Source organism: Oncorhynchus gorbuscha, linkage group LG20, assembly GCF_021184085.1.
Source record: "Oncorhynchus gorbuscha isolate QuinsamMale2020 ecotype Even-year linkage group LG20, OgorEven_v1.0, whole genome shotgun sequence".
Lineage (NCBI taxonomy): Eukaryota > Metazoa > Chordata > Actinopteri > Salmoniformes > Salmonidae > Oncorhynchus > Oncorhynchus gorbuscha.
In genome coordinates this window covers 5,755,850-5,899,709 of record NC_060192.1, presented here as the reverse complement: position 1 = coordinate 5,899,709, position 143,860 = coordinate 5,755,850, and the positions used below count along the sequence as shown (strand labels likewise).

At 43.1% G+C, this 143,860-nt stretch overlaps 1 protein-coding gene across 1 annotated transcript; it reads right to left on the bottom strand.

Annotated features, from left to right (window-relative positions):
• Positions 1-22,418: 22,418 nt before the first annotated feature.
• LOC124007365 (GDNF family receptor alpha-2-like) lies at positions 22,419-101,365 on the bottom strand. Its single transcript, XM_046317867.1, has 11 exons — positions 100,828-101,365; positions 95,327-95,626; positions 69,346-69,423; positions 39,843-40,036; positions 39,455-39,642; positions 30,492-30,601; positions 29,716-29,856; positions 29,328-29,512; positions 28,487-28,534; positions 27,602-28,067; positions 22,419-23,048 (listed from the first exon to the last, which is right to left on the bottom strand). The coding sequence occupies exons 1-10, from the start codon at positions 100,865-100,867 to the stop codon at positions 27,924-27,926; spliced, it is 1,428 nt and encodes a 475-aa protein (XP_046173823.1). The 5' UTR covers positions 100,868-101,365; the 3' UTR covers positions 22,419-23,048; positions 27,602-27,923.
• Between the last annotated feature and the right edge of the window lie 42,495 nt (positions 101,366-143,860).

Genomic DNA, 143,860 nt, shown 5'->3' with positions numbered 1-143,860 from the left:
TTCCCCAACACTGGGAATAATATTTGATGTGTATGTATACTTAACGAAGGTTACTGTACCTTCCCCAACACTGGGAATAATATTTGATGTGTATGTGTTACTGTACCTTCCCCAACACTGGGAATAATATTTGATGTTACTTACTGTACCTTCCCCAACACTGGGAATAATATTTGATGTGTGTGTATACTTAACGTTACTGTACCTTCCCCAACACTGGGAATAATATTTGATGTGTGTGTATACTTAACGAAGGTTACTGTACCTTCCCCAACACTGGGAATAATATTTGATGTGTGTGTATACTTAACGAAGGTTACTGTACCTTCCCCAACACTGGGAATAATATTTGATGTGTGTGTATACTTAACGAAGGTTACTGTACCTTCCCCAACACTGGGAATAATATTTGATGTGTGTGTATACTGTTACTGTACCTTCCCCAACACTGGGAATAATATTTGATGTGTGTATACTTAACGAAGGTTACTGTACCTTCCCCAACACTGGGAATAATATTTGATGTGTGTGTATACTTAACGAAGGTTACTGTACCTTCCCCAACACTGGGAATAATATTTGATGTGTATGTATACTTAACGAAGGTTACTGTACCTTCCCCAACACTGGGAATAATATTTGATGTGTATGTATACTTAACGAAGGTTACTGTACCTTCCCCAACACTGGGAATAATATTTGATGTGTATGTATACTTAACGAAGGTTACTGTACCTTCCCCAACACTGGGAATAATATTTGATGTGTATGTAATAATTACTTTGAATAATATTTGATGTGTATGTATACTTAACGAAGGTTACTGTACCTTCCCCAACACTGGGAATAATATTTGATGTGTATGTATACTTAACGAAGGTTACTGTACCTTCCCCAACACTGGGAATAATATTTGATGTGTATGTATACTTAACGAAGGTTACTGTACCTTCCCCAACACTGGGAATAATATTTGATGTGTATGTATACTTAACACTGGGAAGGTTACTGTACCTTCCCCAACACTGGGAATAATATTTGATGTGTATGTATACTTAACGAAGGTTACTGTACCTTCCCCAACACTGGGAATAATATTTGATGTGTATGTATACTTAACGAAGGTTACTGTACCTTCCCCAACACTGGGAATAATATTTGATGTGTATGTATACTTAACGAAGGTTACTGTACCTTCCCACTGGGAATAATATTTGATGTGTATGTATACTTAACACTGTACCTTCCCCAACACTGGAATAATATTTGATGTGTATGTATACTTAACGAAGGTTACTGTACCTTCCCCAACACTGGGAATAATATTTGATGTGTATGTATACTTAACTTACTGTACCTTCCCCAACACTGGGAATAATATTTGATGTGTATGTATACTTAACGAAGGTTACTGTACCTTCCCCAACACTGGGAATAATATTTGATGTGTATGTATACTTAACGAAGGTTACTGTACCTTCCCCAACACTGGGAATAATATTTGATGTGTATGTATACTTAACGAAGGTTACTGTACCTTCCCCAACACTGGGAATAATATTTGATGTGTATGTATACTTAACGAAGGTTACTGTACCTTCCCCAACACTGGGAATAATATTTGATGTGTATGTATGTATACTTAAACACTGAATAATATTTGATGTTATACTGTACCTTTCCCCAACACTGGGAATAATATTTGATGTGTATGTATACTTAACGAAGGTTACTGTACCTTCCCCAACACTGGGAATAATATTTGATGTGTATGTATACTTAACGAAGGTTACTGTACCTTCCCCAACACTGGGAATAATATTTGATGTGTATGTATACTTAACGAAGGTTACTGTACCTTCCCCAACACTGGGAATAATATTTGATGTGTATGTATACTTAACGAAGGTTACTGTACCTTCCCCAACACTGGGAATAATATTTGATGTGTATGTATACTTAACGAAGGTTACTGTACCTTCCCCAACACTGGGAATAATATTTGATGTGTATGTATACTTAACGAAGGTTACTGTACCTTCCCCAACACTGGGAATAATATTTGATGTGTATGTATACTTAACGAAGGTTACTGTACCTTCCCCAACACTGGGAATAATATTTGATGTGTATGTATACTTAACGAAGGTTACTGTACCTTCCCCAACACTGGGAATAATATTTGATGTGTATGTTACTGTACCTTCCCCAACACTGGGAATAATATTTGATGTGTTATACTTAACGAAGGTTACTGTACCTTCCCAACACTGGGAATAATATTTGATGTGTATGTATACTCAACTTACTGTACCCCCCAACACTGGGAATAATATTTGATGTGTATGTATACTTAACGAAGGTTACTGTACCTTCCCCAACACTGGGAATAATATTTGATGTGTGTGTATACTTAACGAAGGTTACTGTACCTTCCCCAACACTGGGAATAATATTTGATGTGTATGTATACTTAACGAAGGTTACTGTACCTTCCCCAACACTGGGAATAATATTTGATGTGTGTGTATACTTAACGAAGGTTACTGTACCTTCCCCAACACTGGGAATAATATTTGATGTGTATGTATACTTAACGAAGGTTACTGTACCTTCCCCAACACTGGGAATAATATTTGATGTGTATGTATACTTAACGAAGGTTACTGTACCTTCCCCAACACTGGGAATAATATTTGATGTGTATGTATACTTAACGAAGGTTACTGTACCTTCCCCAACACTGGGAATAATATTTGATGTGTATGTATACTTAACGAAGGTTACTGTACCTTCCCCAACACTGGGAATAATATTTGATGTGTATGTATACTTAAGGTTACTGTACCTTCCCCAACACTGTTACTGTACTGTACTTCCCCAACACTGGGAATAATATTTGATGTGTATGTATACTTAACGAAGGTTACTGTACCTTCCCAACACTGGGAATAATATTTGATGTGTATGTATACTTAACGAAGGTTACTGTACCTTCCCCAACACTGGGAATAATATTTGATGTGTATGTATACTTAACGAAGGTTACTGTACCTTCCCCAACACTGGGAATAATATTTGATGTGTATGTATACTTAACGAAGGTTACTGTACCTTCCCCAACACTGGGAATAATATTTGATGTGTATGTATACTTAACGAAGGTTACTGTACCTTCCCCAACACTGGGAATAATATTTGATGTGTGTGTATACTTAAGGTTACTGTACCTTCCCCAACACTGGGAATAATATTTGATGTGTACCTTCCCTTCAACACTGGGAATAATATTTGATGTGTATGTATACTTAACGAAGGTTACTGTACCTTCCCCAACACTGGGAATAATATTTGATGTGTGTGTATACTTAACGAAGGTTACTGTACCTTCCCCAACACTGGGAATAATATTTGATGTGTATGTATACTTAACGAAGGTTACTGTACCTTCCCCAACACTGGGAATAATATTTGATGTGTATGTATACTTAACGAAGGTTACTGTACCTTCCCCAACACTGGGAATAATATTTGATGTGTATGTATACTTAACGAAGGTTACTGTACCTTCCCCAACACTGGGAATAATATTTGATGTGTATGTGTATACTTAACACTGAAGGTTACTGTACCTTCCCCAACACTGGGAATAATATTTGATGTGTGTGTATACTTAACGAAGGTTACTGTACCTTCCCCAACACTGGGAATAATATTTGATGTGTATGTATACCTTCCCCAACACTGAATAATATTTGATGTTACTGTTACCTTCCCCAACACTGGGAATAATATTTGATGTGTGTGTATACTTAACGAAGGTTACTGTACCTTCCCCAACACTGGGAATAATATTTGATGTGTGTATACTGGGTTACTGTACCTTCCCCAACACTGGGAATAATATTTGATGTGTGTGTATACTTAACGAAGGTTACTGTACCTTCCCCAACACTGGGAATAATATTTGATGTGTGTGTATACTTAACGAAGGTTACTGTACCTTCCCCAACACTGGGAATAATATTTGATGTGTATGTATACTTAACGAAGGTTACTGTACCTTCCCCAACACTGGGAATAATATTTGATGTGTATGTATACTTAACGAAGGTTACTGTACCTTCCCCAACACTGGGAATAATATTTGATGTGTATGTATACTTAACGAAGGTTACTGTACCTTCCCCAACACTGGGAATAATATTTGATGTGTATGTATACTTAACGAAGGTTACTGTACCTTCCCCAACACTGGGAATAATATTTGATGTGTATGTATACTTAACGAAGGTTACTGTTCCCAACACTGGGAATAATATTTGATGTGTATGTATACCTTCCCCAACACTGGGAATAATATTTGATGTGTATGTATACTTAACGAAGGTTACTGTACCTTCCCCAACACTGGGAATAATATTTGATGTGTGTGTATACTTAACGAAGGTTACTGTACCTTCCCCAACACTGGGAATAATATTTGATGTGTATGTATACTTAACGAAGGTTACTGAAACACTGGTAATATTTGATGTGTATGTATACTGTTACTGTACTTCCCCAACACTGGGAATAATATTTGATGTGTGTAATTAACGAAGGTTACTGTACCTTCCCCAACACTGGGAATAATATTTGATGTGTACTTAACGAAGGTTACTGTACCTTCCCCAACACTGGGAATAATATTTGATGTGTATGTATACTTAACGAAGGTTACTGTACCTTCCCCAACACTGGGAATAATATTTGATGTGTATGTATACTTAACGAAGGTTACTGTACCTTCCCCAACACTGGGAATAATATTTGATGTGTGTGTATACTTAACGAAGGTTACTGTACCTTCCCCAACACTGGGAATAATATTTGATGTGTATGTATACTTAACGAAGGTTACTGTACCTTCCCCAACACTGGGAATAATATTTGATGTGTGTGTATACAACTGGTTACTGTACCTTCCCCAACACTGGGAATAATATTTGATGTGTGTGTATACTTAACGAAGGTTACTGTACCTTCCCCAACACTGGGAATAATATTTGATGTGTATGTATACTTAACGAAGGTTACTGTACCTTCCCCAACACTGGGAATAATATTTGATGTGTATGTATACTTAACGAAGGTTACTGTACCTTCCCCAACACTGGGAATAATATTTGATGTGTATGTATACTTAACGAAGGTTACTGTACCTTCCCCAACACTGGGAATAATATTTGATGTGTATGTATACTTAACGAAGGTTACTGTACCTTCCCCAACACTGGGAATAATATTTGATGTGTATGTATACTTAACGAAGGTTACTGTACCTTCCACTGGGAATAATATTTGATGGAATAATTATTTTCCCCAACACTGATAATATTTGATGTGTGTGTATACTTAACGAAGGTTACTGTACCTTCCCCAACACTGGGAATAATATTTGATGTGTATGTATACTTAACACTGGGGAATAATATTTGATGTGTATGTATACTTAACGAAGGTTACTGTACCTTCCCCAACACTGGGAATAATATTTGATGTGTATGTATACTTAACGAAGGTTACTGTACCTTCCCCAACACTGGGAATAATATTTGATGTGTATGTATACTTAACGAAGGTTACTGTACCTTCCCCAACACTGGGAATAATATTTGATGTGTATGTATACTTAACGAAGGTTACTGTACCTTCCCCAACACTGGGAATAATATTTGATGTGTATGTATACTTAACGAAGGTTACTGTACCTTCCCCAACACTGGGAATAATATTTGATGTGTATGTATACTTAACGAAGGTTACTGTACCTTCCCCAACACTGGGAATAATATTTGATGTGTATGTATACTTAACGAAGGTTACTGTACCTTCCCCAACACTGGGAATAATATTTGATGTGTATGTATACTTAACGAAGGTTACTGTACCTTCCCCAACACTGGGAATAATATTTGATGTGTATGTATACTTAACGAAGGTTACTGTACCTTCCCCAACACTGGGAATAATATTTGATGTGTATGTATACTTAACGAAGGTTACTGTACCTTCCCCAACACTGGGAATAATATTTGATGTGTATGTATACTTAACGAAGGTTACTGTACCTTCCCCAACACTGGGAATAATATTTGATGTGTATGTATACTTAACGAAGGTTACTGTACCTTCCCCAACACTGGGAATAATATTTGATGTGTATGTATACTTAACGAAGGTTACTGTACCTTCCCCAACACTGGGAATAATATTTGATGTGTGTGTATACTTAACGAAGGTTACTGTACCTTCCCCAACACTGGGAATAATATTTGATGTGTGTGTATACTTAACGAAGGTTACTGTACCTTCCCCAACACTGGGAATAATATTTGATGTGTGTGTATACTTAACGAAGGTTACTGTACCTTCCCCAACACTGGGAATAATATTTGATGTGTATGTATACTTAACGAAGGTTACTGTACCTTCCCCAACACTGGGAATAATATTTGATGTGTGTGTATACTTAACGAAGGTTACTGTACCTTCCCCAACACTGGGAATAATATTTGATGTGTATGTATACTTAACGAAGGTTACTGTACCTTCCCCAACACTGGGAATAATATTTGATGTGTGTGTATACTTAACGAAGGTTACTGTACCTTCCCCAACACTGGGAATAATATTTGATGTGTGTGTATACTTAACGAAGGTTACTGTACCTTCCCCAACACTGGGAATAATATTTGATGTGTGTGTATACTTAACGAAGGTTACTGTACCTTCCCCAACACTGGGAATAATATTTGATGTGTGTGTATACTTAACGAAGGTTACTGTACCTTCCCCAACACTGGGAATAATATTTGATGTGTGTGTATACTTAACGAAGGTTACTGTACCTTCCCCAACACTGGGAATAATATTTGATGTGTGTGTATACTTAACGAAGGTTACTGTACCTTCCCCAACACTGGGAATAATATTTGATGTGTGTGTATACTTCCCCAACACTGGGAATAATATTTGATGGTTACTGTACCTTCCTTCCCCAACACTGGGAATAATATTTGATGTGTGTGTATACTTAACGAAGGTTACTGTACCTTCCCCAACACTGGGAATAATATTTGATGTGTGTGTATACTTAACGAAGGTTACTGTACCTTCCCCAACACTGATGGAATAATATTTGATGTGTATTTGATATACTTAACGAAGGTTACTGTACCTTCCCCAACACTGGGAATAATATTTGATGTGTATGTATACTTAACGAAGGTTACTGTACCTTCCCCAACACTGGGAATAATATTTGATGTGTATGTATACTTAACGAAGGTTACTGTACCTTCCCCAACACTGGGAATAATATTTGATGTGTATGTATACTTAACGAAGGTTACTGTACCTTCCCCAACACTGGGAATAATATTTGATGTGTATGTATACTTAACGAAGGTTACTGTACCTTCCCCAACACTGGGAATAATATTTGATGTGTATGTATACTTAACGAAGGTTACTGTACCTTCCCCAACACTGGGAATAATATTTGATGTGTATGTATACTTAACGAAGGTTACTGTACCTTCCCCAACACTGGGAATAATATTTGATGTGTATGTATACTTAACGAAGGTTACTGTACCTTCCCCAACACTGGGAATAATATTTGATGTGTATGTATACTTAACGAAGGTTACTGTACCTTCCCCAACACTGGGAATAATATTTGATGTGTATGTATACTTAACGAAGGTTACTGTACCTTCCCCAACACTGGGAATAATATTTGATGTGTATGTATACTTAACGAAGGTTACTGTACCTTCCCCAACACTGGGAATAATATTTGATGTGTATGTATACTTAACGAAGGTTACTGTACCTTCCCCAACACTGGGAATAATATTTGATGTGTATGTATACTTAACGAAGGTTACTGTACCTTCCCCAACACTGGGAATAATATTTGATGTGTATTTGAAGGTTACTGTGGGAATAATATTTGATGTGTATATACTTAACGAAGGTTACTGTACCTTCCCCAACACTGGGAATAATATTTGATGTGTATGTATACTTAACGAAGGTTACTGTACCTTCCCCAACACTGGGAATAATATTTGATGTGTATGTATACTTAACGAAGGTTACTGTACCTTCCCCAACACTGGGAATAATATTTGATGTGTATGTATACTTAACGAAGGTTACTGTACCTTCCCCAACACTGGGAATAATATTTGATGTGTATGTATACTTAACGAAGGTTACTGTACCTTCCCCAACACTGGGAATAATATTTGATGTGTATGTATACTTAACGAAGGTTACTGTACCTTCCCCAACACTGGGAATAATATTTGATGTGTATGTATACTTAACGAAGGTTACTGTACCTTCCCCAACACTGGGAATAATATTTGATGTGTATGTATACTTAACGAAGGTTACTGTACCTTCCCCAACACTGGGAATAATATTTGATGTGTATGTTACTACCTTCCCCAACACTGGGAATAATATTTGATGTTACTGTACCTTCCCCAACACTGGGAATAATATTTGATGTGTATGTATACTTAACGAATAATATTTGGTTACTGTACCTTCCCCAACACTGGGAATAATATTTGATGTGTATGTATACTTAACGAAGGTTACTGTACCTTCCCCAACACTGGGAATAATATTTGATGTGTATGTATACTTAACGAAGGTTACTGTACCTTCCCCAACACTGGGAATAATATTTGATGTGTATGTATACTTAACGAAGGTTACTGTACCTTCCCCAACACTGGGAATAATATTTGATGTGTATGTATACTTAACGAAGGTTACTGTACCTTCCCCAACACTGGGAATAATATTTGATGTGTATGTATACTTAACGAAGGTTACTGTACCTTCCCCAACACTGGGAATAATATTTGATGTGTGTGTATACTTAACGAAGGTTACTGTACCTTCCCCAACACTGGGAATAATATTTGATGTGTGTGTATACTTAACGAAGGTTACTGTACCTTCCCCAACACTGGGAATAATATTTGATGTGTATGTATACTTAACGAAGGTTACTGTACCTTCCCCAACACTGGGAATAATATTTGATGTGTGTGTATACTTAACGAAGGTTACTGTACCTTCCCCAACACTGGGAATAATATTTGATGTGTGTGTATACTTAACGAAGGTTACTGTACCTTAATATTTGATGTGTGTGTATACCCTGTAACACTGGGAATAATATTTGATGTGTGTGTATACTTAACGAAGGTTACTGTACCTTCCCCAACACTGGGAATAATATTTGATGTGTGTGTATACTTAACGAAGGTTACTGTACCTTCCCCAACACTGGGAATAATATTTGATGTGTGTGTATACTTAACGAAGGTTACTGTACCTTCCCCAACACTGGGAATAATATTTGATGTGTGTGTATACTTAACGAAGGTTACTGTACCTTCCCCAACACTGGGAATAATATTTGATGTGTATGTATACTTAACGAAGGTTACTGTACCTTCCCCAACACTGGGAATAATATTTGATGTGTATGTATACTTAACGAAGGTTACTGTACCTTCCCCAACACTGGGAATAATATTTGATGTGTGTGTATACTTAACGAAGGTTACTGTACCTTCCCCAACACTGGGAATAATATTTGATGTGTATGTATACTTAACGAAGGTTACTGTACCTTCCCCAACACTGGGAATAATATTTGATGTGTATGTATACTTAACGAAGGTTACTGTACCTTCCCCAACACTGGGAATAATATTTGATGTAATATTTGTGTGTGTGTATACTTAACGAAGGTTACTGTACCTTCCCCAACACTGGGAATAATATTTGATGTGTATGTATACTTAACGAAGGTTACTGTACCTTCCCCAACACTGGGAATAATATTTGATGTGTATGTATACTTAACGAAGGTTACTGTACCTTCCCCAACACTGGGAATAATATTTGATGTGTATGTATACTTAACGAAGGTTACTGTACCTTCCCCAACACTGGGAATAATATTTGATGTGTATGTATACTTAACGAAGGTTACTGTACCTTCCCCAACACTGGGAATAATATTTGATGTGTATGTATACTTAACGAAGGTTACTGTACCTTCCCCAACACTGGGAATAATATTTGATGTGTATGTATACTTAACGAAGGTTACTGTACCTTCCCCAACACTGGGAATAATATTTGATGTGTATGTATACTTAACGAAGGTTACTGTACCTTCCCCAACACTGGGAAATAATATTTGATGTGGGAATAATATTTGATGTGTATACTTAACGAAGGTTACTGTACCTTCCCCAACACTGGGAATAATATTTGATGTGTATGTATACTTAACGAAGGTTACTGTACCTTCCCCAACACTGGGAATAATATTTGATGTGTATGTATACTTAACGAAGGTTACTGTACCTTCCCCAACACTGGGAATAATATTTGATGTGTATGTATACTTAACGAAGGTTACTGTACCTTCCCCAACACTGGGAATAATATTTGATGTGTATGTATACTTAACGAAGGTTACTGTACCTTCCCCAACACTGGGAATAATATTTGATGTGTATGTATACTTAACGAAGGTTACTGTACCTTCCCCAACACTGGGAATAATATTTGATGTGTATGTATACTTAACGAAGGTTACTGTACCTTCCCCAACACTGGGAATAATATTTGATGTGTATGTATACTTAACGAAGGTTACTGTACCTTCCCCAACACTGGGAATAATATTTGATGTGTATGTATACTTAACGAAGGTTACTGTACCTTCCCCAACACTGGGAATAATATTTGATGTGTGTATGTATACTTAACGAAGGTTACTGTACCTTCCCCAACACTGGGAATAATATTTGATGTGTATGTATACTTAACGAAGGTTACTGTACCTTCCCCAACACTGGGAATAATATTTGATGGGGATAATATTTGATGTGTATGTATACTTAACGAAGGTTACTGTACCTTCCCCAACACTGGGAATAATATTTGATGTGTATGTATACTTAACGAAGGTTACTGTACCTTCCCCAACACTGGGAATAATATTTGATGTGTATGTATACTTAACGAAGGTTACTGTACCTTCCCCAACACTGGGAATAATATTTGATGTGTATGTATACTTAACGAAGGTTACTGTACCTTCCCCAACACTGGGGATAATATTTGATGTGTATGTATACTTAACGAAGGTTACTGTACCTTCCCCAACACTGGGAATAATATTTGATGTGTATGTATACTTAACGAAGGTTACTGTACCTTCCCCAACACTGGGAATAATATTTGATGTGTATGTATACTTAACGAAGGTTACTGTACCTTCCCCAACACTGGGAATAATATTTGATGTGTATGTATACTTAACGAAGGTTACTGTACCTTCCCCAACACTGGGAATAATATTTGATGTGTATGTATACTGTACCTTCCCCAACACTGGGAATAATATTTGATGTGTATGTATACTTAACGAAGGTTACTGTACCTTCCCCAACACTGGGAATAATATTTGATGTGTATGTATACTTAACGAAGGTTACTGTACCTTCCCCAACACTGGGAATAATATTTGATGTGTATGTATACTTAACGAAGGTTACTGTACCTTCCCCAACACTGGGAATAATATTTGATGTGTATGTATACTTAACGAAGGTTACTGTACCTTCCCCAACACTGGGAATAATATTTGATGTGTATGTATACTTAACGAAGGTTACTGTACCTTCCCCAACACTGGGAATAATATTTGATGTGTATGTATACTTAACGAAGGTTACTGTACCTTCCCCAACACTGGGAATAATATTTGATGTGTATGTATACTTAACGAAGGTTACTGTACCTTCCCCAACACTGGGAATAATATTTGATGTGTATGTATACTTAACGAAGGTTACTGTACCTTCCCCAACACTGGGAATAATATTTGATGTGTGTGTATACTTAACGAAGGTTACTGTACCTTCCCCAACACTGGGAATAATATTTGATGTGTATGTATACTTAACGAAGGTTACTGTCCTTCCCCAACACTGGGAATAATATTTGATGTGTATGTATAGAAGGTTACTTCCCCAACACTGGGAATAATATTTGATGTGTATGTATACTTAACGAAGGTTACTGTACCTTCCCCAACACTGGGGATAATATTTGATGTGTATGTATACTTAACGAAGGTTACTGTACCTTCCCCAACACTGGGAATAATATTTGATGTGTATGTATACTTAACGAAGGTTACTGTACCTTCCCCAACACTGGGGATAATATTTGATGTGTATGTATACTTAACGAAGGTTACTGTACCTTCCCCAACACTGGGAATAATATTTGATGTGTATGTATACTTAACGAAGGTTACTGTACCTTCCCCAACACTGGGGATAATATTTGATGTGTATGTATACTTAACGAAGGTTACTGTACCTTCCCCAACACTGGGAATAATATTTGATGTGTATGTATACTTAACGAAGGTTACTGTACCTTCCCCAACACTGGGAATAATATTTGATGTGTATGTATACTTAACGAAGGTTACTGTACCTTCCCCAACACTGGGAATAATATTTGATGTGTATGTATACTTAACGAAGGTTACTGTACCTTCCCCAACACTGGGGATAATATTTGATGTGTATGTATACTTAACGAAGGTTACTGTACCTTCCCCAACACTGGGAATAATATTTGATGTGTATGTATACTTAACGAAGGTTACTGTACCTTCCCCAACACTGGGGATAATATTTGATGTGTATGTATACTTAACGAAGGTTACTGTACCTTCCCCAACACTGGGAATAATATTTGATGTGTATGTATACTTAACGAAGGTTACTGTACCTTCCCCAACACTGGGGATAATATTTGATGTGTATGTATACTTAACGAAGGTTACTGTACCTTCCCCAACACTGGGAATAATATTTGATGTGTATGTATACTTAACGAAGGTTACTGTACCTTCCCCAACACTGGGAATAATATTTGATGTGTATGTATACTTAACGAAGGTTACTGTACCTTCCCCAACACTGGGAATAATATTTGATGATATGTGTATGTATACTTAACGAAGGTTACTGTACCTTCCCCAACGAAGGTTACTGTACCTTCCCCAACACTGGGAATAATATTTGATGTGTATGTATACTTAACGAAGGTTACTGTACCTTCCCCAACACTGGGAATAATATTTGATGTGTATGTATACTTAACGAAGGTTACTGTACCTTCCCCAACACTGGGAATAATATTTGATGTGTATGTATACTTAACGAAGGTTACTGTACCTTCCCCAACACTGGGAATAATATTTGATGTGTATGTATACTTAACGAAGGTTACTGTACCTTCCCCAACACTGGGAATAATATTTGATGTGTATGTATACTTAACGAAGGTTACTGTACCTTCCCCAACACTGGGAATAATATTTGATGTGTATGTATACTTAACGAAGGTTACTGTACCTTCCCCAACACTGGGAATAATATTTGATGTGTATGTATACTTAACGAAGGTTACTGTACCTTCCCCAACACTGGGAATAATATTTGATGTGTATGTATACTTAACGAAGGTTACTGTAAGGTTACTGTCCTTCCCCAACACTGGGAATAATATTTGATGTGTATGTATACTTAACGAAGGTTACTGTACCTTCCCCAACACTGGGAATAATATTTGATGTGTATGTATACTTAACGAAGGTTACTGTACCTTCCCCAACACTGGGAATAATATTTGATGTGTATGTATACTTAACGAAGGTTACTGTACCTTCCCCAACACTGGGAATAATATTTGATGTGTATGTATACTTAACGAAGGTTACTGTACCTTCCCCAACACTGGGAATAATATTTGATGTGTATGTATACTTAACGAAGGTTACTGTACCTTCCCCAACACTGGGAATAATATTTGATGTGTATGTATACTTAACGAAGGTTACTGTACCTTCCCCAACACTGGGAATAATATTTGATGTGTGTGTATACTTAAACGAAGGTTACTGTACCTTCCCCAACACTGGGAATAATATTTGATGTGTGTGTATACTTAACGAAGGTTACTGTACCTTCCCCAACACTGGGAATAATATTTGATGTGTGTGTATACTTAACGAAGGTTACTGTACCTTCCCCAACACTGGGAATAATATTTGATGTGTGTGTATACTTAACGAAGGTTACTGTACCTTCCCCAACACTGGGAATAATATTTGATGTGTGTGTATACTTAACGAAGGTTACTGTACCTTCCCCAACACTGGGAATAATATTTGATGTGTGTGTATACTTAACGAAGGTTACTGTACCTTCCCCAACACTGGGAATAATATTTGATGTGTATGTATACTTAACGAAGGTTACTGTACCTTCCCCAACACTGGGGATAATATTTGATGTGTATGTATACTTAACGAAGGTTACTGTACCTTCCCCAACACTGGGAATAATATTTGATGTGTATGTATACTTAACGAAGGTTACTGTACCTTCCCCAACACTGGGAATAATATTTGATGTGTATGTATACTTAACGAAGGTTACTGTACCTTCCCCAACACTGGGAATAATATTTGATGTGTATGTATACTTAACGAAGGTTACTGTACCTTCCCCAACACTGGGAATAATATTTGATGTGTATGTATACTTAACGAAGGTTACTGTACCTTCCCCAACACTGGGAATAATATTTGATGTGTATGTATACTTAACGAAGGTTACTGTACCTTCCCCAACACTGGGAATAATATTTGATGTGTATGTATACTTAACGAAGGTTACTGTACCTTCCCCAACACTGGGAATAATATTTGATGTGTATGTATACTTAACGAAGGTTACTGTACCTTCCCCAACACTGGGAATAATATTTGATGTGTATGTATACTTAACGAAGGTTACTGTACCTTCCCCAACACTGGGGATAATATTTGATGTGTATGTATACTTAACGAAGGTTACTGTACCTTCCCCAACACTGGGCCCATAATTCTGCTCCTGTGGATAGTTATACTTTTAATTTTGACCTGATTTCGCGACTGTAAAGAAAATGTGTTTATCTACTGGGATTTCTTAAACACGGACAAACTTTGTTTCATCTGCTTGGACTCAAGAGATAACTATGGTTACCTTCATCTCTTTGCAGGCAGTTGTGTTCTTTCGATGAATGTATTTGCAATGTTGATGGTAAAATATCGTTTTGATTAATGTATTTACTGTTTTGCAAAAGTCCACAGTTCCAAAACATGCATGTACGCGATTGAGAAAAACTTACTGTATATTTTTTTACTACATTGCAATACCCTGTACCATTAGAAATGTGTACTATATTTGTGTACTATATGTGTACTATACACATAGTGTACTATAGTATGTACTATAGTTGAACATAGTATACTATGGTATGTATGGTAGTATACTATGGTACGTAAACCCCACTCATATCCCAATTAGTGCCACCCATGAGTGGGAAACCTACTGCCAAAACAAAGGAAACCAACATAAAGTGCCCTGATAGGGTTGATGAGCCATTATGAGCTGCCAGAACAGCTGCAATATGCCCTGCCAAAGAGTCCACAAAAGTCTGGAATTCTATTGGAGGGATGTGACACCATTGTTCTGTGACAAATTCCATCATTGTGTGTTTCGATGTTATTGTGGTGGAAAAAGCTGTCTCGGGCACTGCTCTAGAATCTCCCATGAGTGTTCAGTTCAATTGGTTTGAGAGATCACACACACACACACACACACACACACACACACACACACACACACACACACACACACACACACACACACACACACACACACACACACACACACACACACACACACACACACACACACACACACACACACACACACACACACACACACACACACACACACACACACACACACACACACACACACACACACATTAAACCCCCTATGCTCCTTTGAGACCCATCTTTCAAGTCACTGAGATCTCTTCTTCTATCCATGGTAGCCACAATAATGGGCAACTGGACATTTTTATACATAACCCTAAGCATGATGGGATGTCAATTGCTTAATTAACTCAAACTACAACTGTGTGGAAGCCCCTGCTTTCAATATACAGTACTTTGTAGCTCTCATTTACTCAAGCGTTTTCTTATTTTGGCAGCTACCTGTAATTCCAAACACATTTTAGCTAAGAGCAGCTGTTTAGCTGGTTATAGAAAGTTTAGCCATGTGTTGGCAACATTTGATGGGCAAGTCAATAACTCTTATCAGCAGCCAGCGGCAGGCACTATTCGCAGGTTCTTTTTGAAAGCAGATGTCAGTAAGTGCCATTAGCTCCAATCAGTTTAATTTGCTCAATATTATGAGTTGAGAAATAAAGACGACATCGTCAGAAATATAGTCTCCTCTTTTCCAAGGTACAGATGTAGCGTCTTCATTTAGTCACCCTGTTGCAGGAGAACTGAAATGTAAAACTTGCAGGACAACTTGACTGCAGTTGAAGAAATGTAAAACTTGCAGTGTATTTTAGGTTTATTAAAAAGTTTTCTGAAGTTTTGAATTTCCACTTGGAAATGTTTGACTTTATTTTCCCTTACAACAAAAATGTATCAACCCCTACAGAAATGTCCTAAAAAATTCACATAATAATTGTTGATGTAGGATTATTTTCCAGCTGTAGTAAACTGGCTAAAAAAATATCCTACAGCTGTAGTTATGTACTTCATAATGTGTTTATTCTGTTGTTGACCGTGAGTGGGAATAACCCTGTTGTAAAAGACCTTGACTTCTTATCATCTCCATATTTTGGCTTTATAAAGTTTGTTTGAATTAAAATCATTTTGGGAAATATGTTGCGTTATGATCCTTGATCCATGAGCACCACCGAATGCACCCGTAGGCTGTTTTCATAACCAAGTGGAAATGTGGTATTTACCACATATGACTGGGGGGAAAATCCAGTTGAACAAGCCCCCCCAACTGTTAATCACTAGTGGGGAACTCTATCATCCCTGAGCTCACACTTCTCCTACATACTGAACTCTGACGTCCCCTACCAAGGAAATGACCCCGATAACAGCATTTTAGGCTGTTAAATGCAACAAAATATTACTTATAAAAAGCAATCTCTTATGTTTTTTTAACACTATCATTTGTTTACAAGCATGATCGCTGTCCTTTTAGTTTATGGATGGCGCTGCTTGTTTTCCATTAGCCAATCAGCGTTTCTCAATGAGTTCAAAGCATGTGAATGCATCCAACTCGTATTTATGACTGCACAACTGGTAAATTCACATCAGAATTCAGCATTCACACCAAGCCTAGAGTTAACTACTCCTTCCCTCCTTGCGTCTGATTTGCCTTCTCCTCTCATCCAATGAATTGACATGGATAGAAAAGAGCAGAAGCTCTGAACTATCCCAGGCTCCAGTCCTACCCACCTACAGGTTATAGAAAAGAGCAGAAGCTCTGAACTATCCCAGGCTCCAGTCCTACTCACCTACAGGTTATAGAAAAGAGCAGAAGCTCTGAACTATCCCAGGCTCCAGTCCTACTCACCTACAGGTTATAGAAAAGAGCAGAAGCTCTGAACTATCCCAGGCTCCAGTCCTACCCACCTACAGGTTATAGAAAAGAGCAGAAGCTCTGAACTATCCCAGGCTCCAGTCCTACCCACCTACAGGTTATAGAAAAGAGCAGAAGCTCTGAACTATCCCAGGCTCCAGTCCTACTCACCTACAGGTTATAGAAAAGAGCAGAAGCTCTGAACTATCCCAGGCTCCAGTCCTGCCCACCTACAGGTTATAGAAAAGAGCAGAAGCTCTGAACTATCCCAGGCTCCAGTCCTACCCACCTACAGGTTATAGAAAAGAGCAGAAGCTTTGAACTATAGAGGTTATGGAAAATGTGTCCTTTTAGAATGTGTCCAGTAGGATTCAAGGAGAAAACCCCCACTTCTATGTCAAAGATAATTTAACAAAAACAGTATAGTAAATACTACAGTAATGTCTGCAAAAACACTAAAGCGAATACCATAGTATATAAATATAGTAATACTTCACTAGTTATAACATATTATAAACTGGCTGGTGCGAGCCCTGAATGCGGATTGGCTGACAGGCGTGGTATATCACGGTTGCGTCAAGCCTAAGAACAGCCCTTAGCCGTATTATATTGGACATATACCTACCTCCCTCGGGCCTTATTGCGCAAGTTTAATATGGTATTTGTACTAAATAAAACCATTGCTGATTGAAGTCGGAAAACGCAGAAAGACATCAGTCAGATCTCATGAAGTCTTCAGCCAAAACACACAGAGGACTCAGGCAATGTTACAGAGGTTTTTTATTGAGGCCTCTAGACACATATTTCATATACACTGCTGTAATTCCGTTAAAGCTTTACACAGAAACCTGCACGTTATAAGCCTCCACTCATCTCCTTTCTCCTCCTCCTCTAACTTCTCTCATGTTCTGTCTCCCCTTCTTCTTCTCTCCTCCTCTCTCCCCCTCTCTCTCCCGGCAGGAAAAGAAAAGATGACAAGTACAATAAGACCGGACACAAATGAGTGTTGGCACCAACAGTCTCCGTAGCAACAGTTGTGTTACACACAACAAGTGTGTGCCGCGTCCGCGCTCCGTGTCTCCAACATAGAAAAATACTCCACAGTCTCAGAGGTATATTACACACAATTATAATACACACACGCACTCACGCTCACACACACACACACAAACACACACACACACACACAGCTATATAATACAAATGTATACACTCAAACTGCCGCACACAGTTGTGCAGTGAGACTTTTTTTGATCATGTTTTTACATTGACTCCGTTTGCCTTTAGCAGTTCTCAACAACACAACTGAGATAGAAAACCACCAACTTACAATAATGTCTGCAGAAGTCTGCAAGGTGTCATTGAGGTGGTGTTTATGCACGTGTGTGTGTGTGTGTGTGTGCGTGTACAGTTGACGTCGGAAGTTTACATACACCTTAGACAAATACATTTAAGCTCAGTTTTGCACTGACAGTTCATTCCTGACATTTAATCCTCGTTAAACATGTCCCTGTTTTAGGTCAGTTAGGATCACCACTTTATTTTAAAGAATGTGAAATGTCAGAATAATAGCACAGAGAATGATTTATTTCATATTTTATTTCTTTCATCACATACCCAGTGGGTCAGAAGTGTACAAACACTCAATTGGTATTTGGTAGCATTGCCTTTAAATTGTTTAACTTGGGTCAAACATTTCAGGTAGCCTTCCACAAGCTTCCCACAATAAGTTGGGTGAATTGGGTGAATTGTGGCCCATTCCTCCTGACAGAGCTGGAGTAACTGAGTGTTGGCCTCCTTACTTGTATATGTATATATGCCATTTAGCAGACGCTTTTATCCAAAGCGACTTACAGTCATGTGCTTGCACACACTTTTTCAGTTCTGCCCACACATTTTCTATAAGATTGAGATCAGGGCTTTGTGATGGCCACTCCAATACCTTGACTTTGTTGCCCTTAATTAGGGATAGGCGTCCCATCAACCGGACAGTTGTAAATCATGCAGTGCCTTGCATCATGATTGCAGATTTTAGAGTAACAACAATTGTCGACACATAGAAGTGTCTTATATCAGCTGAAAGCTTACATCTTTGTTAATATAACTGCAACGTCCAATTTACAGTAGATATTACTGTGAAGAAATACCATGCTATTGTCTGAGGAGAACTCCTAACAACAAAACACTTTTTTTCACCGCGATAGGTTTGATAAATTCACCTCTGAATGTGAAATGTGTACTTACATTCTGAAATATTGCTCTGATTTATCATCCAAAGGGTCCCAGAGATAACATAAAGTGTGGTTTTGTTAGATAAAATCCTTTTTCATATCCTATAAAGGTCCATATAGCATGTATGATCAATTTTGTATTTCCACTCCAAAGAAAGGAATCTGTAAAAATCTAACCCTAAACGTTGTTTCAACCAGCCAAATCCCACTCGTATGTATTCCTCCAGACTTCACTATATCATTAGGGGTGTAGTATATCCTATAGGACACCATATTTGGTCAGAGAGCGACGCCTTCATGGCACGCCGATGACGCGGGCGGTCTTCACTTGAACGACAAACTTTGTCAAATAAGCACCAGTCAAGGTCAAACAAAGCTGGCTAGATAGCCAACGAGCTGGGCTTTACGGGAGTATCCGGAAACCCTGTGTATGTAGTAAAATGTAGCTACTAACCTTGTACGACAGCATGCTTTTTCCTTTTCAACAAAAATTATAATAATATTCAGAGTTATGAAGTTATGAAAACGGGTTGCTTTGCAAATGTTGAACTTCTATAATGTGGCTACTAATACTGGAAAAGTCCATTTGCCTAAATGTACCTGGGTGACTTCACACTAAAGGTCATGTAGCTCGCTCCATCGACTCCATCGAATTACAACCAGAGTGATGGCTTCAACTGGGACCTATCTCTTGCATTTCAAAGATTGTATTTTCTTCTAATAGATCTATTGTGTCATATTCTCTTTCCTACATTCAATTCACATTTCCACAAACTTCAAAGTGTTTACTTTCGAATGGTACCAAGAATATGCATATCCTTGCTTTGGGGCCTGAGCTGCAGGCAGTTAGATTTGGGTATGTCATTTAGGCGAAAATGTAAAAAAGGTGGCTATCCCTAACAAGTTTTAAGCCATTTTGCCACAACTTTGGAAGTATGCTTGGTGTCATTGTCCATTTGGAAGACCCATTTGTGACCAAGCTTTAACTTCCTGACTGATGTCTTGAGATGTTGCTTCAATATATCCACATCATTTTCCTCTCTCATGATGCCATCTATTTTGTGAACTGCTGCTGCCACCCCCGTGCTTCACGGTTGGGATGGTGTTCTTCGGCTTGCAAGCCTCCCCCTTTTTCCTCCAAACATAACGATGGTCATTATGGCCAAACAGTTCTATTTCATCAGACCAGAGGACATTTCTCCAAAAAGTACAACCTTTGTCCCCATGAGCAGTTGCAAACCGTAGTCTGACTTTTTTACGACGGTTTTGGAGCAGTGGCTTCTTCCTTGCTGAGTGGCCTTTCAGGTTACGTCGATATAGGACTCGTTTAGCTGTGGATATAGATACTTTTATACCTGTTTCCTCCAGCATTTTCACAAAGTCCTTTGCTGTTGTTCTGGGATTGATTTGCATTTTTCACACCACAGTACGTTCATCTCTAGGAGACGTATCTCCTTCCTGAGCGGTATGACGGCTGCGTGGTCCCATGGTGTTTATACTTGCGTATTATTGTTTGTACAGATGAACGTGGTACCTTTAGGCGTTTGGAAATTGCTCCTAAGGATGAACCAGACTTGTGGAGGTCAACATTTTTTATGAGGTCTTGGGTGATTTCTTTTGATTTTACCATGATGTCAAGCAAAGAGGCACTGAGTTTGAAGGTAGGCCTTGAAATACATCCACAGATACTCCTCCAATTGACTCAAATGATGTCAATTAGCCTATCAGAAGCTTCTAAAGCCATGACATAATTTTCTGGAATTCTCCAAGCTGTTTAAAAGGCAAAGTCAACTTAGTGTATGTAAACTTCTGACCCACTGGAATTGTGATACAGTGAATTATAAGTGAAATAATCTGTTTGTAAACAATTGTTGGAAAAATGACTTATGTCATGCACAAAGTAGATGTCCTAACTGACTTGCCAAGAAATTTGTGGAGTGGTTAAAAAACAAGTTTTAATCACTCTAACCTAAGTGTATGTAAACTTCCGACTTCAGCTGTATGTATGTATGTATGTATGTATGTATGTATGTATGTATGTATGTATGTATGTATGTATGTATGTATGTATGTATGTATGTATGTATGTATGTATGTATGTATGTATGTATGTATGTATGTATGTATGTATGTATGTATGTATGTATGTATGTATGTATGTATGTATGTATGTATGTATGTATGTATGTATGTATGTATGTATGTCTGCTAAATGGCATATATTATTATTATTATTATATTATGTATGTATGTATGTATGTATGTATGTATGTATGTATGTATGTATGTATGTATGTATGTATGTATGTATGTATGTATGTATGTATGTATGTTATGTATGTATGTATGTATGTATGTATGTATGTATGTATGTATGTATGTATGTATGTCTGCTAAATGGCATATATTATTATTATTATTATATTATGTATGTATGTATGTATGTATGTATGTATGTATGTATGTATGTATGTATGTATGTATGTATGTATGTATGTATGTATGTATGTATGTATGTATGTATGTATGTATGTATGTATGTATGTATGTATGTATGTATGTATGTATGTATGTATGTATGTATGTATGTATTTGAATGTGTGTTCGCACATGTGTAACACACGTGTGTATGTGTGTTAACCCTGTCTACCAGGCAGTGAGGACTATAGGGAGCGAGAGAGAAAGATGCAAGGGTGTGATTTGTGTCTCTGTGTGTGAAGGTGATGTGTATTACTGAGGTAAGAGACAGAGGAACAGTCCCGCCTCTCTGGTCTTTCTGCTCCAATCACAATAGTCAGTACTGTCCGGTCCAATGTCAGTGTAGTCCATTCAATCAAAGCATATAGTCACTGGCTCTAGCACATTAGTCCTCTCCTTGATTGTTGCTCTGTCCCATTCTCCGCACGTGAGGTTTTCAGTCTCTTTTAAAATGTGTAAGAGCATGAATTTATGGAGGTGCAGTCTCCCATTATTTTAACAAGTGCGTCTGTTGGCAGCACACTTCACAAGCTCATTGTACTCTCTACCAGTTAAGACATCAGAACTGCCAGCTCAGCCAAAGAGTCCATGTACTCAGAAACGCATCAATACAAAGTACGGTAATGTAGAACTCAGTCCTCAATGTTTCGGGTAGGAGAATAGGACAGAATCAGGGGCTCAAGTCTCTCTGGTGATCCATCAAAACATCCTTCTGTCATGTTTGTCATTTATTATCTTGTCTTGTCCCTGTGCTTCCCATTCTATTCGTTTCCCTCTGCTGGTCTTATTTGGTTCTTTCCCTCCTTCTAGCCCTCTCTCTCCCCCTCCCTCTCTCACTCTCTCGCTCTCTCTTCTCTCTATCGTTCCGTTCCTGCTCCCAGCTGTTCCTATTCCCCTAATCATCATTTAGTCTTCCCACACCTGTTCCCGATCCTTTCCCCTGATTAGAGTCCCTATTTATTCCTTTGTGTTCCGTTCCTGTGCCGTCGGTTCCTCGTATTGTATTCACCATGCTGTGATTGCGTTTCGCCCTGTCCTGTCGTGTTTTTGCCGTGATTGTGTATCACCCTGTCCTGTCGTGTTTTGTGCCTTCATCAGACGCTGCGTGTGAGCAGGTGTCTCAGTCGACTACGGCCTGCGCCTACCCGAAGCGACCTGCAGTCTGTGGCCGCTTCTCCAGTTGTTTTTCCCCTCTACAATCTAGAGGATTTCTGTTATTCCGTTTTGAACATTAATAAACTCTGTTTCTGTTAAGTCGCGTTTGGGTCCTCTTTCACCTGCATGACAGAAGGAACCGACCAAGGAATGGACCCAGCGACTTCAGACGCTGTTTACACTGCCGTCAAGATCCAAGGAGCCATGCTCGGCAGACACGAGCAGGAATTGTCTGCTGCTCGCCATGCCGTGGAGAACCTGGCCGCTCAGGTTTCCGACCTCTGGACAGTTCCAGAGTCTACGTCTCGTGCCACCTGTTACTTCCTGGCCTGCCGAGCCTCCAGAACCTAGGGTTAATAACCCACCTTGCTACTCCGGGCAGCCCACTGAGTGCCGCTCCTTTCTCACGCAGTGTGAGATTGTGTTCTCTCTCCAACCCAACACATACTCTAGAGAGAGAGCTCGAGTTGCTTACGTCATTTCACTCCTTACTGGCCGGGCTCGAGAATGGGGCACAGCTATCTGGGAGGCAGGGCTGATTGCTCTAACAAATTCCAGAACTTTAAAGAGGAGATGATTCGGGTTTTTGACCGTTCAGTTTTTGGTGGGGAGGCTTCTAGGGCCCTGGCTTCCTTATGCCAAGGTGAACGGTCCATAACGGATTATTCCATTGAGTTTCGCACTCTTGCTGCCTCTAGTGAGTGGAACGAGCCGGCGCTGCTCGCTCGTTTTCTGGAGGGACTCCACGCAGTGGTTAAGGATGAGATTCTCTCCCGGGAGGTTCCTTCAGATGTGGACTCTTTGATTGCTCTCGCCATCCGCATAGAACGACGGGTAGATCTTCGTCACCGGGCTCGTGGAAGAGAGCTCGCATCAACGGTGTTTCCCTGCTCCGCATCGCAACCATCTCCCTCCGCTGGCTTTGAGACTGAGCCCATGCAGCTGGGAGGGATTCGCATCTCGACTAAGGAGAGGGAACGGAGGATCACCAACCGCCTGTGCCTCTATTGCGGAGTTGCTGGACATTTTGTTAATTCATGTCCAGTAAGAGGCCAGAGCCCATCAGTAAGCGGAGGGCTACTGGTGAGCGCTACTACTCAGGTCCCTTCATCTAGATCTTGTACTACTATGTCGGTCCATCTACGCTGGACCGGTTCGGTGCTACATGCAGTGCCTTGATTGACTCTGGGGCTGAGGTTGTTTCATGGACGAAGCATGGGTTCGGAAACATAACATTCCTTTCAGACCGTTAGACAAGCCTACGCCCATGTTTGCCTTAGATGGTAGTCATCTTCCCAGTATCAAATTTGAGACACTACCTTTAACTCTCACAGTATCTGGTAACCACAGTGAGACTATTTCTTTTTTGATTTTCCGTTCACCGTTTACACCTGTTGTTTTGGGTCATCCCTGGCTAGTATGTCATAATCCTTCTATTAATTGGTCTAGTAATTCTATCCTATCCTGGAACGTTTCTTGTCATGTGAAGTGTTTAATGTCTGCCATCCCTCCCGTTTCTTCTCTCCCTACTTCTCAGGAGGAACCTGGCGATTTGACAGGAGTGCCGGAGGAATATCATGATCTGCGCACGGTCTTCAGTCGGTCCCGAGCCAACTCCCTTCCTCCTCACCGGTCGTATGATTGTAGTATTGATCTCCTTCCAGGGACCACGCCTCCTCGAGGTAGACTATACTCTCTGTCGGCTCCCGAACGTAAGGCTCTCGAGGATTATTTGTCTGTGTCTCTTGACGCCGGTACCATAGTGCCTTCTTCTTCTCCGGCCGGGGCGGGGTTCTTTTTGTTAAGAAGAAGGACGGTACTCTGCGCCCCTGCGTGGATTATCGAGGGCTGAATGACATAACGGTTAAGAATCGTTATCCGCTTCCCCTGTCATCAGCCTTCGAGATTCTGCAGGGAGCCAGGTGCTTTACTAAGTTGGACCTTTGACCATCTCGTGCGCATCAGAGAGGGGGACGAGTGGAAAACGAACACTCCGTTAGGGCATTTTGAGTACCGGGTTCTGCCGTTCGGTCTCGCCAATGCGCCAGCTGTTTTTCAGGCATTAGTTAATGATGTTCTGAGAGACATGCTGAACATTTTTGTTTTTGTCTATCTTGACGATATCCTGATTTTTCTCCGTCACTCGAGATTCATGTTCAGCACGTTCGACGTGTTCTACAGCGCCTTTTAGAGAATTGTCTCTACGTAAAGGCTGAGAAGTGCTCTTTTCATGTCTCCTCCGTTACTTTTCTCGGTTCCGTTATTTCCGCTGAAGGCATTCAGATGGATTCCGCTAAGGTCCAAGCTGTCAGTGATTGGCCCGTTCCAAGGTCACGTGTCGAGTTGCAGCGCTTTTTAGGTTTCGCTAATTTCTATCGGCGTTTCATTCGTAATTTCGGTCAAGTTGCTGCCCCTCTCACAGCTCTTACTTCTGTCAAGACGTGTTTTAAGTGGTCCGGTTCCGCCCAGGGAGCTTTTGATCTTCTAAAAGAACGTTTTACGTCCGCTCCTATCCTCGTTACTCCTGACGTCACTAGACAATTCATTGTCGAGGTTGACGCTTCAGAGGTAGGCGTGGGAGCCATTCTATCCCAGCGCTTCCAGTCTGACGATAAGGTTCATCCGTGCGCTTATTTTTCTCATCGCCTGTCGCCATCTGAGCGCAACTATGATGTGGGTAACCGTGAACTGCTCGCCATCCGCTTAGCCCTAGGCGAATGGCGACAGTGGTTGGAGGGGGCGACCGTTCCTTTTGTCGTTTGGACAGACCATAAGAACCTTGAGTACATCCGTTCTGCCAAACGACTTAATGCCCGTCAAGCTCGTTGGGCGTTGTTTTTCGCTCGTTTCGAGTTTGTGATTTCTTACCGTCCGGGTAGCAAGAACACCAAGCCTGATGCCTTATCCCGTCTGTTTAGTTCTTCTGTGGCTTCTACTGATCCCGAGGGGATTCTTCCTTATGGGCGTGTTGTCGGGTTGACAGTCTGGGGAATTGAAAGACAGGTTAAGCAAGCACTCACGCACACTGCGTCGCCGCGCGCTTGTCCTAGTAACCTCCTTTTCGTTCCTGTTTCCACTCGTCTGGCTGTTCTTCAGTGGGCTCACTCTGCCAAGTTAGCTGGTCATCCCGGTGTTCGAGGCACTCTTGCGTCTATTCGCCAGCGCTTTTGGTGGCCGACTCAGGAGCGTGACACGCGCCGTTTCGTGGCTGCGTGTTCAGACTGCGCGCAGAAGAAGTCTGGTAATTTTTTTCTGCTTCTGCTCCTGGTCTTGCTGGGTCTCAGTCTGTTCCCTGCCATCGCATCTCTCCTGTTCTTGTCCCTGCCCTTGCTGTGTCTCAGTCTGTCCCTAGTTCTCATTTTTTTTTAGAGTAGTACCCTAGTTTCCCTTTTTATCGTTTTTCGTTACGGTCCTGAGGAGAGGAGTTGGGTTCTTTCTCGGGACGTGCTGGACCGTTTGATCTATGATTTCCTCCGTTGCCGCCAGTGTTCCTCCTCGAGAGCGCCAGGAGGCGCTCGGTGAGTGGGGGGTACTGTCATGTTTGTCATTTATTATCTTGTCTTGTCCCTGTGCTTCCCATTCTATTCGTTTCCCTCTGCTGGTCTTATTTGGTTCTTTCCCTCCTTCTAGCCCTCTCTCTCCCCTCCCTCTCTCACTCTCTCGCTCTCTCTTCTCTCTATCGTTCTGTTCCTGCTCCCAGCTGTTCCTATTCCCCTAATCATCATTTAGTCTTCCCACACCTGTTCCCGATCCTTTCCCCTGATTAGAGTCCCTATTTATTCCTTTGTGTTCCGTTCCTGTGCCGTCGGTTCCTCGTATTGTATTCACCATGCTGTGATTGCGTTTCGCCCTGTCCTGTCGTGTTTTTGCCGTGATTGTGTATCACCCTGTCCTGTCGTGTTTTGTGCCTTCATCAGACGCTGCGTGTGAGCAGGTGTCTCAGTCGACTACGGCCTGCGCCTACCCGAAGCGACCTGCAGTCTGTGGCCGCTTCTCCAGTTGTTTTTCCCCTCTACAATCTAGAGGATTTCTGTTATTCCGTTTTGAACATTAATAAACTCTGTTTCTGTTAAGTCGCGTTTGGGTCCTCTTTCACCTGCATGACACCTTCAGTCGATTCAGCATCTGTCTCATGTTCTCTCTATTGTTCTCTTTCTCACTGTGCTGTAGGATCAGTGCCCATCTCTTCTCCCTCCCCTCCCCTCTTATCCTCATCATCTCCTCACTTCTCCTCTCCATTCTCACTTTGCTCCTCTCTTATCCTCTGCTCTCCTCTTCTCTCGGCTCTTCTATTGATGTTGTTGTTATTGTTTTGGTTGACATGGCAGTGGAGGATGGGATGTCACAGAAGTTCCTGTGCGTGGCGTTCTAGCTTCCTGTCTGAACCCGAGGACGGGGTTATAGGTTAGGGGTCAGGTGAGTATGTGTGCTACAGAGCCTGGAGCAGAAGCCCCAGCATGGTCACATACACACTCACACACCCTCTCACACCCAGGGGTCCAGAGGCTGCTGCAGACCTCTGGGCTTTCTCCTCCTCTCCCTCAGAGTCCATTGAACCCTGGGCCAATAATGCCTGAGAGGGAGAGAGAGAGAGAAGGGGGGGGGGGTAAAGAGAGGTCATGTAAAGGTAATTGGAGAGAGAGAAAAAGAGGGAGAAAGAGAATTAGTCATGATGTACTGATGTAAATGTGCTTTGAAAAGAGAGCGAAGATGAGAGAAAGAGCAGCATGACAGGGTTGAGTTATGAGTGAATAGATGGATGGATGAACATAGTGATGAAGATGTTTATAGATGGATGGATGGACAGAGTAGATGGAGATGCAGAGAAGAGTAAAGCAGATATGACAGATGGACAGACTGTGGAGGAGGAGAGAGAAATGGACTCGGAGGAGGAGAGATGGAGGGCTGCTGCTTTCAGAAAACCTGTTATGAGTTCTGTCACAGTCAAAGAGACACACACACACACACCAATGCCCAAACACTCATGCTCACCTCTTCACACTCGAAGTCATTGGAAGGAATGCACTTTTGTCCTCCATCCTGGAAAAAAAACACGCCATCAGCATCGACGTACACACAGCATAAGCAACAACACACACACACACACACACATATATATATATATATATTGCAGATGAATCCTCTCATTATCAGCTTATGTTATAAATGCAGTTACAGGAGGAGAGAACGAAGTCTGTGATTAACTCCTCACACTGCCAGAGGGACTCTATGGCTCAGCGACTCTATGGCTCTCATTAGCATATCCCTGCCCGTCTCCTGGGTGGGAGAGCCAATCAGATCTTATCTCCTCTCAGAACAGGAAGAGCTCTTTTCATGGCCAGGAAATCAAGAGAATAATAGAGTGCAGAGAACTGAGAGATAAATAACTAGTATAACAAACACACTCACACAAACACACTCACACAAACACACTCACACACACACCTCCCTCCCCCCAACCTCTTGGTGATCAGTCTGAATGTCAGGGGTTCCGTGCAGGAGACAGAAGTCCTGGGATTAGACTGCCAGCTGCAGGCCATTGACAGTTTAAACATACAGTCCAGTATACACACACACACACACTCATCCATGTACACATAGCATTAATATTTCCATCCATCTCACAGTTACCCTGATGTGTTCTGTCCGTGTGTGAATTTCCCCTCCAGCCTCCATCCCAGTTACGGAATATTTAGAACGACAGGACTAGATATTTCCTCAGCCGATCAAGTGTCGGATGATTAAATCATTTATACATACACTATGAAAGTAGATACGTCACATGAACTAACTAACTATTGATAACCATCGACATGCACACACAGGCACACACCTTAATGTTGGCACAGGTTGAGAAAGCACAAGCGCTATCCAGAGGCTTGATGTCATTGGCTTGGAGAGAAGGAGCGGGCTTAGAGTTGAGGGGTGGCTGTATGGGAGGAAAGGGCGTGGCCAAAGACTCTGTGACGGGAAGTACACTCCCCTCTGATCCATAGCCAAACGCCTGGATGGAATTCTCTACAGAAACAGGCAGGCGAGAGAGAGAATAAGAAAGAAGAGAAAGGATAGATGGAGTGCAGGTATTACAGCTAGGTCACTGTTAGGAAAAGAAACAGAGGGACACAACCACGCGCACACACACACACGCACACACACACACACACACGCACGCACGCACGCACGCACGCACGCACACACGCACACACGCGCACACCACTCACTGAGACAGGTGTTGTGTGTGAAGTCTCTGAGGAAGGCATCACACTCCTGTTCCTGGTTGCCAGTCCCTCTGCAGGAGCACCAGGGAGATATGGTGCCGTTACTGGGACTGCTGTCCATGTAGTTAGGAGTTACGTCAGACCCTGGACAGAGGGAGGGAGTAGACAATATTCAGAACCAAGAGTACGTTTGAAGAACGCTTCTGCTGGGATACCCTACAGCAAACTGCTATTAAATGGAGAGAGGAAGCCAAACTCTAGTGGACTACGGCATATTTAGGCATATTTGAAATGACGGAATTATGGCAAGGGGTGACATTTATTTTACATAGCAATTTCCTACCATCCACTAAAGGCAACGCGAGCCCCTAATACCATCTAGTAGGCTTGCGACGAGCTAGGCCTCTGGGGATAGGGTTGAGAATGGTCTTCAACCGAGCATCGCGTTTTCAATCCCAGTGCTAGGCAATCGTTTAGTCATGTTTTGTTTTCTGTTTTAAACCCCAAACCCTTAACGCTAACCGTAACCACTCGGAATTAAAGCCAAAGAATAACTCCAATGCCTAAATTGAACAAAAATCAAGGTTAGTTTCGGTTTTAATTTCTCACAGTTTTATTAACATACAGAAAATTATATGGAACACTCCATGATCTTCAGACCGCCCCACACGCCATATTTAAATTGGCAAGCTATGTCATATCTCTGTATCTGCAGTTATGGTAAGGTATGGCGTTTTCTTTGGGGATTGAGTTGCGAGAGAGTGTCTGTATGTACTCACCAATGAGGCCTACATAGGCCATTAGGCAGCCGTGGTAGTTATCATGGGGACAGCTGTTGATGGAGTGACCAGTCATTTGACAGGTGGTATGGAACTCAGCCAGTCTTGACCTACACGCACACACACGAGCAGATGAAAAACATTCCTCGTAATATCGCCATTTCAGCATTTCAACCGGAGGAACTTAAAGACAGTGACACATACACTGAGTGTACAAAACATTATGGACACCTTCCTAATATTGAGTTGCACACCCCACTTTTGCCCTCAGAACAGCCTCAATTCGTCAGGACGTGGACTCGGCAAGGTGTCGAAAGCGTTCCGCAGGGACACTGGCCCACGTGGACTCCAATGCTTTCCACAGTTGTGTCAAGTTGGCTGGATGTCCTTTGGGTGGCGGACCATTCTTGATACACACGGGAAACTGTTGAGCATGAAAAATCCAGCAGTGCGTGCATGAAAAACCCAGCAGCTTTGCAGTTGATTGAAGTGGATTTAACAAGTGACATCAATAAGGGATCATAGCTTTCACCTGGTCAGTCTATGTATTGGAAAGAGCAGGCGACGATAATGTTTTGTACATACGCGGCCTATGCAGGAATCAAATCCACAACCCTAATATTACCGGCATCATGCTCTAACCCACGGAGCCATTGGAACCACCCACTATAGTACTTACAGTAAGCATTATGATCATATTGTAAGGCTATTTTATGTGAGATATTATAGTTTTTTGTACATCGAAAATAAGGTGAATCATTTGTTTTGAATTACAATGGTTATTGATTATCTACCCAGCAACTACTTTTTGATGTTGAAGAGTCTCTATCCCAACCTACCATCCATTCAGTCCTCTCCAATTGATTTGAGAGGGGAAATAATCGACTTCGACACAAGCCAATGACAATGGAAGGTTGAATAAAAACTACATCGCATTCACATGTTACCTCAAGCCAAAGTAAGTCATCTTTCATTGCATTGTGAATGAGGCTATGTAAGGCTATGAGGCGGTGTTAACCAAGGCCAAACAGTAGCTATCGGCTTTGTACTATAGAGTGCCAGACACCTCCGCAGGCATAGGTAGCCAGTGGAAAAAGAAACGCACAGAGATCATTATTTGCTTTACATTTGCAGTCTCTCACGGGGAAGGGAATGTGAGCCGAGCATGAATGTCCTGTTGATATCTTCCAGTTTTGTCTCAATGCCCATTAAAAAAAACACCAAGGACGTTCAAAGTCGCCGATGTGCAGTCAAAAGAGAAACTCAAAAGAGAAACTCAAAAGAGAAACTCAAGAGAAACAAAAAGGGCCTTTCTCAGTTGTGAATATTTCCCTCCACCGGTCTTCCTCGATTCTAGTTAGAGTTATTTTCAATTTTATGTCCTAAATGGCACCTTGTTCCCTATCCTTGTTCCCTATATTGTGCACTACGTTGGACCAGAGCCATATGTACCCTGGTCAAAAGCAGTATACTATTTCTTTCTGCCCTACCATTAACATGAAAAACACATATTTCTATATGACATCAGCTCCCTAGCTTGGTATAGGGTGTCCAATCAAAACCACATATTTCTATATGATATCAGCTTCCTAGCTTGGTATAGGGTGTCCAATAAAAACCACATATTTTGACCAATGGGTAATTGTGTAGATGATCCTCTAAGAAAACCAATGGCCAAAACGTCATGGCTCTATCATAATTCGTTCAACATTTATTGGCGATTTATTGGCGAATCAATGGAGGCCAGAGAAACAAAAGTGATGATAAATCACTGAAATAGCATCGAGTAACCTAGGATAGATGGTGTGCGAGAATTTAGGCTACCTGATAGGCTTACCATTGAACTCGTCTTCTCAAATCCGGAGGACATAAACAATATAGTGGTAAGAAAGATAGCGATTTTGAAAACATGACATGCAGCATTTTCATACACTATGTGTACAATACCAGTCAAAAGTTTGGACACACCTACTCATTCAAGGCTTTTTCTTTATTCTTATGTTTTCCACATTATATAATAATAGTGAGGACATCAACACTATGAAATAACACATATGGAACCATGTAGTAACCAAAACAACAGTCTTGTAGGAGTTCCAACACATGCTGAGCACTTGTTGGCTGCTTTTCATTCACTCTGAGATCCAACTCATCCCAAACCATCTCAATTGGGTTGAGTTTGGGTGACTTGATGCAGCACTCCATCACTCTCCTTGGTCATAGCCCTTCCACAGCCTGGAGGTGTGTTTTGGGTCATTGTCTTATTCAAAATCAAATGATCGTCCCACTAAACGCAAACCAGATGGAATGGCATATTGCTGCAGAATGCTGCAATAATTAACTCTTAACAAGGCACACTTGTTCATTGAAATGCATTCCATTTGACTACCTCGTGAAGCTCCCGAGTGGTGCAGTGTTCTAAGGTACTGCACGCCCAATTTTTCAGTTTTTGATTTGTTAAAAAAGTTTGAAATATCCAATAAATGTCGTTCCACTTCATGATTGTGTCCCACTTGTTTTAGATTCTTCACAAACAAATACAGTTTTATATCTTTATGTTTGAAGCCTGAAATGTGGCATATATATATATATATATATATATATATATATATATATATATATATATATATATATATATATATATATATATATAGCGGGGATAACAAGTATTTGATACAAGCATGTAGAGGTCTGTCATTTTTTATCATAGGTACACTTCAACTGTGAGAGACGGAATCTAAAACAAAAATCCAGAATATCACATTCTATGATTTTTAAGTAATTAATTAGCATTTTATTGCATGACATAATTATTTGATACATCAGAAAAGCAGAAATTATATATTTGATACAGAAACCTTTGTTTGCAATTAGAGATCATACGTTTCCTGTAGTTCTTGACCAGGTTTGCACACACTGCAGCAGGGATTTTGGCCCGCTTCTCCATACAGACCTTCTCCGGATCCTTCAGGTTTCGGGGCTGTCGCTGGGCAATACGGACTTTCAGCTCCCTCCAAAGATTTTCTATTAGGTTCAGGTCTGGAGACTGGCTAGGCCACTCCAGGACCTTGAGATGTTTCTTACGGAGCCACTCCTTAGTTGCCCTGGCTGTGTGTTTCGGGTCGTTGTCATGCTGGAAGACCCAGCCACGACCCATCTTCAATGCTCTTACTGAGGGAAGGAGGTTGTTGGCCATGATCTCATGATACATGGCCCCATCCATCCTCCCCTCAATACGGTGCAGTCGTCCTGTCCCCTTTGCAGAAAAGCATCCCTAAAGAATGATGTTTCCACCTCCATGCTTCTCGGTTGGTATGGTGATCTTGGGGTTGTACTCATCCTTCTTCCTCCAAACACGGCGAGTGGAGTTTAGACCAAAAAGCTCTATTTTTGTCTCATCAGACCACATGACCTTCTCCCATTCCTCCTCTGGATCATCCAGATGGTCATTGGCAAACTTCAGACGGGCCTGGACATGTGCTGGCTTGAGCAGGGGGACCTTGCGTGTGCTGCAGGATTTTAATCCATGACGGCGTAGTGTGTTACAAATGGTTTTCTTTGAGACAGTGGTCCCAGCTCTCTTCAGGTCATTGACCAGGTCCTGCCGTGTAGTTCTGGGCTGATCCCTCACCTTCCTCATGATCATTGATGCCCCATGAGGTGAGATCTTGCATGGAGCCCCAGACCGAGGGTGATTGACCGTCATCTTGAACTTCTTCCATTTTCTAATAATTGCGCCAACAGTTGTTGCCTTCTCACCAGGCTGCCTGCCTATTGTCCTGTAGCCCATCCCAGCCTTGTGCAGGTCTACAATTTTGCCCCTGATGTCCTTACACAGCTCTCTGGTCTTGGCCATTGTGGAGAGGTTGGAGTCTGCTTGATTGAGTGTGTGGACAGGTGTCTTTTATACAGGTAATAAGTTCAAACAGGTGCGGTTAATACAGGTTATTTTTTATTTTTTCATTTCACCATTATTTAACCAGGTAGGCTAGTTGACAACACCATTATTTAACCAGGTAGGCTAGTTGACAACACCATTATTTAACCAGGTAGGCTAGTTGACAACACCTCTATTTAACCAGGTAGGCTAGTTGACAACACCATTATTTAACCAGGTAGGCTAGTTGACAACACCTCTATTTAACCAGGTAGGCTAGTTGAGAACACCTTTATTTAACCAGGTAGGCTAGTTGACAACACCATTATTTAACCAGGTAGGCTAGTTGACGACACCTCTATTTAACCAGGTAGGCTAGTTGACAACACCATTATTTAACCAGGTAGGCTAGTTGACAACACCATTATTTAACCAGGTAGGCACAACACCTCTATTTAACCAGGTAGGCTAGTTGACAACACCATTATTTAACCAGGTAGGCTAGTTGACAACACCATTATTTAACAACAGGTAGGCTAGTTAACAACACCATTATTTAACCAGGTAGGCTATTTAAACCAGGTAGGCTAGTTGACAACACCATTATTTAACCAGGTAGGCTAGTTGACAACACCTCTATTTAACCAGGTAGGCTAGTTGAAAAAAAGTCTTAAAAGGTTTTAGAAATACATAAAAAACAATAGTCTTGAAGTAAAGACGACCGCCAAATAGTATCAACATGTGTATTTAGTTTTGCAGAAATGATTGGCCTTCTTTAAATGTAAGAAAAATATTGCCTAGTGTTGTCATTCTGTTACCAAAAACCCACATAATCTTGAAGATATTTTAAAATGTCCCTCCCTTATTAGGAGGGAGGATAATGAACATTCACAGAAGTAACTAGTAAAGTTAGACCTACCAATTAGTTATAGTGTTTTCATTAATAACAAGTTGGTTGATTATTTATTAATAAGCGATTAAAACATGTACCAAATTCTTACCAAATTGCATGTGTGTGTATGACTGACAGGTCTGAATACTGTGCTGTTGACGTTCTCGTAGAGGTCAGTCATTCCATGGGAGTGTGTGCTTACGCCTGTGTGTGTGTTTTGGTGTCTATGTCGGTATGAGTTTAGGTGTCTTAGGACGGATGAGCAATGCTTCACAGGAACCTTTGAAGTTGACACTCACACGGACTTCTGTGCCCTTTGTTTGGGGGAGCTGTGATGGTGGATGTGGTGTCTGACTCATTGATAAAGATCAAAGGGCGGAGTGTGTCCATGCTTGTGTACATTTGTGTGTGTATTTTTATGTGTGAGTGTGTAAATTCATATTCGATAAGCGAACTGTGTTGAAAGACAAGACAGACTCACTGTCTGACAGCTAACTGCTATGCTGTGTTCTAGTATCCAAGCTAACAGCCTAGGCTAGCCAAAGTAGTGCACATGCATATCAAATAAGGACATAGATTCTCTGTCCACTCCTCTCTCCCGACCGCTCTTTCAACTCTCACTCTATCCCTCTCTTTCCAGTGCTCTTCTCTCTCTCTCTCTCTCTCTCTCTCTCTCTCTCTCTCTCTCTCTGACCCTGACTTGTCAGTTACAGTGAAGCAGATTCACAGTTATCCCGTGGGAAACACCTTATTATAATATGTACATTAGCAGAAGGAAAACACACACAAACCAAACACAGTGAAATTATAATAATATGGAAATGTATAACTGACACTGCTGACCTTAAATATAATTGGTCAGAAATAACCTACACTCCCATTTTAACAACACCTACTGTATATTTATGAGAGGAGAGGAGACAGGCCCAGATATATGGGGCAGGTGCTTCCCATCCAGTTTATTTTATTTTGTGGGGGGGGGGGCATCTATCTATCAGAGTCAGCGCTAACAAATGTTGGCATCAGCTAGAGTGTTGTCTGGGAAAAACACGGGGGTGTGCAGAAAATATTGCATGCTAAATTTAATCGCATTTGGTTGTGGTGTGTGTCAGTCATTTTGAAATCAAGTGACAACATCACAGAGATGCTTGAATCTCCGTGCACGTATGGCACAGATGTGAGACTCAAGGCCACAGGCTTATTGAAAACAGTGACAGAGCAGAGGTTTAAGTTCATTGCTAACATTAATACACAATATCCTGGGGCTCCTCGACCCTCCTAATAAGTTACTGCAGTCTGAAGCAACTGATCTCCACACCAGTGTCAAACTTGTCCACAGTACTTATGGGTGCGTTGATAAACTGCGATATTGATGCTGAATTCTAAAAGATTTCGGGTGAATGCCAGGAGGTCATGAGCACACCAGCTCCAAGCAAACTATGGAGACTCATCAGTAAAACTCTGCAAGAGCACTGAAAGCAGAGTGGGTCAGCATGGTGATGGATATGAGAAGTGATCAACTGTTTTCAGCATATTGGATGCCGTGCTGGGGGAAATGTCATCACGATTTAGCAAACCAAATAGTCGACTGGTGGAGCCTGTGTGCCATGGATCCTGAGCCCAAACATTTTGGTGTGAACATGGTCAAGCCTTTGTTGGATCTAACCAAAACTGAACTATTGGAAGCTGAGTTTAATGTGGCTTGCGAAGAGAAATCGCAACCACACCCAGCTACAACAAGGAAACCCACTCAGTGTTCTTCAAAATGACAGCGGGCCTTTGTCAGCAATGCCGACTGTGCTGTTGGCACTGAAACTTGGATTAACATTTGGGGCACTTTCAGCACTGTGCAAAACTTCCTTCTCCACCCTGAAGTACATCTTTCCTCGCACGGTTCAACACAGCATAGAGGAGGCTGCAACTCTTCTAAATGGTAAAAGCTAAAACCGTTTGTTTTCCCTCATGTAAGCTTACTGGTTGTTGGTCCATTGTTTAAAATGTAATATATAGTTTAGGCGTTTGCTTTTTACTTTAATGCCTATTTTAGATTTAATTGAGTCTTAATGTAATTTCTTGCTATTGCGGGTCTAATTGCTATTGTTAGATAGACAGATTTGCGTTATTTGCTGAGAAAATGGCCAATGTAGCCTATTGGTTGTGCTCGGAGGTGACCCCTGACCTGGTGCTCCTCTTGGTTGGTGCATCTAACATTATCCTTTCATCACACTGCCTGGTGGTAGCCTTCTGTCCATTGTCCTGGGGTGGCAGGTAGCCTGGCGGTTAGAGAGGCGAGCCAGCAACCAGTTCATATCCCGGTTCCGACAGGAGAAATCTGTCTGCAAGTGAACAGCTCCTGGGCTCCCAGTGTGTGACAGCTCCCCGTACCTCTCCAAAAAAACTGCTGTATGTGTGTCTTTTGGAGGAGTTGGGTTAAAAGCGGAAGTCAAATTCTGGTTGGACCTTGTGTGCAATTGACCAATGAAGTGATCTTAATCGATGGTTACGGTGTCGGGCTTCTCTTGAACATTGCATGCTTTCTTGTGTGCAAAATGAGAGTTGTGTATATGGCTGCATTTCAGAAGGGTCAACATTTTTGACATTTTGTCGCAGTAGTACAGGACGAAACGTTCACTCTGTTATCAATTTCATTACACATAGTTGTTATGTGATAGACTACTGTAAAAGTGATGTCAATATTATGAAAACGACGCAGCCTACTTTGTCACCGCTCCTTGCTATTCTACTACAGTGTGTGTGTGTGTGTGTGTGTGTGTGTGTGTGTGTGTGTGTGTGTGTGTGTGTGTGTGTGTGTGTGTGTGTGTGTGTGTGTGTGTGTGTGTGTGTGTGTGTGTGTGTGTGTGTGTGTGTGTGTGTGTGTGTGTGTGTGTGTGTGTGTGTGTGTGCGTTGCTCTCGGAATGGCCATTTACTGTTATTCGCGGCAGATTCTAATTGGCTTCTGCTATGTAGGAAATTTCACATCAGCTATGAATATAGAACATGCACTTAGTTTGATTTAGTTTGCTTTCCTGAAACTCTCCCACAGAAAAATGATGTGTAGGCCTACGGCAACTACAGCTGCATTTCGGATACACTTGTATGTCACAATGGGGTGCATATCTTTGTGTTATTATATAAAACGACAGTTGGCTACATTTCAGATACATTTTTGCACATTTGAAAAGTAGTAGGACCAATCTACCTCGTTTTAATAGGGCTCTAAAGCAATACACACCACCCCCTGGTGCATCTGTGAGTGTGTATTATAATCAGGGGTTTTGTTCCGACTAAATCTTCTCTTTAATTAATTGTCATTACATATTTACAATATTTACATAGCTAATGAGAACATGGCTGCCTGCTCCAATCAGTGTCCAACTCAGAGGCCCCAAGTTATACCCGCAGTTACCATCCTCTACCTCTCTCTTAATATCTCTACCTCTTCTCTTCCCCTCGCTCCTCTTCTTACTCTCTCCTCTGCCCCCTCGCTCCTCTTCTTACTCTCTCCTCTGCCCCCTCGCTCCTCTTCTTACTCTCTCCTCTGCCCCCTCGCTCCTCTTCTTACTCTCTCCTCTGCCCCCTTGCTCCTCTTCTGACTCTCTCCTCTGCCCCCTCGCTCCTCTTCTTACTCTCTCCTCTGCCCCCTCGCTCCTCTTCTTACTCTCTCCTCTGCCCCCTCGCTCCTCTTCTTACTCTCTCCTCTGCCCCTCCTCTTCTTACTCTCTCCTCTGCCCCCTCGCTCCTCTTCTTACTCTCTCCTCTGCCCCCTCGCTCCTCTTCTTACTCTCTCCTCTGCCCCCTCGCTCCTCTTCTTACTCTCTCCTCTGCCCTCTCGCTCTTTCTTTTTACCCTTTTTCTTTCTCTCTCCATCTCTGCTCTCTGTCTTTCTTTCTCTCATTCTCTAAATTGCCCTGAAAGCCTTTCAGTACACACACAAACACCAAACCACCCAAACAGCCCGCACAAACTGCTGGGATATTTGGGACATTATGTTGGAGGAAGAGAGAAAATCTCATTCATGAGGCAGCCAAAAGATTCTGATCCCAGTGCTCAATGTGTGTCTGGTTGTGTGTGTGTGTGTTCATGCATGCGTGTGTTGATGAGTGTACACACTTGAGTGTGTGTTTGGAAGTGTGTCTGTGCATGCGTGTGTAAATGCGTGTGTACACTTGAGTGTGCGTGAGCGTGTAGCCTACCTGCAGAGTGCGTCGGAGCGGCAGTTGCGCCGTAGCTCTAGACAGGAGGGTCTGTGTTTCTCCTGGTGGGAGCAGGCAGGTACGATGGTCTGTCTACGTCTCTCTGCACAAGCCTGGTCAGGACACGAGCAGAACAAAAGGGGGTAACTCAGCTCCCACGACACACGCTCAAAAAACTGACGCAGCGCCTGGGGACACACAGGACAAATTGCAATCATTATAGTCGTCTTCTTCATCATCAACATTATCGTCATTATCATCATCCACCATGTGATGGGACTCTCGTTAGAAGTAGTGTATTACTAGGGAATAGGATCATTTCAGACTTCAGTCCAACCACCACCCACCTTGTGACATCATTTCAGACTTCAGTCCAACCACCACCCACCTTGTGACATCGTTTGCGGCTGCAAGGCTCCTGGTTGGCCTGTGAGGGCTGAGGAGGTTTGTTGCAGATAGCGATGTAATTGGAGCGTTGTCTCTTGCAGGTTTCGTTGAGGTTACAGGCCTTGGCTGCGTCAAGGCATGGGTTACATGGTTTTCCTGGCTCTGAGCATGGGTTGGCCTTGGACAGAGAGGAGTCTGGGAGAGGGGTGGGGTTGAGAGAGAGAGAGAGAGTACACTGTGAGTACACAGTGGCAGAATACCTGACCACTGTGACTGACCCAAAAAGAAGGAAAGCTTTGACTTTGTTCAGACTCAGTGAGCATCGCCTTGCTATTGAGAGAGGCCACCGTAGGCAGACCTGGCTCTTGAGAGAGTGTGCTATGTGGTGGAAACTGAGCTGCACTTCCTATCCTCCTGCCTAATGTATGACCATATTAGAGACACACATTTCCCTCAGATTACACAGACCCACAAGGAATTTGAAAAAAAATCAAATGTTGATAAACTCCCATTTCTATTAGCTGAAATACCACAGTGTGCCATCACAGCAGCAAAATTTGTGACCTGTTACCACAAGAAATGGGCAACCGGTGAAGAACAAACACCATTGTTAATACAACCCATATATATATATATATATAAAACACTGTATATACAGTAGCCATAATATGACATTTGAAACGTATGGAAATTTTGTGAGTTTTCTGTTTACTGTTTACTTTTGTTTATTATCTACTTCACTGCTTTGGCAATGTAAACATGTTTCCCATGACAATAAAGCCACTTGAATTGAATTGAGAGGCAGCGAGAGAGCTGGAGAGAAGGAGAGAAAGCTAGAGAGGAAAAGGCTAATATGAGTACTAAAAGTTAATAACAGACACAGACACAATCTGTGTCTGACCCCAGTGCTTGTCTTGTTACACATCACCAGAGACTAATGCAGGGATCACCAGCTAGAGTCAGCTGCAGGCCAATTTCTTTTTCTGGAGCAGATGGTCGGGGTGACGGAAATTAATTACAAATCATTTGTAGACTCTCAATTGACCGCAAGAAGCCCAAACAGAAATAATGTTTGACTGAAACATAATATTTTCAAATCTTGCTTACATTTGAATACAATCACGTGTCTCTCTATCATGCGTGGGAATACTTGAGAATAGATTTCTTAAATTGAAATCACTCGGAGCTGACACACACACACACAATTTAAAGAAACAATACTGTCAGTGGGAAGTAGAAACTGTTATGTAAAGTTCAAGCCCTTATTCTCATTATCGGTGACACGGTTTGTTGTAGTGGGAACACATTCTAAATCAGCATTTTTATTTCATACTCCACATCTTATATTAGACCACTAATAGAGCACTATTGGTTCCCGTAGGGCAACTCTGACACACACACCTCCCCCTCCTCCCCCTCCTTGTAGTGTATTGATCGTGTCAAATGAGCTGAGCTCAGGGTGATTGAAGTAGACAAGCCTTAATGACTGGAGAATAACGACTTCATTACAGCTTCACCTTCCAGCTGCACAGAATTACTAATGTGTGCACTCATGTCTGTATTATTTTCCGGTATGTGTGTTGCTCTCGGAATGGTCATTTACTCTTATTCGCGGCCGATTCAAATGGCCTAATGCCAATGTAGGACATTTCACATAAGTGTTCGGTTGTGTGTGAACTAGCTCTCAAGGTCTCACGTCAGAATTAGAAGTTCATCCATGTTTCAGAAAAGTCAGATTTCTAAGTTGTTCCAAACGTCAAATTCTGAAGTGTTTACGGCATCAATTGTTTTACCTATTAAACTCAATTACTGCCTGGATGGATTAGTCTCACTCGGTCCTTGGGGAATGTTGGGGAACGCTGTGCATATATCTCTATATCTCTCTGGCTAGGTGTTCCTTCCAATGATGTATACAAACCCTGGATTGCTGATGCTATGTGTTGGCCAGTGAGAGGCTTTGAAGCCACCAGTCGGCCATATTGGCACTCTCCAGAAGGAGCAGTCCTCCATAGGAATTAATTTAATGGGACAGAATTACATGGATTTGAATATTTTTTGTTGTTGTAGTGAAGACAGTAACATTATATCTGTCACATTCTGACCTTAGTTCTTGCGTGTTTTCCTTGTTTTAGTGTTGGTCAGGACGTGAGCCGGGTGGGCATTCTATGTTGTGTGTCTAGTTTGTCTATTTCTATGTTTGGCCTGATATGGTTCTCAATCAGAGGCAGGTGTTAGTCATTGTCTCTGATTGGGGACCATATTTAGTTTTGTGTTGGGTTTTGTGGGTGGTTGTTTCCTGTCTTTTTGTCTTCCCAGGAAGGAAGCCGTTACAATATCATTCCAAAAATGATACTTTAAGGATTAAAAAAATATATATTATATATATATTTTTTTTTTTAATGTTTATGTTCAGATCACATATGCATTTGTGTGTCTGCAATATAATACATCTGGCAAAAATAAATGTAGATGTTAATGAATGCATTTCTATAGCTTTAAAAAATATGTCTTACAATGGTGGACGAATGCTAAGATGGAGGGATCATCAACGAGAATCAGCCGCTATTTTCTTGAGCAGATGATTTGTAGACCACCTCTGATTCTCTCTATCCCTATCTCTCTTTGTCTCTCTCCCCTCTCCCTCTCCACCTACGCCTCCTATCCAGACATGGATTGGTGTCAAATACTGACTTGTATCATGGGTTAACTGGCTGGTGTGTGTGCGTGCGTGCGTGTGTGCGTGCGCATAGGTGCGAGGGCTTTGATTGCAATCTAAACCGTGTCTTCTTGTTAAAGAGTCTCAAGCCCATAGCCCAAGGCCCTGTCTATCTCTTAATCTCATGTCCATCCTCCTCTCCTCTCCTTCCTGTGCTAAAGTATTCAGGGGGAAAAGTGAGGGATCTCAGGAGAGGGAGCCATAGAGATGGGGAGAGAGAGAGAGAGAGAGAGAGAGAGAGAGAGAGAGAGAGAGAGAGAGAGAGAGAGAGAGAGAGAGAGAGAGAGAGAGACAGAGAGAGAGAGAGAGAGAGAGAGAGAGAGAGAGAGAGAGAGAGAGAGAGAGAGAGAGAGAGAGAGAGAGAGAGAGAGAGAGAGAGAGAGAGAGAGAGAGAGAGAGAGAGAGAGAGAGAGAGAGAGAGAGAGAGAGAGAGAGAGAGAGAGAGAGAGAGAGCAATATCCAGAGTGAGTGCATGGGCCAATTAGTGTTGCCCTGGGTCAGCTGTTATCTCTCTCACACAGCCTTTATGGGCATCTACACACAAAGCCTTGCCCCCAGACACACACGCACACGCATTCAAATCTGTACACACGCATGCGCACACACACAAACATGTAGTGTCTTACACGTATGTTTTATTAAAGTGCTGCAGTTGGGCAGCCTCTCAACTACACCCCCACCCTCCCCCTAGACAAGGTCAGAGAGAAGGGGGAGTTGGGGGACGAGGAGAGGCGGAGAGAGGAAGATGGGAAAACTGGCAAAGTGAGGAGCGGAAAAGGAAAGGAGAAGGAATTTGACAAGGAGGGGAAAAGAGGAAAGATGAAGAGAGACGCCTGGGAGCAGCATAGACACAGCTGGCTAGCCTAACCAAAGCCACACACACACACACACACACACACACACACACACACACACACACACACACACACACACACACACACACACACACACACACACACACACACACACACACACACACACACACACACACACACACACACACACACACACACACACACACACACACACAACGACAGATATCTGTAGAATTAGATAGATGGAAAGAATATGGTAGAAAAAGATATGGAGATGTATATGTGAAGCTAGACAGTACTGAGCAGAGCGAACTGTACAGCAGTGGAGTCTGCTGAGGGGAGGATGGCTCATAATAATGGCTGGAATGGAGTAAAAGGAATAGTATCAAACACATCAAACATGTGGTTTCCATGCGGCTGATGCCATTCCATTGACTCCATTCCAGCCATTATTATGATCCGTCCTCCCCTCAGCAGCCTCCACTGCTGTACAGACAGAGCTATGATGTGTCAGATGACAGAAGAGGAACCCTGTTAGAACCAGAGACTGATAAAACAGAACCGAACATGGAATGTATTCAAACCCCCTCACTTAGATAATGATCAATGTCTAGAGTCCCCTGTGCTCAGATGTACTGCAGGGAACACACACACAATATTTTATGTGCATGTAGCAGGTTTCACAATAGCAGATATGCACAAACACACGCACACACATGCAGTTACACACTCGAGCATGCAAGCATGCAGGTATGCACAGCCAGGTTGTGAAATTCAATGTCCATCCAGGTACCAAGGACGTCAGGAGATTACTTAAAAACCAGCCCCTTTGGGCAACAGTGAGTGCTATTACCGTACCATTAACTAGGCATGCAGTTTGCTAGGGATTTTTTTATTTCATTTTTTATTTAACCTTTACTTAACTAGGCAAGTCAGTTAAGAACAAATTATTATTTACAATGACAGCCTACCCCGGCCAAACCCGGACGATGCCTGGGCCAATTGTGCCCCGCCCTATCCCAATCATGGCCGGATGTGATAGAGCCTAGATTCAAACCAGGGACTGTAGTGACGCCTCTTGCACCGAGATGCAGTGCCACAGACCGCTGCGCCACTCTGGAGCCCAGTTGTGGATGGGGGTAGTGGATGGGAGTAAGCCGCACGCTCCGGCTCTGGCTCGGAGGGCCGCAAATTCAATCCAAGTGTTAGGGCACTGGTTTTTCGTTTTAAACCTCACCAAAACCTTAACCCTGAACTTAACTATTCGGAATGAATGCCTAAACTTAAACTGGAACTGGCAGGATTTTAGCAACATGACATCTGTTCATATACCCCAGCAATAATATCACTTTTTTACCTATTTTTCTAAAAACATTTTCTGACAAGCGAGTACTTAGACATGGTAATTTTCCCATTTTCAAAAATTTATATAATGTTTGGGAATTAGGTATGCGAAGGTATTTGTGAAAATTAGATTGGGAAAGCGGCCGTGCGTTTGAAAGTGGCCGTGCGGTTGGACAATTAACTGCAGTAATAAAACGTCTGTCTCGTTCAGCCAATCAGAGCTAATGTAGGCATTTATTTGCCACACAGGCCTGCCATCATTCATGTTTGAACTGGGCTGTGTGTTTACGGGCAGTTGCAACAGCGCGACTTGAGATCATTACAACGCATTCACCAAAAGCCAAAAGAAAACACCTGAATTAATTTCTGCAAATATGTAAACACCACGGGAGTCATCTTACATTTGGGAACTTTACAGTCCTATTGATTAAACAACCATGTAAAGGTAGGCTCTCTCTCCATCAGTTATGCACACCAACAACAAAAAGATCAAGAACTAATGTTAGCCAGAGAAAGATGAGCTCAAATCTAACGAAGAAACATTAGATAAACCCTCTCAAATGTTTTCAATTAGCTGGCACTGATAAACGATGGGGAATTGTGGCCTACTCGTCCCAACCAAGCACCCAAAGCTAACTAGCTAAAGTTGTCTAGCTTGCTAGTTAGCTACTTCCAGACACAAACGAGAAGAGCTGGTTTGGCTGTTTACATGTTATCTAAGTGTTACTTTCTTTGCCTACATTTACTGACACCGGTTGGTCATATTAAATCAAATTTGTCACATGCGCCGAATGCAACAGGTGTAGACCTTACCATGAAATGCTGACTTACCACCCCTTAACCAACAATGCAATTCAGAAAATAGAGATAAGTGATAAACAAAATAAAGTTTAAAAAATAAAAAGAAGTAACACAAAAAATAACAATAACGAGGCTATATACAGGGGTTACCGGTACCGAGTCAATGTGCGGTGTCAGTGGGTGTTGCACGTTCATAAATTCATCAGTTATTCAAGAGTGCTCTGAAATCAGAGTACATAGCCAGAGTGAATTTGCGAACTCTAGCGATACGCTAACTGGTTAACAGTCATTCTAGTTCTTACTAGCTGTGTTTATCCACCGAAAAATGACACGAGGGGAAAAAGTCACACACACACGCTATGACTGACTTGTGATCATTGCCCTTGCGTAGTTACATTAGTCAGTTTTAGTCCAAAATATTGAGCCATTGTAACTGAAACAGTGCATCCCGAATAGAGGCAGCAAACAATGTACCAGGCCAATTGTGATTTGCAACCTGATAGCAATATTTTTAGAGTACCAAGAAATGTATTGGTGAATTATATGAACCATGCATTGAACTGCATCCATCTATTCTGCCAACAATGCCTTTGTGTTCGTCATGGAACGTTGACTCAAATAGAACCTATTTTTAAAAACCTCTTATAAAGATGGCTGTGTAGCATAAACTGGGAATTTGATATTATGATTGTGTGTTTGTTATCATATCTGCAATGTAATTAAATCGCTGTCACTTTAGCGAGTTGTTTCTGTTGTTACCGTAACTCTATACAAACTTAATAAGGGTCAAACTTTGAAGTTTTGAGAAACTTTGAAATTTGACGTTTGGAGAAACGTGGACAAAACCGTGAGTTCTTGTTGTTTATGACATCAGCAAACTGCTCGCCTACATGACGCCATAAACGTTGTATGCCAGGGTCCAGTTGAAACCGGGATTCATCCATGAAGAGCACACTTCTCCAGCATGCCAGTGGCCATCAAAGGTAAGCACTGAGGTAGGTTAGAACGCCGAACTGTAGTCAGGTCAAGACCCCAGTGAGGACGAGGAGCACTCAGATGAGCTTCACTGAGACGTTTCTGACACAGACAAATGCTTTGGATGTGCAAACACAGTTTCAAATGCTCACTAACGGGGATATAAACATATTTCTGCACAACATTTGAGAGAAATAAGCTTTCTGGGATCTTTTATTTCAGCTTGTGAAACATGGAACCAACACTTTACATTTATATTTTTGTTCAGTGTATATCCCCTCTTCCTTCCTTCTTTTCTTATTCCTTCTCACCCTCCTTCACTTTCCTTTCCCTTTGCTCTCTTCTGCTATATTCACCTCCTCATCTTGCCTGTTCTCCTCCTTTGTCCTCATCCATAATAATGATATGAGAGGTCTAAATTGATTTATTTTACCTTTATTTAACTAGGCAAGTCAGTTAAGAACAAATTCTTATTTTCAATGACGGCCTAGGAACAGTGGGTTAGTTGCCTGTTCAGGGGAAGAATGACAGATTTGTACCTTGTCAGTTCGGGCAACCTTCCGGTTACTAGTCCAACGCTCTAACCGCTAGGCTACCCTGCCACCCTGACACATGGTACCCCTTTATATACTTCAAGAAATTCAGAGTTTACCCCATCAATTACGATGGCTGTAATAGTGTTATGCCCGTTATGCCTGTAAATAATGATGTCTGTTTTAAGGAGACATACAAAACAGGTCTGCTGAAACTTTTGAGGCCTACTTCGATTTACCTGGGCACCCTACTCTGCACTGGGGCATTTTTCTGAGCAGACACCTTCCTACTGATTTTTTCATCCTTCCACTTGACATTGTGTCTTGGGTGGTTTTGAATTTCTACCGAACAAACTCCACTTCGTTTAGTATACTTGGATTTACTTTTTTTTACTCTTCCACCACCCGGTATAGCGCTTGCCTCCCTCCCGGCTTCTAGCATACTGGTAACACGGCCTCCATTGTGTAGTTGTTTGGATGGGCCCCAGCATTTAATCGCATTGAGTAAGTCACTGCTCTCTCCTTGCTGTTGTTAGGCTGGTGAGTTTGTGCCTTGGGTGTATTTATATGCTGGGTCCTAGTAATGGTTGGGTTCTAGTCTGTCGTAGGGCTCTGGTTTGCTGCCTATAACTGTGGTGATCCTACAAACTGTGTGATTCCATCTAACTAACTATCAATCTGTGTGGATTCCTCACCAACCTATTTTATTTGTGTGAATTTTAACAGACTTTTTGAAATAACTAATCTCTTCGAAATACCTTCTAACACTCAAATCAGTTGCGGTAATGCACCTAATTTATGAAAGTTGCCAATCGCCATATAAAGTCAAGAAAAGAAAAGGCATAGGAGGAGAGATAACTAGGAATTATTTGTTTGACCGTTTTATGTGTGGATTAATTGTTGGAGTAGAGGATCTTGTGCATTTCAGGTAAAAGAACAACTCAATGTTTATATCTCAGGAGAAATTAGCTAGCAACAGCACGCTAGCTAAATAGGACAAAATAGCTAGCAAGTGCAAGCTAACTAGCTAAAACGCCATAAATGTTTAATGCTTTTCGACAAGTCGCCAAATCAATGTAATTTGTTCAGAGTTTGTTTTGATATTTTAACCTGCGTGTCATGCACGATGGCGCACGATGGCACACGCGAGGTGCCGGTTTGGGTTCCGTGTAATCCTATTCACAGTGATATTGGGCTCAGTTGAAACTTGCTGTATGATCAGAGAAATGATTGTCAAAGCTTTTCTTTTAGGTTATTTACGGAAAAATAAGTACTGGATGCTTGCTAGCAATAGACAAAAGGACATTTAGATCCTGGTCTGCTTTAAGTGTGCAGCGCCCATCATTGTCGGCTCAATAACCCACATTTGGTTATTTAACATTTTAATCAGGAAGTATTCCAAAAGAATGGAAATTGTCTCTTGTGCTGCCACTCCACAAGGGTTGGGATAGTAGTGATCTCAATAATTATCTTAATAGTGATCCGTGTCTAGATAGATCTCTTCAAACCTTGCTAAATGTACAACTTTACTCTTTTTTTCTGAGAAATGCATTTTTAATGTAAACCAATTAGGGTTTAGGCCTGGGCATAACACTATTACAGCCATTGTGATTGATGTGGTTAACTCTGAATTTCTTGAAGTACATAAAAGGTGTACCCCGTGTCGATATTGGGACCTGTTTTCTTCACTATTTATATCAACACCATTGGTCAATCTACTAATAATATGCATATATTAGCAACTGGGACTGAGTAGCAGGCAGTTTACTCTGGGCACGCTTTTCATCCAAACGTGAAAATGCTGCCCCCTATCCCAAACAGGTTAAAAATTGAAAGCTCATCTACAGTAGATGAGCTGGTTAAGGAGCTAAGATTTAAAGTTGGCTTTTTATACAGAAACAGATCATGCCGTCCTCTAAGCAGGTGGGAGCTGATTATTCAGTCAACCGCTTCGTCGGTTCTTGAGTACGGTGACATTATTTATCAAAGTGCAGCTGCTACAGCTCTTAAACCTTAGGATGCCGTGTACCCTTCGTTTTGTTACAGGTGACAGTTTTGATACTCATCACTGCATGCCGTATCAAAAGGTTGGCAGGACTTCGCTAAAGCCTGATAGATTTCTACATAACTCCCTTTTTATTTACAAGGCCCTACTTCAAAAACTTTTTTCATCTCAAGCTGCATTTGAAATATAGACACATGAGTTGCCTAACCCGTTCACGGGATGGATTAGCTCTAGAGGTTCGTAGGGTCTCCACCGAGCTCGGTAAATCTGCTTTTAGTTGAATTGCACCGTATTGCTGGAAGAAAAAAATCAAAGTACATTTAGTTTTGATGTTCTGGTGCCGTTCGGGCAATTTAATGTATTTATTGGGACATATTTGTGGAGGAATGTAACTGTTTTTCTGGGATTCCTTCACATTACTGTTTTTGTATTTTAATGTGTGTAATATGTGACTCGTTTCAGGAAACTAGGCACATGTCGCACATCACTATTTCACCAGAGAGAAATTTGAACATAAAAAAAAATGTTTTTAATCAAATCTATGTTTTGGGAAGAAATGCCTTCTGGAATATGTGAACTTTCATGTGCCTTAATAAAATTGTTAATTTATGAGCCTAATTAGTTTAGCCACAGAAAAAGGTAGGAACCTTCCCGCTAGCCATGATTACCGTAGATAATGGATGGGCTGGACATGCCAGAAGATGAGTTTGGATTGGTCTGCCATGTTACCGTAGATAATGGATGGGCTGGACATGCCAGAAGATGAGTTTGGATTGGTCTGCCATGTTACCGTAGATAATGGATGGGCTGGACATGCCAGAAGATGAGTTTGGATTGGTCTGCCATGTTACCGTAGATAATGGATGGGCTGGACATGCCAGAAGATGAGTTTGGATTGGTCTGCCATGTTACCGTAGATAATGGATGGGCTGGACATGCCAGAAGATGAGTTTGGATTGGTCTGCCATGTTACCGTAGATAATGGATGGGCTGGACATGCCAGAAGATGAGTTTGGATTGGTCTGCCATGTTACCGTAGATAATGGATGGGCTGGACATGCCAGAAGATGAGTTTGGATTGGTCTGCCATGTTACCGTAGATAATGGATGGGCTGGACATGCCAGAAGATGAGTTTGGATTGGTCTGCCATGATTACCGTAGATAATGGATGGGCTGGACATGCCAGAAGATGAGTTTGGATTGGTCTGCCATGATTACCGTAGATAATGGATGGGCTGGACATGCCAGAAGATGAGTTTGGATTGGTCTGCCATGATTACCGTAGATAATGGATGGGCTGGACATGCCAGAAGATGAGTTTGGATTGGTCTGCCATGATTACCGTAGATAATGGATGGGCTGGACATGCCAGATGTAGAGTTTGGATTGGTCTGCCATGATTACCGTAGATAATGGATGGGCTGGACATGCCAGAAGATGAGTTTGGATTGGTCTGCCATGATTACCGTAGATAATGGATGGGCTGGACATGCCAGAAGATGAGTTTGGATTGGTCTGCCATGTTACCGTAGATAATGGATGGGCTGGACATGCCAGAAGATGAGTTTGGATTGGTCTGCCATGTTACCGTAGATAATGGATGGGCTGGACATGCCAGAAGATGAGTTTGGATTGGTCTGCCATGTTGCATGCTTCTGTCTATAACGTGAGCTGCTCAGTATGTGTTGATAGTCCTTTCTTCCATGCCATTTTTGGAAGATATAACGTAAGCCATCAAGAACTAGAAAAGTTTAGCTACTTTTCTTAACAACATTGATGTCCTGAATTTAGCAGGCGGTAAGGACAGATTAGTTGGAAAAAGTTATGGGTGTGAACTGGAGTGACTTGACACGATGCTGGCCAAACAAGATGTAGCTATAAACAAAATGTTTCTTATTTTGTCATTTTCATTGCAAGTTTTTTATTTTTTTAACCTTTATTTAACTAGGCAAGTCAGTTAAGAACAAATTGTTATTTTAAATGATGGCCTAGCAACAGTGGGTTAACTGCCTTGTTCAGGGGCAGAACAACAGATCTGTGTCTTGTCAGCTCAGGGATTTGATCTAACAACCTTTTTGGTTACTAGGCCAGGGCTCTAACCACTAGGCTACGCTGCCGCCCCAGAGTACTGTTGGCTAGCTAGCTAGCTAATGTTACGTGTATGATCTGTGTGGTAATATTGTTTGAATCAGAAATCCATTTTCATTGCTAGTTATCCTAATACTACAGCTATGACAATGTTTGCATTGGTAGTGGGATGAGTTGGGATTATGCAGGTTCTAAACAAAAGACTCCACTTCGCCAGATGATTACATAACCCATCAAGTTAGCCAGGTGTGTCTGGGGGTGATTACGGTCGTCTATTGTATTTCATGAACATGTGTACACGTCTCGACAATAGTGTGTACATGTCTCGATAATGTGTACATGTCTCGACAACCCATCCACTTAGCAAGATGTGGGTGGTTTTAGCATTTCCTGTGTATCGGGTAAGTGCCATCTAATAACTATAAAATGTTTGGAAAATGTTTCTAAAATATTTTTATATGGACACTTTCTGTTTTTGATATTGCTATTATGCAAGTAACCACTTCAGTGTACCGTTTAAATCAAATCAAATCAAATCAAATCTAATTTTATTTGTCACATACACATGGTTAGCAGATGTTAATGCGAGTGTAGCGAAATGCTTGTGCTTCTAGTTCCGACAATGCAGTGATAACCAACAAGTAATCTAACTAACAATTCCAAAACTACTGTCTTATACACAGTGTAAGGGGATAAGGAACATGTACATAAGGATATATGAATGAGTGATGGTACAGAGCAGCATACAGTAGATGGTATCGAGTACAGTATATACATATGAGATGAGTGTGTAGACAAAGTAAACAAAGTGGCATAGTTAAAGTGGCTAGTGATACATGTGTTACATAAGGATGCAGTCGATGTTGTAGAGTACAGTATATACATATGCATATGAGATGAATAATGTAGGGTAAGTAACATTATATAAGGTAGCATTGTTTAAAGTGGCTAGTGATATATTTACATAATTTCCCATCAATTCCCATTATTAAAATGGCTGGAGTTGGGTCAGTGTCAATGTCAGTGTGTTGGCAGCAGCCACTCAATGTTAGTGGTGGCTGTTTAACAGTCTGATGGCCTTGAGATAGAAGCTGTTTTTCAGTCTCTCGGTCCCAGCTTTGATGCACCTGTACTGACCTCGCCTTCTGGATGATAGCGGGGTGAACAGGCAGTGGTTCGGGTGGTTGATGTCCTTGATGATCTTTATGGCCTTCCTGTAACAACGGGTGGTGTAGGTGTCCTGGAGGGCAGGTAGTTTGCCCCCGGTGATGCGTTGTGCAGTCCTCACTACCCTCTGGAGAGCCTTACGGTTGAGGGCGGAGCAGTTGCCGTACCAGGCGGTGATACAGCCCGCCAGGATGCTCTCGATTGTGCATCTGTAGAAGTTTGTGAGTGCTTTTGGTGACAAGCCGAATTTCTTCAGCCTCCTGAGGTTGAATAGGCGCTGCTGCGCCTTCTTCACGACGCTGTCAGTGTGAGTGGACCAATTCAGTTTGTCTGTGATGTGTATGCCGAGGAACTTAAAACTAGCTACCCTCTCCACTACTGTTCCATCGATGTGGATAGGGGGTGTTCCCTCTGCTGTTTCCTGAAGTCCACAATCATCTCCTTAGTTTTGTTGACGTTGAGTGTGAGGTTATTTTCCTGACACCACACTCCAAGGGCCCTCACCTCCTCCCTGTAGGCCGTCTCGTCGTTGTTGGTAATCAAGCCTACCACTGTTGTGTCGTCCGCAAACTTGATGATTGAGTTGGAGGCGTGCGTGGCCACGCAGTCGTGGGTGAACAGGGAGTACAGGAGAGGGCTCAGAACGCACCCTTGTGGGGCCCCGTGTTGAGGATCAGCGGGGAGGAGATGTTGTTGCCTACCCTCACCACCTGGGGGCGGCCCGTCAGGAAGTCCAGTACCCAGTTGCACAGGGCGGGGTCAAGACCCAGGGTCTCGAGCTTGATGACGAGCTTGGAGGGTACTATGGTGTTGAATGCCGAGCTGTAGTCGATGAACAGCATTCTCACATAGGTATTCCTCTTGTCCAGGTGGGTTAGGGCAGTGTGCAGTGTGGTTGAGATTGCATCGTCTGTGGACCTATTTGGGCGGTAAGCAAATTGGAGTGGGTCTAGGGTGTCAGGTAGGGTGGAGGTGATATGGTCCTTGACTAGTCTCTCAAAGCACTTCATGATGACGGAAGTGAGTGCTACGGGGCGGTAGTCGTTTAGCTCAGTTACCTTAGCTTTCTTGGGAACAGGAACAATGGTGGCCCTCTTGAAGCATGTGGGAACAGCAGACTGGTATAGGGATTGATTGAATATGTCCGTAAACACACCGGCCAGCTGGTCTGCGCATGCTCTGAGGGCGCGGCTGGGGATGCCGTCTGGGCCTGCAGCCTTGCGAGGTTTAACACGTTTAAATGTCTTACTCACCTCGGCTGCAGTGAAGGAGAGACCGCATGTTTCCGTTGCAGGCCGTGTCAGTGGCACTGTATTGTCCTCAAAGCGGGCAAAAAAGTTATTTAGTCTGCCTGGGAGCAAGACATCCTGGTCCGTGACTGGGCTGGATTTCATCTTGTAGTCCGTGATTGACTGTAGACCCTGCCACATGCCTCTTGTGTCTGAGCCATTGAATTGAGATTCCACTTTGTCTCTGTACTGACGCTTAGCTTGTTTGATAGCCTTACGGAGGGAATAGCTGCACTGTTTGTATTCAGTCATGTTGCCAGACACCTTGCCCACCTCGCGCTTTCAGTTTCACGCGAATGCTGCCATCAATCCACGGTTTCTGGTTAGGGAATGTTTTTATCGTTGCTATGGGAACGACATCTTCGACGCACGTTCTAATGAACTCGCACACCGAATCAGCGTATTCGTCAATATTCCCATCTGACGCAATACGAAACATGTCCCAGTCCACGTGATGGAAGCAGTCTTGGAGTGTAGAGTCAGCTTGGTCTGACCAGCGTTGGACAGACCTCAGCATGGGAGCCTCTTGTTTTAATTTCTGCCTGTAGGCAGGGATCAGCAAAATGGAGTCGTGGTCAGCTTTCCCGAAAGGGGGGCGGGGCAGGGCCTTATATGCGTCGCGGAAGTTAGAGTAACAATGATCCAAGGTTTTTACCACCCCTGGTTGCGCAATCGATATGCTGATAAAATTTAGGGAGTCTTGTTTTCAGATTGGCTTTGTTAATATCCCCAGCTACAATGAATGCAGCCTCCGGATAAATGTTTTCCAGTTTGCAAAGAGTTAAATAAAGTTCGTTCAGAGCCATCGATGTGTCTTCCTGGGGGGGATATATACGGCTGTGATTATAATCGAAGAGAATTCTCTTGGAAGATAATGCGGTCTACATTTGATTGTGAGGAATTCTAAATCAGGTGAACAGAAGGATTTGAGTTCCTGTATGTTTCCTTCATCACACCATGTCCCGTTAGTCATGAGGCATACGCCCCCTCCACTCTTCTTACCAGATAGATGTTTGTTTCTGTCGGCGCGATGCGTGGAGAAACCCGTTGGCTGTACCGCCCTGGATAGCGTTTTCCCAGTAAGCCATGTCTCCGTAAAGCAGAGAACGTTGCAGTCTCTGATGTCCCTCTGGAATGCCACCCTTGCTCGGATTTCATCAACCTTGTTGTCGAGAGACTGGACATTGGCAAGAAGAATACTGGGAAGTGGTGCGCGATGTGCCCTTTTTCGGAGTCTGACCAGAACACCGCCGCGTTTCCTCTTTTTCGGAGTCGTTTCCTTGGGTCGCTGCATGCGATCCATTCCGTTGTCCTGTTTGTAAGGCAGAACACAGGATCCGCGTCGCGGAAAACATATTCTTGGTCGTACTGATGGTGAGTTGACGCTGATCTTATATTCAGTATTTCTTCTCGACTGTATGTAATGAAACCTAAGATGACCTGGGGTACTAATGTAAGAAATAACACGTAAAAAAACAAAAAACTGCATAGTTTCCTAGGAACGCGAAGCGAGGCGGCCATCTCTTTACACCTTTTATGTGCGTGTGACATATAAACGTAGATTTGATTTGATATAGTGTGTTTACCAGAGACGGTATTGTGAAGAACACGTGACCTGCACCACAGTCAGATTAGGATATAGGCCAAGGACCAGATTAAGTGTCTTTTTATCTGGAGTTTTTCCTTCTTGTAGGCTACTACTTTTGTCTTGAAATCTTTGGTTGTTTACTACACTACTCACTCTGTTTAGCACATGGCCTCTCATGTGAATCCTTAAAGTGATGCGTGGGTCTAAGGCTTAAGAGGGTGTGAAAGATGCTCAACGAGTGTAGACAAAGAAGAGCTCTCCAGTAGGTGTACCAAAGACATTCAAGGGTCATTTTCTCAAAAGTGGGGTTACAAGTTAATCAACTTTCAAAGCAGAATCACTTTACCATTGTTCCTCAACTGCAGTGAATGATATACCATTTTCTAGTCTCTATCCAATGTAAAAAAAATATTTCTAAGTTTACTACACACACATACGTATATATGTATATCTGCATACACACACACACTAAATGACCAAAAGTATGTGGACACCTGCTCGTCAAACATTTCATTCCAATATCATGGGCAATAATATGGAGTTGGTCCCCCCTTTGCTGTAATAACAGCCTCCACTCTTCCAGGAAGGCTTTCCACTAGATGTTGGAACATTGCTGCAATTACTTGCTTCCATTCAGCTACAAGAGCATTTGTGAGGTCGGTCACTGATGTTGGGCGATTAGGCCTGGCTCACAGTCGGCGTTCCAATTCATCCCAAAGGTGTTCGATGGGGTTGAGGTCAGGGCTCTGTGTAGGCCAGTCAAGTTCTTCCATATCGATTCTCGACAACCATTTCTGTATGGACCTCACTCTTTGCACTGGGGTGTTGAAATACTGAAACAGGAAAGGGCCTTTCCCAAACTGTTGCTACAAAGTTGGAAGCACAGAATCGTCTAGAATGTCATTGTATACTGTATTGTTAAGACTTCCCTTCCCTGGACTGCTATAGGATGAAGCATGATTCATCACTTCAGAGAAGGTGTTTCCACTGCTCCAGAGTCCAATGGCAGTGAGCTTTACACCACTCCATATGACGCGTGGCTTTGCTGTTTTGTTATTTTAGGCTTGTGTGCGGCTGCTCGGCCATGGAAACCCATTACATGAAGCTCCCGATAAACAGCTCTTGTGCTGACGTTGCTTCCAGAGGCAATTTTAAACTCGGTAGTGAGCGTTGCAACTGAGAACAGACGATTTTAACGAGCAATTGTTGCTCCTCGACGTTTCCACTTCACAACAACACTTACAGTTGACTGGGAAGCTCTAGTAGGGCAGATATTTGACAAACTGACTTGCTGGAAAGGTGGCATCCTATGACGGTGCCACGTTGACAGTCATTGAGCTCTTTAGTAGGACGATTCTACTGCCAATGTTTGTATATGGAGATTGCATGACTGTGTGCTTGATTTTATACACCTGTCAGAAACCGGTATAACTGAAATAGCCAAATCCACTAATTTGAAGGGATGTCCACATACTTTTGTATATATAGATTATTTGTGTGTGTGTGTGTGTGTGTGTGTGTGTGTGTGTGTGTGTGTGTGTGTGTGTGTGTGTGTGTGTGTGTGTGTGTGTGTGTGTGTGTGTGTGTGTGTGTGTGTGTGTGTGTGTGTGTGTGTGTGTGTGTGTGTGGATAGTATATTTATGTCGGATATACAGGGCGCATTTCAATAATTGTCTTCCCGCTTAAAATAAAGGTTGAATAAAAATAAAATGTGTAGGCTTATATTATAGGGTTGTCTTGCGCTCCTCCCAACAGGAAAAACATCACATCAGCTCTCTTCTGAGAAATATGTATGCATAAACACAAACACAACTGCACACACATACATACACACTTTCTCTCCCTCTCTTTCACACACATATTTGCATCAGAGCTGTCTATATTGATGCGTCTCAGTGTTTTGGATAAAGAAGTGTGTTCGTTGGTGATTGTCTCTCCGCTGTCTCCTCAAATGTCCTTTGTCACGCACACACATGCACACACACCCCCTCTTTCTCTCTCTCTCTCTCTCTCTGTCACGCTTAGCCTTTCCCTCCAATCGATTGGTAACAGTCTTGTCTAAGACATCCTTTAATGTTCCACTCTTCTTTCTTCCTCTTTCTTCTGCACATGCTATTTAACACTCCTCTATATCATACTCTTATCTTCCCCTCCCTCCCTCCCTCCCTCCCTCCCTCCCTCCCTCCCTCCCTCCCTCCCTCCCTCCCTCCCTCCCTCCCTCCCTCCCTCCCTCCCTCCCTCCCTCCCTCCCTCCCTCCCTCCCTCCCAATCTGTCTCTCTCTACCTCTGCATCCTTCTCCCACTCTTGTTGCCTCATCCCTCTCTCTTTCACTCTCTCCCTATCCCATTCTCTCTCTTTGTCTTTCAGCTCATTCTCTCTCTTTCACTCTCTCCCTATCCCATTCTCTCTCTTTCACTCTCTCCCTATCCCATTCTCTCTCTTTCACTCTCTCCCTATCCCATTCTCTCTCTTTCACTCTCTCCCTATCCCATTCTCTCTCTTTGTCTTTCAGCTCATTCTCTCTCTTTCACTCTCTCCCTATCCCATTCTCTCTCTTTCACTCTCTCCCTATCCCATTCTCTCTCTTTCACTCTCTCCCTATCCCATTCTCTCTCTTTCACTCTCTCCCTATCCCATTCTCTCTCTTTGTCTTTCAGCTCTTTCTCTCTCTTTGTCTTTCAGCTCATTCTCTCTCTTTCACTCTCTCCCTATCCCATTCTCTCTCTTTGTCTTTCAGCTCTTTCTCTCTCTTTCACTCTCTCCCTATCCCATTCTCTCTCTTTGTCTTTCAGCTCATTCTCTCTCTTTCACTCTCTCCCTATCCCATTCTCTCTCTTTGTCTTTCAGCTCTTTCTCTCTCTTTGTCTTTCAGCTCATTCTCTCTCTTTTTTTGTCTTCCCGTCCGTCTTTCCCCTCTCTCCTCTCTCTCGCTGTCTCTTTGTCAGTTGCCGATCTCTGCACGGTGAGTGGATAGTGTACTATCTAGGGTTGAGTGGGCATCTTCACATGAGGTCATTATAAATCCAATCAGACTGATAGGATCCTTTTATCTCTGTCTGTAAGCTCATCACCTCACTCTAAACAACAGACACACACACACAAGTACATACACTCACACACACACACCGGCTTGCACGTACACACATACTGTTGGAGTCTTCTGACATTTAAAGGGGCAATCTGCACTTGCTATATACATTTTTAGACACTTAAAGGGACATTTCATCTTGGCTCTGCCACTGCATACTATGTTATTCAAGTTTTTGTCATAGACATCAAAATGATCCACACCATGCATAATTAGGTTTGTTTTTCACTAATGTTTGTCATCATGCCCGTGTGGTGTTCTGTGCTAATTACAAACAAGCCCAAAAAGGAGTTATCTTTCGCCGTTCTACATACCAGAGATTAACCACCATGCTGCCAGTGGCTTGCAGCGATGAAGAATGATGCTTACAAAAATGATCAGAGGGATTTTTCAGGCTGAAAGGACTGGGAATACACTTTGACGCCAGCTGAGAAGTGATGCGATACCATCGTTTTTTCCCCTTCACAACAAAATGGAACATTCTCGATTAGAGGTAACCTAATGTTAGCTAGCTAGCTACAGTGCTGGATTGAACTCTGAAAGCCATCAGTTTATCATATAGCTATCTTTTGGAAACACACTGTCAATCAATTTAGCCTACCCAGACAGCAAAACACGTTCCCTACTGTTTGACCAAGGCTATAAATTCCTACCACCAACAGAGTTTTCTGTTTTAAGATGTGATTTGCATCTCTGGCGGGGAGCCCCCTCTCATAGGACAGCTATAAACCCTTGGCAGGCTGATTTTGAGTCGCTGCCATTTAGCCTCCACTCAGAGGACAGACATAAGCCTTCGGCCAGCCATCTAGCCAGGAGTGAATTTGAAAGACAATAGCAAGGAATTTCTGTAATCTCAAATTGGGCCTGCCACCTTCCAGCTAACCACAGCCAGCCAGAGACTACAAGCAGTTTTTTGTTGTTTCTATAAATACCTTACATTTGTCGTCATTTTTAATTTGATTCGATTTATTTGCACATAGTGCATTTAAAAACAGAGGATACCCTTAATCATTTTCAGTGTAAGTTCATTCATGATATATTGATTAAGCCCCAAAACAGCCTACATTTTGCCATTGTTTTAATGACTATATTTTCAAAGCCATACCAACTGTTCCTTTGTAGCCATAATGGCTGTTGCTTTGATAAGAGATGCCACTCCCTAAACTGCCTCACCCACTTGAATAAAACAGTTGATGACTATCACAGGCGGGTGGGCTGTGTGAGGGCATTAAGGGCAGGAGCACTGCAGCCTATCGCGGGTACCATGTTAATGAGGCCATGGTCAGAAAATAGACAGTTGAAATGTCCATGTTAGGTGCCAGTCTAATAGAGATCGATACAATTAGTGGGGTGGTTAAATTGTGTGTTTTGCTGTAGGTGGTACAGAATCTGATTCCACCAGTATTTGCTTCCAACCCTTAGCTCTGCACAAGGTGAAGGTAATTTTAGCAAAAATATTTACAAGCTGATGGCTAAAATAGCTCAATTTACAGTAAGTATGACCAGTGGTGTCTATTCATGGGTGCCATTTTTTCCCCCCAAATTAAAAACAAATATTTTAAAAGATACATCGAATTTTATCATTTGTCTCTCTTTATTTAATAATTTTCCTTCAATTCGCAAGAGGCTGAATGTATCTCACCGGTGGAAGCATCCAAGCAAGTGAAACAGTGCCCCTCTGTCTCTATGTGTACAGTAGCTCATCTTTCTGATGCTATCTGGCCAAACAGAGTATTGACATCGTTGCTGCCCATAGAATTAAATGCAAGGGAAGCCAGCAAGCATTTGGCCTCCCTTGATATTTTTTTGAATACAATAATAGCCAATCAGTGTTGAGCTAAACTGAGTAAGCTCAACTGTGAACGGTCCTGGCTCACCCCAAAAAATTATAAACGGAAGCCGATTTGGCATCTCACCAATAACATAAAATCAAAATCATTGACAGAACTTGAATTGTAGCATCTCGTTGTTATTTGCTTCTTCGTCATCTTTGTCAAATGGTGGACCTGTTCAGATGTTGCACTGTCATACATGGATATTGTCCAATCCATAGTTGCTGCTTTCTATTATTTCAATGAAGTCTGCATTGCTAAAGTGTTTGGTATCCATAGACATTTCATTGGGAGGATGTTAAGACTTTGAACCGTGACCAATAACAGTGGAGAATTAACTTAATATACCCATTTTTTACCCTCCTTTGCCAAAGTAATGTTATATGCATTAAGGTTTTTGATATACTGTAGGGTAAAATCTGACTCATACTCTCAATCCTGAAAGTAGAGAGGTCCACACTATGTACAGTAGGTGGTGGCACCTCAGGATTGGTGTCCCCCCGCGGGACGGTTGAGCTAATGCAGGCTAATGTGATTAGCATGAGGTTGTAAGTAACAAGAACATTTCCCAGGACATAGGCATATCTGATATGGGCAGAAATTCTTGTTAATCTAACTGCACTGTCCAATTTAGAGTAGCTATTACAGTGAAATAATATTTTTTATTTTACCTTTATTTAACTAGGCAAGTCAGTTAAGAACAAATTCTTATTTTCAATGACGGCCTAGGAACAGTGGGTTAACTGCCTGTTCAGGGGCAGAACGACAGATTTGTACCTTGTCAGCTCGGAGGTTTGAACTTGCAACCTTCCGGTTACTAGTCCAACGCTCTAACTACTAGGCTACCCTGCCGCCCCAATACCACGCTATTGTTTGAGGAGAGTGCAAAGTTATGAACTTGAAAATGTATTAATAAACCAATTAGGTACATTTGGGCAGTCTTGATAGAACATTTTGAACATAAATTCAATGGTTCATTGGATCAGTCTAAAACTTTGTACACTACTGCCATTTAGTGGCCAAAATCTAAATTGTGCCTTGAGTCTTATATTGGCCTTTCTCTTGCATTTTCATTGTTTTATCTTCTACCATGTTTAATGTGTTATATTCTCCTACATTAATTTCACATTTCCACAAACTTCAAACTGTTTCTTTCAAATGGTATCAAGAATATGCATATCCTGTCACATTCTGACCTTTATTTCCTTTGTTTTGTATTTATTTAGTATGGTCAGGGCGTGAGTTGGGTGGGCAGTCCATGTTTGTTTTTCTATGATTTGGGTATTTCTATGTTTCGGCCTAGTATGGTTCTCAATCAGAGGCAGGTGTCATTAGTTGTCTCTGATTGAGAATCATACTTAGGTAGCCTGGGTTTCACTGTGTGTTTGTGGGTGATTGTTCCTGTCTCTGTCTTTGCACCAGATAGGACTGTTTAGGTTTTCCATGTTTATTGTTTTGTAGTGTTCATGTAGTGTTCATGTGTACATTTACGTATTAAAAGAACCATGGACATGTACCACACCGCTTATTGGTCCTTTTTGCCTCTCCTCTTCGGAAGAAGAGGAGGAAATCCCTGACATATCCTTGCTTCAGGTGCTTGGATACAGGCAGTTAGATTTGGGTATGTCATTTTAGGCGGGAAAAACGGGTCCGATCTTATAATTATTAACCCCCACAGAAGAAGTTGAAGAGTCCAACATCAAAGCAGAATCACATTAGTGGAAACAAATTGTTATCAGAGCAAGCCTGGTTGTAGCTAGATAGTTTTTTGGTGCATCAGGGACAATTTTAGCATTTTAGCCAACCTTTTTCATAATCTTTAACCTAATTCTCCTAACTTGCCACGTTAATTCTCCTAAACTGCTTCTATCCTAGTTCTATCCTTCTACGAAAAGTAACTTCTGCTAGTCAAAACCGTCAGATCTTCCCTGAGAGCAGTCTGAGTATCCACTGATGCCATACAGCAACCAACAGAAAGTTACCATTCTCGGCTAGGAGCAAGAAAAATGGCGATTGTGAATTTTAGGGGTTAAAAAATGCACAGGCTTTTGGAACTAAAGAACAGATGTAATTGTTTGTAAACTCAGCAAAAAAATAAATGTCTCTTTTTCGGGACCCTGTCTTTCAAAGATAATTTGTTAAAATCCAAATAACTTCACAGATCTTCATTGTAAAGGATTTAAACACTGTTTCCCATGCTTGTTCAATGAACCATAAACAATTAATGAGGCAATTAAGGTCACAGTTAGGACACTAAATAAGCCTTTCTACTGACCCTGAAAACACCACAAGAAAGATGCCCAGGGTACCTGCTCATCTGCGTGAACGTGCCTTTGACATGCTGCAAGGAGGCATGAGAACTGCAGATGTGGCCAGGGCAATAAATTGCAATGTCCGTACTGTGAGATGCCTAAGACAGCGCTACAGGGACACAGGACGGACAACTGATCATCCTCACAGTGGCAGACCACGTGTAACAACACCTGCACAGGATCGGTACATCCGAACATCACACCTGCGGGACAGGTACAGGATGGCAACAACAACAACAACTGAGTTATACCAGGAACGCACAATCCCTCCATCAGTGCTCAGACTGTCCGCAATAGGCTAAGAGAGGCTGGACTGAGGGCTTGTAGGTCTGTTGTAAGGCAGGTCCTCACCATACAACAGCAACAACGTCGACAGGTCCTCAACACACAACAACAACTTCGCCAGGTCCTCAACACACAACAGCAACAACGTCGCCAATGGGCACGAACCCACCGGATTCACGTTTATCGTCGAAGGAATGAGCGTTTCACCGAGGCCTGTACTCTGGAGCGGGATCGATTTGGAGGTGGAGGGACCGTCATGGACTGGGGCGGTGTGTCACAGCATCAATGGACTGAGCTTGTTGTCATTGCAGGCAATCTCAACGCTGTGTGTTACAGGGAAGACATCCTCCTCCCTAATGTGATCCCCTTCCTGCAGGCTCATCCAGACATGACTCTCAAATGTTCTTTCGGTGTATACGATCCATTCGGAACAACCCAGGATGCCACAGATGAGGGGATTCAGATTCAGGTCATCCGGTGGTGGGAGAAGGCGGTGCACAAGGGAGAGAGGGATCCGCTGCAGTGAGGGTCAACATCAAGTCTCAGACCATCTGTCTCATAGCCAGCTTCTACACTCAAGCCACAAGACTGTTCCAACAGCTGAATCCTGGACTACGACACACTTCCCATTTATTCATATTCTGTACACATTCAAATACAATTTGTCTACCGGACCAATGAAATTGTTATGTCACCTTACTGCACTAGTATTGTTTATATGCTGCTACGGTACTGTACCTTCTGTCACTCACTATGCACATGGGCAAACAATGTCCGTACTACTGTCTAGCCCTGTAGGCTATTTAAAAAAATACATCTTATTTGTAGTTCTTACTTTCTTTCATCTGCCTCTTGTACTTGATTTAGTTGAGTCTTTTTATGTTTCTTTTGTATGTTATGCTGTATATTGACTATGTCACTTATTTGATTACTTTGTCGCTTTTGTCGCCATTGAATTGTGTGAGAAGCCTGCAAGTACATTTGATTTGTTGTCACCAGTGGATCCACGTGACCAGGACTTCATTTTTTGCACATAATCATTTTCAGTACTTTTCCAAAAGGCCATAGCATCCAATGAATCGTAAATAATAAAAATCAATAAATATATTGTCCGTAAATAAGTGACGACAGGGAGTAGGGCATGCCGTTGGCTTGTCGCTGAAAAAGCATCCCGCTTCGGACTTGCATCTGTTGTGTCGACGGTCGGGAGAAGGGTGGGCGAACGGCGGGTAGGTTGTGTGAGGGGAAAACGCCATGTTAACAGCAAGAGCACGGCAGCCTATCACGGGTGCCCCATGAATGAGGCGATGGGCAAAAAGCTGTCGCATGGCACTTGACCACTCTGGAAGGATGCCGGCCTCCCGAGTGATCATTGCTAACTGGGTATGCCATGGTAGCTACCAGTTTATGGTTATTGTTTGAGGAACATATCAAGAGTCTTTCAAGGACAGCTTTTTTCCATCTACGTAACATTGCAAAAATCAGAAACTTTCCGTCCAAAAATGATGCAGAAAAATGAATCCATGCTTTTGTTACTTCTAGGTTAGACTACTGCAATGCTCTACTTTCCGGCTACCCGGATAAAGCACTAAATAAACTTCAGTTAGTGCAATTTCAAGGTTTTACTGCTAAACCTACAAAGCATTACATGGGCTTGCTCCTACCTATCTTTCCAATTTGGTCCTGCCGTACATACCTACACATATGCTACGGTCACAAGACGCAGGCCTCCTAATTGTCCCTAGAATTTCTAAGCAAACAGCTGGAGGCAGGGCTTTCTCCTATAGAGCTACATTTTTATGGAATGGTCTGCCTACCCATGTGAGAGACGCAGACTCGGTCTCAACCTTTAAGTCTTTACTGAAGACTCATCTATTCAGTAGGTCATATGATTGAGTGTAGTCTGACCCAGGAGTGTGAAGGTGAACGGAAAGGCTCTGGAGCAAATAACGCCCTTGCTGTCTCTGCCTGGCCGGTTCCCCTCTCTCCACTGGGATTCTCTGCCTCTAACCCTATTACAGGGGCTGAGTCACTGGCTTACTGGTGCTCTTCCATGCCGTCCCTAGGAGGGTGCGTCACTTGAGTGGGTTGAGTCACTGATGTGATTATCTTGTCTGGGTTTCCCCCCCCCCATGGGTTGTGCCGTGGCGGAGATCTTTGTGGGGTATATTCGGCCTCGTCTCAGGATGGTAAGTTGGTGGTTGAAGATATCCCCTCTAGTGGTGTGGGGGTTGTGCTTTGGCAAAGTGGGTGGGATTATATCCTGCCTATTTGGCCCTGTCCGGGGGTATCATCAGATGGGGCCACAGTGTCTCCTGACCCTTCCAGTCTCAGCCTCCAGTATTTATGCTGCAGTAGTTTATGTGTCGGGGGGCTAGGGTCAGTCTGTTATATCTGGAGTACTTCTCCTGTCTTATCCGGTGTCCTGTGTGAATTTAAGTATGCTCTCTATAATTCTCTCTCTCTATAATTCTCTCTCTTTTTCTCTCTCTTTCTCTCTCTCTTTCTCTCTCTCTTTCTCTCTTTCTTTCTCTCAGAGGACCTGAGCCCTAGGACCATGCCTCAGGACTACTTGACATGACGACTCCTTGCCCTCCCCAGTCCACCTGGCCGTGCTGCTGCTCCAGTTTCAACTGTTCTGCCTGCGGCTATGGAACCCTGACCTGTTCACCGGACGTGCTACCTGTCCCAGACCTGCTGTTTTCAACTCTCTAGAGACAGCAGGATTGGTAGAGATACTCTTAATGATCGGCTATGAAAAGCCAACTGACATTTACTCCTGAGGTGCTGACTTGTTCCATCCTCGACAACTACTATGATTATTGTTATTTGACCATGTTGGTTATTTATGAACATTTGAACATCTTGGACATGTTCTGTTATAATCTCCACCCGGCACAACCAGAAGAGGACTGGCCACCCCTCATAGCCTGGTTCCTCTCTAGGTTTCTTCCTAGGTTTTGGCCTTTCTAGGGAGTTTTTCCTAGCCACCGTGCTTCTACACCTGCATTGCTTGCTGTTTGGGGTTTTAGGCTGGGTTTCTGTACAGCACAGCAGATATCAGCAGCTAAATCTGGTATCCATCAATTACACTCTTGTCTGGAAAACACTATGTTACTAAAAAATAGAGTTGCCGATATAGCTAACTCACTCTCTGTGTTGGTAGCAATGATGAATGTGTATAAATAATTTTTGGTTGGTTAGTTAGTTGGTTCTCAGTTGGCTAGCAATCTTACTGCCAGTTGTTGTTCTGCGGTGTCTCGCTAGCTAAAATTGTCCCTTTCCTAAGTTAGCTATGACTGGAGATGGGGATTTGGACTTGTGGTTTCACTTAATTCTTCGTACTGGCCAACAATTATAACAGCGATTCTGATCCAAATGTAAATTCATACATTGTGCCCCTGGCCTGTGAGGAAGGAAGTTCAAAATGTAGCTAAATGTAGTATGCTAATTTGAACTAGCTTGTGTAACGGATGTGAAACGGCTAGCTAGTTAGCGGTGGTGCGCGCTAAATAGCGTTTCAATCGGTGACGTCAGTTGCTCTGAGACCTTGAAGTAGTAGATCCCCTTGCTCTGCAAGAGCGGTGGCTTTTGTGAAGCGATGGGTAGCAATGCTTCGTGAGTGACTGTTGTTGATGTGTGCAAAGGGTCCCTGGTTCACGCCCAGGTATGGGCGAGGGGACGGTCTAAAGTTATACTGTTACACTTGCTCATCGAAAGCATGTTAGGCTAATGAGCAAGTGTTTTAGCCATGCAACCTACGACAACAAATTAAAAGCGTGTACTGTATGACAAAGTCATAGACCGTTTTGGCAACAGGAAAGAGAGGAGGATGGCATTAACGTTTCTCTACAAGTAGGGTGAGTCAACATGTTTTTTGTACACACACACACACACACACACACACACACACACACACACACACACACACACACACACACACACACACACACACACACACACACACACACACACACACACACACACACACACACACACACACACACACATCAGTAACATGGACAGCCAAATATTTCTCCGGTGTTCTAAATCAATAATCGTTTAGTAGTCCAAAAATTGTAAGAAACATTAACTTGATTGACCGTGCTGTAGGTCACGTAACTGTTTGTTTCATGCGATATGCCTTGTGGATTCCACTGGACAGAGGTCCCCGTTTTTGTGATGAAACAAAGGTGTGGGTGAATTTATTCTGCCACTGTGTCTTCTTATTGTCTCTGCCTCAGGCCCATATGTCACGACGGCAAGGCATATGAACTAACAGGTTACAGAGCAAACAACGCAATTATCACAACACAGTTTGTAATAATGGCTCTTTTTTTCTGGCTTCCCCAGTGATTTTACCCACGCACTGCTACTGAGCATGACATAAAGATGAATTGGGTCATGTTTGTATGGGTTTGTGTTATGTGGTTAGAGTTAGTCTGAGGACCACAGAGTACCTTACAGACCACGTAATCAATTTAGGCTACCCCTTTTCTCTGTTTACTTTTTTGTCTTTGGAAAACTCAGGTTATCTGTAATCCTTCCACAGTGTCCTGCTGAAATACACCACAGAGTAGCTGCATTTTGGGTACACGAGCACCAGGTACTCTGAAAGGTATAAAATCGAGACTACAACAGTGATTACACAACCACCTCATTTTTCTCCCTGAAGATTCAGGGGGGGGGGGGGTCCTATCTTGCGTCATACCTATAATTTTGCGAGATTTGAAATGCATCCAATTGACATCATCATTTAAAATGTCAGCCAATTAATATGATTTACATTTCCTGGTGTTACATGTTTGCTAACAAGTTACAAATGTAAAAGCTTGGCACAGAGCAAGTTAACAAACACCAGGCTAACTAGCTAGCCAACGCCAGTCATGTGCTAACGTTTGACGGTAAACAGTGTTATTTCATAGTTTTGATGTCTTTACTATAATTCTACAATGTAGAAAATAGGAAAAATAAAGAAAAAACATGGAAGGATTAGACTGGTACTGTATGTGTGAAACACATCTCACTGACTTGGACATGATTAAAAAAAACAGGGTCTCCAGGGTGAAATTCCCCTTTAAATGAATCATATCTATCCATTGATTCTTGAAGAATATAACTTATAGATGCCTCATGAGCTTAGTTGAACAGTCGTACCGCGTCAGAACCCAAACTGTGTTTGTTTTACTCCATTGTTTGTCAAATGAATGTGAACACACTTTGTAGCCTCAAAACACATTTACAACTATAATTGTGATATGATTGATGGTCAGTCCTTGTATCCATCGCACTGACCATGAATTTGAAAGTGGTTCAATATCTTCAGCCCCATCCCTCAGCTGTTTACTAAATCAGTGGCAGGGTGTCTGCTTTGCTATTGTTTGAACTGCAGATTGCCGCTTTACGGGCTCAATGCAATCTGTAGCTCTGAAGACCCTCTTTGTAGCGCGACCGACAATTATAGGCAACGCCCCCGCGGTTGCAAAGACTGCATTCCCAGCATATGTCAGTTCAATTAAGACGTACGTTTACATTTTAACATGGACCTTCCACGATACGGATCGAATCCAGCCCGAAATGCTCAGGAGTCTGTGTGAAATACCGAAACAGAGAGAGAGTTCAAATGAAGTATGATCAATCGTCAGATAGAGTGTTTATCTTTGATGAACTGAGAGGGAATACACAAATTAAATTAAATATAAACACTCTCTTCCACATATACCAAGAAATGGTGGAATGTGTGTGTGTGTGGTGGATGTAATTTCTTCTATAGTGAAGCTCGTATGTCTCCTAGAGAAGCTGCAGATGACTTCTCAGTGCTTTAAATAATGAGAAATGTGAACTGGTGCAAAAGGAAATTGGAAAGAAAATAGCTTTTCATGCAGGGATGGAGGATAGCTTCAGTTACACACACACACACACACACACACACACACACACACACACACACACACACACACACACACACACACACACACACACACACACACACACACACACACACACACACACACACACACACACACACACACACACACACACACACACACACACACACACACACACACACACACACACGAAATAGCTTCTGTTCATTCATCTCAATCAACAGGGGAGATTTGTATTCTAAGTTGCCCCTCCGTATCAGAAAGAGGCCGACATACACCAACCCTGTTACCCTAACAACAAGGTATCATGGTCTAACTTCAGTATTCAACATTTGTCCAAGGTGGGGATAAATGTCACATTTCGACAGTTAAGTTTAGGCATTCATTCTGACTGGTTAAGGTAAGGGTTAAGGCTTGGGATAGTTTTAAAACAGAACAAATCAAATCTAGAGCCTAACACTGAGATTGAACCCAGGGTTGGGTTGAATGGGGAAGACACATTTCAGTTGAACGCATTCAGTTATCCAACTGACTAGGTTATCCCCCTTTCCCTTTCCTTTCCTTGGAGCCAGAGTGTGCAGTTAAAGGCCTTCCTCTATCCCCATCCACAATGCCCTAGCAAGCCAGGAGCCTACTAATTGGTAATAGGTGCTCAGGTTGCCCCTAGTGGACAGTATTGAAGGCATCTCCCAATGTCCTGGGGGACAGGGCAAACGTTGAATACTGAAGTCGATCTGGTGTGACCTGCCTGGACACACACACACATCCAGTGGTACCTGAGATGATGGAGGCGTGTCTAAACTCTTCTGAGAATTCGTGGAGCTCATAGGGCGACAGCTCATAGAAGTCCTCCCCTGGAACACAAAAAAACATGAGTGAGTGTGAGAGAGCGAGCGCGTGTGTGTGTTACACAGAAACAGAGGTATTAGGATCTTTTTAGAATGAGGATGGAACCCAGGACAGCAGCCATTAAACCGCTCTTAGAACATAAAATCAAAACGCATATACCATTTCATTTTCAATACCAGCAACAATGTTGCCTTACTTTTAACAGTTGACTACACATTATCAAGCATTCACACTAGACCTGACAAAGCAAATTAAATTCTGCTGGTGACTCGCTACTTTGATGTTTGTGCGTGTGTGTGTGTGTGTGTGCATATGTGCGTGTACGTGTGTAGGGGTATGGTACCTTAGAGGTTTAGTGAAGCAGGTGACAAGGCTCCATGTTTATTTATGAGGCTCTGAAGCAATGTTTCTGTATGTAAGACTGATTCCACCTGCAGTTACACATACAGTTACTGACTCAACCTCCCCCTCCCCTCGCCTCTCCTCCCATCTCTTTTCTACTCCATCAAATCCTTATCATCTCCTATCCTGTCTTCTCTATCATCCCCTCTCCTCACCTTTGTCCTCCAACTCTTCCTCTCCTAAAACCCTCCCCTCTCACCTGACCGGCATGTGTGTGGTCAGCTTTATTGCAATCCTCCAACCTCACCTTGCCAATATCTTCAAGGCTCAGCTCACCAATGCCATTGCTCATCAGAGAGCTAATCCACCAACCCTTGGCCTCCTCCTCATTGCTACACTCCATTCCAAAACACACACACACACACACACACACACACACACACACACACACACACACACACACACACACACACACACACACACACACACACACACACACACACACACACACACACACACACACACACACACACACACACACACACCCCTGAGGAGGCTTCATTGAGGGGGCGTTCAGATTACAGGTGGGTAATTTATGTAAAGTCGCTGTTTCGCTTCCAACACCCTACCTCTGATTACATGTATGAGTCTCTCTCTCTCCATTTCTCTGTGCTCATAAATGTTGCTCAGGAGAGAGCTGATATTATTAGCTGACCACCTGCCTGGCTAACATCAAAACGCTCAGTCAAAACCCGTCCTGATGACAGGAAGTGGGTAACGAAAACACCAATGCTCACAATGCCAATCTGGCCCTATAGTTATGGAAACACTATAAACATCGACATCACAATTAGCCTCCGCCACATCCCTGGGTATTACATTCCTGGTCTACGCATTTATACGTCTCCAAGTCAATGTTATTTTCAGTTCAGGTCTACATTAGCTGAATGTAAGTTCAATTCTAGTTCAAATTAACTCAATGTTAGTTCAAAGTTAAAAAAGCTTCACAATACAGTGGCTCGGTTTGCTAGAGGAAGAAATACACAATCCGCATGTGCGTGTCTTTGTGTGTGTGTTGGTGTTGGTGTTGGTTGGTGTGTGTGTGTGTGTGTGTGTGTGTGTGTGTGTGTGTGTGTGTGTGTGTGTGTTGGTGTGTGTGTGTTGTATGCATGTGTGTGTTTGTTGGTGTGTGTGTGTTTGTTGTGTTTGTGTGTGTGTGTGTTTGTTGGTGTGTGTTGGTGTGTGTTTGTTTTGTTGGTGTGTTTGTTGGTGTGTGTTTGTGTTTGTTGGTGTGTGTGTGTGTTTGTTGGTGTGTGTGTGTGTGTGTGTTTGTTGGTGTGTGTGTGTGTGTGTGTTTGTTGGTGTGTTTGTTGGTGTGTGTGTGTTTGTTGGTGTGTGTTGGTGTGTGTGTTGGTGTGTGTGTGTTGGTGTGTGTGTGTGTTGGTGTGTGTGTGTGTGTGTTGGTGTGTGTTGGTGTGGGTGTGTGTGTGTGTTGGTGTGTGTGTGTGTGTGTGTGTGTGTTGGTGTGTGTGTGTGTGTGTGTGTGTGTGTAGAGCAGTGGCTCCCTACCTTTTTTGGTCTACAAGCCATCAGACTGCTGAACACTTGAACTGGACTGACCACCTTCACTGACTGCACCATAGCACACATGCACACACACACCCACACAGATATACACACACCCACACACACACGCTCATATACATACAGTGCCTTCAGAAAGTATTCAAAACCTTTGATTTATTCCACATTTTGTCGTTACAGCCTGAATTCAAAATGGATTAAATATATTTTTTAATCTACACACAATACCCCTTAATGTCAAAGTAAAGACATGTTATAATACATTCTTGCAAATTTATTGAAAATGAAATACAGAAATATCTCATTTACATAAGTAGTCACACCCCTGAGTCAATACGTTTGAATCACCTTTGGTAGCGATTACAGCTATGAGTCTTTCTGGGTAAGTCTATAAGAGCTTTGTACACCTGGATTGTACAATATGTCCATTATTCTTTTCAAAATTCTACAAGCTCATTGCTAGATAACCATTTTCAAGTCTTGCCAAGCAGATTTAAGTCAAAACTGGAACTTGGCCACTCAAGAACATTCAATGTGTTCTTGGTAAACAACTCTAGCGTCATATCTAATTCAATTGTATTTGTATTGGGGGGGGGGGTTGATTTGCTGTTCAGGAATCTTATGGCTTGGGGATAGAAGCTCTTTAGAAGCCTCTTGGACCTAGACTTGGCACTCCGGTACCGTTTGCCGTGCGGTAGCAGAGAGAACAGTCTATGACTAGGGTGGCTGGAGACTTGGCAATTTTTAGGGCCTTCCTCTGACACCGCCTGGTATAGAGGTCCTGGATGGTAGGAAGCTTGGCCCCGGTGATGTACTGGGCCGTACACATTACCCTCTGCAGTGCCTTGCGGTCGGAGGCAGAGCAGTTGCCATACCAGGAAGTGATGCATTGTAGATTTGGCCTTGTGTTTTAGGTTATTGTCCTGCTGAAAGGTAAATTTACCTCCCAGTGTCTTATGTAAAGCTGAAACTGAACCAGGTTTTCCTCTAGGATTTTGCCTGTGCTACCTCCATTCTGTTACTTTTTTATCCTTGATAACTCCCCTGTCTAATGATTACAAGCATTCCCATAACATGATGCAGCGACCGCTATGCTTGACAATATGGAGAGTGGTACTCAATAATGTGTTGTATTGGATTTGCCCTAAACATAACACTTTTTATTCAGGACAAATAGTAAATTGCTTTGACACGTTTTTTGCAGTATTAATTTAGCGCCATGTTGCAAACGTGATTCATGTTTTGGAATATGTGTCTTCTGCGCAGGCATGCTTATTTTCACTCTGTCAGATACTGTTGGTTAGTATTGTGAAGTAACTACAGTGTTGTTGATCCATCCTCAGTTTTCTCCTATCCCAGCCATTAAACAGTTTTAGAGTCACCATTGACCACATGGTGAAATACCTGAGTGGTTTCCTTCCTCTCCCGCAACTTAGTTAGGAAGGACGCATGTATCAAATGACTAGGTGTATTGATACACCATCTAAAGAGTCATTAATAACTTCACCATGCTCAAACGGTTATTCAACGTCAGCTTTGAATTATTTTTATTTTTTACCCATCTACCAATAGTTTCCCTTTCAGGCTGTAACACAACAAAATGTATGAAAAGTCAACGGGTGTGAATACTTTGAAGGCACTGTACACCTGTACACACGCACACATTTAAACTCATGCTACACACACATCACGACTGCTACCAGACTCTTATTATTATTATTAGTGCTAAATACTGCACAATTTAAACACTAGCCTCCAATCCCCCCTTCTCCAAAACACCTGTAAATATTGTACTGTAAATTGTGCCTTTTTATGCTAAAATGTTGATTCTATTATACTGAGCCAGTTAGTTTATGTTCATAATATCTTTTATTTCTTATTGTTGTTGCAAGAAGGAACCTACAAGTAAGTATTTTGCTGGACAGTGTATACCATACATATGGTACACTAGTAGAACATGAAGCTACTGTACCACCAACTGAATTTTGCTTTGCCCAGAAGTACCGCCCTCATGTGCATTGTACCAGTAGGCCTATGGTCTCATTAGTCTTTCCTCAAGTCCTAGTACCGAAGATTGGGAACCACTGGTGGTGTGTGTGTGTGTGTGTGTGTGTGTGTGTGTGTGTGTGTGTGTGTGTGTGTGTGTGTGTGTGTGTGTGTGTGTGTGTGTGTGTGTGTGTGTGTGTGTGTGTGTGTGTGTGTGTGTGTGTGTGTGTGTGTGTGTGTGTGTGTGTGTGTGTGTGTGTGTGTGTGTGTGTGTGATTGCATGCGTGTTGTGGAGTAAGCTGAATTTGAGCAGTGAGAAACTGCTTTAGCTGCATTCTCTCTCAAGCCCTCCTCTCATCTTTCACTCCTCCTCATCCCCTTTTTAATTATTACTGAGGGAGAGGAGGGGGGGATTTACATTTGTTTGGTTTATCCTGTAATGAGTGAAACCATAAACTGCTCAACAACCTGAACACTGATCCACGCAGACCTAGCAGAATTGAGAATAATTACTTTTAATTACCCTACTCTGTCTGTCTGTGTGTGCATGTGTGTGTGTGTGTGTGTGTGTGTGTGTGTGTGTGTGTGTGTGTGTGTGTGTGTGTGTGTGTGTGTGTGTGTGTGTGTGTGTGTGTGTGTGTGTGTGTGTGTGTGTGTGTGTGTGTGTGGGTGGGACACACTAATGAGCGAGCTGTGAGTTCTTCTCTTGCATATGTAGTTCATTTATTTTTCACAAGGGTCTTTCTGCTCTAGTTCAGTTGCATACTTAGCACTAAATCACTGTTTCTCAAATCTCTCCTGAGGCACCACCACACAGTGCACAGTTTTGTTCAAGCCCTACACACACTCTAAATCACCAGCGACACACACACACATACATATGCATGTTCTAACACCATATTTTTCTGCCTACTCGGTCTTTGGATTCGCTTAATCATTCATCTCATGAGTCACACAAGCTGTTTCTTTTTTACTTGACTGTACTTGTGTGTGTACGTGTGTGTGTGTGTGTACGTGTGTGTGTACGTGTGTGTGTACGTGCATGCGTGTGTACATGTGTGTGTACGTGTGTGTGTGTGTGTGTGTGCGTGTGTGTGTACGTGTGTGTGTGTGTGTGTGCGTGTGTGTGTACGTGCATGCGTGTGTACATGTGTGTGTACGTGTGTGTGTGTGTGTGTGTGTGTGCGTGTGTGTGTACGTGCATGCGTGTGTACATGTGTGTGTGCGTGTGTGTGTGTGTGTGTGTGTGTGCGTGCGTGTTTCATGCCAGAAAATGAAGTGAGTAAACAGAGAACAACAGTTCCATTCCTCAGTGGAACAGCACTAAGCTCCCTCATTAGTCTGAATGGCAAATTAGTTATTTATTATCCCGAATGCTACGTACCCCAGTGATTAGCTTGTAGGCTAAATACCTGAGTCAATGCTAAATGAGTAATCCATTAGTCTGAATTATCCTTGTTGTTGTTGATGTGTTAGCCTGCATGCTAAATACCTGAGTCAATACTAGAAACCTGAGAGATTAGCTTGATCTCACCAAATACAGGAGTGCCTGAATGCTACATGGAGGAGTCATTAGAGTGAAAGCTGATTTATTAGCTTGGATGCTAACTGTTGGCATCACTAGGATACTCTTCGTTCTCCAATGTGTTGCAGAGAACAATACCTGATGAATCCTGCTCTGCTGTGTTCCTTTCAGCTGGGTGTGTGTGTGTGTGATGGATAAGCCACAGTCCCGTCAGTTTAATAAGCACTTAACAAGAAGAACCAACAAACAAGGGCTGTGATTAACAGCCAATGATAGCCAACCCTGATTAACCGATCTGTTTGGGACTGGCTGCTGATAAAAAATATATATATATTTGTGACCATAACTTTTTCTTGTTGGGGAGAGGGGGAGGGGCTACAGGCACAATACACAAGTTTATATAATTTCATGGTTCACATCCACCAGTTGAGTGCCACTCAAAAAGAAGAAGGAAAACTTTTTTTTAAGTACACAAATACAAAGCATTGATCACCATGATCACCATAGCCTCCACCCCCCCATTTCCCCAATGTGGGCAGTTTGCTGATCAACATTGTGAACAGAGTTCCCCATAGTGGCGGTGGGGTTATGGTATAGGTAGGCATAAGCTACGGACAACGAACACAATTGCATTGTATTGACGGCGATTTGAATGCACAGAGACACCGTGACGAGACCCTGAGGCCCATTGGCGTGCCATTCATCCGCCGCCATCACCTCATGTTTCAGCACGATAATGCCTGGCCCCATGTCTCAAGGATCTGTACACAATTCCTGGAAGCTGAAAGTGTCCCAGTTCTTCCATGGCCTGCGTGCTCACCAGACATGTCACCCATTGAGCACATTTGGGATGCTCTGGGTCGACGTTTACGACAGCGTGTTCCAGTTCCCGCCAATATCCAGCAACTTCGCACAGCCATTGGAGAGGAGTGGGCCGACATTCCACAGGCCACAATCAACAGCCTGATCAGCTCTATTCGAAGGAGATGTGTCACTGTGCATGAGGCAAATGGTGGTCACACCAGATACGGACTTATTGTCTGATCCACGCCCCACCTTTTTTTAAAGATACAGTATGTGGGACCAACATATGCATATCTTTATTCCCAGTCATGTGAAATCCATAGATTAAAAGGGCCTAATTTATTTAATATATTTAAATGGACTGATATCCTTGAATTAACTCATGCATGTTTGCGCTTGTATTTTTGTTCAGCGTAGGTAGTTCATTTGTATGTGTTCGGCTTTAGCTGAGAAGTGTATTTTTCCAGGCCTCAATTGTTTCTTGACTAGCAAAAATTCATTCTAGCTGTCGAAAATTCTAACGTTTTAACTTCTAGTAGAAACCTTATCCACCGGTAAATCGGGAGAGAGTGAGATGATTTCCATCTGATGATTTCCACCAAAATCGTTTTTTTTTTTGCCACAGTTTCTGCCAGTAATCGTCTCATTTTTTGAATGAATATTTACATTCACGCACTTCAACATTTATTTTGTAACTTTGCCCCATAAACATTTAACTGGAGGGCACTCATACATCATATGAAGAAATGTGCCTACCTGATTTAGGGGACACAGTGAACAGTTGGGGCCAATTTCATCATGAAACGTTTCCTTCCTGTTAAACACAGGCTGTGATAAGTTGATGGTTCAGATTTGGGGAGGCCAATGTCATATTTTTCCATATTATGTTCCAGTTTGTAACGGTCGTCGGTGGAAGAAGGTGAGGACCAAAGTTCAGCGTGGTACTTGTTCATGTTATTTATTTACACTGAACACTATCAAACAAAGAAACAAAAAAAAAACACAACCGAAACAGCTCCGTCACTCAACAGAAAAATAATCACCCACGAAACACAGGTGGGAAAAGGCTACTTAAGTATGATTCTCAATCGGAGACAACTAACGACACCTGCCTCTGATTGAGAACCATACCAGGCCAAACACAAAACACAACATAGAAAAACGAACATAGACAACCCACTCAACTCACGCCCTGACCATACTAAAACAAAGACATTTACAAAAGAACTAAAGTCAGAACGTGACACAGTTAAAGGGTTGTTCAGATTCACTTAGATCTGTGGCCATACTTTTTTTTGAATGGCTAGCTCAGAAAATGAGCTTTCCCGAAAGTCGTTTATGTGTTATAGAGATCAGTCCTTACGGAAGCCCAGATAATTTATTTGCTGTATAAATGCCATCATTGGATGGTTTGGTAGTGGGGTTTCCCAGGAGACTCTATAGGCCGGCATAGCTGACCTAAATTGCACAAATATAAAAAGTCATGCCTGCCTCCGTCCTTTTCCCAAATAAGTCTATATAACACACTGCCATTGTTAGAATCTTAATATCACAAACCGATCTGGAGCTATAACCAGTTTTATGAGGGTACGTCATTTAAAACAATGATTTTCTCCCGTTGCCCCTCCTTCTCCGATAATTGTCTTGAAACTCAAATTAAACTATACCGAAACGAATTTCACACATAACAAAAGAAGAAGTCAATTAAGTTAAAGTAGAATGGAGTAGAATGGGTGAGTTGATGAGTTTGTGGAAGGGAACGATGCATCGTTATGGAATCACTAATTGTGAATGAAGAACAGGGCGAGCCATTCTATTGCATTGATCAATTCTAATTGTAATATCAAAATGACATGTACCCTATATGTCCACGAAATCCAAGCAGTTTTATCAGTCCACTCTGGCCTACTAGGAGTACACAGTGAGAGCGTAATTTACAATGACAAGAAGACCAAGACGAATGGATGCACATGCGGTGTTAGCGCTGCTACAAGATCTGAACGAAAAATGACTCAGGTGGCAGGGAAGAAATGAATCCTGACATCTCTGAGGATTCTTCTTCTAATTCTGAGCCTCAGCCTGAATGACCGACACCTCGGAGACCTAAGCGCCAAAAAAGCCAGGACGATGCACAATGAGCAGGGGCCCACCGCCACCACCAAATGGAACGGCGAGACAGGAGAGAGGAAAGGACGGCACCGTTTAGATAGAACAAGCCGGTGACCATTCTACAGGCCGATTATCAGCACAAAATGTCATAACTGAAAGAGCAGGCCCTGCCTCTCAAGCAAAAACAACATCAGCAATGCACTCGCCAGCTTTCATTGTTTAAGGGACATGGACATACTACAGAATTCAGGGACCGTACTGTGGCTTAGGCACACACAGAGCATGGAGACACTGTCTGGGATCTATCTGTTGATGAGCTGAAGCCTTCATTTCAATCCTGTATGTCCGTGGAGAATTTGGTCGAAAGAGCGTGTATATGGGGAGCTTCTGGTCAGGCATGAATGGGATACTTTTCTTTGGAGAAACCATGTCATTGCTTCAGAGAGATCATGTGCCACCTCCATTTTGATGAAAAAGAAACAGATACATTTGCCAATGGTATTTGACATGTAAATAATTGACTATTTTAGACTGCTGTCATATAGACAATTCTTCATTTGAATGCCATTATTGCTTTTGTACAGAGTTGTACTATAATTTATTTCTAGTTGCAAGGTCTATCAATCCCATTTTTTTCTGATATTGTTCACATGTTGTGGAAGCCATCTGATGTGTTTCCAGCTCTAGTCATCAATAGTTCACTTGTCAATGAAAGATGACTTTGAAAAAAATATATATACGTTATTTTGTGTGTGCTTTATCTAGTGTATTCTGAACTATGTAACTCCTATATTCTCATCATTTCCTCATAATCTATCAGTGTTCATTCCATATATACCAAGTTTTTGCATGTCACAGTCATAGAATTATACATGAATAGCAGTTACTTTCGGGTCTATTTAGGCGGAAATCTACAGTTTGCCATTTCATTTACAACTTTTAGCAAACCCGCTTTAGTTCAGATGTACCAATTTGGGTAAGTGCGTATCGATTCACCTGATTCAGATTCAATAGTTGCAATATCCACTAATTGGTCTTTGCCGCAAAGCTTGTTAGCCAGTAGACAACCGATTTGATTACATGGAAGTAATGGTTGAGTTTAACTCGATGGATTGCAAAGTCTGCTCTCCGTTTTACCAATAGATTTAGTTCTCAAACCAAATCAAATTGTATTTGTCACATCCCCCGAAGACAACAGTGAAATTCTTACTTACAAGCCCTTAACCAACAATGCAGTTTTAAGAAAAGAAAATGCTGGGCTGTACGCACTGTACGCACTCCTTTTCCTGTAGTCCACAATCATCTTATTTGTCTTGATCATGTTCAGGGAGAGGTTGTTATCCTTGCACCACACAGCCAGGTCTTTGACCTCCTCCCTATAGGCTGTCTCATCGTTGTTGGTGATCAGGCCTACCGCTGTTGTGTCGACGCCAAACTTAATGATGGTGTTGGAGTCGTACATGGCCATGCAGTCATGAATGAACAGGGAGTACAGGAGGGGACAGTGTGGAGCAGTGTGGAGTGTAATAGAGATTGACTCATCTGTGGATCTGTTGGGATCTGTTGGGGCGGAATGCAAATTGGAGTAGATCTAGGGTTTCTGGGATAATGGTGTTGTGAGTCACCAGCCTTTCAAAGAACTTCATGGCTATAGATGTTAGTGCTACGGGTCGGTAGTCATTTACCTTAGTGTTCTTGGGCACAGGGACCATGGTGGTCTGCTTGAAACATTTTGGTATTGCAGACTCAGTCAGGAACAGTTTGAAAATGTCAGTGAAGACACTTGCCAGTTGGTCAACGCATGCTCGGAGTACACGTCCTGGTAATCCGTCTGGCCCTGCGGCCTTGTGAATGTTGACCTGTTTAAAGGTCTTATCACATCGGCTACGGAGAGCTTGATCACACAGTCATCCAGAACAGCTGATGCTCACATGCATGCTTCAGTGTTGTTTGCCTCGAAGTGAGCAGAGAAGTAATTTAACTCGTCTGGTAGGCGCATGTCAGTGGGAAGCTCATGGCTGTCCTTCACTTTGTAGTCTGTAATAGTTCGCAAGCCCTGCCTCATCCGATGAGTGTCGGACTGGTGTAGTACGATTCAAGTCCTGTATTGACACTTTGCCTGTTTGATGGTTCGTCAGAGGGCACAGCGGGACTTCTTACAAGTATCCAGGTTAGAGTTCCGCTCCTTGAAAACCGCAGCTCTACCCTTTATTTCAGTGCGGATGTTGCCTGTAATCCATGGCTTCTGGTTTGGGTATGTTCGTACAGTCACTGTGGGGACAACGTTGTTGATGCACTTATTCGTGAAACCAGTGACGGATGTGGTTTACTCCTCAATGCCATCAGAAGAATCCCGGAACATATTCCAGTCTGTGCTAGAAAAACAGTCCTGTAGCATCATCTGACCACTTCTTTATTGACTGATTCACTGGTGCTTCCTGCTTTAATTTATTTTTGTAAGCAGGAATCCAGAAGATCGAATTATGGTCAGATTTGCCAAATGGAGGGCGAGCTTTGTACACGTCTCTGGGTGTGGAGTAAAGGTGATCTCGAGTTTTTTCTCCCTCTGGTTGCACATTTTAACATGTTGGTTGAAATTAGGTATAATTTTCACTGCATTAAAGTCCCCAGCCACTAGGAGCGCCACCTCTGGATGAGCATGTTCCTGTTTGCTTATAGCCTTATACAACTCATTGAGCATCAGTTTGTGGTGGTAAATAGACAGCTATGAAACATATAGATGAAAACTCTCTTGGTAAATATCTACAGCTTATCTTGAGATACTCTACCCCAGGCCAGCAAAACCTTGAGACTTCCTTACTATTAGATTTCATGCACCAGCTGTTGTTTACAAATATACACAGATAACCACCCCTTGTCTCAACAGAGGCGGCTGTTCTATCTTGCCGATGCAGAGTAAACCCCTCCAGCTGTATGTTATTCATGTCGTCGTTCAGCCATGACTCGGTGAAACATAAGATATTACAGTTTTTAATGTCCCGTTGGTACTGTGGTTCTTCCTTTAAACGTTGTGGTGTACTGCAGCACAGCTTGCTAGGTGCCGCAGAATTCTATGGCACGTTATTTAAGTGTCAGCCATTGTTGCTTGAATGCTGCAATTTACCATAATCTGCCACCATCTACCACAAACGGTTATGGCATTAGCTCAAAACTTTTAAAGGAAGGGATTTGGGCCTTGTCGGGTGTCTGAAGAAAATCCTTTGCGCCCGACTTGTTAAAGAAAAAATCTTTGTCCAGTACGAGGTGAATAATCGCTGTCCTGATACCTTTTCGGTCATAAGAGATGGTGGCAGAAACATTATGTACAAAATAAGTTACAAATAATGCGAAAAAACACACAATAGCACAATTGATTAGGAGACCATAAAATGGCAGCCATCTCCTCCAGCACCATTATAATGTTCTGTCTTGACTTTGGAGCGAGTAGTTGCTACCTGGTCTAAAAAAGAGTGTTTATTGAGAACGTTCCAATGTCGTTACCAACTTTTACAATTCCGATATATATCTTCTTTATTGTGATTTATTCAGCCCAGATGCAAATGCAGTTCTATTGTTTTTAATAAAACCTTTAATAGAGTCACACAAAATCCAAGGATCATCAACTGAATTCATTTGATTCTGTTTTTCAAATTGTTCACAGAAAGTAGGATATTGCAGTAAGGAATCATTAAAGTGCCATCTTGTGGCTCTTTTAGGATATTCTGAAGTGTAGCTGGTAGTAGTAGGCATGATGATCAGATAGGCTCATGTCAAATTTCCATTTTTTTTATTAAAGAAAATAGAGGAGTGGATAGTATGAAAAGTATTCGGGATCATGTTTTTTTGCCTGTTTGAATAGAAAGAGTACTCTTTTGCTTTAGGGTTAAGAGCTCGGAAGTAATCAGAGAGTATGTGTTGGAGACCATTGGTTGCCTGTGGATTGTAGTTGGTCTTAGTGGATTTGTCCCGCATGTCCAGCATGGCATTCATGTCTGTCCCAATAACCAGATGGAATTCAGTTAATTCTAACAATATGCTGTTCAGATAATAAAAAGCTCATATGAATTTGGAGCATCAACTTATTTTGATGTCATTTATTTTTCTTTGTGTATACATTTCAGGAAAGTGATTCTGCCTTCTTGGTCTACACCTTTTTAACAAGGATGTTGATTTTGAGTTTCTTATGTATCCTTATGATTACACCCTTAGTTCTGTTTTGGTCTAATGAAGAAAGCAGCCAGTTTGTGCAAATGGTTCTCTATTCTATGTGTCCTTTTGGAGCAGGAGGGTTTCTTGGAGCATTGCTATATCAATATGGTTTCTTGATAGAATATCAAGTTCCATTTGAGAATAGCTCGTGTTGCCATTGTTTATCTACAATGTAATTGTTATCTTTAGTGTTGATAAGCCCATGGGTGTAAAATATAAGCAGGGCAAACACAACCATTGGCTGCTTCCCACCGAGAAGACTATAAACTATTCCCCCACCTCCCCTTCCCCGTCCCCCCCTTCCCCAGGCCCCCTCCTCCCTAGGCCTCAGCCCTCCCTCCTCGGTTCCCCTCCCCTTGCACTATAATTACAGGGTTGTTGCGTAACATATGGAATCTCTGAAGCAGCATTTTTTTGGTCTTAAGACATACAGTACCAGTGAAAAGTTTGGACACACCTACTCATTCAAGGGTTTTTCTTTATTTTTACTATTTTCTACAATGTAGAATACTAGTGAAGATGTCAAAAGTATGAAATAACACATATAGTATCATGTAGTAACCAAAAAGGTTTTCAACAAATCTAAATATATTTAATATTTGAGATTCTTCAAAGTACTCACCCTTTGAACTTGATGACAGCTTTGCACACTCTTGGCATTCTAATTTAATGTAATAATTTCTATACCACTAACAATATTGACAATATCTTTTGAAATGCTGGGCATAAGACATTTTCTCTGTAGTAATGGTAAAAAATGGTCACGAATCTGCAATCAGTTTATTCTCTGTGGCACTCAGAGGCTGCATTGTAGCCTACCTAAAAGCCATCATCACAAAAATTATTATCTGGGTGATTTGTTTGCTCGGTTGCACAGCAAGATATTTATGAGAAATTTAGAACAGACGGAAATGGCTTGTGTCAAATTGAGCTAGCTAACTACACTACATGCAGTGATGCCAATTTGGCAATTTTGTTTGCTAGATTAAGCAACTTTTCAAGACTACCCTGGCAACTTTTCAGACTAGCTATTTTTAAAATTGTATTTTGAACTTTTAGCAACCTTTGAAAAGTGACTCAAATGCTAAAATGCACACATTTTCCCTCTAAATGACAACAATTTTCTCTGACAATTTTCTCTGACAACAACAATTTTCTCTGTCACACACTCACGTGCCTAGGTGCAAAAGTGCATTGTGAGTGACGTCAGCAGCAGGCGCTCAGCTCGTGCACAAGCAGCAGCAGGCCAGCAGCAATTTCAGCAAATTGCAAGCCATTGTTGGCTGACTGCAGCATCAGTAGTATGCGTTCAACGAGACGAACCCAATGAATATAGTTGGTCACAAATGTTTGATCTTGAACAGAACTTACAACATCAATCAACATGTCTCAATCAAAATTGTACAGCCAGAAGTACAGAAAAAAGTGGGAGTCTGTACCTGAATTTAAAGGGTGGCTGAAGCCAGTAATTGGGGATGATTGTCGGGCATCCGGTGCGTACTGCAAATCAAATCTGCTTGCAAAATGTATGACATCAAAAAACATTGTGCTACAGCAAAGCATATAAATAAATCAAACCCATACAACCCCGCAACGCAGTCTACATTGCCACAATGGGTTAAGAAAGTGGATAACTGCAAAAGCGCAGGAGCTCTAATGGCCATTGCGGAAGCATTGTTCGCTGCTAAGCATGCGACCATTTAGACATGGCTTGCAAAGCTGCCTTTTCAGATTCTGTGGCAGCAACAACTTCCAAATGCACGGCACCAAGTGCACAGGAATGGTTAGGGGAGTACTGGCTCCTTACTTCCTCAAAAGGGTAACGTCAGACGTGGGGGATGAGAAGTTCAGTCTCAGTCCACTGATGTCAGTGTCTCAAAAGACCTGGGTGTGGCGATTCGGTATTTCAGTGCTAAAAGAAGAACCGCTGTGTCCACATTTCTCGGGTAAGTTGAATTGGAGGGGGGCGATGCCAGATCAATAGCAACGGCTATTTAGTTAGTTATAGTTGTGTAACTTTAACCTTAAGTGTAACCTTAAAAAAATAATCTTCAGTTCAGTTTATTGACAATGCGTCCGTGATGACTGCCGTGCACAATGGGGTGCACAGGATTTTAAAAAGCAGTGTATTGCCAACATTAATGGTGGACAAAAACCACTGCAGATCACCAAAGTTTGTGCCACATGTTGGCTATCGATTAAGCCTGTGGTAACTCGTATATTGAGCTAGTGGGAAGAACTGAAACTCCACTGAGTTGACCAAGGCCAGTGAGCATTGATAGATGGTGGATGTGCTCCACGCCACGTACACGGACAAGACCAACTATGTCAACCTGACGTTCTTGAAATCAATCCTGTCCGATGTACAAGTTGCAGTGAAGTCATTTGAGGGAGATCAAACAGATCATGTCAAGCTTTTGTACAATCTGGTACACCTCTTAACATCGATTTGCAGCAGGGTAGTCAACCCTATGGCAAAAATTGATGTCCTGAAAGATGCCATTGATGGACATCTCAGTCCATCACCACACCTTGGGTACCTTTTCGAGAGCACGGTGTACCAACTCAGTCTTACGCCAGAGGACAAAAAGGTCATTCGGAGACAGTATATTAACTACATTGTTGCTTCAAGCAAGGAGCTACAAGCAAGGCTCCCAGACAACCTAGAATCGCTGCGAAACATGGCCTTGTTCAGTGTTAAGGAAACACTAAAGCACAATAAGGGCACCACTGAAATTATTAATGTAGCTGAGCTACTGGGGTACCAGCCACAAACAATTGATGAAACATCCATCTGTTTAGGTACATAAATACAGTCGAGTGAAGTGAATAAATACACTGACTTTTCCGGGTCAAATCCATTTGAAGAACTGTGCAAAGCTGCACTCGCTACCCTCTCTTTGCCACACTAAAATGCGGAGGTTGAACGGCTGTTCAGCCAAATGAGTGTGGTCAAGTCAAAGTTAAGAAATAGAATGTCACTGCACACTCTCTACTCCATACTCCTGGTGTGGTATGGACTGAAGCTGCCTGGTGATACCTGTTACCAGCATAAACTACCAAGTAAAGTTCTGCAGCAGTTTGGCACCACAGCAGCATACGGGAAGATAAACCTTGCTGTCTGTCTCTCCGACATTTGCAACATTGTTTCTATATTCAAATTGGATCTCCAGCTGTCCCATAAGTAATGAATGTGTTCGGAGTCGGGATGAGACTGACAGGCAGCGTTTCTCAGCCAGTCTAAATCATGAATCAGCTGGCATCATTTTCTTGGATATACAGTACACAAAGAATTGTCAATTGAAAAAAGATCAAATGAAACGAAGTGCAGCTAGTATGCAGTCTTTCCAGCTTTAGTTTGATGTGATTGTTGGCTAACAATAGTGAACTGACATTGTTATGGATGTCCAAATAAATGTCACTAGAAAACAGCTTAGACAAATGCAGCTACTTTGCTGTTATTCTGGCTGCGCTTTTTGACAAGACTGCAAGTTAGCCGTGGCTAGCTAGCAAGCAAGGGATAAGAACTTTGTCAGCCAGTATGGCAATGGAACATTTAGAATGAATGACTGGGTCGCATCCATAGATACAGGACAAAAAGACTGAACTTCTGGGTCGTAACCGAACCAATAGAACGAACGACCGACCAGCCGGCTTGGGGAGCAACCTTAAATTTGTGGTGGGACTATATTTCGTGGAATGATTCGATAGTATGAATAAATTAATCAAAATAATGTTTTAAATGAAAAAATGTCAATCATTATTTAAATATGTTGGTAACCTCTTCTATAAAAGTTATAATTCCCTCGAAACCGGTGTTTGCCCGACATCGTCTTGGGCCTAACAATACCCGTGCCAATATATCTTCCAAACATCGGCTTTTCTGGCATTATCACTTACAGTAAGTAGCCCACAATGGAATGACCATCTCTCCTCACCAGTAATAAAAAATAAATGCAAAATTAAACCAAAAATTGTCGGGGATAGCTATCGACTTATTGTCATATTTAGCCCAAATCGATTCAATGTGCTGTAGCCACACAAGAAAGCAGTCCCAGTACCTATGACAAACCCAGATATTGTCAATTGTTCAGTAATTGACATGGTGTAATCACTATGTAAATGTCCAGGACCATAGGAAATATAATTAGAACAAGTCCAATACGCAGCAATAATACTAATATTACTCCTTGTACCCAAACATTAGAGGGTGTCCTCATCATTGTCTTATGCTGAGGGCAACATCATAGCCATAGGCTAGACTGCGTGATTGTGCATGGATTGCATAGCTCAATAATGAGCTAGTTATGTGGTTCCATCTGTCGGCTTGTCCCCTTGTGTGTTGGGTTTGATGTGCTTCCTTGACATTGGAAAATGTGTGTGTTGTGTCCTGGAGTGTCGAGATTCATTTTACCAGTGGACAAAACAGCATCTCAGGGTTTAGCTTGTGTAGCTGGGATCTCACCTCGTTGTAGGTCTCTCTGTTTTATCAGTTCGGCACTGAGATCTGGGTCGACGCTGATCCCCCTTCCCTGCATTAGCGGCATTGGACCCTGCCCGAACTGTTCAGAGAAAAGATTGCTCATGAAGGAAGTTGGTTCGCCCGCTTCCTCGTGAGTTTCAAACCCCGTGATTCACACGTTGAATTTACGGGGAATGATGTTCGAGTGATTCCGTTTCCGTTTGATCATCCCTTCCTACTTAGCTCATGCTGTTTCCGGGTGAAGGAGTCACACCTCTGTCACGTTGGCTGTCTTCTCCAGTCTTTGCACTTCAGTTGAATAGGTATCCACTTTAGCAGTGAGCACGGCCAATGATTCATTTGACTGGTTTTAATTGTATGTCAAGAGCAGCGGTAATCTCCTCACAAACAATCTAGTGTACAATCTCTTAGATATGTATATATGCAGCCAGCTCTTTATGTTGTCTGGTGTTGACAGACGCCATGTTCCCACAGTTGATTTGTAGACGTTTCAATTCTAGCTGCTGGAACCCTTAATATATCCCTTAATATGAGGTATGGTATTAACACGTTTTAGGGGAGAAAATATGATGTTAATTCATAGTCATTTGCAAAAAGAAAGACACAAAAAATGCCACGCATTTCGATGCATGCCAGCAGAACCAGAGCCTATCATCTTCTAAGACCAGTTTTGGCTGCTGATCATTTTAGAAAGAAACGTTGTGTGCTTCCATTATGTCAAACACTAGCAGCAAATAATGGGTGTGACACAATTGCAACCCAGGGAGTCTTAAACAACAACTTATTCATAACAAGCTAGGATGACTCACCTGATTAGCTACAGTTTACTCAGGCCATTAGAAACCCTAGTTAACATTTGTGTGAACATATGCCTGGTATATAAACACATCTGTTCTGTTGTTATTTGATGTACAGAATGCTGATTTTGTTTTCCTCCAGCTGTCGACAAGGATACAAAAAGGACCAACAGATATATCAGAGCTTTATGAATCTTCTCCTCCGCTCTCCTCGTTTCTCTCTTCTGCCTTCCTATCTCCTACACCAGGGTTTTCCAAACTCGGTCCTCGGGACCCCGAAGGGGGTCGCATTTAGTTTTTTTTGCCCTAGCACTACGCTGCTGATTTCAAATAATCAACTAATCATCGAGCTTTGATCATTTGAATCAGCTGTGTAGTGTCTGGGCGAAACATGCACCCCTTGGGGTCCTGAGGACTGAGTTTGGGAAACGCTGTAGTACACACAAAAACATAATGGTTCTAAATAGTACCAGATAGAGGTTCTTTGGGTTGTAACCATAGCAGAGCCCTTTTTCTTGCTGATATGAAGAACCATTTAAAAAAGGTTCTATATAGCACCAAAAGGGTTCCACTATGGTTACAACCCAAAGAACCTCTATCTGGTACTATTTAGAACCATTATGTTTTCCTGTTTTAGCTCAATCAAGTGAGCTACCTCTGGAACAGCTGGGGTCCCTGAGGAGAGAATTGAGAACCACTGATTGATTTCGTCAAATGTTCTCAAATGACACAAGGCCATGCGTGAGTCACTCACAAGAAACCGTCACTGGCCATGGTCATATATAATATGTAATGGCATAACAAGAAATGAGATAAACCGGTATGACACTATCACTTACGGTTTAATGTGAGCAAACCCAACTACCTCTCACAGACTCAGGTCAGAATTAGACATTCATCCATGTCTCTCAAACTTCAAATTTAGAAGTGCTTGATTACTTCTCTGTATCGTTCCACGGTTAAGGTTGGACATTAACTCCAAATGGTTAAGGTTTGCGATAGGCTTAAAACAAATATATATATATACAGTATATCACAAAAGTGAGTACACCCCTCACATTTTTTGTAAATATTTGAGTATATATTTTCATGTGACAACACTGAAGAAATTACACTTTGCTACAACGTAAAGTTGTGTGGCCACCATCATTTTCCAGCACTGACTTAACCCTCTTGGGCATGGAGTTCACCAGAGCTTCACAACTTGGCACTGGAGTCCTCCTACACTCCATGACGACATCACGGAGCTGGTGGATGTTAGAGACCTGCCTGCTACTCATCCCCAGAAGATAAGATATGCATAGATTTGGATAGAAAACACTTTCCAAACACACAAGTTTCTAAAACTGTTTGAATCATGTCTGTGAGTATAACAGAACTTATTTAGCAGGCGAAACCCCGAGGACAAACCATTCAGATTTCTTTTTTTTGAGGTCACTCTCTTTTCAATGGGTTTTCATTGGGAATCCAGATTTCTAAGGGACCTTCTTGCAGTTCATATCGCTTCCACTGGATGTCAACAGTCTTTAGAAATTGGTTGAGGTTATTCCTTTGTGTAATGAAGAGGTACGGCCATCTTGAACGAGGGTCACTTGAAGTGTACTGTTAGATAGAGTTGCGTGACCAGAAAGCTAGCTTCAGTTTGTTTTCTTTCTTCCTGTACTGAACACAGATCAATTTTATCGATTATTTACATTGAAAAATACCTGAAGTTGTATTACAAAAGTAATGTTTTGGCAAAGTTTACAGGTAACTTTTGAGATATTTTGTCGTCACGTTGACGACAAGGATTGAAAAGGATTTGCTAATACACTGTCGACTTGATTCATGAAGATGACTGCTTGTCTAGCTTGCTAGCTAAGATTTCAAAGGAATAATGTTGACATGATCAGCCAAATCAAATCTACGGTAGACACAGCGTTATTTTCTCTGTGGTTAATGACTTTGAGCCTTCTTGGATGGGCACTTCTAATGTAAATCTATGGCAGCATCCAAGGGGCTTGAACTTTTGAACTTTCCCTGTAGATTTTGCGATAACGTAGTTATCCAATGCGTGACAGAACACTGAACCAATCACGGCACAACTAGAGAACAGTACCAAGCCCATGCTTTTCAAAATGTAAATAATACATCATTCCACACCCCCTTGTCTTGAAATATGCAGACAGATGGATTAAAAGTATGTTTACATACAAATGGACAGCTCCGCCCACAACTTCTGGTCTTTATAGCATTCCCAGAAAGCATGGATTATTGAGTCGTTGTTCGTTTTACACTAAAGGCATGACTCTGCCGTTGTGCTGTAACGGTATCATATGGACATTAATTTCGGACTAAAATAAGATTCCCTCAAGGTTGCTCTGATGTCCAAAAGATTTTCAATCGAAATGTTGTGATATGTCATTCGGAAAGTATTCAGACCCCTTGACTTTCTCCACATTTTGTTACGTTACAGCCTTATTCTAAAATGTATTAAATTGTTGTTTTTCTCATCAATCTACACACAATACCCCATAATGACAAAGCAAAAACTGCTTTTAAGAAATGTTTGCAAATGTATAAAAAAACAAAAAACTGAAATATCACATTTACATAACTATTAGACCCTTTATTCAGTACTTTGTTGAAACACCTTTGCCAGCGTTTACAGCCTCGAGTCTCCTTGTGTATGACGCTACAAGGTTGGCACACCTGTATTTGGGGAGTTTCTCCCATTTTTCTCTGTCATGTTGGATGGGGAGTGTCACTGCACAGCTATTTGGCTGTGTGCTTAGAGTCATTGTCCAGCTGGAAGGTGAACCAGCACGCCAACCTGAAAGCTCTGGAGCAGGTTTATCAAGGACCTCTCTGTACTTTGCTCCATTCATCTTTCCCTCGATCTTGACTAGTCTCTCACTTTTACTGAGGAGTGGCTTCCGTCTGGTCACTCTACCATAAAGGCCTGATTGGTGGAGTGCTGCGAAAGATGGTTGTCCTTCTGGAAGCTTCTCCCATCTCCACAGAAGAGCTCTGGAGCGCTGTCAGAGTGACCATCGGCTTATTGGTCACCTCCCTGACCAAGGACCATCTCCCCGATTGGTCAGTTTGGCCAGGCAGCCAGCTCTAGGAAGTCTTGGTGGTTCCAAACTTCTTCCATTTAAGAATGATGAAGGCCACTGTGTTCTTGGGGACATTCAATGTTGCAGAAATGTTTTGGTACCCTTCCACAGATCAATACTTTTTGCTCTGACATACACGGTCAACCGTGGGACCTTATGTAGACAGGTGTGTACCTTTCCAAATCATGTCCAATCAATTGAATTTATCACAGGTGGACTCCAATGAATTTGTAGAATCATCTGAAGGATGATCAAAGGGAACAGGATGCACCTGAGCTCAAGGTATTTTTAATACATTTGCAACAATTAAAAAAATATATGTTTTTGCTTTGTCATTATGGGGTATTTTGTGTAGATTGATGAGGAAAACATTTTATTCAATCAATTTTAGAATAAGGCTGTAACAAAATGTGGAAAAAGTCAAGGGGTCTGACCATTTTCTGAATGCACTGTATTTGAACCTATGTACATTGTTCAGTCCAAAATTACTTTTTAATTCTATTATGAAAATAAATGAATTTCCTGTTACCAAGTCATTTATGGTTTCTATGCCTTTAGTTTTCCATGTGGAACAATTTATCGGTGTAACGATCGTCGCTGGAGGCTCCGGACTGGGGACCATCGCTGGAGGCTCCAGACTGAGGACCGTCGCTGGAGGCTCCAGACTGAGGAAAGTCGCTGGAGGTTCCGGACTAGGGACCGTCGCTGGAGGTTCCGGACTGTGGCCCGTCGCTGGAGATTCCGGACTGGGGACTGTCGCTGGAGGTTCCGGACTGGGGACCGTTGTTGGAGTTTCCGGTCTGTGGCCCGTCGTTGGAGATTCCGGACTGTGGCCCGTCGTTGGAGGTTCCGGACTGCGGCCCGGCGTTGGAGGTTCCGGACTGGGGACCGTTGTTGGAGTTTCCGGTCTGTGGCCCGTCTTTGGAGATTCCAGACTGTGGCCCGTCGTTGGAGGTTCCGGACTGCGGCCCGGCGTTGGAGGTTCCGGACTGTGAAGCATCGCCGGAAGGACTGGGAACTGTGAAGCGTCGCCGGAAAGACTGGGAACTGTCGCCGGAAGCTCTGGAATGGGAACTGTCGCCGGAAGCTCTGGCCTTTGGAGGTGCACTGCAGGCCTTATGCGTGGGACCGGTACAGGTGGCACTGGGCTGATGACACACACCTCAGGGCAGTGTCGGGAAGAGGCACAGGACGTACTGGACTGTGGAGGTGCACTGGCGGCCTGATGCGTGGGACCGGTACAGGTGGCACCGGGCTGATGACACGCACCTCAGGGGGAGTGCGGGTTGGAGGCACAGGACGTATTGGACTGTGGAGGCGCACTGGAGGTCTGGAGTGTAGAGCTGGCACAACCCGTCCTGGCTGGATGTTTATTTTCGCCCTGCAAATGCGGGAGCTGGCACAGGACGCACTGCGCTGTGAATGCGCCCCACGGTAAGCACGAGAAGTTGGCTCAGGTCTGAACCCTGGACTCTGCCACTCTCCTCATGTGCCCCCTCCCCAAATATTTTTGGAGCTGCCTCTCGGGTTTCCGTGCTAGCCGTGTCCCCTCGTATCGTCACCGTTCCTCTTTCGCTGTTTCCACCTGTTTCCATGGCAGTGTATTGTCCCCTGCCATAACCTCCTCCCAGGTCCAGGATGTCCTCCACTCTCTTTTCTCCCGGGCCCAGTTCCTCTTGAACACGCTGCTTGGTCCTTTTTTGGTGGGTAGTTCTGTAACGATCGTCATATGAAGGAGTGGACCAAAACGCAGCGTGGTAAGTGTTCATGATAAATGTAATACTCAAAACACTCCAACAAAATAACAAAGAGGGGGAACCGAAACAGTCCTGTCAGGTACAGACACTGAAAACAAAAACACTTATATATGATCCCCAATCAGAGACAACGATAGACAGCTGCCTCTCATTGGGAGCCACACCAACATAGAAATAAAGAAACTAGAATGCCTACACTAGTCACACCCTGGCCAAACCAAAATAGAGAATAAAAACCTCTCTATGGCCAGGGCGTCACAATCGGTGAATTCTGAAAAGTTATCCAGCGATAGTTCCATTAGGTTGTGTTTTAAGGAAGTGACATTGGTTCTTGTAGAATACGTTTCATTTCCTTCCATATTGTTATACTATGACGTTGTACATGTTCTTAGCCTTATCTTTTGAAAATAGACACGTGAAACGATTCTGGGGATGAGCGCGCACATCTTGAAGATGTAAGCATTGTTCCTCATTGGTGCATTTAACGATATGTCACAAGTAAAAGCCCTGGGAAGAGAGTTGATATAATTTCAAGTCTGGAAGGTTAAAACCACCCTCTGACTTAGGAAGATGTAAAACTTTCCTTTTCATTCTATTAGTTTTATTTGCACCTATAAAGTCTTAGGACCTTCGGTGGGGTAATTGGTATTACTTACTGAAAGTAAACACAAAGACTTTATCAGCCATGCCATTGTAAAGAGGTTCATTCTACCTGTACAATTTATGGGAAGATTATTCAATGTAATTAGATCTGTTTTCATATGGTTGAGTAATGGAATAGAGTTATCTTTATATATTTGTTGTTTGTTGTCACACATTCCTTTCCATTCCTCTCCCCTTCACCTCTCTTCACTCTTCACCTCATTGTCTTCTCCATTCCTCTCCTCTTCACCTCTCTTCACTCTTCACCTCATTGTCTTCTCCATTCCTCTCTTCTTCACCTCTCTTCACTCTTCACCTCATTGTCTTCTCCATTCCTCTCCTCTTCACCTCTCTTCACTCTTCACCTCATTGTCTTCTCCATTCCTCTCTTCTTCACCTCTCTTCACTCTTCACCTCATTGTCTTCTCCATTCCTCTCCTCTTCACCTCTCTTCACCTCTCTTCACCTCATTGTCTTCTCCATTCCTCTCCTCTTCACCTCTCTTCACTCTTCACCTCATTGTCTTCTCCATTCCTCTCCTCTTCACCTCTCTTCACCTCATTGTCTTCTCCATTCCTCTCCTCTTCACCTCTCTTCACTCTTCACCTCATTGTCTTCTCCATTCCTCTCTTCTTCACCTCTCTTCACTCTTCACCTCATTGTCTTCTCCATTCCTCTCCCCTTCACCTCTCTTCACTCTTCACCTCATTGTCTTCTCCATTCCTCTCCTCTTCACCTCTCTTCACCTCTCTTCACCTCATTGTCTTCTCCATTCCTCTCCTCTTCACCTCTCTTCACTCTTCACCTCATTGTCTTCTCCATTCCTCTCTTCTTCACCTCTCTTCACTCTTCACCTCATTGTCTTCTCCATTCCTCTCCTCTTCACCTCTCTTCACCTCATTGTCTTCTCCATTCCTCTCCTCTTCACCTCTCTTCACCTCTCTTCACCTCATTGTCTTCTCCATTTTTCTCCTCTTCACCTCTCTTCACCTCATTGTCTTCTCCATTCCTCTCCTCTTCACCTCTCTTCACCTCTCTTCACCTCATTGTCTTCTCCATTCCTCTCCTCTTCACCTCTCTTCACCTCATTGTCTTCTCCATTCCTCTCCTCTTCACCTCTCTTCACCTCTCTTCACCTCATTGTCTTCTCCATTCCTCTCCTCTTCACCTCTCTTCACCTCTCTTCACCTCATTGTCTTCTCCATTCCTCTCCTCTTCACCTCTCTTCACCTCATTGTCTTCTCCATTCCTCTCCTCTTCACCTCTCTTCACCTCTCTTCACCTCATTGTCTTCTTCTCCATTCCTCTCCTCTTTCACCTCTCTTCATTCCTCTCTTCACCTCATTGTCTTCTCCATTCCTCTCCTCTTCACCTCTCTTCACCTCATTGTCTTCTCCATTCCTCTCCTCTTCACCTCTCTTCACCTCATTGTCTTCTCCATTCCTCTCCTCTTCACCTCTCTTCACCTCTCTTCACCTCATTGTCTTCTCCATTCCTCTCCTCTTCACCTCTCTTCACCTCTCTTCACCTCATTGTCTTCTCCATTCCTCTCCTCTTCACCTCTCTTCACCTCATTGTCTTCTCCATTCCTCTCCTCTTCACCTCTCTTCACCTCTCTTCTTCACCTCATTGTCTGCTCCATTCCTCTCCTCTTCACCTCTCTTCACCTCTCTTCACCTCATTGTCTTCTCCATTCCTCTCCTCTTCACCTCTCTTCACCTCTCTTCACCTCATTCTCTTCTCCATTCCTCTCCTCTTCACCTCTCTTCACCTCTTCACCATTCCTCTCCTCTTCACCTCATTGTCTTCTCCATTCCTCTCCTCACCTCCCTCTATTTGTTTAGTGAGCCAGTATATTTCTGAAAATACTAGAGTATAATACAGACCCCCCCCCATAAACACACACACAAAGCTGGGATGCTTATATAAACACAGAATTTTAATTTTTCTTTATGGGCAAAACAGGAAGCCACAGTGACAAATGTATTATATCTGATAAAATTCACCTAGAGGCTCCCTCTCTAGCTCGCTTTCTCTCTGTCTGTGCCCTTGAGCTCTGTGTGCCACCAGTCATGCTGAGGGGGAGAGTGTGTGTGCCCTTGAGTGTGTGTGTGTGTGTTTGTGCATTGTCATATGTGTGTTCATGTGTTTGTGGGTTTGTGTTGGCAGCAAACGTCCAGAGAGGAAGGGAGAACAAAGAGAGAAACTCCTTAATGAGGCCTACTGCCGCAACCACTAAACTAGGCCAGCTACCCGTGCCCAGAAAGAGAGGTAGTTTGTGTGTGTGTGTGTGTGTGTGTGTGTGTGTGTGTGTGTGTGTGTGTGTGTGTGTGTGTGTGTGTGTGTGTGTGTGTGTGTGTGTGTGTGTGTGTGTGTGTGTGTGTGTGTGTGTGTGTGTGTGTGTGTGTGTGTGTGTGTGTGTGTGTGTGTGTGTGTGTGTGTGTGTGTGGGTGTGGAGCCACCGTGAACACACACACAATACACACAAATACAAAGGGAGCATTGAGTTCGGAGCCAGCAGATGCACTCCAGGCAACCCCCTCCCTCCTTGTGCGTAGCCCAGGTAACTCACCGGTTTCTGTCAGGCCCTGGTGTATACTCCAGTAGTTCTGCAGACACTGTAGTTCTTTCTTCATGCCTCTCTTACAGCGACAGTTGTAGAGCGATGAATCCTGTAGGACCTCTATGGCACCCTGGCACTCCCTGCTAGCCAGCATGGTCTGGCGATCCCGCGCCCCGCCTGACAGGCACTGACGCATAATCCTGTAGCTGGAGCTGCACTGGCTGTCCCCGTTACACAGCTCTAATGCCCGCACACACTCCAGGGACTCCCTCCATCCATGTCCACACACACACACCACACAAACACACCCTGCAGCAGAGAGAGAAGAGGAATAATGATCAATCATGATGTTAATAATCGTTAACCCTGACACTAACACCCCCTACCCACACAGCATCTGGGGGGTAAGATCGTAATTATAGTCAAGACTCACTAGCCAACTTGACTAACAAAAACAAGTAAAATTGACAAACAAACCTCACTTTTAAAATCTTTGAAGCGACCGCATATAGAAGAGGAGGATAGGCGGTCTCCTCCCGAGCATCTTATTGCGCCACCAACGACAGATCCTGAAGCCACCAACAACTGACCCCGAACCCGAAGCGACCAATGACTGACCTCGAAGCCACCAAAGACTGACCCCTGAAGTCACCAACGACTGACCCCGAAGCCGAAGCCACCAACGACTGACCTCGGAGCTACCAAAGACTGACCCTTGAAGTCACCAACGACTGACCCCGAAGCTGAAGGAACTGAAACCACTTCCCTGAAGTGGTTTCAGTTCCTTCGGCCACAGCCCTTGCCCCGGCTTCATCAGAACCTGCAGACATGTCGGCAATACACGAGCCTGCTTCCCAGCACAAACTGCCAGCGTTCCCTGCAACACTAACGATTATGGGCAAGGATAGAATCATTTCAAGGGATGAAATATATAATATATCAAGAGATGCTTTGTATAGCCAGAAAGTCAGCCTTTTTCCTGATGTGGATATGGAGGATTGGTTCATTAAGATTGGTTTTAAAGATTTGAAGCATATCAGACAGTTTTGTGTTTAACCTCTATAGGATCGGTGGGTCCCCAGCGATACGGTTGAGCTAACATAGGCTAATGTGATTAGCATGAGGTTGTAAGTAACAAGACCATTTCCCAGGACATAGATATATCTGATATTGGCAGAAAGCTTCAATTCTTGTTAATCGAACTGCACTGTCCAATTTACAGTAGCTATTACAGTGAAAGAATGCCATGCTGTAGTTTGAGGAGAGTGCACAGTTATGAACTTGAAAATGTATTAATAAACCAATTAGGCACATTTGGGCAGTATTAGCACAAAATGTTGAAAAGAAATGGACCTGAGCTACGGGCAGTTAGATTTGTGTTTGTCATTTTAGGCGATAATTGAAAATAAGGGACGGATCCTTAAGAGGTGAAGCAATGCACACATGGCTGCAGTGGCCAGAGCCTTCGAAGAATGGCACCAGTCAAGATGTGGAAATGTTCTTAAGCAGGTCAACAGAGGCATGTGCAGCATCCTACATTGAAAGGAGTCGAGCACACATCAACGCTGTAAGAGGTATTGCGCTTTTATGTGCCAAGCAGTACATGCTATTGCGTGGGCACCACGAAAACCAGGAGGCTCTTAATTAACTTGCACCCCTGGGTTTAAAAAACAACTGGAGCAACGACCCAAGAATGGAACTCTGATGAGCCCTGACAGGACAGCTTTACATTTGATTTTTTTTTAACTAGGAAAGTCAGTTAAGAACAAATTCTCATTTTCATTGACGGCCTCGGAACAGTGGGTTAACTGCCTGTTCAGGGGCAGAACGACAGATTTGTACCTTGTCAGCTCGGGCCTAGCAACCTTCCGGTTACTAGTCCAACGCTCTAACCACTAGGTTACCCTGCCTCCCCATCTACATTGCAAGACACTCATCGTGGTGCTTGATACCTGTCCCAAATACATTTTCCCCAACATGAACAGGCTTCCTCGAGACGTAATCACTCTGCCTATCACCAGCTACACTGTAGAACGTCTATTCTCCACTGTCAATCGGATCAAAGCGTGCAACAGGGCATCCATGCTCACAGGGCGCTTGAACAATGTGTCACTGCTCTCTTTTGAAGGAGAACTGACTGAGTCTTTGGCTTTATGACGATATCATTTCAAAGTTCAACACCATCTTCTGCTGTGACTGTGAGTCTGACAATGATGGCAGTTCTATGTTATTTTTCTGTGGCCTTTATGTTCATTTTAAACACATATTTTTCTTTTGCACCATAAGCTCCCTTAAAGACCTAAACAAAATCACACATTTCTTTGTGACGGTGTATTAAGTTGATTTAGTGCGGATTTATTGCGCATTGAGGAAATGATGTCACTGTGCTTCTGAATTTGTTCAGTTAGCAAATAAGACAGCTCATAGTCCATTGCCTTAATCACGGTCAACACTCCTGTATTTTATACCTGTGGAACACGGATTCTAAAACCAACGTGTGTGTGCATGGTGAACCTGAGACTCTCTTCTGATAGATGTCTGATAGGACAGCTTTACATCTCATTCAAGAGGTCTGGACTGCATGGAACTTGATGTGAAGAATTCACATTTTGGTATACAAAAAAAAAGCATGTCTCTGTTTGCTGCCTCAAATGCACACGCTGTACATCAGCATCTTCACTCATGATTTGACAATGAATTTAGGCTATTAATAATATTGTCACGAATCAGACTATTCGAATTTCTGGCTACGCTACTGGTGTATGTGTGGTAGCAGTGTAGAGCTGGCTACGCTACTGGTGTATGTGTGGTAGCAGTGTAGATCTGGCTACGCTACTGGTGTATGTGTGGTAGCAGTGTAGAGCTGGCTACGCTACTGGTGTATGTGTGGTAGCAGTGTAGATCTGGCTACGCTACTGGTGTATGTGTGGTAGCAGTGTAGAGCTGGCTACGCTACTGGTGTATGTGTGGTAGCAGTGTAGAGCTGGCTACGCTACTGGTGTTTGTGTGGTAGCAGTGTAGATCTGGCTACGCTACTGGTGTTTGTGTGGTAGCAGTGTAGAGCTGGCTACGCTACTGGTGTATGTGTGGTAGCAGTGTAGAGCTGGCTACGCTACTGGTGTATGTGTGGTAGCAGTGTAGAGCTGGCTACATGCTGTTTACAGGGGAGTTCTCTGAATGTGTCGAAAACTGTCAGGGGAAATAACCTCTCCTCTATCCTCCACCTCTTCCATCCTTCTAGCCTCTCTCCTCACATCCTCTACTCTCCTCTCCCTAGTCCACTCCTATCCATTCCCTCCTGTCCTCTCTATCCCAATCCCCCCTCTCTCTCTCTCTCACCCCTCCCCATTTCCCTCCTCTCTCCTGTTTTAGATCACCTCAAAACATGACAAAAATATCAATAATATAAATATAGGAAAACTGTGTAAACTTCTGGATTTGTGAGTAATGGGTTCTAGATTAATCTATAAAAAAAACTCACAGCGATTACACAGTGTGCCTGACTGGACAAACATGCAGGTAGCACGTGGAAGACAAAAATGTGACACACCACAGGCTAGTGCCAGGACCGTGAACAGATTTCAGCACCAAGGACAGTTCTGCCGCGCGAGCCCATGCAGTCGTCAGACACAGCGGCAACCAGATTCACATGCACACACACTTCAGCAAGCGGCTGAGACGGAGGGAACGTGCCTCGTGCGCTGTCCCTTTGACCGTCAGCTTCTACCAGACGGGAGAGCTTGAACGTCTCTTCATATTTTACCATCTAAAGAACTATGTTTGATACATATGACCCTGAATCACCTTTAGACGCTTACTACATCAGGTCACATAATTATCAAATGATAGGCTCTACATTCTACTTTTACCAACATCCCTTTAGATCACAAACCTTCCCTAGCAGCAGCAAGGCACCAGGTGCACACAAAAAAAGTATGGTTCTAAATAGTACCAGATAGGGGTTCTTTGTCTTGTAACCATGGTGGAACCCTTTTTTGAAGGTTCTATAAAGAACCATGGTCATACGGTTCTAAATGATTTAGTCAATCGTTTTCAATTGACACAAGGCAATACGTGAGTCTTTCACAAGATACTGTCACTGGTCATAGTCATATATAAAAAGTAATACTACTCTTATTCATGTGGTTTTCCGTCAGACTAGACACTTTGTTGCCTTTCACAGTTCGAATAATGCATTGCACATATGGTCTCAATTTGTTTTAAATGGAAAGTAAACAAAGTTTCACCACCATCTAATGCCATATATAATTAACACTATCAGCAACACCACTTCCTTCCACTACTTTGGCCCTAACAGATCCTACACCAGGCCGTCGCCCTGGGAGGCTGGAGCCCCATCTCTCAAAACCCCCTGCAGTTTTTCTGCACTAAAATCTCTGACACCCCAAAACATCTCTGCTGCTTCCACCAATTCAATCTTCTGGGGTTGTGGCCATTATAGCCGGGGGTGCTGAGGGTGCTGCAGCACCTCCTGATGAATCAAAAATATATTCAAAAAATGTTCACGAAGGTAGTGCATTGGTCCTTTACTACAGACACCGGGGATCCTCAACTTCACTTCAACACTCAACTGCCACCCCAGTTATCACTCCTTTCAGCGGCACTCTACTCCGGAGAGCAAAGAAGGACACAACCCTCATCCTGAAACACAATAGCGCCCTCTCCCCCTGACCAGCAGACGCACAAAAAGTTAACTTCTTGACAAAACCCAAACCCTTCTTCACCCAGCCTGATACCCCAAACAGATCGGTCAAAAGGAATGGATCCGCATTCTTCACAAGACATACTCCCACGGGGCCAAAGTCATACTGGGCATGTTCCTCGTCATTGCGTTGAGGCTCAGAAGCCTTCACTTCTGTCAGGTAACATTTCAGAGAGTGAACTCTCCGTCGACTGCTCAGGGTTTTCAGGAGAGTAACGTGTAATTATGTCTCCTGTTTGACTCAAAGGAGAAAGTTCTCTGCTTGTATTTCGGTCTGGGTTTGAAACATCGTGCTCTTCTCTCTGCCTTGTGTCATCTCGCCATACACCATCTTATAATATGGAATGGCATAACACAACACTAAAGATACATTGGAATGACACTATCACTCACGATTGCACAAAAAGAGCTGTGACAAACCCACGCCCCCAAACATGCTAATTAGCCACCTCCCCTATATTTTAATTATCACTAAAAGAGCAAAGCACCTTTTTGTGAACAATAAAAAACTGTTGAAGATCTTTGAGTCATTATGGTTCCACATAAAACCACCACGCTTCCCAAAGAACCCTAATTGTTTAGTGTGGAGGCATGAGCTATTGGTATGTTCCTAACTGAATGTTTGGCCATTGTGTGTGTGTGTGTGTGTGTGTGTGTGTGTGTGTGTGTGTGTGTGTGTGTGTGTGTGTGTGTGTGTGTGTGTGTGTGTGTGTGTGTGTGTGTGTGTGTGTGTGTGTGTGTGTGTGTGTGTGTGTGTGTGTGTGTGTGTGTGTGTGTGTGTACTCACCCAGCAGAAACAGCACGCTGAAAACGTTCAACAGAATCATTGCAGGTTCCAGAGCAGTAATCCCGAAGTCACGAGGCGGAATGTGGACTTTCCGGGTCAGCCGTTAACGGCTAAATAAATTGGTAAATCGTTAAAACAGAGAAACATCTCTAACCCTGCTCCTCACCGGTTAATAATCCCAAAACCACAGCCGTGCCGGACGAAACCAGAAGCAAACACGCGCAGGTCCTCATTTGAAACCATACACACAGGCTACACAGACACACATACTCAGACAGAGTGTTTTCATGTGAAACGGATCATTAACATCCTCTCTGGAAGGAGCGATTGCTGAGAATCATCCAAAGTTTCCCAGGTAATAACGTTTGTCCATGCGAGACAGAGACCTGCCGTGGGACCAAGAAAACTGCTTGACTGACTGAATGTCCGGTGTCTGCTAAAAGGTTTGAGAGTGCCCGTTCCTCTCTGACTTCGATTCGAGGATTCCGTTAAAAACGCTCTATCCCTTCACCAGAAGCCACACGCAGTCAAACTTTCATCTGTGAGTGTGTGATGGAGGATGGTGTGTGCGCAAGAGAATGGGGGGGGGGGGGGGGTTGACGGAAGGAGAGAAGGACGTCAGAAAGCAAGCAGTATGCTATTTCTAACTCCGTTGTTCTTCCCGTCTCACAGGGGCAGCTGATGGCTGTTTAGTCCAGATTTCATTAAAATAATTAAACTTCCGAGACCGGGAGTGTGTAGCCTATGTGATGGTAGCCTACACACGCCTGGCCGGGAGACAGTCAACCTGTAATAGATCTAGGAGAGTTCTAATTCACTCCAGGAGCCTCAAGTCTGCCTGCAGGAGAAAAGCAGCTCCTGTTCTATCAGAGGGAGGCAGGAAATCTCTGTCTCTCTCTCTCTCTCTGTCTCTCGCTCTCTCTGTCTCTCGCTCTCTCTGTCTCTCTCTCTCTGTCTCTCGCTCTCTCTGTCTCTCGCTCTCTCTGTCTCTCGCTCTGTCTCTGTCTCTGTCTCTCTCTCTCTCTCTCTCTCTCTCTCTCTCTCTCTCTCTCTCTCTCTCTCTCTCTCTCTCTCTCTCTCTCTCTCTCTCTCTCTCTCTCTCTCTCTCTCTCTCTCTCTCTCTCTCTCTCTCTCTCTCTCTCTCTCTCTCTCTGTCTCTCGCTCACTCTCTCGCTCACTCTCTCTCTCTCCTCACATACATGAATGTATGGGCTCTGCACGTCACCACGAATGCAATGTGAGTAGCTGTCTTTCACACAACACACACTCACTCAAACACTCTTAGGCCCCTATACACACGTACACTTATTCTATAGTGAACCGAGACGGTGCATGACCTATGGTGTAGGGCATTAATCAAACCAAGTGAGGGTAATAGACATACATTCAAAAACACAGGGTTTTATTTTTCATCATTTTGATTGAAAACAATCAGAGTAAGATACCTAATTGTTACCGTGAAATGATTTGATATTGAGATAAAAACAGTTGCATTGGGCCTTTAAGTTTGTTCCACCTGAGCCAGTCTGACAACAAGTCAGAGCAGCCTGATAAATAGACTTAATATGTGGAAGTTTGAAAAGGTCCTGTGCATGTCCATGCTTGCCTTGGTGCTCACCAAAAACAAGAAAAACAATTGCCCAGCCCTGGGTAAAACTCACAATGCTAAGAGCTGAAATGCTCTGCTCAGACCACTGTGCTGCGGCAGTTCACAACGCTCTAGCAAGCGGTTTGCAGAATGTTCCCCAAACCACAGACCTAACCTTAATCTCTCAGAATAAATGTGTAAAAAATAGACGTTCATCCATAATTAGTCGAATTTTGAAGGGAGACTATGAGATCTTGTTGAGTGAGAGACCATTATGACGACACACCAAATGCATTTGATGGATCCTTTTTGTCTTCTTCTAATGCGTTTTAAAGGGAAAATAATCAGAAAGTAACTGAAAGTAATTAGATTATGTTAATGAGTTTGGGTAATCCAAAAGCTATGGTACTGATTACAATTTTTAACTAGTAATGGATTACATTTAGAATGTAACCTACCTAACCCTGCTTACACACACACACACACACGCACGCACACACACACACACACACACACACACACACACACACACACACACACACACACACACACACACACACACACACACACACACACACACACACACACACACACACACACACACACACACACACACACACACACACTCTCTCTCTCTGATGCTAATATGCATCCAATAGTATTACTGCTTTCTGCGCTGCAGGGTGAAACTCACACAACAATAAGATGGGTCAACAGTGATCCCAACTACACACACACACACACGCGCACACACACACACACACACACACACACACACACACACACACACACACACACACACACACACACACACACACACACACACACACACACACACACACACACACACACACACACACACACACACACACACACACACACACACACACACTGAATTGTATCCGGCACAGTTTCCCCACACAACCTACTTTAAATCATTCCCAATATCTCCTCTCATCACTCTCTTTCCTCACTAACCTCCTATCACTCCCCCTGCCCGCCCTATTTCTCTTTTTCATTATCTCTCCCTTTCTTCTCTCATTCTCCTTCTTCCATCTTTCTCTCTCCTCTGACTCTCCACTCATCCCGCATTGCTCTCTCTCTCTCTCTCTCTTTCTCTCTCTCTCTCTCTCTCTCTCTCTCTCTCTCTCTCTCTCTCTCTCTCTCTCTCTCTCTTCTCTCTCTCTCTCTCCCCATTTCTCTCTTCCCCAGCCCCTATCTCTGCATCTCTATCTCTCTCCTCCCTCTCTCCTCCCTCTCTCCTCCCTCTCTCCTCCCTCTCTCCTCCCTCTCTCCTCCCTCTCTCCCTTCCTCCTCCCTCTCTCCTCCCTCTCTCCCTTCCTCCTCCCTCTCTCCTCCCTCTCTCCTCCCTCTCTCCTCCCTCTCTCTCTCTTTCCCAATGGAAAACAGTGGGGTCAGTCCCAATGAGCCGGACCTTTAATTTAATTAACCAAGCAGAAAGACTAATGAATAATTAAAGCTGGTTAATGAGCTGATGTTAAAGGATACATCAGTGGTAATGATGGAGTGATGTTGGGTAGAAGAGAGGGAATGCCCTGGGGCTGTTTCAGATCATGGTACCTGGGAACAGAAAACTAGGGTAGAGTGTTTCGGCTGCCAGTTAATTGTGCACAATGTATCAGGATTTTAACCAGCAACTTTCTGGACTAGAGGAGATTGTTTTACACATTGAGTGGTGCAACTTTCTCTTTCTATGACAGTCCCATTATAATAGCAGAATTATAGCTGTCTCCTTCTCACTGTGTTCTAGTCTTCAAGATACTTTCTCTCCATTCAGCAAAGGATGCTGCAGGACTTATAGAAATACATTCAGCACGTACACGACATGACCAAAAGTATGTGGACACCTGCTTGTCGAACATTGCATTCCAACATCACAGGCATTATTATGGAGTTGTTCCCCCCTTTGCTGCTATTACAGCCTCTATTCTTTTGGGAAGGCTTTCCACTAGATGTTGGAAACTTGCTTCCATTCAGCCACAAGAGCATTAGTGAGGTCAGGCACTGATGTTGGGCGATGAGGCCTGGCTCGCAGTCAGCGTTCCAATCTATCCCAAAGGTGTCTGATGGGGTTGAGGTCAGGGCTCTGTGCAGGCCAGTCAAGTTCTTCCACACTGATCTCGACAAACCATTTCAGTATGGACCTCACTTTGTGCACGGGGGAATTGGCATGCTGAAACAGGAAAGGGCCTTCCCCAAACTGTTGCCACAAAGTTGGAAGCACAGAATCATCTAGAATGTAATTGTATGTTGTAGCGTTAGTATTTCCCTTCACTGGAACTAAGGGGCCTAGCCCGAACCATGAAAAACAGCCTCAGACCATTATTCCTCCTCCACCAAACTTTACAGTTGGCACTATGCATTGGGGCAGGTAGCATTTTCCTGGCAAGTGTGATTTATCACTTCAGAGAATGCGTTTAGACTGCTTCAGAGTCCAATGGTGGCAAGCTTTACACCACTTCAGCCGACGCTTGACATTGCGCGTAGTGATCTCAGGCTTGTGTGTGGCAGTTTGGAAGTCAGTAGTGAGTGTTGCAACCGAGGACAGATTATTTTTATGCACTTTTGCACTCTGCAGTGCAGTTCTGTGAGCTTGTGTGGCCTACCACTTCGAGGCTGAGCCCTTGTTGCTGCCAGATTTTTCCACTTCAGAATAACAGCACTTACAGTTGACCAGGGCAGCACTAGCGGGGCAAATATTTGACAAACTGACTTGTTGGAAAGGTGGCATCCAATGACATTGCCACGTATAAAGTCACCGAGCTCTTCACTATGAGCCATTCTACTGCCGAGGTTTGTCTATGGAGATTGCATGGCAGTGTGCTCGTTTTTATACATCTGTCAGCTACAGGTGTCGCTGAAATATCCGAATCCACTCATTTGAAGGGGTGTCCATATACTATTGTTGTGTATACTGACTGCTATTGGAGTTAGATGAATATACAGCACTGTGTATGTGAAGCCAGTCCGAAAAACCTAGATGAGAATAACAAATAATTGAAATTTATTGAAATTTATTGAATTGAATTGAATAATAGAGTGGCAGTAAATAACTATAGCGGGCCATATACATGGGGTATCGGTACAGAGTCAATGTGGAGGCTTTATACATGGGGTACCGGTACAGAGTCAATGTGGAGGCTATATACATGGGGTATCGGTACAGAGTCAATGTGGAGGCTATATACATGGGGTATCGGTACAGAGTCAATGTGGAGGCTATATACATGGGGTACCGGTACAGAGTCAATGTGGAGGCTATATACATGGGGTATCGGTACAGAGTCAATGTGGAGGCTATATACATGGGGTATCGGTACAGAGTCAATGTGGAGGCTATATACATGGGGTATCGGTACAGAGTCAATGTGGAGGCTATATACATGGGGTATCGGTACAGAGTCAATGTGGAGGCTATATACATGGGGTATCAGTACAGAGTTAATGTGGAGGCTATATACAGGGGGTATCGGTACAGAGTCAATGTGGAGGCTATATACATGGGGTATCGGTACAGAGTCAATGTGGAGGCTATATACATGGGGTATCGGTACAGAGTCAATGTGGAGGCTATATACATGGGGCATCGGTACAGAGTCAATGTGGAGGCTATATACATGGGGTATCGGTACAGAGTCAATGTGGAGGCTATATACATGGGGTATCAGTACAGAGTCAATGTGGAGGCTATATACATGGGGTATCAGTACAGAGTCAATGTGGAGGCTATATACATGGGGCATCGGTACAGAGTCAATGTGGAGGCTATATACATGGGGTATCGGTACAGAGTCAATGTGGAGGCTATATACATGGGGTATCAGTACAGAGTCAATGTGGAGGCTATATACATGGGGCATCGGTACAGAGTCAATGTGGAGGCTATATACATGGGGTATCGGTACAGAGTCAATGTGGAGGCTATATACATGGGGTATCAGTACAGAGTCAATGTGGAGGCTATATACATGGGGTATCGGTACAGAGTCAATGTGGAGGCTATATACATGGGGTATCGGTACAGAGTCAATGTGGAGGCTATATACATGGGGTATCGGTACAGAGTCAATGTTGAGGCTATATACATGGGGCATCGGTACAGAGTCAATGTTGAGGCTATATACATGGGGCATCGGTACAGAGTCAATGTTGAGGCTATATACATGGGGTATCAGTACAGAGTCAATGTTGAGGCTATATACATGGGATATCAGTACAGAGTCAATGTGGAGGCTATATACATGGGGTATCAGTACAGAGTCAATGTGGAGGCTATATACATGGGGTATCGGTACAGAGTCAATGTGGAGGCTATATACATGGGGTATCAGTACAGAGTCAATGTGGAGGCTATATACATGGGGTATCTGTACAGAGTCAATGTGGAGGCTATATACATGGGGTATCGGTACAGAGTCAATGTGGAGGCTATATACATGGGGTATCAGTACAGAGTCAATGTGGAGGCTATATACATGGGGTATCAGTACAGAGTCAATGTGGAGGCTATATACATGGGGTATCAGTACAGAGTCAATGTGGAGGCTATATACATGGGGTATCAGTACAGAGTCAATGTGGAGGCTATATACATGGGGCATCGGTACAGAGTCAATGTGGAGGCTATATACATGGGGTATCAGTACAGAGTCAATGTGGAGGCTATATACATGGGGTATCAGTACAGAGTCAATGTGGAGGCTATATACATGGGGTATCAGTACAGAGTCAATGTGGAGGCTATATACATGGGGTATCAGTACAGAGTCAATGTGGAGGCTATATACATGGGGCATCGGTACAGAGTCAATGTGGAGGCTATATACATGGGGTATCAGTACAGAGTCAATGTGGAGGCTATATACATGGGGTATCAGTACAGAGTCAATGTGGAGGCTATATACATGGGGTATCGGTACAGAGTCAATGTGGAGGCTATATACATGGGGTATCGGTACAGAGTCAATGTGGAGGCTATATACATGGGGTATCAGTACAGAGTCAATGTGGAGGCTATATACATGGGGCATCGGTACAGAGTCAATGTGGAGGCTATATACATGGGGTATCAGTACAGAGTCAATGTGGAGGCTATATACATGGGGTATCAGTACAGAGTCAATGTGGAGGCTATATACATGGGGTATCAGTACAGAGTCAATGTGGAGGCTATATACATGGGGCATCGGTACAGAGTCAATGTGGAGGCTATATACATGGGGTATCAGTACAGAGTCAATGTGGAGGCTATATACATGGGGTATCAGTACAGAGTCAATGTGGAGGCTATATACATGGGGTATCGGTACAGAGTCAATGTGGAGGCTATATACATGGGGTATCAGTACAGAGTCAATGTGGAGGCTATATACATGGGGTATCGGTACAGAGTCAATGTGGAGGCTATATACATGGGGTATCGGTACAGAGTCAATGTGGAGGCTATATACATGGGGTATCAGTACAGAGTCAATGTGGAGGCTATATACATGGGGTATCGGTACAGAGTCAATGTGGAGGCTATATACATGGGGTATCGGTACAGAGTCAATGTGGAGGCTATATACATGGGGTATCGGTACAGAGTCAATGTGGAGGCTATATACAGGGGGTATCGGTACAGAGTCAATGTTGAGGCTATATACATGGGGCATCGGTACAGAGTCAATGTTGAGGCTATATACATGGGGCATCGGTGCAGAGTCAATGTTGAGGCTATATACATGGGGTATCAGTACAGAGTCAATGTGGAGGCTATATACATGGGGTATCAGTACAGAGTCAATGTGGAGGCTATATACATGGGGTATCGGTACAGAGTCAATGTGGAGGCTATATACAGGGGGTATCGGTACAGAGTCAATGTGGAGGCTATATACATGGGGTATCTGTACAGAGTCAATGTGGAGGCTATATACATGGGGTATCGGTACAGAGTCAATGTTGAGGCTATATACATGGGGCATCGGTACAGAGTCAATGTTGAGGCTATATACATGGGGCATCGGTACAGAGTCAATGTGGAGGCTATATACATGGGGTATCGGTACAGAGTCAATGTGGAGGCTATATACATGGGGTATCGGTACAGAGTCAATGTGGAGGCTATATACATGGGGTATCGGTACAGAGTCAATGTGGAGGCTATATACATGGGGTATCGGTACAGAGTCAATGTGGAGGCTATATACATGGGGTATCGGTACAGAGTCAATGTGGAGGCTATATACAGGGGGCATCGGTACAGAGTCAATGTTGAGGCTATATACATGGGGCATCGGTACAGAGTCAATGTTGAGGCTATATACATGGGGTATCAGTACAGAGTCAATGTGGAGGCTATATACATGGGGTATCAGTACAGAGTCAATGTGGAGGCTATATACATGGGGTATCAGTACAGAGTCAATGTGGAGGCTATATACATGGGGTATCGGTACAGAGTCAATGTGGAGGCTATATACAGGGGGTATCGGTACAGAGTCAATGTGGAGGCTATATACATGGGGTATCAGTACAGAGTCAATGTGGAGGCTATATACATGGGGTATCGGTACAGAGTCAATGTGGAGGCTATATACAGGGGGTATCAGTACAGAGTCAATGTGGAGGCTATATACATGGGGTATCAGTACAGAGTCAATGTGGAGGCTATATACATGGGGTATCAGTACAGAGTCAATGTGGAGGCTATATACATGGGGTATCAGTACAGAGTCAATGTGGAGGCTATATACATGGGGTATCAGTACAGAGTCAATGTGGAGGCTATATACATGGGGTATCAGTACAGAGTCAATGTGGAGGCTATATACATGGGGTATCAGTACAGAGTCAATGTGGAGGCTATATACATGGGGTATCAGTACAGAGTCAATGTGGAGGCTATATACATGGGGTATCAGCTCAGAGTCAATGTGGAGGCTATATACATGGGGTATCAGTACAGAGCCAATGTGGAGGCTATATACATGGGTATCGGTACAGAGTCAATGTGGAGGCTATATACATGGGGTATCAGTACAGAGTCAATGTGGAGGCTATATACATGGGGTATCGGTACAGAGTCAATGTGGAGGCTATATACATGGGGCATCGGTACAGAGTCAATGTGGAGGCTATATACATGGGGTATCGGTACAGAGTCAATGTGGAGGCTATATACATGGGGTATCGGTACAGAGTCAATGAGGCTATATACATGGGGTATCAGTACAGAGTCAATGTGGAGGCTATATACATGGGGTATCAGTACAGAGTCAATGTGGAGGCTATATACATGGGGCATCGGTACAGAGTCAATGTGGAGGCTATATACATGGGGTATCGGTACAGAGTCAATGTGGAGGCTATATACATGGGGTATCAGTACAGAGTCAATGTGGAGGCTATATACATGGGGCATCGGTACAGAGTCAATGTGGAGGCTATATACATGGGGTATCGGTACAGAGTCAATGTGGAGGCTATATACATGGGGTATCAGTACAGAGTCAATGTGGAGGCTATATACATGGGGTATCGGTACAGAGTCAATGTGGAGGCTATATACATGGGGTATCGGTACAGAGTCAATGTGGAGGCTATATACATGGGGTATCGGTACAGAGTCAATGTTGAGGCTATATACATGGGGCATCGGTACAGAGTCAATGTGGAGGCTATATACATGGGGTATCGGTACAGAGTCAATGTGGAGGCTATATACATGGGGTATCGGTACAGAGTCAATGTGGAGGCTATATACATGGGGTATCGGTACAGAGTCAATGTGGAGGCTATATACATGGGGTATCGGTACAGAGTCAATGTGGAGGCTATATACATGGGGTATCGGTACAGAGTCAATGTGGAGGCTATATACAGGGGGCATCGGTACAGAGTCAATGTTGAGGCTATATACATGGGGCATCGGTACAGAGTCAATGTTGAGGCTATATACATGGGGTATCAGTACAGAGTCAATGTGGAGGCTATATACATGGGGTATCAGTACAGAGTCAATGTGGAGGCTATATACATGGGGTATCAGTACAGAGTCAATGTGGAGGCTATATACATGGGGTATCGGTACAGAGTCAATGTGGAGGCTATATACAGGGGGTATCGGTACAGAGTCAATGTGGAGGCTATATACATGGGGTATCAGTACAGAGTCAATGTGGAGGCTATATACATGGGGTATCGGTACAGAGTCAATGTGGAGGCTATATACAGGGGGTATCAGTACAGAGTCAATGTGGAGGCTATATACATGGGGTATCAGTACAGAGTCAATGTGGAGGCTATATACATGGGGTATCAGTACAGAGTCAATGTGGAGGCTATATACATGGGGTATCAGTACAGAGTCAATGTGGAGGCTATATACATGGGGTATCAGTACAGAGTCAATGTGGAGGCTATATACATGGGGTATCAGTACAGAGTCAATGTGGAGGCTATATACATGGGGTATCAGTACAGAGTCAATGTGGAGGCTATATACATGGGGTATCAGTACAGAGTCAATGTGGAGGCTATATACATGGGGTATCAGCTCAGAGTCAATGTGGAGGCTATATACATGGGGTATCAGTACAGAGCCAATGTGGAGGCTATATACATGGGGTATCGGTACAGAGTCAATGTGGAGGCTATATACATGGGGTATCAGTACAGAGTCAATGTGGAGGCTATATACATGGGGTATCGGTACAGAGTCAATGTGGAGGCTATATACATGGGGCATCGGTACAGAGTCAATGTGGAGGCTATATACATGGGGTATCGGTACAGAGTCAATGTGGAGGCTATATACATGGGGTATCGGTACAGAGTCAATGTGGAGGCTATATACATGGGGTATCAGTACAGAGTCAATGTGGAGGCTATATACATGGGGTATCAGTACAGAGTCAATGTGGAGGCTATATACATGGGGCATCGGTACAGAGTCAATGTGGAGGCTATATACATGGGGTATCGGTACAGAGTCAATGTGGAGGCTATATACATGGGGTATCAGTACAGAGTCAATGTGGAGGCTATATACATGGGGCATCGGTACAGAGTCAATGTGGAGGCTATATACATGGGGTATCGGTAGAGTCAATGTGGAGGCTATATACATGGGGTATCAGTGAGGTGGAGGCTATCATGGGGTACAGAGTCAATGTGGAGGCTATATACATGGGGTATCGGTACAGAGTCAATGTGGAGGCTATATACATGGGGTATCGGTACAGAGTCAATGTTGAGGCTATATACATGGGGCATCGGTACAGAGTCAATGTTGAGGCTATATACATGGGGCATCGGTACAGAGTCAATGTTGAGGCTATATACATGGGGTATCAGTACAGAGTCAATGTTGAGGCTATATACATGGGATATCAGTACAGAGTCAATGTGGAGGCTATATACATGGGGTATCAGTACAGAGTCAATGTGGAGGCTATATACATGGGGTATCGGTACAGAGTCAATGTGGAGGCTATATACATGGGGTATCAGTACAGAGTCAATGTGGAGGCTATATACATGGGGTATCTGTACAGAGTCAATGTGGAGGCTATATACATGGGGTATCGGTACAGAGTCAATGTGGAGGCTATATACATGGGGTAGTACAGAGTCAATGTGGAGGCTATATACAGGGGGTATCGGTACAGTCAATGTGGAGGCTATATACATGGGGTATCGGTACAGAGTCAATGTGGAGGCTATATACATGGGGTATCAGTACAGAGTCAATGTGGAGGCTATATATACATGGGGCATCGGTACAGAGTCAATGTGGAGGCTATATACATGGGGTATCGGTACAGAGTCAATGTGGAGGCTATATACATGGGGTATCAGTACAGAGTCAATGTGGAGGCTATATACATGGGGCATCGGTACAGAGTCAATGTGGAGGCTATATACATGGGGTATCGGTACAGAGTCAATGTGGAGGCTATATACATGGGGTATCAGTACAGAGTCAATGTGGAGGCTATATACATGGGGTATCGGTACAGAGTCAATGTGGAGGCTATATACATGGGGTATCGGTACAGAGTCAATGTGGAGGCTATATACATGGGGTATCGGTACAGAGTCAATGTTGAGGCTATATACATGGGGCATCGGTACAGAGTCAATGTTGAGGCTATATACATGGGGCATCGGTACAGAGTCAATGTTGAGGCTATATACATGGGGTATCAGTACAGAGTCAATGTTGAGGCTATATACATGGGATATCAGTACAGAGTCAATGTGGAGGCTATATACATGGGGTATCAGTACAGAGTCAATGTGGAGGCTATATACATGGGGTATCGGTACAGAGTCAATGTGGAGGCTATATACATGGGGTATCAGTACAGAGTCAATGTGGAGGCTATATACATGGGGTATCTGTACAGAGTCAATGTGGAGGCTATATACATGGGGTATCGGTACAGAGTCAATGTGGAGGCTATATACATGGGGTATCAGTACAGAGTCAATGTGGAGGCTATATACATGGGGTATCAGTACAGAGTCAATGTGGAGGCTATATACATGGGGTATCAGTACAGAGTCAATGTGGAGGCTATATACATGGGGTATCAGTACAGAGTCAATGTGGAGGCTATATACATGGGGCATCGGTACAGAGTCAATGTGGAGGCTATATACATGGGGTATCAGTACAGAGTCAATGTGGAGGCTATATACATGGGGTATCAGTACAGAGTCAATGTGGAGGCTATATACATGGGGTATCAGTACAGAGTCAATGTGGAGGCTATATACATGGGGTATCAGTACAGAGTCAATGTGGAGGCTATATACATGGGGCATCGGTACAGAGTCAATGTGGAGGCTATATACATGGGGTATCAGTACAGAGTCAATGTGGAGGCTATATACATGGGGTATCAGTACAGAGTCAATGTGGAGGCTATATACATGGGGTATCGGTCAGAGTCAATGTGGAGGCTATATACATGGGGTATCGGTACAGAGTCAATGTGGAGGCTATATACATGGGGTATCAGTACAGAGTCAATGTGGAGGCTATATACATGGGGCATCGGTATCAATGTGGAGGCTATATACATGGGGTATCAGTACAGAGTCAATGTGGAGGCTATATACATGGGGTATCAGTACAGAGTCAATGTGGAGGCTATATACATGGGGTATCAGTACAGAGTCAATGTGGAGGCTATATACATGGGGCATCGGTACAGAGTCAATGTGGAGGCTATATACATGGGGTATCAGTACAGAGTCAATGTGGAGGCTATATACATGGGGTATCAGTACAGAGTCAATGTGGAGGCTATATACATGGGGTATCGGTACAGAGTCAATGTGGAGGCTATATACATGGGGTATCAGTACAGAGTCAATGTGGAGGCTATATACATGGGGTATCGGTACAGAGTCAATGTGGAGGCTATATACATGGGGTATCGGTACAGAGTCAATGTGGAGGCTATATACATGGGGTATCAGTACAGAGTCAATGTGGAGGCTATATACATGGGGTATCGGTACAGAGTCAATGTGGAGGCTATATACATATACAGAGTCAATGTGGAGGCTATCATGGGGTATCGGTACAGAGTCAATGTGGAGGCTATATACAGGGGTATCAATGTTGAGGCTATATACAGGGGCAGTCAGAGTGTTGAGGCTATATACATGGGGCATCGGTGCAGAGTCAATGTTGAGGCTATATACATGGGGCATCAGTACAGAGTCAATGTGGAGGCTATATACATGGGGTATCAGTACAGAGTCAATGTGGAGGCTATATACAGAGTCAGAGTCAATGTGGAGGCTATATACAGGGGTATCGGTACAGAGTCAATGTGGAGGCTATATACATGGGGTATCTGTACAGAGTCAATGTGGAGGCTATATACATGGGGTATCGGTACAGAGTCAATGTTGAGGCTATATACATGGGGCATCGGTACAGAGTCAATGTTGAGGCTATATACATGGGGCATCGTCAGAGTCAATGTGGAGGCTATATACATGGGGTATCGGTACAGAGTCAATGTGGAGGCTATATGGGGTACATCAATGGGAGGCTATATACATGGGGTACAGAGTCAATGTGGAGGCTATATACATGGGGTATCGGTACAGAGTCAATGTGGAGGCTATATACATGGGGTATCGGTACAGAGTCAATGTGGAGGCTATATAGGGGGCATCGGTACAGAGTCAATGTTGAGGCTATATACATGGGGCATCGGTACAGAGTCAATGTTGAGGCTATATACATGGGGTATCAGTACAGAGTCAATGTGGAGGCTATATACATGGGGTATCAGTACAGAGTCAATGTGGAGGCTATATACATGGGGTATCAGTACAGAGTCAATGTGGAGGCTATATACATGGGGTATCGGTACAGAGTCAATGTGGAGGCTATATACATGGGGTATCGGTACAGAGTCAATGTGGAGGCTATATACATGGGGTATCAGTACAGAGTCAATGTGGAGGCTATATACATGGGGTATCGGTACAGTCAATGTGGAGGCTAGAGTCAGATCAATGTGGAGGCTATATACATGGGGTATCAGTACAGAGTCAATGTGGAGGCTATATACATGGGGTATCAGTACAGAGTCAATGTGGAGGCTATATACATGGGGTATCAGTACAGAGTCAATGTGGAGGCTATATACATGGGGTATCAGTACAGAGTCAATGTGGAGGCTATATACATGGGGTATCAGTACAGAGTCAATGTGGAGGCTATATACATGGGGTATCAGTACAGAGTCAATGTGGAGGCTATATACATGGGGTATCAGTACAGAGTCAATGTGGAGGCTATATACATGATCAGTCAGAGTCAATGTGGAGGCTATATACATGGGGTATCAGTACAGAGCCAATGTGGAGGCTATATACATGGGTATCGGTACAGAGTCAATGTGGAGGCTATATACATGGGGTATCAGTACAGAGTCAATGTGGAGGCTATATACATGGGGTATCGGTACAGAGTCAATGTGGAGGCTATATACATGGGGCATCGGTACAGAGTCAATGTGGAGGCTATATACATGGGGTATCGGTACAGAGTCAATGTGGAGGCTATATACATGGGGTATCGGTACAGAGTCAATGTGGAGGCTATATACATGGGGTATCAGTACAGAGTCAATGTGGAGGCTATATACATGGGGTATCGGTACAGAGTCAATGTGGAGGCTATATACATGGGGTATCAGTACAGAGTCAATGTGGAGGCTATATACATGGGGTATCAGTACAGAGTCAATGTGGAGGCTATATACATGGGGTATCGGTACAGAGTCAATGTGGAGGCTATATACATGGGGTATCGGTACAGAGTCAATGTGGAGGCTATATACATGGGGTATCGGTACAGAGTCAATGTGGAGGCTATATACATGGGGTATCGGTACAGAGTCAATGTGGAGGCTATATACAGGGGTATCGGTACAGAGTCAATGTTGAGGCTATATACATGGGGTATCGGTACAGAGTCAATGTGGAGGCTATATACAGGGGTATCGGTACAGAGTCAATGTGGAGGCTATATACATGGGGTATCGGTACAGAGTCAATGTGGAGGCTATATACATGGGGTATCGGTACAGAGTCAATGTGGAGGCTATATACATGGGGTATCGGTACAGAGTCAATGTGGAGGCTATATACATGGGGTATCGGTACAGAGTCAATGTGGAGGCTATATACATGGGGTATCGGTACAGAGTCAATGTGGAGGCTATATACATGGGGTATCGGTACAGAGTCAATGTGGAGGCTATATACATGGGGTATCGGTACAGAGTCAATGTGGAGGCTATATACATGGGGTATCGGTACAGAGTCAATGTGGAGGCTATATACATGGGGTATCAGTACAGAGTCAATGTGGAGGCTATATACATGGGGTATCAGTACAGAGTCAATGTGGAGGATATATACATGGGGTATCGGTACAGAGTCAATGTGGAGGCTATATACATGGGGTATCGGTACAGAGTCAATGTGGAGGCTATATACATGGGGTATCAGTACAGAGTCAATGTGGAGGCTATATACATGGGGTATCGGTACAGAGTCAATGTGGAGGCTATATACATGGGGTATCGGTACAGAGTCAATGTGGAGGCTATATACATGGGGTATCGGTACAGAGTCAATGTTGAGGCTATATACATGGGGTATCGGTACAGAGTCAATGTGGAGGCTATATACATGGGGTATCAGTACAGAGTCAATGTGGAGGCTATATACATGGGGTATCGGTACAGAGTCAATGTTGAGGCCATATACATGGGGTATCGGTACAGAGTCAATGTGGAGGCTATATACATGGGGTATCGGTACAGAGTCAATGTGGAGGCTATATACATGGGGTATCGGTACAGAGTCAATGTGGAGGCTATATACATGGGGTATCGGTACAGAGTCAATGTGGAGGCTATATACATGGGGTATCGGTACAGAGTTAATGTGGAGGCTATATACATGGGGTATCGGTACAGAGTCAATGTGGAGGCTATATACATGGGGTATCGGTACAGAGTCAATGTGGAGGCTATATACATGGGGTATCGGTACAGAGTCAATGTGGAGGCTATATACATGGGGTATCGGTACAGAGTCAATGTGGAGGCTATATACATGGGGTATCGGTACAGAGTCAATGTGGAGGCTATATACATGGGGTATCGGTACAGAGTCAATGTTGAGGCCATATACATGGGGTATCGGTACAGAGTCAATGTAGAGGCTATATACATGGGGTATCAGTACAGAGTCAATGTGGAGGCTATATACATGGGGTATCGGTACAGAGTCAATGTGGAGGCTATATACAGGGGGTATCGGTACAGAGTCTATGTGGAGGCCATATACATGGGGTATCGGTACAGAGTCAATGTGGAGGCTATATACAGGGGGTATCGGTACAGAGTCAATGTTGAGGCCATATACATGGGGTATCGGTACAGAGTCAATGTGGAGGCTATATACAGGGGGTATCGGTACAGAGTCAATGTGGAGGCCATATACATGGGGTATCGGTACAGAGTCAATGTGGAGGCTATATACAGGGGGTATCGGTACAGAGTCAATGTTGAGGCCATATACATGGGGTATCGGTACAGAGTCAATGTGGAGGCTATATACAGGGGGTATCGGTACAGAGTCAATGTGGAGGCTATATACATGGGGTATCGTTACAGAGTCAATGTGGAGGCCATATACATGGGGTATCGGTACAGAGTCAATGTGGAGGCTATATACAGGGGGTATCGGTACAGAGTCAATGTGGAGGCTATATACATGGGGTATCAGTACAGAGTCAATGTGGAGGCTATATACATGGGGTATCAGTACAGAGTCAATGTGGAGGCTATATACATGGGGTATCGGTACAGAGTCAATGTGGAGGCTATATACATGGGGTATCGGTACAGAGTCAATGTGGAGGCTATATACATGGGGTATCGGTACAGAGTCAATGTGGAGGCTATATACATGGGGTATCAGTACAGAGTCAATGTGGAGGCTATATACATGGGGTATCAGTACAGAGTCAATGTGGAGGCTATATACATGGGGTATCAGTACAGAGTCAATGTGGAGGCTATATACATGGGGTATCGGTACAGAGTCAATGTGGAGGCTATATACATGGGGTATCGGTACAGAGTCAATGTGGAGGCTATATACATGGGGTATCGGTACAGAGTCAATGTGGAGGCTATATACATGGGGTATCGGTACAGAGTCAATGTGGAGGCTATATACATGGGGTATCGGTACAGAGTCAATGTGGAGGCTATATACATGGGGTATCGGTACAGAGTCAATGTGGAGGCTATATACATGGGGTATCGGTACAGAGTCAATGTGGAGGCTATATACATGGGGTATCGGTACAGAGTCAATGTGGAGGCTATATATGTCATGTTTTGTCATTAATTATCATGTCTTGTCCCTGTGCTTCCCCTTCTATTCGTTTCCCTCTGCTGGTCTTATTAGGTTCTTTCCCTCTTTCTATCCCTCTCTCTCCCCCTCCCTCTCTCACTCTCTCGCTCTCTCTTCTCTCTATCGTTCCGTTCCTGCTCCCAGCTGTTCCTATTCCCCTAATCAATCATTTAGTCTTCCCACACCTGTTCCCGATCCTTTTCCCTGATTAGAGTCCCTATTTCTCTCCTTGTTTTCCGTACCTGCCCTGTCGGATCCTTGTCTATATTCACCGTGCTGTGTCTATGTTTTGCCCTGTCGTGTCGTGTTTCCCTCAGATGCTGCGTGGTGAGCAGGTGTCTGAGTCTGCTAGGTTCAAGTGCCTTCCCGAGGCAACCTGCAGTTCTTGATCAAGTCTCCAGTCTGTTCTCGTCTTTACGAGTAGTATTATGCCTTTTGTTTTGTTAAGTATCTTACTGGATTAAAAACTCTGTTTTCGCCAAGTCGCTTTTGGGTCCTCATTCACCTGCATAACAGAAGGATCCGACCAAGGAATGGACCCAGCGACTACAGAGGCTCGTAACACTGCCGTCAAGATCCAAGGAGCCATGCTCGGCAGACACGAGCAGGAATTGTCTGCTGCTCGCCATGCCGTGGAGAACCTGGCCGCTCAGGTTTCCGACCTCTCTGGACAGTTCCAGAGTCTTCGTCTCGTGCCACCTGTTACTTCCTGGCCTGCCGAGCCTCCGGAACCTAGGGTTAATAACCCACCTTGCTACTCCGGGCAGCCCACGGAGTGCCGCTCCTTTCTCACCCAGTGTGATATTGTGTTCTCTCTCCAACCCAACACATACTCTAGCGAGAGAGCTCGGGTTGCTTACGTCATTTCACTCCTTACTGGCCGGGCCCGAGAGTGGGGCACAGCTATCTGGGAGGCAAGGGCTGATTGTTCTAACAATTACCAGAACTTTAAAGAGGAGATGATTCGGGTTTTTGACCGTTCAGTTTTTGGTGGGGAGGCTTCTAGGGCCCTGGCTTCCCTATGCCAAGGTGATCGATCCATAACGGATTACTCTATAGAGTTTCGTACTCTTGCTGCCTCTAGTGACTGGAACGAGCCGGCGCTGCTCGCTCGTTTTCTGGAGGGACTCCACACAGTGGTCAAAGATGAGATTCTCTCTCGGGAGGTTCCTTCCAGTGTGGACTCTTTGATTGCTCTCGCCATCCGCATAGAACGACAGGTAGATCTTCGTCACCAAGCTCGTGGAAGAGAGCTCGCGTCAACGGTGTTTCCCTGCTCCGCATCGCAACCATCTCCCTCCTCTGGCTCAGAGACTGAGCCCATGCAGCTGGGAGGTATTCGCATCTCGACCAAGGAGAGGGAACGGAGGATCACCAACCGCCTGTGCCTCTATTGCGGATTTGATGGACATTTTGTCAATTCATGTCCAGTAAAGGCCAGAGCTCATCAGTAAGCGGAGGGCTACTGGTGAGCGCTACTACTCAGGTCTCTTCATCTAGATCCTGTACTACTATGTCGGTCCATCTACGCTGGACCGGTTCGGGTGCTACATGCAGTGCCTTGATTGACTCTGGGGCTGAGGGTTGTTTCATGGACGAAGCATGGGTTCGGAAACATAACATTCCTTTCAGACAGTTAGACAAGCCTACGCCCATGTTTGCCTTAGATGGTAGTCATCTTCCCAGTATCAGATTTGAGACACTACCTTTAACTCTCACAGTATCTGGTAACCACAGTGAGACTATTTCTTTTTTGATTTTTCGTTCACCTTTTACACCTGTTGTTTTGGGTCATCCCTGGCTAGTATGTCATAATCCTTCTATTAATTGGTCTTGTAATTCTATCCTATCCTGGAACGTATCTTGTCATGTGAAGTGTTTAATGTCTGCCATCCCTCCCATTTCTTCTGTCCCCACTTCTCAGGAGGAACCTGGCGATTTGACAGGAGTGCCGGAGGAATATCATGATCTGCGCACGGTCTTCAGTCGGTCCCGAGCCAACTCCCTTCCTCCTCACCGGTCGTATGATTGTAGTATTGATCTCCTTCCGGGGACCACTCCTCCTCGGGGTAGACTATACTCTCTGTCGGCTCCCGAACGTAAGGCTCTCGAGGATTATTTATCTGTGTCTCTTGACGCCGGTACCATAGTGCCTTCTTCCTCTCCGGCCGGGGCGGGGTTCTTTTTGTTAAGAAGAAGGACGGTACTCTGCGCCCCTGCGTGGATTATCGAGGGCTGAATGACATAACGGTTAAGAATCGTTATCCGCTTCCCCTTATGTCATCAGCCTTCGAGATTCTGCAGGGAGCCAGGTGCTTTACTAAGTTGGACCTTCGTAACGCTTACCATCTCGTGCGCATCAGAGAGGGGGACGAGTGGAAAACGGCGTTTAACACTCCGTTAGGGCATTTTGAGTACCGGGTTCTGCCGTTTGGTCTCGCCAATGCGCCAGCTGTTTTTCAGGCATTAGTTAATGATGTTCTGAGAGACATGCTGAACATCTTTGTTTTTGTCTATCTTGACGATATCCTGATTTTTTCACCGTCACTCGAGATTCATGTTCAGCACGTTCGACGTGTTCTACAGCGCCTTTTAGAGAATTGTCTCTACGTAAAGGCTGAGAAGTGTCTTTTCATGTCTCCTCCGTTACTTTTCTCGGTTCCGTTATTTCCGCTGAAGGCATTCAGATGGATTCCGCTAAGGTCCAAGCTGTCAGTGATTGGCCCGTTCCAAGGTCACGTGTCGAGTTGCAGCGCTTTTTAGGTTTCGCTAATTTCTATCGGCGTTTCATTCGTAATTTCGGTCAAGTTGCTGCCCCTCTCACAGCTCTTACTTCTGTCAAGACGTGTTTTAAGTGGTCCGGTTCCGCCCAGGGAGCTTTTGATCTTCTAAAAGAACGTTTTACGTCCGCTCCTATCCTCGTTACTCCTGACGTCACTAGACAATTCATTGTCGAGGTTGACGCTTCAGAGGTAGGCGTGGGAGCCATTCTTTCCCAGCGCTTCCAGTCTGACGATAAGGTTCATCCTTGCGCTTATTTTTCTCATCGCCTGTCGCCATCTGAGCGCAACTATGATGTGGGTAACCGTGAACTGCTCGCCATCCGCTTAGCCCTAGGCGAATGGCGACAGTGGTTGGAGGGGGCGACCGTTCCTTTTGTCGTTTGGACAGACCATAAGAACCTTGAGTACATCCGTTCTGCCAAACGACTTAATGCCCGTCAAGCTCGTTGGGCGTTGTTTTTGCTCGTTTCGAGTTTGTGATTTCTTACCGTCCGGGTAGCAAAAACACCAAGCCTGATGCCTTATCCCGTCTGTTTAGTTCTTCTGTGGCTTCTACTGATCCCGAGGGGATTCTTCCTTATGGGCGTGTTGTCGGGTTAACAGTCTGGGGAATTGAAAGACAGGTTAAGCAAGTACTCACGCACACTGCGTCGCCGCGCGCTTGTCCTAGTAACCTCCTTTTCGTTCCTGTTTCCACTCGTCTGGCTGTTCTTCAGTGGGCTCACTCTGCCAAGTTAGCTGGTCATCCCGGTGTTCGAGGCACTCTTGCGTCTATTCGCCAGCGCTTTTGGTGGCCGACTCAGGAGCGTGACACGCGCCGTTTCGTGGCTGCTTGTTCGGACTGCGCGCAGACTAAGTCGGGTAACTCTCCTCCTGCCGGTCGTCTCAGACCGCTCCCCATTCCTTCTCGACCATGGTCTCACATCGCCCTAGACTTCATTACCGGTCTGCCTTTGTCTGCGGGGAAGACTGTGATTCTTACGGTTGTCGATAGGTTCTCTAAGGCGGCACATTTCATTCCCCTCGCTAAACTTCCTTCCGCTAAGGAGACGGCACAAATCATCATCGAGAATGTGTTCAGAATTCATGGCCTCCCGTTAGACGCCGTTTCAGACAGAGGTCCGCAATTCACGTCACAGTTTTGGAGGGAGTTCTGTCGTTTGATTGGTGCGTCCGTCAGTCTCTCTTCCGGGTTTCATCCCCAGTCTAATGGTCAAGCAGAGAGGGCCAATCAGACGATTGGTCGCATACTACGCAGCCTTTCTTTCAGAAACCCTGCGTCTTGGGCAGAACAGCTCCCCTGGGCAGAATACGCTCACAACTCGCTTCCTTCGTCTGCTACCGGGTTATCTCCGTTTCAGAGTAGTCTGGGTTACCAGCCTCCTCTGTTCTCATCCCAGCTTGCCGAGTCCAGCGTTCCCTCCGCTCAAGCGTTTGTCCAACGTTGTGAGCGCACCTGGAGGAGGGTGAGGTCTGCACTTTGCCGTTACAGGGCACAGACTGTGAGAGCCGCCAATAAACGCAGGATTAAGAGTCCAAGGTATTGTTGCGGCCAGAGAGTGTGGCTTTCCACTCGCAACCTTCCTCTTACGACAGCTTCTCGTAAGTTGACTCCGCGGTTCATTGGTCCGTTCCGTGTCTCCCAGGTCGTCAATCCTGTCGCTGTGCGACTGCTTCTTCCGCGACATCTTCGTCGCGTCCATCCTGTCTTCCATGTCTCCTGTGTCAAGCCCTTTCTTCGCACCCCCCGTTCGTCTTCCCTCCCCCTCCCGTCCTTGTCGAGAGCGCACCTATTTACAAGGTACGTAAGATCATGGACATGCGTTCTCGGGGACGGGGTCACCAATACTTAGTGGATTGGGAGGGTTACGGTCCTGAGGAGAGGAGTTGGGTTCCGTGTCGGGACGTGCTGGACCGTTCGCTTATTGATGATTTCCTCCGTTGCCGCCAGGGTTCCTCCTCGAGTGCGCCAGGAGGCGCTCGGTGAGTGGGGGGTACTGTCATGTTTTGTCATTAATTATCATGTCTTGTCCCTGTGCTTCCCCTTCTATTCGTTTCCCTCTGCTGGTCTTATTAGGTTCTTTCCCTCTTTCTATCCCTCTCTCTCCCCCCCTCCCTCTCTCACTCTCTCGCTCTCTCTTCTCTCTATCGTTCCGTTCCTGCTCCCAGCTGTTCCTATTCCCCTAATCAATCATTTAGTCTTCCCACACCTGTCCCTATTTCTCTCCTTGTTTTCCGTACCTGCCCTGTCGGATCCTTGTCTATATTCACCGTGCTGTGTCTATGTTTTGCCCTGTCGTGTCGTGTTTCCCTCAGATGCTGCGTGGTGAGCAGGTGTCTGAGTCTGCTAGGTTCAAGTGCCTTCCCGAGGCAACCTGCAGTTCTTGATCAAGTCTCCAGTCTGTTCTCGTCTTTACGAGTAGTATTATGCCTTTTGTTTTGTTAAGTATCTTACTGGATTAAAAACTCTGTTTTCGCCAAGTCGCTTTTGGGTCCTCATTCACCTGCATAACAATATACATGGGGTATCGGTACAGAGTCAATGTGGAGGCTATATACATGGGGTATCGGTACAGAGTCAATGTGGAGGCTATATACATGGGGTATCGGTACAGAGTCAATGTGGAGGCTATATACATGGGGTATCGGTACAGAGTCAATGTGGAGGCTATATACATGGGGTATCGGTACAGAGTCAATGTGGAGGCTATATACATGGGGTATCGGTACAGAGTCAATGTGGAGGCTATATACATGGGGTATCGGTACAGAGTCAATGTGGAGGCTATATACATGGGGTATCAGTACAGAGTCAATGTGGAGGATATATACATGGGGTATCGGTACAGAGTCAATGTGGAGGCTATATACATGGGGTATCGGTACAGAGTCAATGTGGAGGCTATATACATGGGGTATCGGTACAGAGTCAATGTGGAGGCTATATACATGGGGTATCGGTACAGAGTCAATGTTGAGGCCATATACATGGGGTATCGGTACAGAGTCAATGTGGAGGCTATATACATGGGGTATCAGTACAGAGTCAATGTGGAGGCTATATACATGGGGTATCGGTACAGAGTCAATGTTGAGGCCATATACATGGGGTATCGGTACAGAGTCAATGTGGAGGCTATATACATGGGGTATCAGTACAGAGTCAATGTGGAGGCTATATACATGGGGTATCGGTACAGAGTCAATGTGGAGGCTATATACATGGGGTATCGGTACAGAGTCAATGTGGAGGCTATATACATGGGGTATCGGTACAGAGTTAATGTGGAGGCTATATACATGGGGTATCGGTACAGAGTCAATGTGGAGGCTATATACATGGGGTATCGGTACAGAGTCAATGTGGAGGCTATATACATGGGGTATCGGTACAGAGTCAATGTGGAGGCTATATACATGGGGTATCGGTACAGAGTCAATGTGGAGGCTATATACATGGGGTATCGGTACAGAGTCAATGTGGAGGCTATATACATGGGGTATCGGTACAGAGTCAATGTTGAGGCCATATACATGGGGTATCGGTACAGAGTCAATGTGGAGGCTATATACATGGGGTATCAGTACAGAGTCAATGTGGAGGCTATATACATGGGGTATCGGTACAGAGTCAATGTGGAGGCTATATACAGGGGTATCGGTACAGAGTCTATGTGGAGGCCATATACATGGGGTATCGGTACAGAGTCAATGTGGAGGCTATATACAGGGGTATCGGTACAGAGTCAATGTTGAGGCCATATACATGGGGTATCGGTACAGAGTCAATGTGGAGGCTATATACAGGGGGTATCGGTACAGAGTCAATGTGGAGGCCATATACATGGGGTATCGGTACAGAGTCAATGTGGAGGCTATATACAGGGGGTATCGGTACAGAGTCAATGTTGAGGCCATATACATGGGGTATCGGTACAGAGTCAATGTGGAGGCTATATACAGGGGTATCGGTACAGAGTCAATGTGGAGGCTATATACATGGGGTATCGGTACAGAGTCAATGTGGAGGCTATATACATGGGGTATCGGTACAGAGTCAATGTGGAGGCTATATACAGGGGGTATCGGTACAGAGTCAATGTGGAGGCTATATACAGGGGGTATCGGTACAGAGTCAATGTTGAGGCTATATACAGGGGGTATCGGTACAGAGTCAATGTGGAGGCTATATACATGGGGTATCGGTACAGAGTCAATGTGGAGGCTATATACATGGGGTATCGGTACAGAGTCAATGTGGAGGCTATATACATGGGGTATCGGTACAGAGTCAATGTGGAGGCTATATACATGGGGTATCGGTACAGAGTCAATGTGGAGGCTATATACAGGGGGTATCGGTACAGAGTCAATGTTGAGGCCATATACATGGGGTATCGTTACAGAGTCAATGTGGAGGCTATATACATGGGGTATCGGTACAGAGTCAATGTTGAGGCCATATACATGGGGTATCGGTACAGAGTCAATGTGGAGGCTATATACATGGGGTATCGGTACAGAGTCAATGTGGAGGCTATATACATGGGGTATCGGTACAGAGTCAATGTGGAGGCTATATACATGGGGTATCAGTACAGAGTCAATGTGGAGGCTATATACATGGGGTATCGGTACAGAGTCAATGTGGAGGCTATATACATGGGGTATCGGTACAGAGTCAATGTGGAGGCTATATACATGGGGTATCGGTACAGAGTCAATGTGGAGGCTATATACATGGGGTATCGGTACAGAGTCAATGTGGAGGCTATATACATGGGGTATCGGTACAGAGTCAATGTGGAGGCTATATACATGGGGTATCGGTACAGAGTCAATGTGGAGGCTATATACATGGGGTATCGGTACAGAGTCAATGTGGAGGCTATATACATGGGGTATCGGTACAGAGTCAATGTGGAGGCTATATACATGGGGTATCGGTACAGAGTCAATGTGGAGGCTATATACATGGGGTATCGGTACAGAGTCAATGTGGAGGCTATATACATGGGGTATCGGTACAGAGTCAATGTGGAGGCTATATACATGGGGTATCGGTACAGAGTCAATGTTGAGGTAATTGAGGTAATTATGCACATGTAGGTAGAGTTATTAAAGTGACTATGCATAGATGATAACAGAGAGTAGCAGCAGTGTATGGGGGGGGGGACATTACAATATAAAACTAGTAGTGCTCAAGGACACTTGACGTCACCTACTGTCAACGTCAACAGTGACGAGGCGACTCCGGGATGCCGGCCTTCTAGGCGGATTTGCAAAGAAAAAGCCATATCTCATCCTGGCCATTAAAAATAAAAGATTATGATGGGCAAAAGAACACAGACACTGGACAGAGGAACTCTGCCTAGAAGGCCAGCCTCCCAGAGTCGCCTCTTCACTGTTGACGTTGAGACTGGTGTTTTGCGGGTACTATTTAAAGAAGCTGCCAGTTGAGGACTTATGAGGCGTCTTTTCTCAAACACGAAACTCTAATGTACTTGTCCTCTTGCTCAGTTATGCACCGGGGCCTCCCACTCCTCTTTCTAGTCTAGTTAGGGCCAGTTTGCTCTGTTCTGTGAAGGGAGTAGTACAAAGTTCTTTGTTTCTGGTCATTTTGAGCCTGTAATCGAACACACAAATGCTGATGCTCCAGATACTCAACTAGTCTAAAGAAAGCCAATTGTATTGCTTCTTTAATTAGAACAACAGTTTTCAGCTGTGCTAACATAGTTGCAAAAAGGTTTTCTAATGATAAATTAGCCTTTTAAAATGATAAACTTGGATTAGCTAACACAATGTGCCATTGGAACACAGAAGTGATGGTTGCTGATAATGGGCCTCTGTAGGCCTATGTAGATATTCCATACAATATCTGCCGTTTCCTGCTACAATAGTCATTTACAACATTAGCAATGTCTACACCGTATTTCTGATTAATTTGATGTTATTTTAACAGACAGAAAATGTGCTTTTCTTTCAAAAAGAGGGACATTTCTAAGTAACCCCAAACTTTTGAACGGTAGTGTACATATATTCTTTGAGGATTTGAACCTGCAACCTCTCGGATTGGGAGTGCATCGATACATTTGCAGTGCCACCAGGTTCATGCTTACTCATACTATATTCTAAAATTAGGGTAGGGTTAGGGTACTGTGTTGTTACCTGTGGTACGAAAAGATCAATGGTACACTTCACAGGGATTCATATTAACTCACATGGCACAGTTCGGTACATTGTAGAGTATAATGGGACATCTTTCAAACCCAATATTGGTTTTGGTAAAATCATTACTGCACCTTGATAGGTGTGGGCAATGTGCTGGTGGGGCTCATTAGCAGATTTGAGGGCACAGTCAAATATACGTGTATTTGTGCGAATCGTCAGTGGAAGTGTTGCAGCAGTTTAAGTGTTTGATGTTTCTACCCATGCAAGTAGAACACCTCTGTTCTGTAAACGTGGTAAGAGAATGTGTCAAGAGGTTATTCTCCAGTAACTTAAAGGTGCACCATGCAGAAATCACTCTGCCATTTCCTGGTTGCTAAAATTGATAGATCTATAACTCACATTTCTATGTTAATTTGGTCGGGCTGCCCAAAAAGTTACGTTACACATTGCAGCTTTAATGGTGACTTGTTGCAAGAAGTTGCTGTGAATTTTTCATTTCTTAAATGGAAACTACTTCTCAGTAAGCTATTGTAGAAGTGAAAATAACTTGCTGGTAAATTGCTGCCTGTAAACTACAAACACTTGCTGCCACTAGCAACATGCACATCACTTGCTGATTGGCAGCATACTGCAACAAAGTGAGCCTATTAGAAGATCACAGAAGTGGTTTATTCTAGGCGTGGCTTTCAGCTAGTTGTTTTTTGGTTTCCCAGAAGAAGGAATGGCATCCCAGTTAACCTCTAAAAGTCTAAGCTAATCTATGAACTTGTTTTAAGATGGACAAACCATAGATCATTTCACTATTTGATTTTGAATTTTAGGACCGCTTTAAATATGGAATTTGGCCTTTACTACTGTAGCCCATAGAAAAAACATTGAGCAGCACATGTATAAAAGGAAAACGGGACAGTCAAAAAATTTACCATAAGGAATAAGGTTTTGAAGTGCCTGTCTTATATCCGAGATATATCATGAGCGTTCATATACAGACGTACTCAAATGTGTCGGTACCCTTACAGCTCAAAGAAGTGCGTCATTCCTCCCGAAACGTGATGAAATGAAAAGCTATTTTATCATGTATACTTGCAAGCCTTTGGTATGTCATAGAATAAAGCAAAGAAGCTGTGAAAAGAGATGAATTGTTGCTTATTCTACAAAGATATTCTAAAATGGCCTGGGCACATTTGTGGTACCACTTAGAAAAGAAATAATTGGATTATAGTGATATTTCAAGCAAATTCATTTATTTAATTAGTAGCACACATGTCTCCAATCTTGTAATCAGTCATTCAGCCTATTTAAATGGAGAAAAGTAGTTTGGTATAATTGTGAACACTGAACATGTACCAGAGAAAGCAAAGGAGATCAGAAAGAAAATAATAGACAAGCATGGTAAAGGTAAAGGCTACAAGACCATCTCCAAGCAGCTTGATGTTCCTGTGACAACAGTTGCAAATATTATTAAAAGAGGTTTAAGGTCCATGGAACTGTAGCTAACCTCCTTGGGCGTGGCCGCACGAGGAAAATCCACCACAGATTGTAGCTAACCTCCTTGGGCGTGGCCGCACGAGGAAAATCCACCACAGATTGAACTGAAGGATAGTGCGATTGGTAGAAAAAGAACCAAGGGTAACTGCCAAAAGAGATACGAGCTGAACTCCAAGGTGAAGGTAAACCTGAGACAGCTGGAACAGTTTGCTCAGGAAGAGTGTGCCAAATGACCTCTTGTCAAGTGAAGAATTCTCATTGAGAGCTAAAGAAAACATTTGATTGCAGTGATTGCCTCTAAAGGTTGTACAACAAAATATTAGGTTAATTAAGGGTCCTATAATTTTTCCATTTCATTTGTTTTATTACTTACAATATTATGTAGAATAAAAAATAAAAAGCAAAGTCTTTCTGTTAAATATGGAATAATCAAAGGTGGATGTCAATTACTAAAGGGCACAGAGCGAGACCCAGATGCAGACACAGGAGGCAGATGGTTCGAGTCTCTGATATTTATTATAATCCAAGGGGCAGGCAAGCGAATGGTCGTGGACAGGCTAAAGATCATAAACAAGGTCAGAGTCCAGGAGGTACAGAGTGGCAGACAAATTTGAGCATGTCTGTATATACAGTGTGTGCATATATATATATATATATATATACTGTATATTACACGTATTTAACACCTTATCTTCAGACGAGTCACGTGACACTTGTGCGGGTCGTACAGCAAAATGGAGAAAACCATTGTGTTAAAACTATGTAATGTCTTGGTCCCATGTTTCATGAGTTGAAATAAAAGATCCCAGAACTTGTCTATATGCTCTAAAAGCTTATTTCTCTCTTTTCTTTGCTGCACACATGTGTTAACATCACTATTAGTGAACATTTCTCCTTTGCCAAGATAACCCATCCACCTGACAGGTGTGGCATATCAAGAAGCTGATTAAACAGCTTGATCATTACACAGGTGCACATTGTGAGGGGACAATAAAATGGCCACTCGAAAATGTGCAGTTTTGTCACACAACACAATGCCACAGATGTCTCAAGTTTTGAGGGAGCGTGCAATTGGGATGCTGACTGCAGGAATTCCAACCAGAGCTGTTGCCAGAGAATGCCTCACAACCACAGCCAACTTGTAACAACGCCAGCCCAGGACCTCCACATCTGGCTTTTTCACCTTCATCTAGAGAACAGCCTCCCGATGAAACTGTTGGTTTGCACAACTAAAGAATTTCTGCACAAACTGTCAGAAACTGTCTCAGGGAAGCTCATTTGCGTGCTGGTTGTCCTTACCGTGGTCTTGACCTGACTACTGTTCGATGTCGTAACCGACTTCAGTGGGCACTGGTGCACTGGGGAATTGTGCTCTTCACAGATGAATTTAGGTTTCAACTGTACTGGGCAGATGGTAGACAGCGTGTATGTTATTGTGTGGTTGAGTGGTTTGCTGATGTCAACGTTGTGAACAAAGTGCCCCATGGTGGTGGTGGGCTTATGGTATGGACAGGCATAAGCCATGGACAATGAACACACTTGCATTTTATCGACGGTCATTTGAATGCACAGAGATACCGTGACGAGATCCTGAAGTCCATTGTCGTGCCATTCATCTACCTCAAGTTCAAGCATGATAATGCCCAGCCCCATGTTGCAAGGATCTGTACACGATTCCTGGAACCTGAAAATGTCCCAGTTCTTCCATGGCCTGCATTCTCACCAGACATTTCACCTATTGAGCCAGTTTGGGATGCTCTGGAACAACGTGTACGACAGCGCGTTCCGGTTCCCGCCAATATCCAGCAACTTTGCACAGCCATTGAATAGTAGTGGGAGGACATTCCACAGCCCACAATCAGAAGCCTGATCAAATCTATGTGAATGAGATGTGTCGCGCTGCATGAAGGATATGGTAGTCACACTAGATGCTGACTGGTTTTCTGACCCATGCCCCTGCCTTTTTTAAGGTGTCTGTGACCAGCAGATACATATCTATATTCCTAGTCATGTGAAATCTATAGATTTAGAGCATAGTGAATTCATTTAAATTGACTGATTTCAACATATGAACTGTAACTAAGTAAGATCTTTGAAATTGTTGCATTTATTTTTGTTCAGCGTAGTTGCCATTTATTTTTTGAAAATTATGCGGTCATCAACTCTAGGGCGCTAAGGAAATGACCTTGATAACAGTATTTTAGCAGTTAAATGTAACAACATAACATGATTTATAAAAAGCAATCTGTTAATATGGTTTTTGAACTCTGTCATTTGTTCATAAGCATATAGCTGTACTTTTCATTTATGGTTGACACAGCTTTTTGGCCATAAGCCAATTTCCGTTTCCCAACATATCAAAGCACGTGAATTCATCCAACTGTTATTTATTTGATTGAAATCCTCTTTATTTTATTTAATGATTTTCAATTTGAATGTCATTATTTCTATTTAGCCGACATTTTCTCGTTCTGACCTTTCTCACATGAGTAGGATGGGTGTGGCTTTGCGATCACAAGAGCAGCCGCTTACCAGTTTTACAGCTCTAGCACACTGATTCTCAGCCCTGGTCCTGGGGACCCAAAGGGTTTTGCCCAAGCGCTACACAGCTGATTCAAATGATCATCTCATCAAAAGGCTTTGATGATTTGAATCAGGTGTGTAGTGTAGTGCTTGGCGCATGCAGCAAAAACAGCAGGTGTAGACTTTCCAGTGAAATGATTACTTACGAGCCCATTCCCAACAGTGCAGAGTTTAAAAAAGTAAAACAAATATTTGTTAAATAAAAAAGGAAATAGTAACATAATAAAAACTATAACAAGGCTATATACAAGGAGTACCACCACTGAATCAATGTGCATGGGTGAAAGGCAGTTGGGGTAATTGAGGTACTACATTATGCACAGTACATGTGGGTTGGGGTAAAAGTGTAAGAATATTTCGAAGATAAATACATAACGCAGAGGACGAGAGGTCAATAGAATACTCAAGGTCAAAATGACTAAAAGTCAATAGAGTACAAACGATCAATGGAAATAGTGTTTTTTTCTGTAATAGGGGATCAATGGGGTCAATGGGGTCAGAGACATGGGAGGAATTTCAGTCCGGGACTCATAGCTACATGGCAAGTTCTCATTGGTCCAAATAGTTTATACATTGAACCTCTCAGCATGACATCTATGATTTGTCCTCTTCGAATAAACCTATTTTTCTCCCCCTGATTTGTTTTGCCATTTATGTTATTGAAGAGTAACATCAACTGCTAACACTTGGTGCCGTGACCCGGATTAATTGACAAATTCAACTGTGTGTTGATCCAGAAGAAAGAGAGGAGGCTGAGAGCAACCCACCAATGGAGTCAAGTCTTAATCTCCTGAATGATGGCATGAGTGCTGGGTGAGTCTAGACCGATATCATTTAATCCTCCTTGTCATGGATCCCTTTCATTACGCACACCTGTCCCCTATTCCCACTGATTAGTGTTTGTATTTATGTGCCCTTTGGATTCCATTGGGCTGTCGATTATTGCTATATTGTCCGTTGGTGCGTGTGAGTACCTGTGCTGTGTGTTTTGGGATTTTGTGCCTTTGTGGATTGCACAGATGATTATGGGTCTGGTCCTGTGTGTTAATCATTGTGCGCATGTTATTTATTCGAGGTACTCCTCTCTCTTTTGTTTAGGGTTTCTACCCTGTGTTTTGTTACCTGTTTGTTACCTGTTTGTTTGGACCTCGTCCCTGTGCCTTTCCACGGCACACCGTAATTTGGGCTTTATATAAATAAAAAATATGCATTCCGGTGTCTGTCTCCTGATCCTTCATAGCAACTTGACACTCCTGCTGTGTTCCGGTCGAATTGGACCGATTTACAAGTTTTCTCTCTGAAAAATGTTGTTAATATAATCTGATTGTCATAAGGTTCCATGACTTTGTCCACACAGGGCATCATACAAGTGTTGGTGTTTTATTCCGGGTTGTATGCTGTGTTAAGAAGCAGTGCGGCTTGGTTGGGTTGTGTTTCGGAGGACGCATGACTCTCGACCTTCGTCTCTCCCGAGCCCATACGGGAGTTGTAGTGATGAGACAAGATAGTAACTACTAAAAACAATTGGATACTACGAAATTGGGGCGAAAAAAGGGGGTACAAAAAAAAGAAGAAATGAATGTGTGAGACTACAATTAGTGTATAAAATTGAGTTCAGGCACATGCCCATTCATCAGAGGTACACACTTCCTCTCCCAGACCGCCATATGCATGTGTGTTTGAGCACACACCCACACCTCACTCCCCTTCTTGGCTTCCATGGCAACCCCCACGCGAACCATTCCCCAATAGAATCTTTCCCCCACAATATGAGTAGATCTATGTTTCATCTGAGTATTTGTTATAGTCAAAATAATCCATACATTATGTGTTTTCTTTTACTCAAAAACAAATTGTATGAGCTCAGGTCACTGAGGCCTACAGGTCATGAATTGCAAATAGAAGTTCAAAACTGGTCATGTTCACAGGAACTTAAGTTGATAAAAAGATCTAACACAACATTAGGTGATAATATATGCATTATTATGGATTTATAATCAGCTATAATGGGGCGGTCATTTTGGACCGGAAACACAGAATGAATTAACATGAAACGAACACAACAGGAAGGTTAAAAGAACTAAAGCAGGTTACAATTGGTGCATGCAATGAGTGATACGTATCTGTGATGCATGAGGTTCAAGTCCTTTGTTCTGTTACAAGGTTCAAGTCCTTTGTTCTGTTACAAGGTTCAAGTCCTTTGTTCTGTTACAAGGTTCAAGTCCTTTGTTCTGTTACAAGGTTCAAGTCCTTTATTCTGTTACAAGGTTCAAGTCCTTTGCTCTGTTACAGGTTTGTTAAATCTCTTTTATAGGGGTTCAAGTCCTCTATTAAAAAGTTTGAGGCCTCTGCTTTTGTGAAACCTTGTTGCATAGAAGTGAGTTGCTAGTTGAGTAGCAATTTTTACCCGTGCGGGTAATGTAAGCCTTCAACAAGCTGAACACACGTTTTATGGATAACCAGGCCCTCCAGAAACAATTTGTGTTCTACAGACTGGAGGTTTGGGTCCTCAAGAGGTTATAAATATATACAGTGGGTTCCAAAATTACTGCCACCCCTGAATGGCAATGCACAAACAATACTTAAAAAAATATGAACAATAGAACTATAGAGAAACTCAATATATCAACATGTGAGAAATACTGTACTTTATTAACGTTTCAATGGAACCAACCAAAAGCATATAATTATTTAATACAAAATAAATTTCACCAAAATCAAGGTTTCATAATTATTGGCACTCCTCATTTAGTACTTAGTGCAACCACCTCTGGAAAGGAAAACAGCATGGAGTCTTTTCCTGTAATGTTTGACAAGGTTAGGGAAGGATTTTGGACCATTCCTCATGCAGATCCTTTCGAGATCCTTCACATTCATGGGTTTGCGCTCATCAACTGCCCACAGGTTTTCGATTGGATTGAGGTCTGGCGACTGAGATGGCCATGGCAGAACATTGATTTTGTTGTCACAGAACCATATCTGTGTGGATCTTGAGGTATGTTTTGGGTTATTGTCTTGTTGAATGTCCATCTACGACCAAGTCCCAGCCTTCTGGCAGAGGCAACCAGATTGTCAGCCAAAATTGCCTGATACTTGGTGGAATTCATTATGCCATCAATCTTAACCAGTGCCTCTGGACCTCTGGAATTAAAACAGCCCCAAAACATCACTGACCCACCACCATATTTCACCGTGGGTATGAGGTGCCTCTCCTTGTATGCATCTCTGCTTCAACGCCAAACATGCAGATGCTGTATCTGACCAAAACAATACATTTTGGTCTCATCTGACCAGAGCACCTTCCAGTCATAATTGAAATGATGTTTGGGAAACTCCAAGCGCTTGCGCCTGTTGCTTGGGGTCTGAAAAGGCTTTCTTCTGGAAACCCTTCCAGAGAGCCCGTGGTTGTGAAGGTGGCGCCTGACAGTGCTTTTTGAAACATGGTGACCCCAAGATGCCACCAAGGCCTGAAATTCTTTCACAGTGATTCTTGGGGATTTTGTGGCTTCTCTCACCATCCTCCTCCCTATCCTGGGGGGGAAAGATGCATTTGCATCCTCTACCCGTGAAGTTTTCAACTGTTCAATAACTTTTTTTAAATAAATGCCCTGACAGTGCTCAGTGGTATATTCAATCGTTTGTGGATCTTCTTGTAACATTACCAGATTTATGAAGGTCTATGACCATCTGTCTCTTTTGACCTGCCAGATCTTTTGTTTTCTTCATGGTGTTGGATGACAGCGGGATTTTGTATGCGTTATACCTAATTTTTATACCCTAGTGAAACAGGAAGTGATGTAATGGCTCAATATAGTTCCTTAAGACTTAGATAAACTTAAATAAATGGAATTTAATTCCTGGGTTCATTTTGGTAGATGTTATTTACAATAATCTTTAAGGGTGCCATTAATTGTGAAACCTTCATTTTGAGTACATTCATTTTTAATTAAATTAATAAATGTTTTAATGGGTTCCATTGAAACAGTAATAAAGTACAGTATTTCTCACATGTTGGTACTTTGAGTTTATCTCTATAATTATGTTGTTTATATTTTTGAAGTATTTTCAAAGCCCACTGTATATACAGTGGGGAGAACAAGTATTTGATACACTGCCGATTTTGCAGGTTTTCCCACACACAAAGCATGTAGAGGTCTGTAATTTTTATCATAGGTACACTTCAACTGTGAGAGACGGAATCTAAAACAAAAATCCAGAAAATCACATTGTATGATTTTTAAGTAATTAATTAGCATTTTATTGCATGACATAAGTATTTGATAACCTACCAACCAGTAAGAATTCCGGCTCTCACAGACCTGTTCGTTTTTCTTTAAGAAGCCCCCTTGTTCTCCACTCATTACCTGTATTAACTGCACCTGTTTGAACTCGTTACCTGTATAAAAGACACCTGTCCACACACTCAATCAAACAGACTCCAACCTCTCCACAATGGCCAAGACCAGAGAGCTGTGTAGGGACATCAGGGGTAAAATTGTAGACCTGTGCAGGGCTGGAATGGGCTACAGGACAATAGGCAGGCAGCCTGGTGAGAAGGCAACAACTGTTGGGGCAATTATTCGAAAATGGAAGAAGTTCAAGATGACAGTCAATCACCCTCGGTCTGGGGCTCCATGCAAGATCTCACCTCGTGGGGCATCTATGATCATGAGGAAGGTGAGGGATGAGCCCAGAACTACACGGCAGGACCTGGTCAATGACCTGAAGAGAGCTGGGACCACAGTCTCAAGGAAAACCATTTGTAACACACTACGCCGTCATGGATTAAAATCCTGCAGCGCACACAAGGTCCCCCTGCTCAAACCAGCGCATGTCCAGGCCCGTCTGAAGTTTGCCAATGACCATCTGGATGATCCAGAGGAGGAATGGGAGAAGGTCATGTGGTCTGATGAGACAAAAATTGAGCTTTTTGGTCTAAACTCCACTCGACATGTTTGGAGGAAGAAGAAGGATGAGTATAACCCCAAGAACACCATCCCAACCATGAAGCATGGAGGTGGAAACATCATTCTTTGGGGATGCTTTTCTGCAAAGGGGACAGGGCGACTGCACCATATTGAGGGGAGGATGGATAGGGCCATGTATCACGAGATCTTGGCCAACAACCTCCTCCCCTCAGTAAGAGTATTGAAGATGGGTCGTGGCTGGGACTTCCAGCATGACAACGACCCGAAACACACAGCCAGGGCAACTAAAGAGTGGCTCCGTAAGAAGCATCTCAAGGTCCTGGAGTGCAAAAAAAGTGGCCTAGCCAGTCTCCAGACCTGAACCAAATAGAAAATCTTTGGAGGAAGCTGAAAGTCCGTATTGTCCTGCGACAGCCCCAAAACCTGAAGGATCTGGAGATGGTCTGTATGGAGGAGTGGGCCAAAATCCCTGCTGCAGTGTGTGCAAACCTGGTCAAGAACTACAGGAAATGTATGATCTCTGTAATTGCAAACAAAGGTTTCTGTACCAAATGTTAAGTTCTGCTTTTCTTATGTATCAAATACTTATGTCATGCAAATGAATTACTTAAAAATCATACAATGTGATTTTCTGGATTTTTGTTTTAGATTCCGTCTCTCACAATTAAAGTGTACCTATGATAAAAAATTACAGGCCTCTACATGCTTTGTAAGTGGGAAAAACCTGCAAAATCGGCAGTGTATCAAATACTTGTTCTCCCCACTGTATATATATATATATATATATATATATATATTGGGGGTTAAATAAATATATAAACACAGAGATATGTATTATACAACTTTAGAAGTTAACGTAATGCCATTGTTAAGTGAGAAAACCGCTCTGGAAAAGGACGGACAGCTCCTCTGGATGTGAGCATGAAATATATTTTAAAGTCACTGTCTAGTGATATGAAGAGTCATTATGCAAGAGATAATAAAGACATATTCCATCATTGTTGACAATGATGTAATATGGAATCTGTCTGATATAGTAAAAGCTTGGGGAAAAATACAGAGAATGTCTAACTCGTTGACAAAAACAAGATAGTCTTTAACTGTATTAGCCAAAGTAAGGAAGAGGGGTGAGAAAATCTGTTTTGATAACCGTGATAGGACATTACAGAGAGATAAAGAGAGTTTGAGAGCTCTTGGTGAACAGATAAAAAAATTAAAAGGAGAAATTCAACAATTACATGCAAGGCTTTTAAAAACCGACTTGGCTCCAACATGTGGATCCTTTGTTCCCTCAATCTACACTCACACTGAGTTGTGCAAGGATGATCAGATTTCAAGCATCTGGTCAGCACTGCCTGGCTTTGAGTCAACAGATACTGACAACGGTGACAAACGATGTCTTAGGCCAACCAGAACACAGGCTGTAAAATGTAGTAAGGCCAAACCTCCAGTGACAGTAACTACACAAAAATCAGCATCTCCAAAACAGTTGGATGAATGGTCAAAAACGTTGAAACATCCACAAGACGTGGGTGTCAAAACATGGGACCATTTGAAGCTTCATAAGAAACTCTACAATCTACATCCTTATGATGGTTACAGTTATTAGCCTTTGTTTGAAACAACCATCAACATGGTGTACTTGAAGAAAAGGTTGATAGAGATGTGGGTGGTGAAGAGCAAGATGTGGCCGATGGATGGAGAGACATACATGTTTTCCTTAAGGGTTTGACCAATGCAACCGCCAATTGGGGAGAGATAACAAATGTGTTCAAAACCCGAAAGAACCGTTTGCTGAATTTGAAGAAAGGTTTAGAGCTGAAGTGATTAGACACAGTGGCTTACCCGAAATGGAAGATGAAGATACACTCAATTCCTCCAAAAATGTGGCAATCACACATCAGCTGATGCAATCCATACACGATGATTTGCTAAAAACCTTTGTTTCCATTAGTGATTAGGAGAGACAAAACAATGACAGGTTGTCATGACTGGACAGAAACACCAATTAACATAATAAACCGGACGTTATCAGAGTTGTGCAGGTTCCGAGTGAAACCAACAACACTATTCGTTCAGCAGAAGAGAAACCTGGTGAATGTCATTATTGCGGGATTTCAGGTCACTGGCAAGAAAACAGGTCCGCCCCAACAACACAATACTGATGCAGAAATTCTAGAAGCTCTCTCTGGCTCAGCAGCAGAGTTTGCTGGATGCTGTGGAGGGAAACTAATAGACCTCCTCTTATGTCTCATCTCAGCTGGTGTACATATAAAACCGGAATAACATATATGTGAACATGATGGTTAACAACATTGCAGTAGATTTCTTTGTAGACACGGGTGCTGAAGTCACTGTATTGTCCATATCTTATGCAAAACATATATGTCCTCAGTACACAGGCAAGAAGATGAGAGCAACCGGAGTGGGACAGATATGAAACAAACCAAGCCCATTATCAATTTCTATTGGTCCAATGAAGTTTGATGCAGGGGTGTGGATAAGCTCATTTGAACAACCTATTTTAGGCATTGATGTTATTATGCAACTTGACTCTTCATTGAACATCTCTGAAGGAAAGATGGCGTGGCAAATTCGACAACTGCAGGCCTCTACAGTTCAGAACCATGCTATTTGGACTACAAAGAAAAATGAGTGTAGAGCTTTGGATATGGAACCTCTGTGCTTGACAGTTGTTGCCCCACCTTGCACAAAACAATATCTCATTAGCAAGGAAGCTATGGACGCTACTAAAGTAGTGATTAAAGATCCTGCCGACATAATTTTCATACTCTTTTGACAATGAATCGAGCTGCACAGGTCACAGCTGCTCATTGGAACAAGTGGTAAACTGTTTTGGGGGCGTCTAACATCATCATACAACACGGCACACCATGTAATCCATCTACTCTGATGCTTCCTCCAGATACCACATTACTTGAACATGACTGTTGTGAGTTGGTTTTGGATCAGCCTTCTGATGGGTTTCTTAGGAGTCATCCATTGGAAAACCCTGAGTTTATCTTATATACAGATGATTCAAGCATTGTGGAGGGGGGTGTGAGGAAGGCAGGCTGGGTATTTACTACAATGGACAATGTGATAATGACAGGCTTGTTCCCGGCAGGAACATCAGCACTAGTAGCGGAATGGGTGACTTTGACAGAAGCATATAACAGGCTTAAGGAAAAACAGCTAATATCTATACAGACTGAAGGCATGCTTTTGGTGTTACCAATGATTTTGGACAAATATGGAAAAAACAGAGGATTCATGACATCACTGGTAGCTCCTGTGAAGAATGGACCAGAGGTGATGGGTGATGGTGGAATCCTGGTGTGCGGAAAGAAGCTGAGGCTGAGGCTGTTGTGGCGAATTGCAACATTTGTATGGAAAACAACACCAAGGCACGAGCGAAAGTACAGACACGACGAGCGCCTGCCCCACCAGGACCCTTCAGACATCTACAGCTTGATTACATCACGCTACCCAAATGTAAAGGACACGAAAATGTGCTGGTTGTTGTTGATCGTTTCTCACGATGGGTTGAAGCCTACCCTACTAAGAAAGGAGCACACAGCTAACATTCTGATTTGAGAAATGATGCCCAGATGGGGTTTCCGGAACAATTAGATTCTGACCAAGGCACTCATTTCACAGAAAAAAATGTGTCAGGGGGTAGCTCGTCTTCTGAACATAGACTGGCAACTACAGTGCCCTTATCATCCTCCATCGAGTGGACAGGTGGAACGCACAAATCGAGTTTTGTTAGAGACTTTCAAATATGCATTAAGAAGGGATGGCATGGCGGGATGCATTGCTTACGGTATTTTGTAGTATACGGGAAACACATAACAAAACCACAAGGTTGAGTCCGTTTGAGATCGTCACAGGTCGACCCATGTCACTACCAGGCACGTTAGATTTGAGAAAAGCAAACAGTCACTTTATTAGTCACACAATGCTTAACTTCTTGCGGCGACCCATCCCGTGACTACGGCTCAAGCTCATTACCATAACGCAAAATGCAAAATAATATTCTTTGAAATATTTAACCTCCACACATTAACAAGTCCAATAGCTCAAATGAAAGATAAACACCTTGTTCATCTACCCAGCAAGTCAGATTTCTAAAATGTTTTACGGCGAAAACATAGCACATGTTTATATTAGACCACCACCGAAACAAAAGACGAGAGGCAGCCATTTTGTCCCAGAAAATATAAAATTATAAAAGCAGGATTAAAAAATAAATCATTCACTAACCTTTTGAAAATCTTCATCAGATGACAGTAATAGTACATGTTACACAATACATTTTTTTTCTCAATAATATGCCATTTATATCCATAAATCTCTGTTTACAATGACGACATTTCAAAAATGCTACTCAAATGTCCGGAGAAATGATGATAGCTCTGACAGATAACGTTAGATAACAAGCAATAAACATGACTAAATATACATGTTCTACATATAGTTACAAAGATACACTTCTTCTTAATGCAACCGCTGTATTACATTTATTTTTAACGTTACAGAATTCGTTCACTGGCTATACAATGAGACGGCGCTCAGATATTAGCAGTATGTCTCCTCTATGTTTGGAGTCCACAGAAACCCAAAATAACCACATAAATATTCCCTTACATTTGATGTTCTTCGATCAGAAGACGTAGAAGGAGTCATACTTACCAAATACATCGTTTGGTTTCACGTTGTGTGTCTCTGTATTAGCATATGCTAACAGCTTCAGCTGAAATGCTCCCAAAATGACTTCTGGTCCCGCATTCTTGCGCATCAAAACTTGCGCATCAAAACTAAACTGGTCAAACTATGTGCAGAATCGAGCTTTATGATGTTTTTAACATGTAAAACAATGATCAGCGTGAACAGACAAACCGCCTTCAATTGGTGTTGCTTGGAAAATACGGTGCCCCAAATCGGCTGCGCGCAATAGAGTGCATCTATTTGAAAGTGACCCGAACATTTTCGCCTGTCAAACGACGAGGGCTCGCGGGATTTGAAAGCAGGCATCGCGCTGAACACATACATACTGTTCCCAGATCGGTAGCTGCCTGGGAAGGGTGGGGGCGATGACGTCAAAGTTGACCCAACTTTTCTCTTGACATGAGAGAGTTTGGGAGAAAGGCTGCCCTGAGAGTTCTGCTTTACATACAGACATAATTTAAACAGTTTTAGAAACTTCAGAGTGTTTTCTATTCAATAATAATTATTATATGCATATATTAGCAATTTTGGGAAAAAATATTTTCAGTTTACTATGGGCACGCACTTCCTCCAAAGCGGGCAGTATTGAGGCCTAGTCTTAAGAGGTTCTCTAATAACTCCCAAGGGAGACAAGACGTAGTGCCAGGACAGTGGATGATGGTAAAAAAAAATATGTAACAGAAACATTAGGGTCAAAATGGAAAGGTCCTTATCAAGTTTTGCTCATAACGAGGTCAGCAGTAAAAGTTAGGTTGTCCATTTTGATGACAAAGCGGAGCCTGGAGAATAGAAAACTGATTGACTAGCAATCGAGGCCAATCTCGGGTGAAGAAGCATAGTAAGATGATCAGAACTTCTATGCTTCTATGTTGTGCTCCACAATCATCATATTAGGGATATCTAGGTGAAATGTCCAACTTTTTCCTGAAAATCGGGACATGCTTACATAGGGAAATCTATGTGAAATATGCATTTCTCTTTAAACCAGGACATGTTACTTTCACTCTTTTGTTTCGTTCCTGTAGGTTCATGCTCTACAACATCCGCAGAGTACGACCCTGCCTCACACAGGAAGCGGCGCAGGTCCTAATCCAGGCACTTGTCATCTCCCGTCTGGATTACTGCAACTCGCTGTTGGCTGGGCTCCCTGCCTGTGCCATTAAACCCCTTCAACTCATCCAGAACGCCGCAGCCCGTCTGGTGTTCAACCTTCCCAAGTTCTCTCACGTCACCCCGCTCCTCCGTTCTCTCCACTGGCTTCCAGTTGAAGCTCGCATCCGCTACAAGACCATGGTGCTTGCCTACGGAGCTGTGAGGGGAACGGCACCTCAGTACCTCCAGGCTCTGATCAGGCCCTACACCCAAACAAGGGCACTGCGTTCATCCACCTCTGGCCTGCTCGCCTCCCTACCACTGAGGAAGTACAGCTCCCGCTCAGCCCAGTCAAAACTGTTCGCTGCCCTGGCCCCCCAATGGTGGAACAAACTCCCTCACGACGCCAGGACAGCGGAGTCAATCACCACCTTCCGGAGACACCTGAAACCCCACCTCTTTAAGGAATACCTAGGATAGGTTAAGTAATCCCTCTCACCCCACCCCCCCCTAAGTTTTAGATGCACTATTGTTAAGTGACTGTCCCACTGGATGTCATAAGGTGAATGCACCAATTTGTAAGTCGCTCTGGATAAGAGCGTCTGCTAAATGACTTAAATGTAATGTAAATGTCCTTCATTACAGGTTATGGGAATCTACCGTCTGAAGCTGAAGCAATATTCCTTGACCCAACGACTGTACTTGAAATGATACAAGATCACCGGTGAAGTGTTCATTAGAGAAGTCAACCAGTGGAACGGAAGAAGAATACCTCACTACCAGCAGACTGCCAGAACATCATTTTTAATAGTTATCTGTGTGGTACTGATACCAGTGTGGAAGAACTGGTCACATTTAAAGGACTTGGTGAATGATTACCTTGCCAATAGGACGATTGAATATTATTGTCTTGTAGACAATTATTTTTGTGTGAGTTTCCTCCTAATACAGGATGTGGAAGGAATCGTAATCAGCACTACAGCTGCTAATACTTGTTTTCTATAACTTTGCTTGAAATCTATTTCTTATTGCAACAGCAAGTACAATATGCGCTTTCTGTTTTATAGAAATGCAAGGTGTTTAACCTCTTGGTCCTACCTGGCACGCAGGTGTCCCATCTAGAGCTCTGGAAATGCAAATGCTAAATGCTAATAGTATTAGTTAAAACTCAAACGTTCATTAAAATACACATGCAGGGTATTGAATTAAAGCTACACTCGTTGTGAATCCAGGCAACAAGTCAAATGCTTTTCGGCGAAAGCATGAGAAGCTATTATCTGATAGCATGTAACACCACAAAAGACCCGCAGGGGACGTAAACAAAATAATTAGCATATTCGGCGCTACACAAACCGCACAATAAAATATAAAACATTCATTACCTTTGACCATCTTCTTTGTTGGCACTCCTAGATGTCCCATAATCACTATTGGGTCTTTTTTCTTCGATTAAATCGGTCCATATATAGCCTAGATATCGTTCTATGTAGACTGTATGTTAAGACACTAACAGCTTACAGACGGTAGGCAATTAAGGTCACAGTTATGAAAACTTAGGACACGAAAGAGGCTGACTCTGAAAAACACCAAAATAAAGATGCCTAGGGTCCCTGCTCATCTGTGTGAACGTGCCTTTGGCATGCTGCAAGGAGGCATGCAGATATGGCCAGGGCAATAAATTGCAATGTCCG

What these genes read in the sequence shown, in the direction of transcription:
- LOC124007365 (XM_046317867.1), bottom strand. Translation starts at nt 100,867, where the DNA reads ATGATTCTGTTGAACGTTTTCAGCGTGCTGTTTCTGCTGG. An exon ending in CAGCGTGCTGTTTCTGCTGG is followed by an intron (nt 95,627 to 100,827) that starts GTGAGTACACAC and finishes TCTCTGCTGCAG; the next exon opens with GGTGTGTTTGTGTGGTGTGT. An exon ending in GCCGCAAACGATGTCACAAG is followed by an intron (nt 39,643 to 39,842) that starts GTGGGTGGTGGT and finishes GTGTGTCCCCAG; the next exon opens with GCGCTGCGTCAGTTTTTTGA.